The 144,179-nt window shown below is 36.4% G+C and overlaps 1 protein-coding gene across 4 annotated transcripts; it reads right to left on the reverse strand.

The window, feature by feature from the left end:
• Nucleotides 1-16,320: 16,320 nt before the first annotated feature.
• On the reverse strand, nucleotides 16,321-102,907 carry SLC16A7 (solute carrier family 16 member 7). Of its 4 annotated transcripts, XM_074902982.1 has the most exons (6): nucleotides 102,564-102,907; nucleotides 99,464-99,563; nucleotides 52,548-52,790; nucleotides 29,521-29,664; nucleotides 26,501-27,310; nucleotides 16,321-23,884 (listed from the first exon to the last, which is right to left on the reverse strand). In XM_074902982.1, the coding sequence occupies exons 3-6, from the start codon at nucleotides 52,759-52,761 to the stop codon at nucleotides 23,613-23,615; spliced, it is 1,440 nt and encodes a 479-aa protein (XP_074759083.1). In that variant the 5' UTR covers nucleotides 52,762-52,790; nucleotides 99,464-99,563; nucleotides 102,564-102,907; the 3' UTR covers nucleotides 16,321-23,612. The 4 variants fall into 4 exon arrangements, with proteins under 4 accessions (XP_074759083.1, XP_074759082.1, XP_074759085.1 ...); XM_074902981.1 differs by lacking the exon at nucleotides 99,464-99,563 and having other exon boundaries at nucleotides 102,564-102,906; XM_074902984.1 differs by lacking the exons at nucleotides 99,464-99,563; nucleotides 102,564-102,907 and adding an exon at nucleotides 73,708-73,820.
• Nucleotides 102,908-144,179: the final 41,272 nt, after the last annotated feature.

The raw sequence follows: 144,179 nt of genomic DNA on the forward strand, positions 1-144,179 counted from the left end.
CATGTACATCACAAACTACAGGTACCCAGTAAGTCAAAATAAATTATTATTTCTAGATTAGTAACCTCTTTATGGCCAGTTTCAGTAATTTTTACATCGTCAATAGCCTCTTTCTTTTATATGAGAGGGGTGTAAGAGGACATGATCTTGACTTTCCTTCTGTGAAGTTTATTGAAATTTCATTTCAATCTACGTGGAATATCTAGTAAGAATAAATGTGCTTTACCTGGGAAAACTTGTGCAGAACTATTGTTTTTATTAATGGTGAATTCATTCCTAGAGAAGTAACTGAAAAATTGTCATAAAAGATACTCAAAACCACAAGACGTGTCTAAGAATATATCCCTTAAAAGAGACTCCTAATTTCTATCATACATTAAAAGATATTTTGCTGAAGCCAAGAATGTGCAAGTCAAATCACTGATCAGTCAGACTGGGAGCACTGTTGGAGCAGACCGGGAGTGTGCAATGTTAAGGGGTTGACAAATCCTGTAGCCTTGTAAAGAAAAGGCTGCCACAGCCCCATGCCTGCAGATCCAACAGATAGCAAAGATAAGTTTGTACTCGCAATAGGCACGTGCACACAAACACATGTATACAACATGCATACATATACAAATAGCCAATCACATAAATCAACACAGACACACTCAACAACCATGTGAACACAGACAGCACCAGTCGCCTCATCCTGTTCCCTATTCTGGCTGATCAGGATTAAGGTCCTTCACTGTGAAATACATTGTTGTTATACAAAATGGTTCCCGCCAGCAGCTGGGCTCAGACACCCAATCTGCCCAATAACGGGCCCTGCTGCTGGAACCTGGGGACAGATGAGCTCCCAGGGCCACAGTCTTACTACAGCTGCTGGTACAGACACAGGTGCGCACACACACACTGTGGATGCCTTCTCATGGGCTCAGATGCTCAGTCTGTCCAGTAGCTGGTCCTGCATCCTCACTCTCACCAGTTGACTTCAGCACACACACAGAGACAAACAGGTCTCTCAGTCAAACTCCAGACCCCATGGCCACTCCAGGAGCTGGCTTGAACCTCACAGTTGGTCCAGTAGCCACAACACAGACCCCTTGTCTTTCTAGTATTCGTCCTAGACCAGTGGTTACTCTGATTTTCAGCTGCCATACACATACCAACATACATACCCTCACACTACATGCACACACACTCCAGTCTCTCCAGGTGCTGACACTACAGGCACATGGGCCCTCAGCTAGCAGCCTACCCCTGGCACTGGAAGTCAGCTCCTTCCCTCAGACAGCCACACATCCCAGAGAGCCCTGCACCCAAGAAAATCACTAGACGTAGAGTTTAGTGAGAAGCTGGAACAGACAGATCAGCTGCAGGCACGACCACACAGGCATCCATCCCAGCAGCTATTTGCACAGGACTGGCTCTTTTTCTCCCCTTCTCACTCTGTTTTCCCACAATTGTTCCTTTCCAACTACTGTGATCCTTTTGTTTTCCCACCTTCATTGCTTCCCCTAAACATCCTATATAAAGTCCAATGCAGTTCTGAAATGCTCTTCCCTGCACCCCACATGAAGCCCTCTACCCCAGGCAATGCCCTCATTCTGTGGGGTGACACAGAGAACCTCCTCTCTGACTCCTGGTGCTGGGTCTCCACTGGCCTGTGGTGCTGGGATTGCACTGGGACAGCCCTGGGGCCAGGGCAGGGCTCCTGGATGTCATGCTCAGAGGGCAACTGAATACCACACAGCCGTTCACCCTCCCCGACCTCCCCAGAGCTGGGAAGGAGGAAAACAAATGAGATAAGGACAGAGACGGATAATCTCTTCCTTTAAGGCACACAGAAAAAACAGACTTATTAGGGAAAGAAAAAAAAAAACCTATAAATTTAATACATACACTAACAACAACAACATGTAACAGACAAGAGTAGGACCGTGAGAATCATTACCACATCTTGGAAACACCTTTCTCCATCCCTCCCTTCTTCCCAGGCTCAGCTTTACTCCTGATATCTCTACCTCCACCCTGCCAGCAGCACAGGGGGCAGGGAATGGGGGTGCAGTCAGTCCAGCTGCTTCTTCCACCTAGGGGAGGGTGGGAACTTCTGACATTCCTCCCCTGTTCCAGCGAGGTCCCCCTCTCACCAGAGACAGCCCTCCACAAGCCAGCTCTGACATGAGTCCCTCCCACGGGTGTGTGGGTCATCTCCGCATGTCGCCGTCCTCCCGGCACCGAACTACAACAGCGGGGCCTTCTGCCCACAGGGTCCCGGCCTCCTCCGGGTGCAGTCACCTGGGTCAGCGTGGGGCCCCCCACAGGCTGCAAATCGGTATCGGCTCCACCGGTGACCTCCACGGGTGGCAGCAGGGGGGGCGCTGCCGTCTCACCCCGGGTACAGGGGAGCCTCTGCTCTGGGGCACCTCTCCCCCTTCTCCTCCTTTCTTCCACTGGCCTCGGTGTTCACACAGATGTTCTGCTCACAACCCCTTCTCACAACTCCGACTCCTACTCCCAGATTCCCCTTCTTAAATATGTTATTACAGATGTGCAGCTAACTGGCCAAGCTTTGGTTCAAAGGCAGGTCCAACCTGGAGCCAGGGGTACTTTGAGAAGCTTCTCACAGGGGCCACTGCTGTAGCCCCCTCCCCTGCTACAAAAACCACCCACCACTCACTCAGACCAGGGCACTGGGGCATTGGGGTCACCACTGCCATTGCAACTCTGAGCTCCTCTGGCCACAAGGATGAGCCTTTCAGCACCCCATAAGATCAGACTGTGGTTAACACAGGCAGGGTATGCAGAAGCACCTGAAGAAAGGTGACATGAAACTTCCATTATTTCTTCCACTCCTTCCAGACTGAGAAAACTCTAAGTATATGTGAATCTGTAAATCTCTCATACAGGACTCTCTTTTTCAACAGATTTGAGGTCTCTTTATTGTTCCACAAATGAAGTTGGGTAACAAGTACAGAAACATCTGTCCCTTACCATTTACACACAGTTTTCTTAGACTGGTTAAAAGAAGAAATACAATTTGCAAATGTAATATTCTTGTCCATTCTTGAAAGTGATTTTCTCAACCTCATCAAATACAACTGGTGATACTGCATTTCCCAAAGTAAATCAAGATCTTATATTTGAGTCTATGTGTAAGGTCCCTGGGAGATAAAAGAATGCCCCTAGAAATATTAGGGGCTAGGACTTACTTGTTTTCAGTATTTGCTTTCTTTTTCAGTTTATTGAAATTCTGATGATAAACTTTCCACTGCTGGCTTATATATTTACCTGTATGCCATGATTTATCCTGTCACTGTATTCTGTTCTTACTAACAATTAAAGGCAAATGCTTTCAAATTCCTTTATATCAAATGTTTCAGAGGCCACTTACAGTCAATAATATTAAAAACCAAACCAAAACAAAACACCACCCCCCCAAAAAAAAGAAAATACCAAACAGTGGAAAACTCCACAAAAGTAGTAAAAGAAAAAAAATCTTCAAAGAAAATTATAGACTTAAAATTAGGCAAATAGGTGAAAGAAGATGGAGCATAAAGCATTAGCAATTATTTTACAAGTATAGTTCACTAAATTTAAACAAGTAGCCTCTTCACATCAGAGTTGGTTGCTCCCTTATTCATTAATTAGCTAATAAAAGGGATTTTCTACTAAAAGTATTTTTGTGTAGGGGATGTTCCTTAGGATTTTGCTGAGAACCATATCCAAGATAGTGTTCCGTTACTCATACTAGTCAAAAACAAAGGTCAGCTCTAAAGGGCTTATTTTAGGAAGAAATGAGTCTTTTTAAGTAAGTAGTATAGTATATTCGCATGCTATTCTGTAATAATTCCAGATTTACTTTTTACTGATTTTTACAAAGGACAGTAAATTGTATTTTGTAAACACATACTCCCTTAAGAGATGTTAGGATTAATTTATGACTTACTTTTGCTTTTGAACTGGATAAGTTATGAGGGGTGACTTGAAGGCCAGTGTTGGGAAAGATATTTTCAACTATTAATGTAGGGATTTGAGTGCAGTACATGAACAGGAGTTATCCTTGGTCCATCTTCTTAAATCTCCCAATCCTTGTCCACTCTGCAGTCATTTACATGTGTGACTGACAAGTGAGAAATAATTAGGAACAAGTGAAAATAAAAGCTTTTTTATTCCGTTTGTATACATAAAAATGGCTTAAGTGAATTCTGTGATTTGGCTTTTATGATGTCCCATTCAAAGTGATGTTTTAGGTATGTTATACTTCTCAAATGAAATAATGGACAAATTTAAGCACCTGTTATTGAATGTAAGTTCAATAAATCGACCAGCACTTCAGTCTTCCTTCTCTCATCATTAGCTTATCCTGTAGCCATGCTCTACTGCCCAAGAATGGTGCTTCCACAAGGCATAGCCTATTGGAAATAAATATGCCATTTTGCTTCATGATAGGATACTTTGTTTCCAGCAAACTTCTGATACAGTTACCCTTTATCCATTTTATTTTCCTAGTTCAATGAAAACAAGAACAAACAAAAAAAACAACAAACAAAAAGTAACTCCAGTATCTTCACACCCGATAAAACATTACTGACTGCTGAGAAATAGTTTCAGGGGGATAGAAGATCAGGAAAGAACTCTGTAGTAGAAGATGCATAAAAATAGGCTGAGAAGAAGTTTAGTTACTAGAAAAAACTTGCAACTAAAAGATTAAAGATCTTAAGTCTGATTCTGATTTTAAGACATATATATGAGTTGATTCCTGTATTACTTTAGATTTTTTTTGAATTACTGACTTATATTTAGTTCAGCAGAGTCTTATTCTTACTGATGATCAGAAAGAAACAATAATTACTGTTATTTTCCTTTAATCACTAAGATATTATAGTAAAGAAGAGCACACTCTTGTAAAGTTGGAAAGATGAAGTCCAAAAATAAACAAAAAAAAAAGAAGTAGGGAAGCATAGCAATATGACTGGGAGAGAAGGAAAAATATTTACAAATTGGAAGAGATTGAAATAGTCACACAAATTTCAGTCATTTCTTTACTGATAAAGAGACAAGAGATGGTGCTAAGCAGCTTTGGTTCTCTTTCTGTTCCTCACCAAGGCTGACCCAATCTCACACTTAGTAATTATGTGTCTTTCATGACAATAAAGTACGTCTTTGAAGTGAGACTCCATGAGCCAATTAGGCAGATTAGTTTCAAAACACACAGGGTGTAGTAGTTCTCATTTGTTGACCCTTAGACAGTTGTGCTAATGGCTTTGTCTCTAGATTATCAATGTATTAGCTCAATTACAGCTACTTTAGTTTTTGAAAATGTTAGGAACCTGACTGGTGTTCCCAGCCCAGCTGAAATATGCGGGCCTACTGTCCAGCTGTATCTTCTGTTGCTGAGTTCAGAAAGCATAAAGAGGACAAAGATTTAGTCAGTGGAGTGTCAGCTCAAAGTCCAGGTCCAAATATTCCTAGCTGTGATTGCTTTAATTGGCTTTACCAACAGAAATTTCCACTGTAAACAGTGCATTGTTTATTTAAGATACAGACAGCAACACTGACGGAAAATGTACGTATTTTTCTCTTACTACGTAAGTGATGAATGTATTCTAGCTTGATTTATTTTTTAGAGAGATTTAAATGTCTATATTTCTAATATTTCAATATTGTGCTATGTATAAAGATATGTACTTTAATTAACGTGAAAATACAGAAGCAAATGCAGTAGTCATTACTCTTTGGTAGTGCTATTTGTGTCTCATCTTTAATTTTAGAATTATTTGTAATAAGGTAGGGAATCTAGAGCCATCCCTTTCCCTAGTAAAGTCATGTGTAATAGTGAACTTGTAAACAAATAGTAGAACTTCAATTTAATATTTCAACAGGAATAAGTCAGCATATCATGTCATAGCTTCCTCTCAGCCTGCTGAATATTAATATTGAATCTAATTAAGGCCAAGAAAAAAATGAAGAGTTGAAACATGATGATCTTCAAAGATACAGAAGGTATTATATCATTTCCTCTCTTTGCTACTAATGTTGTAGGGAAAAATACTCCTAGACCAGAATTCTGTTATCACATTGGTGCTGGTGGTTACTGTACTCTGAAATCCATTAGACTATTCCTGATGAGAGTAAAAAAAGTTCAGGAAGTCTGTGCATAACACCATCAGGATCAGAGTTCTGTGAAAAATAAATTCGTGAACCTCAGCCTGATCTAGCTCTATCCCAGTTGAACTGTATTTATGATAATACTGATTTTACTTCTTGTTAAAACAAAAAATAGTTCTTACAGGATTTTTCACTTTGATAGGGTTTTTTATTTTATTGTTGATGATAGATGAAAGCATTTTTTTCTATTTTTTTCAGTGAAACCTGAACATTGTGAAGAAAAATTAAATTTTACAGGGAGAAAAGCGGAGGGAGACATATTCCACAATCACAGCATGCAGGAAGGGAAAGGGATCTCTAAAAAGCAAATTAATCTTACCTTACTTAGAGATCTGAGGACAGCAGAAATTCCCTTCTAGAATTAATGACAAGAAAGAGAAAAGTGTCTTGATGTATCAAATAGATAAGGCATCAAATATAAACAGTGTACTAGTAGAGAGTTATTTTTAAATAGTTCAATAGCACAATACATGCATAATAAGTTTATTGTGAGTAGGAGTACAAAACCAGATCATATAGCTAGCACATTTCTAGTGAAAATGTTGGATTTAGTTAATGAGCTCATGGAGATTATTGAAGTGTTATTTAATCAATGTTATGGATACAGTTTTACTTGGGTCTATTTTTACTTAACTCATGCTTTCACTTTTCTGTATATTTTCAATCAGTTTCATAGTTTAGACACGTGACACATCAAATCCTCTCATTTTTCCCCACATTATTTGTGACAAATTCACAGCTCTTAGCACCAGGCTTGGAATGCTCTAGATGATGTATGACTTACATGGTGAGTTCCTCAAATGATCAGATATCAGGTGACATAGCTCTTTTATATACCAGTCAAATCTCATTTAATTCTGGGAGAGTAATCTTATTTCTTAAACTATTTCATGCAGCCTGACAACATTTTTTTTTTCTTTTTTTCTTTTTTTTTTTGTCCCTCATAATGCTGAATACAAATATCTAGCAAAAATAAACCAAGAAATTTCATGGAAAAGTATATTCCACTGGGGTGCAAGGAAGCTATTGTTAGATGAGGGTCATGTTGGTGAAGTTTTCCATAATACCATGGAAATAAAATAAACAGAACTGGAGGACTATTGACTTTGCACAGGTATTTACTGCAATGCAATGGGCAGCACACTGAAAGTTCAGGTTAACAGAGACAGGCTGAAGGGTCAGAAAGATGTAGACAGCCATAAAATTGAAAATTCTCAGATCATCACATAGTTTCTTCAGCACATTAACCTCACCTTTGATGAGTTTTAAATACGATTTTTTAAATTTTTTTTTTTGCAGTGGGTGCCATTTTTTGTACTTGAGTGTGTCTTTTCAAATTATTTTGAACGATGTAGACACCCAAATAGATTTCTTACAGGAAGACTTGCATCATTATTTAAAGGCTTAAACCTATATTTTTATTCTCCTCAGTTCAATTCTAATCTGCACTTTTGAAGTTCAGAAGTCCAGGGATGCCTTTCATTTCTTTTGTTGAAGTATGGATATCATGAAAAGAGCAGCAAGTATGCTTTTTGACTTTATGCGACTGATTACTAGAACATTTCAGGGCCATTCCTTTAGTCTTCAGGAGGATTCTCTTGATGACTCAGATTATAAGGATAGATATCATTTACTGATCAGTGCAAGCAGACTAAGTTTCTGACACTTTCACATATTGTCTTTTTTTTCAATAATCTTCCTAACAGAAGAGCTTAAGGAGATGAAATATAAAATAGACAGTTAATCATTAATATAGAGAAACTGCCTGAATTAAATTAGTATTGTTCCCTGTGAGCAGCAAAGCTTTAAAAGTTGAAATAATAATTTTTTTTAAATAATTAATATTTTAAAATTGAAATTGATCAAATGGAAATTCATCTGAAAGTTACCTGGAGAGCTCCACAGAAAGTGTATACTCAGTACAGCAGTTTCTTATGGACCTTCAATGCATACATGCCAAGACAAATGAATGTGAATAGATATAAAAGCTGTATTCAGTACTGGGATTTTTAATTATTTGATTGAGATGAGAACATTTTTTTAATGCTGAGTAAAAACTTGTCTGACTTTTTCTGTAACCCTATTTTCTTTAAATATAAGATACCAAGCAAATAGCTCTGAGAAGTATCTGCTTTCTGAAGCAATTTTCTTTCTTTTGTCTTTAAGGACATTTACAAGTTATTGAACATTAAATAAAATGTATATACAAATGTGATAAAACAACTTATATATTTTTTTTGTGTGTTTTTATTTTATATATATATATGTATATGTATATGTATATGTATATAGAGATAGATAAGTTCCTGGGGTTTGATTTAACATTGTAATTAACTGCAGTCACAGTTAGTTCCCAGTTACCTGCCTACACCACTGCTAGATTTTAATGGTAGGATTTACCCAATGAAACATATTTTCAAAGCTGCTCCTGACATCTCCAGCTGAGAATCACCACCTCATTTAAAACAGGTTGTAATCAAGCAACAAAACTGTTGGACAAGTATGAAATTTGCAAAGCTCTGTGAAGACCCTATATTTTCATAGGTATTCAGAAATTCAGTTGTAAATCTCATACTAGGTTTTGATGCACGTCAGAATAGGCATGTTTATTCTTGCTCTGTATTAAAAGATTAACTGTAGAAGGCCATAAACTAGCTTCTTAGAGGTTGATTTGTTTTACTCTTCTCTAAGGTAATGGAAATCATTTTTTAAATAAAAAGCACCATTCAGAATTGCATCACAGCAGGCAGAAACTGCACTGCATCTGTGAGTCACTGTCATGTAATGCAATCAAAGGCAGGAAGCTAATTGTGATTCTTGTCAGGGCACAAAAAGTTTTGGAAACACTATTGTTAACTAAAGCAAAGAGACTGCTGCACTTTGAACTTTGTAAATCAGACCAGCACTAAGAAACAGAGCTGACCACGTCCTTTGTGGATTTCAGTCATTGTTTCCTTCCTCCCTTCTCCTTGTCTTTGTGCTGTTGAAATGAAGGCTTTGGAAAACAGCTTAATTCCTGATCCTGAGAAGACTTTTTTTCACTGTAGTGTCCTCAGGCAACTCATTTATGATTGTCTCACAGCCACATGTACAGGCATATGTGTGTTGGAAAAGCTGTAGCAATCACAGCATGGGGCACTAGACAACCTCCCCATACTCTCCTCTCACTTTGTAGCCTTACTAATGAAGAGTCAGAAGCTTGTTTGAAGCACGGATCATCAGTCCAGAGTTGCCCATGAGGGCTTCTCACATGTACCCTGTTCAAAGTCGCTCACCTTTGTACAGGAAGCTGTTGGGGGGTTTAGGGAGCTATTTGTTTGGTGATGTGGATCAGTCAGGTTTAAGGATAGCAGATAGAACAGAGATGATGTCGATGATATAATCTACTCCATCTTAAAGCAAGTGTCTACTGTGATGTAAATGTTTCACTGAAGGACTACAACATAATATGTCACAACCTGTCGTGCAGTAGCAGAACCATACTGCATTAAGATTATTCCTATTCAGAAGCAATCATGCATATTTTCAGATAGAGAGCATTTTGAGAGACATAATGATGCATTTGGAAAGCACCTGTGGAAGGGAACAGTGATAGAAGAGATAACCAGGTAAGGACCAACTACTAGACTACACTTACTAGATTTTAGGGTAGGCGCTACTCAGATGTCCTGGGAAAGCAGAGACTTTCCCATTTGTTGCATCCTGTCTTGAGACTGGGAACTAGGAGAGCATGCCTTATCTTGTGAAATGGAGGAAAAGATGTAGTGGGAAAGAATACACTGTAACAGCATAGCAGCATATGAACTTCTTCAATCACTGGTGACAAGAGGGAGCTGTCTGTGTTTCAGCACAGCAGCTGGGAATGCTCAAATGAATAGGAGGCCATATGGACCTTCCCTTTGCCCCACATCCTCTGCAGGTCCGTAAAGCTGTATAATGTTAACCAATTAATACAATGTAGGGGTAACCAGCTGGACTTACAGATACTTGTTTTCATAGTAGAAAAAGGAGACTGTAGAAAGTAGAAAAATGGTGACTGTAAGCAAGATGACTTTTCAGGCAGACTAGACACTGTTGCTGAAACTCAGGTGCTTGATTTATATTTTTAGGTTCACAGGGCATTATATGTTCATGTATAATAACATATGTTAACATATGTTAGAATCTAATCCATTAGCACTGTTACAAATGTTCATATCTATTTTTTTTCCATGGTAATAAAACCCACTTAGAAATAAGTGACTGAGTAGAGTTGCCTTTAATTTAATATGTGGCTTTGAGTTTTGCTGAACTCTGAAATTATTTCTAGGACAGAGGTGTTAAAAAGCAAGTAGCTGTGTAGTACTCTTTCTTCAGGGATACTAGCAAGCTCATGCTGAGAACTTATTGCCTGCAATTCTGTAACAGGGGAAGTGGTTCTTTAGCTGCTACAAAGGTGACAAGGAAAACAGTATGTGTTCTGAGAATACAAAAATATTAGTAATCACTGATACTACACCTTGAATTCATAGGTTTCACCTTTCTTTGCAAAGGTCTCTAGACATATTTTCTTGTATGCTTAGAAATGTAGGAAAACAGAGACAAATCAAATCCAGAAACATGCCTGGAAATTTCCTAATATAATCCATAAGACATATGTGAAACAAATTCCAGTTATCTTGCACTTAAATTTCTTTTTATTTATACTGTGAGCTAATTTTAAAGGGGCAACTAAATATATACTAAATAACACAAGGTTTCTTATAAAGCCTCTATCAAAAGAGAAAAACTTGTCAAGAGTGGAATGTTATTCCTGAGTCTTCTTATATCTGAAGGATTTTCGTGTTCCTTCAACCCACCCAAAGGTACTTCCAGCATGTGATTGTTAGAGTTTTCATAGTCACATGTGTTGGTCAAAGAAATTATTCCAGAATGTATTTTCCATAAAGTGACTGAAAATTTCTTGGCGGAGAAACCCTCCTAAGGACAAGCATCCTGAAGTGGAAAAATCTATTCACAAAGTTTTTGATTTGTTCCATGTGAGTTTCTTAAGGATTTTGGCAAAATCCATCAGAAAGAGAAGTCCTCAAATTAAAAACTTTACATTTTCCCTGTGGATTATATTAATGCACACTGAAGCTTACAAATACCAGAGAAAGAACCACACAAGCTGTTTAGCCAAAAAGTCTGGAGTCATCCATCGACACGGTTTGGGGCAGAGTGAGGAAGAATCTGGACTATGTTCAAAACTAACACTTCTTAGTGTAACTCAGTGAGATGAACCCCTGAACTGAGCACCTTGCGGCATTGAAGCAAGACATTACTTTAGTTGTTGTGTACTGTGGATGTTTAACTGTAATCTGAAGAATGCAAAAAGTGTGAGGCAAGTAATTTTCACCCCAGGCTCTACAGTCAGCTGTCTGGTCTGCACTCGGAGGAAGGTGAGAGAAAGGTTATCATGGAGGCCTCTCAGTGACTGCTGTTTTGGTAAACAGAAAACACATTGCTGAGTCTGATGACATAGATGTGGGAATAAGTTACTAACTGATACACAAAATGGAGTTGTAAATGGTTCCAGGGTGTTTTATGATGTTGATGCCCTACACCAACTGCAGAATTTAAAGCAGTCCTCTGGCTGCAAACTCCTGTTAATCTCAAATTCTTGAGGTCAATTCAGTATGTCACACTTTTGAGCCCCTGGGACTACATACTTCTGTTAACAGCCCACCTCTACCAGCTGCGATGAATCTCCAGGTTGCTGCTGCTGCTGTTAAGGCAGAGTTTAAGAATGGGGTTTAATATCTTTTTACTTGATTACTTTTAAGTCAAAATCTTGCTTTAATAAACCTGAGTGGAACCCAGAAGTAAGACTATTTAGTGACACTGTTACTTGTGGGAAAAGTATTGCTAGAAAGGTTAACTCTCCTGGAAAATAATTGCTACTTTGGGGCACTGTTTCCAATTTTCAGTTACTTTTTGTATCCAGACTGAAGTTCTGTGTCTCTGGGTTTGAAGATGGGTAGACAAATACCTAGTTCTGTAAAGCAGTGATTTTCAATCAGTCAGACTGAACCTCTGATACAACAAAACCAGTGTCCATGTAAACATCAAAGAGCTGACTGTGGATTTAATTAACACCCAATAACGAAACCTTTTATTTGCATTGGGCATCAGCTGAGTAAAAAGGAAAGAGGACATTATCAATGACAATCTATTTTATTTCAGTCTTTCAAAAGCTATGTATACCGTATCTTTTGAAACCAATGCGTTACCTATGATATTCCCCCAACACAATTCCATAGGATTTTCCTGGTGTGCAGGTATTACCAATTTCTTTTATTGGTGCTCCTTTACTTTCCATTTGCTTCTAGAAGACATACAGCCCAGGTGCTAGAGTGCCGCCATGTGGCCATGTGAAATGGAACAAAAGATTGCCAGTCTGCAGTAGTAAAAATTATCATCATGAAAGCAACTCACTCCTGAATCCCCAGCGGCTTTAGAAGAGGGAATCATGGGTTCATTCATGTCAGGCAGAAGAACTGAATGAGTCTCTCTGAATGTCTGATAAATAATGTCATCATTGCCAAATCCTGTTTTTTTCATAAGTGGTCTCCAAATCTCATTTCATTTCCATTCAGAAGGTCCAAAATGGAATAAAAAAATCTTTGTTTTCTAATTAAGGCAAATAAACACTTTTTCTATGAGGGGAAAAAAGAAACCTTTCAGCTCAAACTCAACCATTTTTCCCCAATTATTCAGTTCAGTGATTGAACTGAATAATTATAGTACCTAACTGCTACTCATCTATCATTCAGGCCAAACTGGAATTGCAGTTATTAATCAAAGCATATTATGATGGTTGGCAAAATGAATCACTGTTCCTCCAAAATAAACTCTTTGTCACTGAAAACTGGTACACATGTGATATTTCAGAAAACTTTGCCAATTCTTTTGGTACCTACCTACAGTTTTAGGGTTCTATGGCACTGTTTCTGAAAATATTTTTTTGTGGAAAATACAAGCACATGCTAGTTATGGATATCTGAACCAGATTATGCAAGACAAATCTTTCCTTTTAGTATTCAGTTTAAACTTATTTTAACAGAAACTTTTGAGAGTTTTAAGATGATTCAATAACATATTTCACATGGCTTTTGTGCTTAGAATTAGATTAAAATAAAATTTTGTGCTTAGAATTAAATGGGTTTTGTAGGTCTCAATGAACTTTGATAAGGACAATATATCCAAAATAGGTAGTGCTGATGAACTTCTGCCTGGCTTAAATGAAGAAACAAGGGAAGTCGCATAACCAATTTTCCCATTCTAATTTCATAGACATTGAAGGGTTCAAATAGATTGTGCACATTTCCAGCTTATGAAATATGATATGAAGCAGAAGTAGGAAGGGGAACAGACATAAGACTTGACTGGGACTGTATGTAGTTGGTATGGAAGGCACCAAAACTCTTCTTCTGTCACAGTTTTATAGATTAAAGATATATTGCTTGATTAACTACAGTTACACAATTTCCAGAGAGAAAAATATATTTAAATTCAGAAAAAAATAGACATAGCAAAATAAAGAAAATTCACAGCTTTTGTAACAAAAGAAACCCTTGCATAGATACTACTGCTTTAAAGTACTCAAAATTGACAATTTCCAGACTTTAGCACCTAATCCTATCTTTAATTGAAATGGTATGTGCAAGATATTAGGATGATATCTACAACTACTGAACAGTGTCTCCTCCAGTCATGTGTTTCAATTCAGGTCTTTCTTTACGGAGACTTGGCTATTTCCAAGATATTTCTTAGATTTTTTTTTTTTTTCTGAGAGTTTTTGCTTTTCCAAATGGTTAGAAAATAACGTGTTTTTTCCCCAATTTTTGTTTTACTTACTGTTGTTGTTCAGCTGTAATTATTTTAAAAGAAGCTCCATGTCTAGCAGCTAAAATATATTACTGAATGGATATTTTTTCAGCATAGTCAGTATGAATGAAAAAGTTAGGAGGACAAGTGCACATGAAAGAGAGGAAGTAATTTAATTATCTTCCAGGCCCATTTAGTCTAAATTCTGACAAAATTCTAAACAGAAGATAATTTAAGACTAATAGTAGCTTTTACAATTTACTTTTCTTTCAGATATACTAATTTGAAACACTGATTTAAGTTAATCTGCAATTCTAAAATTTTAAACTGTATTGAAGGAAGTACAGTTCCAGATATTTTAAGATCCATCTGTGCTAATGGACGAAAAGTGGGTTAAGTATCCTTAAAATATGGTTCTGTCCCATTGTTTATGGATTTTATATCTTGTGAGAAAAACAGTGGAACTGTGGATTAGATCAAGAGTTCCTTTGTACAGAAGAGACTACTATACTGAGGCTTCATGCTAGTCAAAGAAACAGAATCATGACGTTACATATCAATTTTGAGGTCTAAACATTATTACATTATACAGTAGGATCCTGTAGGAAGTTTCTGTGAGAAAAACAGTTGTTTGAAGGGGTGGATATATTCTAACCAAATATTTGTTACCTCATGTAATATACTTACAGTTTGGTGTCACCAGGCACTGGAAATTAGAAGTCACTTAATGAAAGTTGAACTACGTATTCAACCAGTGAATGTCAATTACCAATTATGTGTCTTCTGTTAATGCACTACATATACACCATTTATTTTTATTTGGCTTAGGATTCTGGTTTTATATTTAAGCAATAAAATATCTCTGATTTCTAGGGGATTGTCTTGCCTCAATTTAAGAAGATGAATTGAAGCATTATGTGCCAGGACTTAAGAGGAGGCATGAAGAAAAATAAATGTTCAAATACATACTAGTAGGGATATAATTATATGTATTATAGTATATGCGTATTATGGATTAGAAACTTTATTGAATGGCAATGCTTTTACATCTTGATCAGAGGAATAAAACTGTGCAGGTTATTACTGCTGAGCTGCAGTGGTAAATGTAACCTATTAACTCAATTTCAGATAACCAATGGAGTTAAAAGGGCCCATTACTAGAAGAAAATACCATTTATGGGAAAGCATAGTAACAGCTGACCTTAGAGACAAACTACAGGTTGAGGTCTCCATCTATCTTGCAACTGAACCATGAAAGTAAAAAACCTCAGGAATAGGTATGAGTTTTCTGAATTCAGTGTCTATTACTCAGCAATGTGCTTTAGTCATACAACCAGATTGAGTGAGGCAACGTAGCTCTAGGCATGCAAGTGATATCAATGATGTCTTTGAGCAGGGTAAAATACCACACCTTGTTCCCTGTGCCAAAGGGACAATTTTACTACCACATATTTATAACTTTTGATTTTTTGCTTGGTCAATGCCTGAAAATTGATTATTTATGAATACTGCAAATACTCAAATATGCAAATATTAGAAGGAGTTAGAATCTAAACAAAATCTAAATATATCTGGTAGCTGAATCAACATTTCCATATCAAGTAGATTATAGATAACATTTTTTGAAAATAGATTTTACAGTTTTAGAAATATAAAAATAAAGACCATTTGCTTTCATAGAAAATGTTCTTTCTTTCTTATTCAATAGTTCATGTTTTACACCTTTGTTTCCTAGCAGCTTATTGTGCTTCTATGTAAAAGTTGTGTAGATAGCATGCAAAGGATATTAGTATCTCTGATATTAATATTATCCCTAATATCTCTTTAATATCTCTAATTTTAAATATCCAATTACATTCTATAAATAAACACCAGTTTAACTGGGGTGTGGCATATTGAAAAAGCAATCATAACCTTAAGTCAGCTGACAAATATGTAAGATCTGGAAACTCTTAGAAGAAGACAAAATAGTTATCTACATCCACTATTTCAAGCTATATGGATAAATTCCACTTTTCTGTGAAAATGAGTATTAGCGGTAAATAAATGATATTGCATGTACATGGAATATAGGAAAACATTTTGAACAGAGTAATGGGGAAAAATACTGGGTGTCCAGATGGCATTTGAGTAACATATGAGATTACATCATAATTATGGTGGAACTAGGAATAGCAAGGGGCTGGTAGCATGTTCTGCTGCTGGTAGTATCTTTCCTACACAAGGAATCTTCCATTTCTGTTTCTGTACGCAAGAAGAAGTGATTTTGAGATCTTAGCCACATTTAAGTAGTGAATCAATTAACACATCTATGAATAAATACACAGTTTAAAAGTGTATATAATTTACTATTAAAGAGAATAACAAAACAGCATTTACATCCTTTCAGAAACTTTACTTGGAAATTTTATTTTCTTTTTTCTTTTTTTTTTTTTTTTCAGTTGTTTATCATACACATTTTTCATTGTCATTTTCCATAAATATATATGGATAAACTTGACATATTAGACACTAGTACAAGCCTGGAATAGAAGTTAATGAGCAAAAATGCATTTAAATACAACGTAATGCTGTGCGTAAGCATTTTACAGGGTTAATATACATTATGCACAATTAATTTTTTCAGGTCAAAAAAAGGATTTGGCATCTAGAAAGAGAATGTTATCATTTACCCAGATCTCTTTGGAACATAAATAGCACCTCTAGCTAATGAATGATTGTCAAAAAAAAAAAAAAATCTACCCTATATATTCAAGTAAAAACTGTACAGTATTGCAAAATACAAAAAGGAAGCAAAAACTTTGTTAGTCAAGAACAATGGCTACTGCGTGTTTAATTATTGCATAGCAATACCAAGTTCTGTTGGTAGACTGCAAGTACAGTGAACTTTCCAAGTAGGCAATAAGTGGAAAATGCACCTATGTCACACTTCAGGAAGGGTATTTATGTAAGTGTTTTATGTACCACTCTGAAAAAATCTCTCAATACTTTAAGGTAGAACCTTTAAAGAGTCAGAGACGAATGTACACTTCTCACAGACTTGCCTACTATACAGACAAAATAAAAAACCCGAAACCTGGAAAAGGTATGAAAAGTTGTCAGTGTTTTTAGAGCCTAGTGTTCTGTAGCATTTCCCATAATAGTTTAATGGGAATATTGTTTGCAGGGCCTTGAGTATTATCATTTTCCATACTTTTAACAAGAATATCATCTTCATCAATATTTAGTATGATACGTCATGCATACTACCATAGATGAAAACTCAGTCTATGTGTTGCAGTCTGGTCAGAGATCATCTAATTAATATTTCCAAAACAAAAAACACCCATTCAACCCCTTCACCATCAATGCAGGTTTTACAGTCTAACAACAATGAAAATTCTCAGTGATCCTAGGATACTTTGAACTGAGTCATGGTTAAAATACTAGTGTTATGTAATATTGTAGTTTTCTGGATGAATTTCTACTATAAATAAAACCAGCAGAAACTGAAAAATAACAAAATATACTCTTACAGAAATCCTCTAAATTTATCTGTCATTTGCTCAAGTCTTTTATTTACTTACAAATATGTTTAGTTTATCAGACACATTATGCAACTTACTCTAAAACCCTATATATATTTTATATATACATAAATATATATAATATATATAAATTAGAGTTTTATATATAGGGGAATACATATATACACACATACACACATATGCATATATATTGCCTTATATATATGTCTATATATACATTCCCAAAAGACATAAACTATTTTCTCTGGAAATAAGAAAAATGAAGATAATAAACTGCTGAAAGAAGGCTTGAAATGAAATAGATAATTTCCTTTGGGGTTAAACAGATTTGTTGGATATTTATTACAACATATCCTCTATATTTTATAATCTACATTCAGAGTTTATGGTGTTTTGGCTTTTTTTTTTTTTTTTTTTTTTTACATAGACTATTAAAATAATACATATTGTGCGTTAATTTAGGGACTGATTCATTAGGAATAATATGCAGGCATAGCTAAATTTGCCACTGCAACAAATCCTGCATTTGCTGTGTTATATCTGATACTCCTGAGATTTGATATGGAGAACATAAGGCTGAAGCCTCCACTGAAGCCATATCACTTCCGATGTCTGATAAAGCTCTTTGACTTTGATAGGGTTTTTTATGTTGGCTTCAGTGGATTTTATTCTAGGTCCCAGAAGGCAAGAATGGTTTGCAGTCTAAAAAGAAGGTCTTTGAAGAAACAATCATCTCTGTTTTTTTAAAGAACATATGAAGAACAATCATTATTCCTTGGCCCCAATCCAACCTTTTGTGATCATCTCCCTCAACTGCCCCACAAAAGGCAAAACAAGCTAAAATTCTGTATCATTTATAAACAAAAGAAACATTTTTTTCAGGGATGCAAAACACAAAATATTTAAAACTCTTTGGATGTATTAACTATGTAATGCTTTCATTTAATTCCACTAACTCAGAAATTGAAAGAAAATGAAAAAGAAAAGGAAAGAGGGCCAAAGAGGACCAGCATTTCATAGAAAGGGCAGTAAGTAGACTTTGGTTATTTAAATGACACATTGAGTTTTTATACCTGTTCAGTGACGTAAAAACTACACAGGTATGGGTTAAGTCTTTAGACTTAGTAAAGCTACGTGAATTGATATAAAATTTGGGCATAAATATGCACTGCCTTGAAAATAGAACTGTAAGTAGTTTCAAATATTTGGGAGACTAATAATCTGTACAGTTTTTATCCTTATGCTTTTGGTTAACTTTGTTCTTCCAGAGTCATGGAAGTTTCCAAACTTCAATTGAGAGGTAGATGACAAGAAAAATTTGAACTGCAAAATAACAACATGCAAATTATGTTGAAATTACATAGCAATGCTTATGCAAATTGTGATCAAAAAGGTGGTAATACATGCAAATGTTATATATATATGCACAAATATCAGAAAAGCACCCACCCCCCAAAAAATCCAGAGCCTTGTTAAAATTGATGTCACCTCTGAAAATAATTTTTAAATTCCCTTTATATTCCTCTCTGTGAGTAGAAAAATAGTCATCTATAGAGAAACTAACAAATGTTGCCTTGATTCAATTTTGATATAGGCAAAATTGACAGTATCAGTTACAGCACGTTCATCTATAAAAGTGGTAACTGGCTTTCTTTAGTGAAATCCTTATGGCTGCCCTAAATCTGGCTGTATGTGGTACCTGTAGCTTATTATATATCCGAATAATACCTCCCCACTAATACTCATGACCATCCAGACCTGAAAGTAGCAAGTTAAAAATGTTGCTTAGGCATTTGACGAAGGAGAATGACAAGAAAGCATTTTAAAAAAGGACTACCTTCCAGGTCCAAATTCTTTGTGGAGAATGGGGTGGGTGGTGGGGGTAGGGAGCCTTCAGAGGAATAAGATTTTTCCAGGAGGAACAATTATGCACACACTGTCAAATGTTTTTTAAGCACACTGGATGCTGATATGCAAAAAGACCGTTAAAATTCATGTGAATTTTGAATCATGATGTGAGTGAAAGTGCTGCCATTCACTTCAGTGGTGTGTAAAGCCAAACTTTCTCTCAAAAGGACAGCATCATTTAAATAAAAAAAAAAAAAAAAAAAAAAAAAGTCTATTTGAAGATAAGACTTTCCCTAACTCTCAAAAGATTTAACAAATCACACCACTAAAATAAAAGGATTGTAGCCTCATTACTTATGTTATAGCATTTCACATAAAAAAAAAGATGCCTTTGTAAACTTAATAGCAATACAGAACTAGCAACAGTTGCAAATACAGTTCAATGGGGAGAGGTGGAAAGGGTGAACTTTTAGGATGTTCTTGAAAAAGTACTGAGAATTATTGGTAAGAAGTCTTTCTCTGGAGTTGGGAAGGGCAATACAGAAAACCCTCCAGCTTCTAGAGTACAATGTCAAAAAACCCTAAGGAGATAAAGTATCTGGATGTGTGCTCTGAAATGACTAGAAACTTAATCTTGATGTTTAACTGGAAAAATATTGTTGATGTTATTCCCTTTCCTACTAATTTTACAATTTTGGCATTGTTTTTCTTGATTGATCACATAAGAGCAAGATGATAATTAGGCTCAGTGATACTGTGGCAAAGAAATTAAAAGGATGAAGTATACATAAGTATAAATGAGATTAAGACCAACTAAGGATTCACTTGCACTGACAGAGACTACAGGCTCCATAGTGCATAACAGATGCATGTGGTATGTCTTGAAGTTTGAGAGTACTTTTCTTCATTGTGGGGCACGGGCATCTCTTAGTCCTGACCCTGCAGTGGTCCAGACTGGGGGTGAGGTAATTAAAAGAAACCAGGGGAATTGTGAGTGATGGTATATCCTGAAAGCAGAAATGTAATGATGAAACGATTTTCAGTACATATTACATCTCAGTGCGAGAAAGAGTGATATACAGGGGTTTGAAGGCAAGTTATACTCATTTTACTACTTTACTGCTCAGTATAGATTTGATTAAAGGCAATTTATTATTATTACTACTTCTAGAAATACGAACTACCTATACGAGGCAATTGCCCCTTAGGACCTGTGATTTGGAAGACACGTTTTTTTAATTCCAGACAGTTTTTGCATAGATATGGTTCCAATATTCTTCATTCATCTCTGGATTTTAACTTCTTTAATATTCAGTAACATCAAGACTATTTTGATGGGTTTTATTTTGTGGCTAGTATTAAGAGGAAAAGTAATAGAGGAAGTGTAAGAAAATGTTTCACTTGACTCAGTTCCTACTTTATATTGCTCCAGTTGCCTGCTACATCATTTCACTTCATGGGATTAAAAATTGCACACTGGTGAGTGGTTGTAAAGCAGCTCTTTCATTCCTATTACATTTTAACGTAATTGACCAGACATGAAAGAGTAGTATCTCTGCAGAGGGTTGTGTTTATACAAATTTTTATTTACTCTGAGATAGTAACATAATTTTTGTTACCGGTGGTCAGGTGTGTCTATGGCTCAAGGAACCTTGTTTGTCCCTTATTTCCTATGCCATGTTACATCGTATTCTGCGATCTTGCATAGAACAGGTAAAGTGCCTGCATGTTTCCTGAGAACCTTTTTCCATCGTCTTTTTTCTGAGTCCTTTATTTACTCAACTGCAACTTTTATCAAGTTGACACTTGTCTTCTACCCTGTATTCTTAATCATGCTGTTTTTTGCAAAGAGATAATAAGCACCTAGAATTTTGCCTCAGTCATTTTCGTTCAGCCTATATATTCATCTCTTTTCAAATAATCTCTGCCTTTCTACCACTTGCTGTCAAGAGCAGAGTGATGTTCCCGATGACTACTCTTTAGCTAAAATTTCAGTTCATCTTTCATAATCCAGTATTTATAACTGATATTCCTCACTATATGAAAGCTTAGAGTCTATGAAACTCCTCATGACTTTCTGGCTCTAGGCACATAAGGCCTTCACAGATCCTGGAATTCACCCTGTATGTTTGTATAGCCAAAACCAGAGCAATGTTTTTACCTCATGGGGTGCTGGCAGGGCTACAGTTCAGAAGGAGGTGCAATGTGTTTATTTCTTCTCTGAAGCTGGGGGCTGAGTGAGGAACTGGGACTATATCATTAATTTTACTGGGATTATATCATTCTCCTTTACACAGTTCCCTGCTCAAATCTGAGCATATAACCCATATTTTCTCCCAAAACTCTGAAATGCACATATTTTGTTGCTGAGGCACCTATAAAATTACATCAGTTGTAGAAGATGTTTGGCTTTCCATCATATAATTCGGTAAAAATAGGTATTAATTTCTATGCCATGCTGTGAGTAGATTAATTATGCTTCTCCCCCAAAACAGTGCTGAGATAATGAAAAAATTAATCATTACTGTGGAACTTATTGATGATAACCCAGCAAAACAGAATCAAGAACTACCAAAATCCTTAGAATAATTAAAATAATAATACTACTATTAAAAAATAAACACTACTATTAAGAAATGGCTTTCTTAAAAGCACTCACATATATGCTAGATTTTACTATTTTTCTTTTGTTATTGGTGCTTCAAAGTGTGTTTAACACAGCTAGCTCTCTGTCCAATATATCTCCAACTTTTTGAGATCTAAAAGAGGGCTAAAATGAATTATATTCTTTTCCTGGAATTGCGTGTATGTGTATCCTACATAAACAGTGCATAATTTTTTTATAAATTAGACCCTTAATTTTCACAATTTCTGAGGCATTTATATGCATGTCTCCAAAACTAATAGCACCTTTCCTCACCTACAAATAGGACAGAAATATTTTCACTTAATACCTTCAGAAGCTTGCACTTTGAGGTTTCAAGTGAAAAGCTAACTAATTTTTGTAAAGTAAATTCAGAGATTTATGCTTTCTTTTGCCTAAAGGAAGATGAACAATTGTGTACATTTTAATCAAAATGAGTGTCTGTGTGAAATTGTAGACACAAGACCAAATATCCTGCACAAAAATGATATGTCAATACAAAACAGAAGTAGCTTTTCACTAAATAAGTAAGAAAGGGAGGTGAGAACTGGTATGAAGTTACCTGTCTGCAAAGACCTGAAGTCTCCTCTCAGTAGACCATCAAACAACTAATGACTTGCCAGTAAATCCAGTCATCTACTTTGAAGTCATTGCCATGAAACTGACTGAAGCCACAAAAGCCAAGGGTAAGTATCCATTTAACATCAGCAGGTTCTGCATCTAGTCCCTTTAGGAAGAAGGCTTCACAGTCCAATCCAGATCCTTCAGCCATACAGGAACACATAATTCAAACAAACTAATTGCCACTCATATTAGCAATGAAAATCTTAAATCCTTTTATGTACAGGCAGATTTTAGCTTAGTTTGAATTAGTGAGGTCTGAACGTACTTTGTGTTCAAAAGTATATGTTGAAGTACAATATAGTCAGCTATCACAGGAGGAAACAACTTCTGTATATATTTTAATTCAGGTGTTTATTGTATTTTAGAGATGGTACCCACCAATTTTCATCTATTAGCCTTAACTTTTACATCCATATTATAATTGTTTATACAGACACAATGTATCTTTTTGATCTAGTGGGCATACAAAAGAGAAAAAAGTTTCAGTGTGCTTCACTCAGGTACGTCTCTTTTTAAACAAATCTTTGAGTTTATATTCTTCTTAACGTTAGTGGCAAGTACAGTTTGGGCAGATTATTTCAACAGACTTTAACAATACTCCAAAAGATGAACACAAAGTATCTTCCTAAATAAGAGTAGGAAATACTTCTGGATTAGATATACTTTTGAAACAAAACTGTTTGTCACTAGAAGGCTTTATAGTCTGGTTTGCCTTACTCTTGATTGTCCAGACTCATAGTTTGATGGACCCATTTGCATGGTGTCACTACCTCTGTAATCTCAATTTTGTATCACTGAAATAAAAAACTGTAGATAGTAATTTAACTTAGAGTCTTGCCACGAGGCAAAAATCTGTTCCCATCCAATATTGTGACTGATCATTATTACCACAAAACCTGGCCTGCGTCTTGAAGACATATTTCTAATGGAAGTCATAAATGCTGCCTTCTGAGCTATACTGCAGATTAAATATTGGTTTCTCTTTCTGAAGGATCTTCAAGAGCTTTATCAGCTCTGCTGGAAGCATCTTCATTCTCATTGTTTGTTAATGGTTCTGCTTCCTTTGAGTCAGCGTTCTTTTGTGCTTTCTGCTTCTCATCTTCTAACTTCTTTTCTTTTGACAAAAGCCTGTAGTTAATGGCATTGCCAATGAACAACCAGATGCTGGCCACAATCACAATAACTCCACAGACAAAATACATGTACTGATATTCACCAGTAACATCCACTAACCAACCTGAAATACAAAGACAAGAAGAGAGAAAAAGATTCTTTAGAACATCATCCCCGATATGATCCAGATTTCTCCCTAGGAGAAGTACCTATATATTGCTTGGTTTTGAAGTCGGAGCAGAAAAGCATTTTCAACATGTTCAAATTGTCTAACATATACAGTGGAACTCTAACGAAACCTATATTAGTCAAGGTAGCAGTTGTAATCAGAATCACTGACAATGATAAAATATTGAAGAACAAAGTAAGGCTTAATGAATAATGACAGACAGTTTTTAGCTATTTCATTTTCATTCCTTCATTGCCTTATTTTATTCACCTCCTAATTTTGTTTCCTATTGTTTTGGAGTGACTGCCTGACACCCACAGAGGCGGCATACAGACAATAGGATGAAGAGGTATGTGCCTTTTTAGGCTGCTGTCACTGTGCATCAACTGCCTGCTTTTTGTTTTTTCTTTCCTGTGACTGGCGAAAGAAATAGAAAGGCTTGTCCCTTCAACTACCATGCTCAACTGCTGAGTTTTAAACTATAAAGCCTGTACCTAAAAATTACATCCACACCTCTGAGATTAATTTGGTCATGACAAGGAAAGTAACATATAACTGTTCTTCCACTTATATAAGCCATTCTTTCTAAATTTTCCCAACTCCCAAATCAACATTTGTACATATCCAATTATTTAGCTCTGACCTCTGCTATGCTATCATTGAAACTCACAGGACAACCCGTGCACTTCAATTTAGTATGTATTTAGATGTTTTTACTGGGCTGAAGCCATAATGCTAGCCTATTCACCTGATACACATTTACAAGCCATCAAATGATTTTATTCTTTTCTTTATTTCACAAACCTAGCATTATAAAATTCAAATAGCACTGCAAGTGTATAATTCACCTATTAGTGTAAATAGTACAATTTCCCACTTTTTATCAATGAGCAATCTCATAAAACTGATGATCAAAATGAAACTCTGTGTTAGCATTACTTCAGCGTAATATTTTAAAGGATATTAACTAGTCAAAACTGGAATTTACATTTTCCATGTGTTCATCCCCTTTGTTGTCTCTATTTAACAAGATAAATCAATTATTCATACAGTTATAGCACAAACAAGCTTTTCAAAATTCCTGAAAAGCTAATATACTGAAAAATAAATAGTTGTGCATGCTATTGCTCCATAAATATTAAATTTAATATCTTTAGAGTTAATGTTGATTTCAGAACCTGACTGGAAAGGCTGGACTCCAGCGGTCACAGGCTCAGTCCCCCCACTAGGTGGCACAGAAAGAGTCTGTGTAAGAAGAACGTATTTTGTTCTACCATTACCAAAATGAATTGGCACGTTAAAAGATGAGGGAAATATGGACCATCTTGAGGACTATTAAATATTTACTTGTACAAATATTATTGTACTGAAGTGAGTGGAATTGTTTTGGCATATTTAAAACTTCACTCAACAATGCTATTTTCATAGAAATGCTGACAGCAATCCTTAAAATACTTTAATATGTATAAATGGTTTTAGGTATAAGTAATCTTGCTGACTTTTGTGGCACAGTTTATGTGGGTATAGTGTATGTTCACAAGGCAGGTAATCTCATTATCTCTATATTTTCATATTGTTGGGCTTATACCACAACATAGACACATACATTTAACCAATAATTTTCAATAAAATTTGAGCATCTGTTTCTTTAGTCTCTTGTCAGAAAGCATAAGATTACAAAACTTACTAATATCATTACTAAATACTGACTGAAAAGTTAGCAAACAAAATACTTTGGATAAGACTCTTCATCATTTTTGGTTCTAGAAGCCCACAAGTTATGAGTATAGTCCAAGCTATATACCTAGGTTCCCTTTAAGTTTCTCTTACACTCAAATGAGTGAAGTTGGCAACTTTATCATCTTTCAGTCAGTTCACACTCTGAATTGCCTTACACATATCTGTTGGCTATAGAAACAGGCTAAAGAACTGGCTGTGAGAAGGGATGTGCTGTGAAATCATGTCAGGACCCAACGCTTGACAGCACCACTCTGGAATTCCACCATGCGCACAACCTGCCTGGGCTGCTGAGCATGCCTCTGTCCTTTCTGACACAACCCTGCTGGATTGTCTCTAGAAATGCCAATCCTCTCCATTTAGACAAACTAAAGTTGCTATTTTAAATTTAATCAAGTGCTTCTCTAGCTGCCACTGTTAGAAAAACTATAAGCCACTCTGTGAGATCTTCACAGAAAATGACTAGTGGATTCAACCAATTCAAGAGAGTAAGAACTGTGGGAAATTGGAGCTGAATACACATAAATGAATGTTGCAAAGTTAGCACTCCACGCTATCAGGAAAGCATACGTTTATCACCTGGATTTATGGGCCAGTAAAGATATGTTCTTAATCTCACTCTTACATATGCACGCAATGTATGCCTTTAGATTCTCACGTGGATCTGTAGCTGTAAAGCCCAAAGATAACTGATGCAGTGCACTGCTGCTACAGTACATTCCTAGTCACAGCAAAACATTAAATAACATTAAGAACAATGTTTATATTAATTCAAAGATAAATTGCAAGATTATGCTATAATGCCTGAACAAATGGAATAAAAGAGATTCTTACCTCCTAGAGGAGGGCCTATGAGCACAGGGCAACATTCCACAATGGTGACAAGTCCAACCGCACTGGAAAATCTGGCAGCCCCAACAAGGTCCATCAATGTCTCAAAAAGAACGCTGCTAACCATTCCAAATGCAAACCCAAAAAATACAGCATATATCACCAAGCCAGTGTAATTTGTTGCCAGAGGGCACAAGATATGACAGACACCATTATACAAGACAGCAAAACTAAAAAAGTACTGAATCTTTGGCCGGATGAACTTGGAGTTTGCTACAAGTCCCATTGAAGGCCTAGCAAACATGTCTACAAAGGCTAAGATAGATAGCAAAAAAGCAGCAGAATATTCATCAATTCCCTTGTGCTTAGCATAAGGAGCCAAGAATACTATTGGAGCGAAGAAACCGATAAACATAATGACATTTCCTGACAGATAGATCAGAAACCCTCTGTGTTTGAAGAGGGACAGATCTAGATATTTATTCATAGTTTGCCAAAAAGACTTGTTGGTTTTGTTCAAGGTAGAATCTACTGTGCCTTTTTCAACATCTTTTTTCACAGGAGGGACTGTTTTCGGTCCAACAGGTCTCATAAGTGACCCAGCCACACAGCAGTTCAAAAGAAGTCCTCCCAGAATGAGAAAGCTTCCTTTCCAGCCAAACGCATTAAAGAGGAATTGATTGAGAGGTGCCAATGTGCTCAGAAACACTGGACTTCCAGCCATGGCCAATCCATTAGCAATGGGACGCTTCTTATAGAAATACTTGCCAATCATGGTCAAGGCAGGCTGTAAGTTGAATGCTAAACCCATACCTAAACAACACATAAAAGACAGTATTATTGTCATGCACTGAAAAACATATTACCCCTCTTTCAAGTTATTTTTAAAAAGATCAGTGTCTAATCCAGTGATTCCCAATGAAGACAGAAACCAGCTAGCATCAGAGAATGAAATACAGCTTCATTGCTGTCTATATGTGTTAATGCCAAGGCCATGTCATGGTGGCATTCTGCCATTTCCTCCTGTAGCACTGCAATAAAAGCCAAAACTCCTCATTGTGTTTCAGCAATGACAGAGACAGGGGAATCACAGAGGAATGAAGGCATCAGCACCTTGACTCACCATTTTTATATTTAATAAGCTATAATGCAATTCTCTCTTGCCTCATTTCACAAAAGTTATTAAATGTCACCTCAGCTACAATGAATGTAGGGTGCATTTAAATGCATCAGTCTCCTCACTTCTTATTTCCAGCCCTATTCAAGACCAAACTTCTGTACAAAAGTGGAGCTTAAAATGGCTAATGTTTTAGGAGCACATTTAGCTCCACTTCCCCAGGTATGGAAGTCACTACTAAAGGTGGAAGAGTTGTAGAGGACATACATGGGAGCAGACCACCCATCCACATCATTAGAAATAGTGTGACCAGCAGAAGTAGAGAGGTGATAGTCCCCCTGTGCTCTGCACTGGTGAGGCCACACCTGGAGTATTGTGTCCAGTTTTGGGCACCGCAATACAAGAGCGATATCGAGGTACTGGAGTGAGTGCAGAGGAGGGCAACGAAGCTGGTGAAGGGCCTGGAGAACAAATCCTATGAGGAGCGATTGAAGGAGCTGGGACTGTTTAGTTTGAGGAGGAGAAGGCTGAGGGGAGACCTCATCACTCTCTACAACTACCTGAAAGGACATTGTAGAGAGGTTGGTGCTGGTCTCTTCTCATGGGTAATTAGTGACAGAACAAGAGGGAATGGCTTTAAACTGCAACAGGGGAGGTTTAGACTGGACATTAGGAAAAAATTTCTCACAGAAAGAGTGGTCAGACAGTGGAATAGGCTGCCCAGGGAGGTGGTGGAGTCACCATCCCTGGATATGTTTAAGGGTCGTTTGGATGAGATGTTGGGGGATATGGTGTAGGGGAAAACTTTGTAGAGTAGGGCTGGTGGTTGGACTTGATAATCCCAAGGGTCTTTTCCAACCTGAATGATTCTGTGATTCTGAGTCTGCAAGCTGAACGTCTAGGCCTTCTCTCTGTATTAAGACATCTAGGCAGTATGATCTAAGTAGCTATGCACATTCTGGATGGTACAGGAGAGAAGTTTTCTTCTCTGATAGTCCCCTTTCTGCATCCTGACTTTGTTCTTTCAGTGGGCCCCAAGTTTAGGATGTAAAAAATAAGAGCTTTAAGAAGTAGTAATTGAACAAAGGACTCCTTTACTCCCAACATACAGAAAGATGAGCTTGAGTATAGGAATAAGTATTATCTCATTCATTTATTACCTACCAATATTTCACCTCACCTGCCTTCCTTATTCTGAGAAGGTAGTTTAAAAAAAAACCTCCACAACTTTTGATAAGGAGGTTATTTAATTTACTGGTTTTATGATCACTTCAGTTCATTGCCTTAGGCAACATCCAGGCCTTTGATGATATATGAATAATTTTATTTGGGGATTGACACTGGGGAATTTTAAACAGAAAGCTATTGAACTCAAAGTTGGTATACTTTTCTGTGAGAGTATATGTACGTACAAACCTACAGAAAGCTGTACTAGTTTTCTCGTTTTTAGTAGAATTCTAATAGGCTCTGCCACCCTATTTGAAGTTCAACATGACTGAAAGCTAAAAGAATGAATGTGAAATGACTGTAATAAGTGCTGTCATGAGCCAATCAATTTTTATACCATAATTACAGTGCAGCGTGGAACAGTACATACATACAGCATTTATTGAATAAAATCATTTCAGTTGTTCCTGAAATATCCTACAAAATTATTTAACATCATACCAGCTAATTTAAAGAATCAGATAGTTCAGGTAGCTGAAATGAACTGATCTTGCTACCTTCTTGGTTTGCATTTGTACAATGCCTTGTACAGTGGGTTCTAGATCGCTAAGGTTTCATTGGTAGACCAGTATTAGAAATAATATAATAAACATAATAAATGTAATGTGATATAATGTAATGTAATTTAAGAATAGAATAGAATAGAATAGAATAGGACTTTTTAAAACAGAATTCTTACCTCCAACGACACCAATACATAGATAAAGTTCCAGGACACTATTGCAAAAAGAGGAAGCAATCATTCCAAATGAACACAGGATACCTCCTGCTATCATCACAGGCCGGCTACCATACTTATTCACCAAAATGCTGCTTATGGGACCTGTTGGTAGAAAGAAAATACATTAATAGGTAACAGGTAACTACATCATACATCTCTTTGAATTTAGGATACGTTGGAATGCTTTCCTCTTCTATCCCAGAAAATGTTCAGCTGTTTCTATACCAATTTCTCCTACAAACACTCTGTGTGAGTTTGCAGACACATGAGCCTGGATGTGGATATATTGCCTCCTTGACAATATAAATACTGATTAGTCATGGAGATGAATAAAAAGATTAAAGACATCAGACAAGCAAGAGGGATTGTTACAGTTCACAAGCAATCAATATTCAGATTGGTCACTGGAAGTTTTGAAAGTGCAAGGACTGAAGAATTTAAAGTATGAGACAGATATTAAACCTCCACAAAACAGGAGGAATCGCCAGGCAAGCAAACTAACTGACCTTTATACTGCAGCATGTCCTGGATCCCTACTTAAAACTACACATAGACTTTAAAAATATTATCAAATCAGAATGTAAATCTCTGGGTCCTGAGGCTCAGTTTCCCTTACCTCATCCAGATAAGAGTGTTAATGGGCAGCAAGATGAGTACAGGTTGTCTGGGAAAATCTAAGATGTGGTTTAGCATAAAGACCTATAAACTTTAAAAATATTGATGCAGATTCATTTTTCAGTTTCAACTGCAATTTAGTTTATGGTGTAATTACATCCATACTAAACAAAGAGCTAGTGTGCAATTTAGCATGACATGCATTATATGTATTTTAAATGCCCGTGATTAGAATAGATGGTGTGCTACATACCAAGATTAAAAAGTTGTCAAAGCTCTTTAGGTAAACCTGCATATCATCTGACTGCACTACATTTGGCCCAAACCATTGTGAATAGTCTTCCTTTTGCAATAACTGAACTTATCCTATTCAAAAATTAAAAAACCAAAACATAATAAAAAGCAATAAATTTCATACTCAAGATAAAGCAGGCACTTAGCATAAACTGGAATGCCAAGCTCTTAATCTGATTTCACTGCAAATCATTCACTGTACTGGCATCAGTTTTAAGTTTCTCTTTTTATAAACATCTAAAGAAATAAATGCGAGAAACTCCGTGATGTGAAAAAGCCAAATCCAACCAAATTTAAAAGTATGTTTTCATAGGTGCAGTGTTATTTCAGACTCCACTGTTTCAATTACCTTAAATCTATTAAAGTATTATTATGGATGTACTGTAAATGTTAATTACTACTTGCATATCAACAACGAAAGTCTTAAGCATACACCAAAGGAACAATTTTTAGCTTACTTTGTTACAGAAATAAGCTTCCACAATACTGTTGCCCTGTGCCTGCCTATCTTTTCTAATAGCTTGTGAATCCAGAGGTCAGTTTGAAATTAACTTGACTGAAAAGCAAAGATTTGAGTGATGTTTAGATCTTACAGTTTTTGCATTCATTAAATAGCTTGTGTCCTAAGGAGTCTAGCGAAGCTCCTACAGGCTCCCTGTCCAGGCAGCACAGACACTGGCCAATACACTCAGCTTTCCACCAGTAAGAGCAATGTATCTTCTCGCCCAGGCAGCTGTATCATCCAAGGTAGGTGAGGGCATAGAGGATAAACAGGGTGGCTATTTTACTGAGAAGGTTAAGGATGCTCAGACTGAAGGCATTAGGGCTTATCTTACAGACATATAGATCAGGCTCTGATGCCCACTCAACTGCAAGTTAAGCATAACCATATATTGAAAAAGATTTAAACACCCACTGCATGGAATGGCCCACCAAATATACAGTACCCCAGAGATTTATTAAAATACTTTAAATCAGATATTAAGCACTATTTAAATCAGATATTAAGCACTAAAACATTTCACCAATAGCTTATATTATGAGATACCTAACACTTCTGTATTTTCATCTGGAGGGAAGCACTGAGCAGTACAGTGACAAGGTGGGCTTTCTCCTTTGAGGCCATACGATGAAAGCCATGAAACATGAAGGATGGACAAATTTCACTCCAAGCACTTTCCAAATATATCATGCTTACTTTTCCTCTCTTAATAAACTTGTGCTCTCATAACTGTGCTGAAGCATAACTTCAATCACCTTTTTTTAAATTTTGTTTGGACAATAAGCAGTTTGGCTCATTTTTCAATTAGAAAGAAAGCCCTTTTGAAATACAAGAACAATGTAAGTATCTTCTCTGGGTCAGAAAAACCCCTTTTAACTGGAAATCTTTCTTTAATGCAAAGTAAAAAGTTTCATTCCAATATCAAGTTAAATATATATATATATATATATATACTTGAAAATAAATTATATCTAACGCAATTTATGTTTTATTTGTTAGCATTGCTGAACACAATAACAGTATTCCACTTCAAAGATACCAAAATAATTACTTTAAAATTATTTTCAAGTTCTTTTTCCTGTGATGAGATGGAAGTATTTACAAAATCATAGACGAAAAACCTGTTTAGTATTTGTTAACATTCTGAACTTCCCCCAAATTGCTGCTGTAATAAATACTGCCTTGCTGTAGTCTTACTAAAATGTTCCTTTGCTGGTTCTTAGAAAAAAATGTAGGAAAAAGGCATCATCGCGGAGAAATATTTGACCATACTATCCAGATTTATTCACTACAGGCAGCACCTTGAATTGTAGCCTTACATAAATACTTCAGTTATGATGTAGATATGTATGATGTTAGCAATCTGTTTCGTTTCTTATTAAACAAAGACAGCATGAAAAGCCAGAAGGATAAGTGTGAGACCAAATGAAAAAGATGAAGTAAATCCACACATAGCAAAATATCAAATGTTGGAAAGAGCTGAATGGCATTTAAAAAGATTCTTGTGCAATGTTGTTATATTGTTAGCATTTTAAACAAAATTATGGATCAAAACGACAGCATTGCACAGCACTGACAGTCTTCCAACCATAATCAAGGACAAAGATGAGCTCTGCTGTAATATTCATCCCAAAATTGTACTGACTATAACTGTAATATGCTATCAATCCTTCCTTCCTTCTCCTGTAGGACAGGAAAATGAGGCAGATTCTTGTTTGTTTAGGGTTTTGGGGAAGAGGTTTGGTTTTAGTGTTTGGTTGGTTGTGGTTTTTGGGGGTTGTCCAGAAATGGCAAGTTTCCCTCTACTTTGAGGAAAATAATTTTGCAGACAGTTCTTTACCAAGAACAAGAAAACTGCATCTCTGCAGATCTAAACTGTGGCAGTTAGTCCAGGACTTCAAGTTACAGCTTTTCAGATGTAATGAAATTTTATAGCATGTAATGTTGGGCTCACCTACAAGACCTCTTAGCTGAGGTCAAATATGGATGTATTAATTTAGGTAGACCATGGATGAAGACACCAGAGGAAAGACAAAGCTGTCTGATGGGTCTCAGCTCTGTACTTTCAAATGACCTAAAACTGGAATGTATTATGAATTTTAAATTCCTTTAAACATAATATTCTTTTTGAGATGTATTCTTTAAGTAAATTATGTATATTTACCACCACAGCTCCACTTAATTTTGGGTTTTCTTTTAGTATATTCCAGTATTTTCATTTAGAATATGTGCATGTGGGAAATTTTAATTGTTCTATAAGCCATAAAGCTAGCTTATGCTTACTCCCTAAGTTATCTAGGAACCCTTCCAATCTGATTACTAGTTTAAACATTTTCCTGTCATATCTGTGTATATACTTGGATTTAGAGTCTCATCAAATAATGCATATTCATACTTTAACCTTTATAAATCTATATGAATATATATGAATTCCAGATGTTTGCGATCACATGTTTTATAGCCATGCACAAATTTTATTTCACATCTAACAGATTCTACAATTATTTAAGAAATGCTCACATGCCAGCATGTATCTAAATTCCCTGTATATTTTTTCTTTTTAGCAGAAGGAAGATTAAGCTGTTTAAGTACTATAATACTGCCAAAACCATACTATACATTAACACACATTAATGTACTGAAGAACTACTAGATTTCTGAGCCTGCTTTCCCAAATCCTGAGGTAACTACATAACAGATGTTAAGTCAGGAAGCCCACAAGAATATTTACACTGACCTCTCCCTTAGCACCTACAAACCATCAGCCACAAAAGACTATATGCTCCCTAAACCAAATTTGAAAGCATTATCATAATATGCTAACAGTCTCCTGGCTGTATTTTTGTTTTATATCTTTCTGTTTGAGGCAAATGACCAGACGGTTAGAAGGAATGACAGCAACTGTAACCGGTGACACTGAAAGAACTGTTTCAGGAAGGGCAGTGCAGCAGGACACAAATGCTTTAGAAGACAAGAAAAAAGAGCAGCTTTTCACATTCTTTGTCATATGTCAAGGGAAAGATGGCAAAAGTCATTTCAGCTATGTGAGCAGAGACTGGCTCATACATTTGGGAGCTGTTTATGATGTTTTATACAAAGCGTATAATAATGTGACACCTATGTTCTGTTTTGATGGCTCAGCAGATCATTCTCTTGCACATCTGTATTGTGCTAAATGTGAGGACAAAGCTGCTTTCGCTGTTCTTCAGTGAATACCAAGACCTCTTGGAAGAAATATATTTCTTACAAATGAGATTAATTATTTCTCATAATAACAAAGGTAACCATAATCCATATTTTCCTCTCATTTCCAAGTTTACTTGGAAGTTGTAAATGGATACAGTTGTAAATGAAAAGCAATACATAGACTACATAACTGAATAATAAGCAAATTTTAAAAGCCAATGTTTGAAGAAATAATAACTTTTCTTCCCTTAAATGATGCTTATTGTGCTAATATGGTTTAACATAACTCGAACATCAACATTTCTTTTTAAAGAAATGTACTGCTTGCTATTTTTGTGGAAATGAATAGAGGGCTCAAACTACGCATTATAAATGTAATATTATTTCTTATATAGTTACATTCTTAGAGATACACTCATATACACATATCTCTCCATTTATTCACTTTTTTCAGCACTAAGAAAATACATGCTTAAAAAAATGATCTGACTCTGGAGACAACGCAACAACTTTATATCTAGTATTTCTAAAAGCTTAAAGGACACAAACCAGATAACAATATTTCCATTTTGTAATACCTTGAGGTAACTGTACAGGCACATCAGTGTTAAGGCCATGAAATAGAATAAAGGAAGATTTATTTGTCTTAAAATCTATAACTTGCTCAGCTCTCAGGTAGAATACAGTTTATAAGTCCAAATGCATTATGTGCACTTCATTAACTTATAAGAGGAAGAGAATCTAGGACACTGGAATTCTTGATGCCTTTTCCTTTCCATCATTTTTTTTCTTAGCAAAATGAAAAAAAATAAAACAAAACAAAACAAAACCCAAAAACGTTTACTTTAGACAGTTCTCTCATAAATAGACATCACTTTCTGTGAGGGATGAAATACTGTTCTGCAACTTAAATGCATAATAACCAGTCAGAATGTTTACAATAGTAGGGATTGTCTTGTTGCAGTATCATGATGCCATAATTGTCTTTTATGTCTATAACAAGGTAATCTTTGGGCCTATTCTATATTTATATTCCCTGTAGGAATGAAAGTTTCTTTAAAAAGTATCTATATGTATATATATGTATGTATTAGGCCTGGTTTGATTTCTCAATGCTATAATACAGCGATGTAATTAAAGATCACTCTCATTTGTAATTTGTTTCACATCCAGCCAATGCATTTATCCTTTTTATTTTTCTACCTGCATTATTTTTATTATGGTACTAGAGATGAACCTTCTTGATATAAAGGTAATTTTTTAAACATATATTGACAATGTCATACAGTGTTCATAGTGTCATTGATCCAAAGCAACCCGAAACAAATCAGGCGGAACAATATGGCATTTATTTAAGTAAAGTTAATTGCTGAAAGAAGTTGAAAATAAGTGCAATAATAATATTTCAAGTTGCACTAATGCAATACTGTAGATTGCATCCTGTCATGTCAAGTGATTTAAACACAAGAACATTTTCAACTATCTGCTCTGCAGTCAATGCAGCTATCTTTCCAGTCCAGATTTATTTTTTATTTCTGTTTCCTGCAAGGCTGGAAAAGCCTGATGAGCTCCTAGAATTAACATTAGGATAAAGTACTTGCTAATATCAGTCAGACTTTTTTTTTCCTTCTTCTTCTCTGTTGTTATATTTTTCCTTGTCTTCTTTTTATTTACCTTTTTTCTTTTATTTTTCTTTTTCTCTTTCTTTTTCTTTTTTTCTTTTTCTTTTTTTTTCATTACTTTTTTTTGTTTTCATTCTTTTTTTTAATAAAATATAAAATCCACTTGCAGGAGCTGATTTGCTTTGTTTGGCAAAGAATCACCAATATTTTGCTGAAGTAGAGCCTTATCTTTCACTTTAAAACAACTCCTTTAACTGCAAATGCTTTAAGCAAGTACTTAGTACTGCTATTGGAATGTCATTTCTGGCATCAGAGGAAAAGCAACTCAGAATTTATTCTGATCACGTTTAAAACATGTTCATTAAGTTGGAAAGCACTTTAAAAATATGCTGCTTTTCCTAAGCAGGACTATGTCAAAATACTGAGCATTATGTGACTAGTCTTATCTCTAGCTCAAAAAAGTATGGCTAAATACTTTTTGTACTCTTGGATAATCATTTAAAGGAAACATTAAAAAATCCAAAAAAGTATTGATGAATTTGAAAATATTAAGATGTCTCTCAATTATTTTTGTGTTAGATTCTTTATCACATTTCTGGGAATGGCAACCTGTGTTTCTGACATATGTGTTTGTGTAACAGCAATGAAGGTAACATGGTTCAACAACTGTTGGAAAGCTTTCTCTGTAGTTCCTCCATGCATTTGGCAGTATTTTTTTCCCATTTCTTACAACATTTACAATTGGCTGCACTGATTCCATAAACCTAAATAATATAGTAACCTTGATAGAATCAAAGAGAAAAAAATGGTCTTGCAATAAATATCATCAAAAATAAATTACTACCATTGAGTTAGGGTCGCTAATCTAAGATAGCTCAGCAGCTGAAAGCACGGCATGCTGGGGAGTAAGCAGTCAGTCATTCAACCATCCATCAACTTTGCTCTCCACTTATATACATTTCCTCAGTATCATTATCCTGAATGCACACTTTCCTGAAGGATCCTTGAATTCTATTGTTTCCATCTTTTGATTACTAATGATGATTAATTTGACCTTCAGATATTCCTTAGTAGTTCTACAAGAAATATAGTAATCATGTGTGGTAACCCATAGGAGCCTGGCTGATGGTAGAACACCTCAACACACTGGCTGCTTCTTCACAGATCCTCTTCCCAAAAGGTTGCACATGATAATTTTGAACTGATGAGCTTAAGTCAGGAACACATAAGTCTTGCTGCAAATATGAGCTCTCTTTTTCCTGAAATGTTCATAAAAAACAAAATAAGCGGTCAGTGGTGCTACTGCTTTCCCTAAATGGATCACTTTTATGTAGAAATTACAGATCCTTGATCTGTTTTGGTACATGTATTTTTTTTTTTTTTCCCAGTGATACATCAGAGACACGAACCAAGGGCATTACATATTTTGATTAAAACTGTTGTTTGGCTTACAGGTTTTTTTCTTGTTTGCTAGGGTACAACTGTGTGTGTAGTTACAGACAATGTAATTTAGAAAACATCTTCAAGTTAGTAAATTACTCTGTATCTATGAATTTAAAAAAGTTGGAAAATTGCCCAGTTTTTAATCAAGGAGTAGCCATGCTGATTACTATTTACATGGATACATATCGATGTTTTATATTAATTGCCTTTTACATGCTCTTCTACAGATTTTTTTTTTATGAAAGGCTAAAACACTTGATCACAAAGCAGAAGAGTTTAAGATGATTTATGACATTTATTTTTAAATTAACAATATGAAAATTCATAATATTTAAATGAGTGTAATCTATGAACTGCTGAACACGGCAGTTTTCAGAAACATTTATGGTCACCAACTACAAAAACAAGTTCTGTTCCAAAATTAATTGCCCAAATTTTAACAGACACATTTATTGTGAAATGAAGCCAGATGCAGCAAAATACTTCAGCATTTTTTAAAATTTTCTTTATATTTGTATTCCTGTTACCTTCAGTATTACTAAGTGAAGGCCATGCGTATATATTTGTAAATACTAGTCTTTCAGCTTGGAAAAAGGCGAGAAACAAGAAAGAGGAAAGGAGAAAAGAAGCTCATGATGAAGCAGAACCAAAGCACCTGTAAGAGAGATGCATATAAATAGAAACATTGTAACACCAGGCACATATTTTTCACAGTGGCCTGCATGCCACTGTAATGGGGATAGCTGGAAATACCATCAGCACATGATATGTGCATTGCAAATGGTCTTCTCAGAAAAATGTTCTTTTCTTCTGAGAAAACTGATGCAACCAGTTTATAACTTAAATAGTAAATGTCATGTAGTGTATCAACATGAACATTAGAAAATTCAGTGGCAAATATGAGGTACTTGGAAGAATTAATGAAAGATTCCTGCAGAAGAAAAGACAATTAATTTTTAAAGCTTAGTATTTAACCACAATTAATTCCTCAGGACTTCAGGCTTCCATGAATCTAAACTTAAAACAGTTTTTCAGGCCCAAAAAATGTGTTGGGGATTTCACTTAAATAATATTACTGTTGACATACACAATGAACCTGTGCCATTAGAAGTTACTTCTCCTTCAAATGAAAAATCAAACAAGGACTTACTCATTCTTCCTCTCCAGAAATACAGTAAAGATAACAATACTAATATATAAATATTAGTAAATATAATTCTCTATAGCAGTAGTTAATATGGAGGTATTAACATAAACTTTGTGAAATTTATATCCTTTTCAGGTTTTCACCAGGAATTTCAGGAAGCATAACTCTAAGCACAGAAATGCTCCAATGAAAATATTAATCGGTTTTATTCCAGAGGTCTCATCCTTGATCTACTATCTGTTCATCTCCATGGTTGGTTCTTCTTTCTCTGTGGATGGCTGCAACTGAAAGATTTGGTTTAATTTGGTAATATCTGTTTAAGCACTTGTACTAAAAGAAGCATCACGTTTCTGAAAAGATTAAAATAAATCCTAACTAATACGTCTGCTTTCAGGAAACAAAGGAAAATATTAATCCAAAACTAAAGGTTCATTTATAGTTATCAGTATTTATACCAGTTTTTCTATCTCAAAAATAATCTTACTAAAAAAATGCTATGCCCAGACATAGACACCACATATTCACACAAACACATACGCAAAAAAATCCCAGAAAAACCCCATCACTTTTCCTCATCTGACTGTTGGACTCCTATTGATATATGAGTTGCTTTTTCCTGGGATAACAGAAAGTACTCATCCCATTTATAAGTATTTTTCACCCGGAAACTGTGAACTCACTCTTTCAGGTTCAAAGAACTTGAAAATTTGTAACTGAAGAAGACACTGGTTTTAGTAATTTCTGCCTTGCCAAAGCAGATTACATTTTTTAGCTATAAAGCTGGTCTTTACAGCTTGCTAACTGTGTGAACCAGATTGTCAAACAAGTTCTGTATATTCTGCTGTTACAAAGGGAGAACAATTTTCTATATTGTTGCAGGTCATAAAACTGAAAAGAAAGATAGGGGTTATAGTATACCATTGTCACAACTAAAATTATAGCAACTTGAAAATAAGAGATATGCTGTTAATCTCAGAGCTAATTGTTGGGAAGAAGAAAAAAGACAAAACAAACAGTGCTTGCAAATATTTATCTTAATTCTTCATAGTCTTTTTCCTAAACCATGTTATTAGCTAGTTGCAAATATCTCCCTTTCTTCTTTATTCCTCTTTGACAAATTACTGTCTTTTCTACAAATCTGTGTATGCATATGTGAACACAATATTCATAAATGTTCATTACTCACCACTTCCTATCTATTATTTCCTATTGTCATTCATGATTTTTATACACCTTCTTAAAAATCTCTGACTACTTTTCCTGGAAGCAGAAAAATACTTTGTAATTTGGAAGCCTAGCAGACATAACAGAGAACAAAAAGTCATAGCAAACACTTTGAGAAGACCTTGCACAGGCTATTTAGTAGTTCTTATGAATGTAGGATATATTCTCTATAACTCAAATCAAGAAATTTTTCAGATAACGCATTCACTGTGAAAAATTCAGCCAACTTCAGTTAAGATTAATATGGTCATTTGGATTTCTCTGTCTTCTAAAAATTGCCCATCATATTAATGTTCATATAAAATCACATTTTTACCCTGCACATTATCCTACAGTTTATTTGTTTTTTTCCAGAATAATGTAACTAAGTCAACATGGAAATGATTCCTTATATATTGTTACAGGCAATATATTTCAGAGAAAGCACAAGATACATGCTTCTTCCCATTTGCTTCTTTATCTTTAAAAAAAAACCCACTTTACCTTCTGATCTCAATTTTGCACTATATATTTAAACTTCAGATTGAAAATACTCAATCTACTATCTATGAAGTTTCCGTGGACCACTTACTGTGAATTATGGATCATGAGTGGATCATTAAATCTCATCTACATATTCAGAATATATATAACAAGAAGTATAAATCTGGATGTATTTATAACTTGGAAGTGTTCTAAGAAGTTATCATATTCAGGTCATTTTCAATTACATTGTAAGATTATTTCCAAATGCATTTGCTATTTAACACGTATGAATCATTAAGCTTAAAATGTACTTTATAGAAAAACATTTCTAAAACATTATTTTATCATTATTTTCATTATAATTGTGTTTTTAATAATATCCAGTAAAATTTATATGGTGAATTTCAGTGATAACATTTAGAAGCTTAAGAGTGGGAATTCCCATAATTCATCTAACAGCCCACAAAATAGATATGTCTGAAGACTGCATAAGGTAAAGATATGTGAATAATATTTAGTTCATAACATGCTGGGAAACAGGAAGAGGGAGGGGAAGGGGAAGAGGGAGGGGAAAGCAAAGGCAAAAGGAAAGAGGAGGAGGAGGAGGAAGGGAATGTATTTGTGTTTCAACGATATCATACAAAATGGTAACTGAGCATTCTCATCAGGTTTTGGCACCTAAGGTATTTAGAGTGTTAAGTGCAGACAATGGTAGCATATTATAGAATAATATGTAAAGGTAACACTGAATATTTTGTCTTCCAGGTCAAAAAGACTAAAAGCAATAAACTGTTAAATGGCTAGAAACATGAAGAATAATGAAAAGCCAGAAGTTATCAAAATATTATCCTCTCAATCAACAATAGATACAAGATTTATGTGATGTTTCTAATCTTTCAATGCATTTCTTTATTTCAGCTGTGCCTGAGTCAGTAGCCTTTATTAGACCCTAGAGGAAGCAGAGCCTTTGGAGACAATTTAGTGAACAGGTCCATTGATTTAGTGAACATTGTCCATCCAATGAACATTTCCCAATGTGTTTAAACTTCAGACAACTCACATTTAACTGCTTTTTAAAAATAATAATCTTCAGGAAAATATTTCCTGATTAATCAGTAATTTAAGAATGAGCTCTAATGTCTTCTTTCTTTGTTCTTTTTTCCTTTCTTCTCCCTAGCCTTTTACAGCAAAATACACATGCCTGAGAACAACACTCTATCTGATAGAATTGAAAGAGAAATCAGACACATTTTTTAAATCTGTACATTATCTGAGCAGATGTCAATTTATCTTTGCATAGCCCCAGACCCATAACCTAATGGGTCTTTCAAATTTTTAGATGTTTCCTATGTATAGTTACATGCCATTTCTTTTGTGGAATGGATCAATAAATACACTTTACATGCACTGTAATCAACCAAAACATGATTACTTTCTTTAATGAGGGTGAAAGTATGCCTTCCCCTGTGAAGACAGTATTTCAGAAAATATGACCAAGTAAGGAGTGAAGGAGTCATGAAAAATTAGTAGAGGAAGACTGGGACTTAAGCAGTGGAAAAGGAATATATTATAAGGGAGCTGGGCAAAGGTCTTTATGGCATTTGTGCTTTGTCTGGACTAGAGAGGAAACGACATGTATAATGTTCTCAACATAGTCCTTTCCCTTGTAGAGGGAGAGGAGACATCTCCATAGACAAGGTCTTCTGAAAATGTCAGGGTGGGGGAAATCTAGATAGAGTCTGCTTACACAAACAGGGAATATTTGAGCTCTGCTGTAAAAAGCAACATGAAGTGGCTTGGTGACCTACTGCCATCTTATTACACTTGGAGATTATATTTGTGTGGCTTTTGAACCAGGCCTATTTTCTTACTAGTGTGAAGAAATGAAACAACCCACCACTGGTAGAAACCCTATTCTCCACCAGGTAATGTCAAGATGCTTACTTCTAATGATTGTGATACATCATAAATTAAAAATAAATTAGTGCCCATTAAAATATAGGCTCTCGTTATTTGTATTACAGATGCTGCCTAGCGTTATGCATTCCTGAAGCCACCTTTCATCTAAGGAGTTATGTTGATATTCATCAGCCAGAACATATTCAAATAATCCAGTGAAATATACCCACTACTGCAAGGATTTAACAGGTGTGCCTATGAGGAGAATATTACTTAGGTCTATTAATGAAAGAATTATTTTCTTCCCACAGGAGAAACTATGCTTCTTTAGTGAGTTTTAATACATCTTACTGAAAAGCAATTGATTAGAAAGTTGACTGATCTAGGCAATATGTATATCTGAACACCTGGTCAGGTAATTTTTTTATAACGTCAGGATAACTGATCCAGAAGGAAATTCTATGCTACAAATTTGTTCTTGTCTTAATCCCATATGCCACTTCAGCACTCTTTCTCTGAGCATAGGGTCAAGTGTTCCGCACTCAAGTTACTGTTTACATTTGAGTAAGTAAATATGAAAAGCTTCTAAATCACAATGTCAATGGTTTATATAACCTTGCACACTCTTTGCACAGGTATAAACTGCGGCACTGTGTGAAAGACAAGAGAATCACTCCCACATGTGCTATCTTTGTGACATGCTATTTGATTTTTAAGGAATGATACATAAAATTAGAACTAGCATTGCATGAAACGCTCCTATGCTTTAACATCCATTTTATTCCCAAGCTGAAATAAAAATTTCAAGTCTCAGAATTTTCAGATGAATTAAAACTCTTCAAATAAGTCACTCTGAAATATCTCAAATGTCTTTTGTTGTAAAAATAGACAAATTAGAATTATAACTATCTGGCATTCCCATGATCTAATTCTTCCTCTTAGCTTTTCAAAATAATTGCAAACATTTTATTTCAGGTCATTTAGTCTTATATTCCATTTCATTATCAAATAATCTTAAAAAAATTGCAGCTCTGCAGTTTGTTAATTTAGTATAAACCCTGTTGCTGGACTGTGTTGCTCATTATTGTATGTGCAGTGACATAATACACACTGGACCTTGCTCTGAGATGAATTGCCCCACCACATTCTGGGAGGTGTAGTCCTCCTGCAAGTTCAGGCCATAGGAGATAGGGGGTTTTGGGGAGTTTTTCGTCAAACTTTGTTAATCAAAAATGATTATTCAGGCCATCAGCCCCTTACAACCATCTCTAAAGTCGACTAGATTCTCTTCTCAGTGAGAATCACATAATTTCAAGTCACTGGCTGTTACATAGTTACCTACTTGCCTGTAAACTAACTGTTACATAGTTTGTTCCTTCACTGAATAATCAGAATAATACTTATTCTCCACTAAGTCCACTTGGCATCACTGGAAATCTATGGAATCCAATAAATTAAAATTCAAGTTAGAAGACTCATACTTAAGGTTAAATTATACTGTGTCCTTAGACTTTTATTTTTTATTTATGAAGCAGAGATAAGCTTACTGACAAATAAGTCAAAAGTTTAATCAAAAGATTATTTTAATAAAGTGAATACCACCAGTTTTGCTCAAATACTGTAAATCCTCAAAGCTAATATTTTATATTTTGGAGAAAAGACACAAATCATTTATGGATAATGTCTTTTTAAGGTTGATATAAATAAAAATGAGAATTTTAATGAATGCCTCTGGGAGCACTTAAGTCATTGAAGGTACACTGTCAAGAGATCTTGATACTGCAAACACCTATGGATAAACACATTTTCATAATTATATAAAAATGTTTATATGTTGATTTTAAGCAGGTGAAAAATGCATTTTAACTTTGAACTTTATGAAATCACTAAGGTATTTAACATTAAGCACATACTGCAAGGTTAGCACCATGGTGCCCATACTTGGAATGGAGTCCCAGGCAGTTATTTCACATGTCTCTAATAAGAGGAGAACATGGTCAGTGAAAACTGTCATACATCACTACAATATCAATGGATCTGATGTAAGTTTTCTTACTGTTGTCTTTTATTTTTTCCAGTATCACTTGCCAAACTATGAGTCTACAACATTTGTCTATAAATTCAAGGACAACCTGCAGATTCACCATATATAGAGAGTCTTGGTTTCTTATAGATTGAATAGGTCCTGTAAAAACAGTATTTAAGTAGAATATCCAGAAGTAAAATCTCCTGCACTTTGTTTACTTACTTGCTGCTCTGGAAATTAAAACTATTCTGATTAGGCAAATAACAGATTCAGCTACTTAACAGCACATACTCAAAACTCACAATACTCTCCTTTTTCTCTTGTGCCAGTCCTACCCTGAAAGCCATTGCAGAGTCCTTGGGAAGTCCTGACATTAATTTATAGTCTATGATGTAGAAAATAACTAGAAGATAAAAGCTAGGACACATCTGCAAACCTGGAAGCAGCACATGTGGGACAGAGAAGCTCATTTTTGTAAAAAGAAAAAAATTCAGCCAAGTAAGTTCTGTTCCTGGAAAAGCAAAGGAGTCCTCCATAGGAGAGCAGAATAATGGTAAGGTTTGTACCATGACAAAATTGGTACTGGCAGCTGATACTGACAGGGAAGTGTTTGGGGATCTTGTTACAAAGAGGCTAAAGTGTACTTAACTTTCAAATCAGTCACAAACCGGAAAAAAAAAAAAAAAAAAAAAAAAAAGTAACATTCATAGATTTCTCTCAGTTTATAATCAGCTACAAAAGAATGTAATCTTGGTCAATAATTATTAAACACAACAGCTATCCTCCCCTTAGTGTTTTTTTTCTTAGCTGGTGATGGAAGAAAGGGAATTATGGGTATGAGGAAGGTCACTGCAAGATTAGAGAAGATTTACAAGCAAATAGGTAATCTTAAAATTACCAGATAATTTTAATAGTATCAAAACTAGTACAACTGAGCCAATATCACTGAAACATGGGAGAATTACAACCCATGCAACATACAAGAGAAAGATTATATAAGAAAATCAAACCTTAAGCAGAACATGCTCAAAATCTCTAACCATGGGTGCATATCTCTAACAGGAATGTTCTTAGATTTCAAGTTCTCTAGGGAGCAAAATATAATGTATTAGTATAGGGAAACAGTCATGTAGGGTGGCATCACTTCAGATCTGTGCAAAATGGACACCTGAATTCTTCCTCTAGATTGCTTTACCACTCAAAATACAGACAAGTCGCTCTAAAACATTATTTATTTGATGTGTTTCAGACATTTAACTCAGGAAGGGATGAATCAGAAATTCCCATTTTTATCATGTGACAACAGGAGATGTCTAGACAACTTGATCAGATGTAGGTGCCTATGCTGAGGAAGACTAAACACATGAATCCTGTCCATATAATCTCTAGTTACTATTGTTAAAAAGCTGTAAGGGTATAACTACTTCCTTCAAGGTTTTCTAAAAGTCAAAGCACTTAATGAAAAGTGTTTCAAAGCAGTACACATAGAAAACCAAACAGGGCACATGTTCCCATAATCAGAGGGAAAGTGTTGCAAGAAATGTTTGAACTAGATGAGGAAATCAACATCTTATTTCACAATACATTCTCCTGTTTTAACCACATTCTTTCATTTGGTTGTCTAGTCATATTACATATTCACCCAAACAAAAGTCAGGTAAAACTGCAGTGAAAATGCCTAACTGTTTCTTGAGAATTTAAAAAAAAAACTCTGCCAAAATTTGTCAAATAGAAAGGTGAGATATTCTTTTGTTTGTATGCACCAACAAAACACATATTACCTACTAAAAACGTAGTTGCTTGTGGTCTTTGACATACGTAATCTTAACAGAATATCACTATTAGATGAAAACGTTCTGACTGACCAAAAACTCTTCGTATGGTATATATGTTTGTCTACGTGTTATATATGATCCCTGCAAAAATCTTCAAAATGTTAATCAATTAAAAGAGTGTTTAAAGTAACCATAAAAGAATTTAAAACCACCTCATTCTTTGATTTCTGTAGTTCTCCTGGCATCAGCATAAACCTGTCACTAATCCCTGGTCCACTAACCTCTGTTAATGACTACAGATCTACATATCTTTATAAATCACAGTAAAAGTCTCAGCTGTTGCTATTTGATACTGGCTTAGAATATCTTCTAAACATATCAGTACAATTCTGTTTCCCTTGAATATACCCTTCAAAATAAACAAGGGAATAGTTCTTAGACATTCCAAAACAATGGACCAGTGAAATTCTATAATAAGTTCTTTGTAAAATGCTGGGTTTATTAATTCATTTGAAGTGCTGGTATGACTACAATGGTATACACAGACTTTTCCTTCCCCACAGTACTTCTCTGGTATCTGCCTAAATATCTTATGATTTCCAGTTGTGCTAGAGCATTGTTTCATTACCTTTGAATTACCCGACACACATCACAAATACAACCATTGTATGATCCAATGATATGAAAAACTATATGGGAACTAATCCAACGTTATTAGTACACACAAAATAAGCATTCTCTTGTCAGAGTTTTACAAGCTCAGTGAACATATCAAAGGCCTAAATTTGTCCCTTGATATCTTTCTTAAACAAACCCAAAGTTTTAGCCCCTTAGAAAATTTATTTTATGATGCATGTTATTTATTGTTCTTTGACTTTGACCCATTATTTGAAACTAAGCGGGAGAGAAAAAAGAATCTTTGCTGAAAAAAAAAGCTGTCAATATTGATTACTTATGGAAATCCCTGGCTGTAACACCGAATGAAGATCAAGACAAATACAAAACCTTAAATAAAAATAAGAGTGCTTAACTAATATTCATTATGCAATCCATGTTGCCTACTTGTATGTAAATGAGAACTGTTTTAGTAAAGGGCTTGAGTTATTTAAATTAAAGTTACCATAAATATTTCTATGATATGCATCAAAATATTACTAATACAGTTATTACAGTTTGGATACTGTACTTCTACAAGAGATTTGTAGAAGCACAGTGGGAATTCCTTGTCATGTTATGCCTTTCTGACAATTATTCAAAATTAACATAGTGTACAATAAAAGACAACCAAACTACTTCTCTCAGTGGCAGCATGTCCTTAAATTTGAGACTGTCTTCCTGAGTGTGGCTCAGTAGATCCCAGTAAAAACTGTGCTTCATTAAAACTTGATAAAATTAGACCCCCAAAAGGCACTGAATATTTAACAATTCAGCCAAACAGAACAAGTTGCAGCATAAAAAAAGGGCTTGCTCCTCTAGATAGGATGACAAACCTGTTTAATAAAAATGCATAAAACCATCTACAACAGGTCTGGGTTTTTTTCATCTTTCTTCCCACGACCATTTTAAAGAGTGTTTTTCTAAACTTTAGGGAAGGCCTCTGTTTAAAACAGCCATCGCTACCACAAGACCACTTCCCTACAAGGTACAGTTTTATTAAAACTCAAAGCCTTCCAAGAAACTTAAGAAGAGGCTGCATTACCTTTCAGAGGCTTTATCAAGCTTCCTTAGCATTCAGATCTTCTTTTTTAAAAACTAAATTACTGCAAATTTATAATATTTTTGTTACGCTTGATACCTCTTTTTGTACTTATCTCCATTTGCTAGTAAGATTCAAAATGCTCTGTTCTTGTGTCACTTCATTACAACTTCTTTTCCTTTATCTGCAAGTCTCAAATTAACTTGACATAGATGTTTTACATATATTTTAGGCTAAATGTGAAGTATTCCCTCATGCCCATGAGGCACTCGGAAAGTTGACAAGTTCTGCTCTCAAGGACACTCTAAATGAGGTTATTAAAATTCAACACTTTGCATATTCTGATAGAGAAAAACGCTTGTCCCTGACAACAAAGGACATAGGTCAATTTAAGAAAGCTTTTCAATCTCCTTATCCATGGCTACTGAACTCCTTGTGCCAGTATTTCTAAAACCAAAATAAGAAAATGTTACCAGGGAGGAAGAAAAGTGTAGGAGCCCAGGTCCTGTCCAAAAGTAAAAATCCATAACCATCTGTTGTTTGTGTTACATGGATTTTGCAACTGTCATCTCTGTAGTGCATGCCATTTCATCTTCACAGCAATATCACCAAAACACCCACTGAGATAAAAATCACAAATATTTTGAACATACCATATGATATGTTATTTTCCAAATTAATATTTGACAAAGTCAAAATGAGAACTTGTCTATAGATTACTTCTGTGTTGTCACCTGAAAAAACCTTTAAGGGTTTGCAACTCCTTGGAAATACTTAACCTCAAACTTGAAAAACATCAGAAAAACAATCTGAAGAAAGAGGAAGATATTAAACTCTGTGTCTTTTAATTAAAAGTGTGTTTTTAAAAACAGTCATGGACACTACTTGCACTTACATAGCATCTTTATTCAAAAGGGGTCCAAAAGTACTCTTAAAATTTACTTAGAAATATCATCTAGAATTTAAATGGACCTTTCTTTTTTGAACCTCAGACCAGCAAGACTATATCACATTTCACAGCTGGGTATGGCTTGAGGGATTTACCAGCTCTCAAACTATAACCCAATGTCACAACCAAAAAGTTACTTTGGAAAAAAAAAAGCCCAAACAAAACAAAGAAACAAAAAACCCAAACTGAAATTGTCTTTGGAAAAATGACAGAAAACAGTTAAAGACAAGAGAGTAAACCAATTGCTTTTTCGCTAAGGAAATCTAAAACTCAAGGTCAGCTGTCTGAAATCACCAGACCTGTCACATGGCTTTCACAGCTTCCACTAAGGCTACTATCAAACCTACACTGAAAGCACTGAAAACATTTTTACTGGAAACAGATTGAGCTCCGATAAGAAGCGCTCTAATCACCTCTGGTTGTTAATGCTGTGCAAAGTGAGAGGTGAAGTTTTGAAAAAGAGAAGAATGAACTTAAAAAACTTGAGGCCAAATGTATTTGATCTTTTTCTTGAATTTCTTAATTATGCTTGTTTATTTTAGAGCATAAATATGGCTATATAAGAATACATGTATAGTTTATGTATATAAGAATACATAGATGTACACACATTTTATGTATGTATGTATGCATACACATACAGAAACACAGGTTGCCCTGTCAGGATAACTCAACTAATTCCATCTTATCTCAGCTTCTGTCCTCCAGTAACAGAAGTTTGGTGGTCTCAGTCACAGTCCCTTGGGTGTAGGAGTCCGTCACAAAACCATCATCCTTAATTTAATACAATTGATAGTCTCTGCTCAAGAGAGGCAGAAGAAGGAGTTGCCATGGAGACTGAACTATTACTCTTCTCCAGAGAATACTTTTTTCAACCACGGACTGAACAGTAGAGGCTCTGCAATACCTGTAACCTTGATCACATCACAGGATCTTGCTTTTTGGGATGGCTTTTTAGTAAGCTTTAACAAACATCCGGGGGGGGGGGGGGGGGGAAGAGAGCTTAAGAAAACAAACAAAACCCTAAAACCCAGCAAAAAACAGTATGAAACTGCGTATTAGGCCAGATTGAAAGGGAAAAGGGTTCTATATTGATTTATCAGGTTTGTCACCTCTGCTTAGTGCTTTCCTAACGGGGTGAATGCTGTGCTTGACCTATTTGCTGGAATTAACCAGGACTGCAGGAGACCATATGGATTGCCAGATGGTCTGCTATAATTTAATGCCATTTATTCTAAGTATGAAGTAAGTGATAAACATAATTAACATTCTTTTAGCTCCTTACTGGATGCCTTTTATTAGTTTCTTTTTTTTTTTTCTCATGCATTGAAAGGTAAGTAAATACCTTGTTACTGAAACACAGATGCCAGCTAATTACTGCAAGAGGCTGCAGCCTTCAAAGCAAAGAGTGTCTGTACAGACTCTAACTTATTCACTGACCCCACTGTGATGATTAATAGGTTGAATGCTAAGCTCTAATGAGGATGACAGATCTTAGATGTTTTCAGGTTACCTTAATTAGTAGTATGATGAACAGAGTGTTCATCGCAGATGTACGTATCACACTTCATAGTAAACAATACACCTTGTACTCATGGTCTGAACATGTACTTCACATTACAGCACATCAAATGCTAAGGAATCAAACCACTTTCAGACAGTAAAAACAATGGAGTGATTTCCTTCAGAAATGTTTTTCCTGATAGCTATTTCATATTCTGCCAGTGATTGTCTAAATGGCCTATTTTTTAGGAAGTGGTTCCAGAGAAGCTATGGCTTCAAAGAGTGTTTATATCAGGCAGGGTTGTCATTCTTAGCATTTTAAAACCACGAGTATGTAAGAAGATATCCAAACAACTTTGTCTACTGTTCCTGTCCTGATAATCTTCATAGTGACTGGGGTAGGTGTTAGCAGAACAAAGAGTGAACCATTTTGTAATTTTTAATGTCAATGTACAGGTGAAGTTAGTATGCTGGTACTCAGAACAGTAAAAGCATTAAAGAAAAGGAAGAAGTACTGAATGTTTTGTATTTTACATGAAAAATTGTGGACGTTGAACCTCGCAGATAAAAATGACCACAGCTAAACATCCTGGGATTTGTATCTGTACTGTTAATAAAACTTGGGTGAATTTTGAGATGACAGAAATGGTGTAAGTTAAATGTTATTCAGAGATTAAAACAAAAGAACAGCACCTGCACTATAAGCAAATCTGCCCTTAGAAAATTTAGCTCCAATTAGAAAACGTGGTGAAGAAAGGTCCAGGTCAAAAGTCATAGCATAGGAAAAGCAGAAACAAACTCCAGCTTTTCAACACCTGTGCTCTTCCCTTGTTCCAGATGGGTCCAGCACTTGTTTAGGGGCCACCACAGTTACACATGTACACTCCACAGTGCAAGTGCTAATGCATCCTTAAGAAGCAACTACATTAGAGGGGATCTGAATGAGATGGGACATACCTGCTCTTTTACTCCACTCTTGATTGCATTAGTTCAAGTTACTTCTTCACCTGCTGAATTTTGGTGAATCACTTGATTATTGTCGCTGGTCCTATAAAATCTTTTATGATTCTCTATTAGTATATAAATAAAAATGGGATCAAAATATTTGAACAGCATACTTTTGTTGATACTGACACCAACTGTCAAGATGCCTTTATAAGGTCTCTGTCTCTGTCAGCATTTGAAAAACAGAATCCATTTTTCCATCCCATTAACTGAAAAATATTTACCTGAGGTGCTTAGGCTAATGCTATGCTGGCTGCAGGTTCATTTTTATGGTCAGAGGGGAAAAACAGGTACTTAAAGAGAGCAACTCAGCCTGAATTTCTCTCTTTAGGCACCTACCTCTCTTCTCTGACTGCTAAAGGAGCTAGGGTCATTCAGGTGTCAAAAATTAGGGAGGTTAAAATCAGAGATAAAAAATTACTAAACTAAAAACGAGACTTCATGCTTCCTTCAAGAGGTTGTTCACTGGACCTGATAATACCATACTTTATTATTACACAGACACCACTTCTCAAAAGTATTGGAGTGATGGTCTTCAGTGATTAAAGATATTGAATCTCAATGTGCTATTGGCACAATGTTTTCAGTTTCTATGTATATATATTTATACATATATATACACACATATATAAAAATATATGCATTTAATTGCTCCAACATTGCAAACAGTCTGGGATGTTCCAAGTGGTTACTTCATAACATCCAAAGAACGGGCAATGCCAGATATATTGCCTGAAATAACCTTTTATTTAGATCTCTGGACTGTCTGAAGAAGTGTTTTGCCTAAGTAGCAGCTAGCTCCCACCAATACTTTAAAATAATATATGTTGAAAGAATGAAGTAATAAAGCAGAATTTAACAGTTAGTCTTTGAGGTTGATAGACACAAAAGCTGCCAACGCAGGTCTGACACAGTACTTAAACATGGCTTTATACTTTAAAATCATTTTCCATCTCTTTTGTTCTTTACTTGCTTGCTTACAAGAAAAAAGATATCAGAGAATTTATGTTCACTGTTCATTTCAGTCCCAAGAATAAGATTGTATCTTAGCTGTCATACAGATGACATGTATAAAACATATCTCTTGGCCTAAATGGAAAACAGGATTTTATTTCAGGACAAATAGGAACAAGATATAAACCCCCTGTCTTCAGAGGAATACCTGTGCCTGGCTGATGAACCCTCATTGTCATAACAATTTTCTGTGTTTAAGCTCCATCATCTGATCTACTGAGATATCTCACTGAAGCAGCAGAGGCTGAGTAAATATACCCCCAGTCCCAGGAGAAGTTACTTGGGCATTGTTTGTTGGAAAATGTGACTCTCAGAAACTGTGCATTTAGGGCAAAATTGCAAAACAGAATTAGGTTGAGGAACAAACAAAAGGCCCTAAGGGGAAAACAAAAAGGAAGAGAATATAAAATGCTTTAAAGGAGAAAGTAAACAGTGCTTTCATGATGATGTGGCTACTAGTACTCTCTGATACAATATGATACAAAAAAAGCATGCATTTTGGTAAATTCTTTAGGTAATAGTGATAAAATCAGGTACTAATTAACTGTAAATGCTTTAAGACTGTAGGGAAAAAAATAAAACCACAACTATAATATTTGCAAATTTCACAAATGTCTTACCTCCTGCATACATGACAGCCAACATTATTGATGATATCCAAGCTATCTCACTATACGATGTATGAAAGATTTCTTGTATTTCTTTGAAGAATACTGTGATGGCTTTGGGGAATGCATAGGAAAATCCAATGGAGATAAAAGCCCCAAAGACCACAACCCATCCCCAACCTCCATCTGGAGGCGGGTACTGTGGTGCTGCTGGTGGTGGTGACATTTTTGGTCTCTGTCTCTTCTCCAACTAGGCTGAAAAAGAAGAGAAGAAACAAGGTTTCAGTTTTCGTTTTTTCTTTATCAAACTGCAGTATTAAATCATAATCTGCAGAGATTATAAAGAATCCTCAGAGGAGACACCAATGTCCAGCTTTCAGGGGACCACAGAACACAAGTACTTGGTTTTAGAAGCAAAATCTGTTCTGCAAAAACGTTGTGGCAAGAATATTTGCAATATCCTACTCAGTATGTGGCAACTGTTATAAATCACTGATCTCAGTTGCTGAAGTTGAATTTGCAATCAGTGACTTGTTGGAAAGTTACATGTTTGTATGGGTTAATTTATGTGTCTCTACTGTCTAGTGTGGATTTAGCACAGGAATTAAACAGAAAAAAAGCCTGGAAATTGGACTTACAGGAAGCAATGGAAAAAAATCTACAGTAAACTATCACTAAATACCATTGTGTTAGCAAGATTTACTGGTACCTCAGCAAAAGCATCAGCAACGACAGCAGGTAATTCGTTCATTACACAGGTTTTTATCATATGCTGTCATTATCCAACTTCTGACCATTGTTGATACCTCTTGCTTATCACATGAGAACATCTAAAAAGCTGGTTCTAAGCAGAGATTTAAAATTCCCTGTGTACCTATAAAATAAATACAAAATATTACTATTTCATTTTGTACTCTTACTTCATAAAATTTTCACCTTCATTTTAGTTGATGTTCATATTACTTGCAGGAGTAAGGTGGAACTTGCTGGTACTATTTTTGTTCTGCTTCCACATGTCAGAAGACATCAGGAAGTCTTTCACTAATAACCTCACAAACTTTCCACAACTATTCTCTAATTTAGAATTTACCATAATAGATGCTACCTGAGTGATATCTTATAGAGGTTCTGAGAGGTGCAACCAACACGTTCAGGCAGTTCAAGGAATCATATGTAATGCATATAAAACGCCTAAGGCCTGAAATAAATTTCGTATTGTTATTATCATCCTGATATCTAAAACCTTAAACTTTCTACATTCTGCATGACCTTTTTAGAAAACATGTAGTAGCAAGAATCTACTTTGTAATACTGAGATTTTTCCAGTATCAAATCCCTTTATTATTAAACACAGAGCTGGAGTCCACTGTGTTTTCTTCTCTGTAATCCAGCCTACACAGACAGCATGAAGTGAAAATTCCTCCTTCTTCACCGTTTTTTCTTGGGCATTTAGGCAACTTATTACTCTTGACTGGTTTCCTGCCATACCAGTATCGAAAGGTGTGGATGATAACAGTGTATAAGTTGCTGTTATGCTTATCATTACCAGCAAGTCTCTATGTGATTTCTTCTTCCACTTAAGGTATATTTCAATCTCTTGCAGCAAACTGCATTAGTAGTGGGAGTGATATGATTACCTTAACAAAAACTAAAAAACTAACTGTGTCATCTTATATTGATCTCTCAGGATAGTGCCTGGAGTATTTTCAGGGTAAATGCCATGTAGCACTGCATGCAATATATGCTACAAAACTAACAGAGTTGCTCTTAAGATTATCTATCACTAGGCTAGCCCTGTGATAGAAACCCACCGTACTTCTGATTCCCCACTTTATCAAAGCTGATTGTAGACATCACCTTGATACTGACCACCAAAACATCTGGCTTCTACGCATGGTTGCGAAAGCCCAGGTAGTTTGGCTTCTGCATCATATCATACAGATTTGCTGCTGGCAGCAATAGGTTTCTATTGCTCTGTACATAGAGCATACAAATCTTTTTATATGCATGTCCAGAAAGAACCTCTGGCATACCCTTTGTTTGTGCTTATCCTAGTCTCAGTTTAATATTAGTCCACTGACACACATCAGTGAGGAAAACCTGGGCCTGCCACTAGAAGTTGGACAAGTAGAGATAACTCTGGTCACTGAGACTTAACTTTGGCAAAGCACTTAAATACCGGTTTGGTTTTGCTGAGTCTGGACCCATTAGAAGGAGAGTATCTCAGAAAGCCCACTGTAACTTAACACGCATCATGATCGATTGCCTTCAAAAGCACAAAACCTCAAACTGGCATGAAAAGAGAACTCTATTTCTGTGAATTGAGTGACCACAAACAACAGAGTTTGTTGTTTGCTGTCCCAGAAAGCTGCTGTTCTGCTCAACTAAGAAAACTTTTGATTATTTCCTAAAAAAAAAAAAAAAAGTTAACTATTGTTTTCTTACACTTCAAAGGTTTGAGCATATTTGTTTTCATATTTCATACTCATATGACAACACTTCTATCTCTATTATAAATTTTAGTAATGCCACACAAGATCAAGGCATTGCTCCCCATAGAAGTGGAAAGGGATTATCAATTTATTGAGGAAGCACTCCTTTTCCTAAAAATAATACACAACTACTTTGAAAAATCACTGCCACCACATTGGTCAGAAGAATGTTGAAGGTTCCTGAATGTCACTGAATGTCATCAGTGCTTTGGAACGTTATATCCACCCCTTTAGGGCAGCAGAACAGGCTGTGATCTGCTGACAGTTCAGTGCTTTCCTCCCTTTAAAAGCTTCGCAGTAAACTAAGGAGGCATTAAGGAGATGAGCAAAGGGACACTGGCTGCTCCTGTATCTCACCCTAGATGCAAACTGCTGCAAAGCCCACTGCATGGCCAGCTTGTAGTGCTGCTGCAGTAAAAGGCTGTCTGCTAGCCTACAGCAGGCATTACACTGTCACAAAGAAGAGACTGGATCATTGTATCTCACACCTTTTTATCCCACAGAGTAGAGTTAATAATAGCTTCCCTGATGTTCCTTTATGATCATGATAGCCAATTTTAGCTCCAGTTAATAAAAGGTGAAAAAGAAAAAAATAATAAATACATGTTTGCACCAAGAGGAAAAAAGTATTCGATTTGTCAGAAACATGAAATCCAGCTTCTCCAACATCCTGTAACTGCTCAGGAGTTAAAGCAACTTTCTTCTTAATATCTGCATTTAGTACCACTGAAACTGATCTCCTCCTAAAGCAGTCTAGCACATTAATATACCTAGCTATAATCTAAGCCTAAATAGTAAGATTTGGGTAGTATAGGTAGTATACAGACAAGGGCAAAATCCATTAGCCACCAAACCAAAACATTTTAGATGAGTGGATATAAATGTTGACAAGGGAAGAGGCAGAAGAGGGACGAATGAAGCAATGACAAGCAAAATGCCTTTTCAGAGCTCTGAGAGCTTATTATGGGCTGTGAAGAATAAAAAGAGATGGTAGAAAGCATAAAAACAGGCACATGTGATGATGTTCATGTGAAGGACATGGTATCAGACTATCAGACCAAAAAAAAAAAAAAAAAAGGCACTTGATTAAACAAAGGTCACCACCAGTGCTTTCAGCCAGTCATATGAATTCTACTGTGTGCTTATAAGAAGCTAGCGAACAAGCACTGCTCATACCTATGCTTTTATAGGCAAGCAGTGGGTGAGGAATGCTGCCTGCCCCTCCACCCAGGGAAGCCGCAGGGGAACAGTGACCGAAGCGTGTCCTGAGTGAACCCATCAATCTCCCTTCTCTCTGTCAGATACAGAGACGGTGCTTTCCATACCCCAAGTCAGACCGTGCACAAGGATTTTCTCCTAAACTCCTTCTAGTTCCCCTGTGTAAATCGCATTTATGTAAGCAGAGAACAGAGTTTACTGTAGTAAGAGCTGCATGTATCTACTAACAAATAATAGGAGAGACACAAGGCTAGAAGAAACTTTTAAAACATCTCATATGCAACATTTTCTATTACATAGGTCTCAGCACATTTGAACTTAATTAGGCAAATGAGATCTAGTGAATGAAAGAGAGAAAGGGAGGGAAGGAAGAAGGGAGCAAGGGAGGAAGGGAAAGCAAGAAAAAAAGGGGGAAAAAGATAGAAAGCAGCAAGCAAGCAACAAGGTCAAACTAAGAGCAAATGCTACAGACAAATAATGTATCTTGATATCATGCACTGTAGACTTCAGTCAGTCACGATCAACCTGTTCAGACTTCATGTAGCAATGCTTCATTACTATTCTGCAGTTGCCAGCTGCCAGAATCAGCTATCAATACAACAGCTTGTCAAAGACTCTTCTGAGAAGGGGTTATGTTGTTCTCTTGTTTACAGAGACTCCAATTTTACTGAGAGTTTTAGTTGCATTTTTCTGTACCTGTTTGCTTTTCTGCTTGCATTTTGTCTGCCTTGTCCTCAATGGACTCCATCATCACTTGACTCAGCAGCCATTCGTTCCACAGTAAAAGAGGTGGTATGTGAAAAATCTGTCCCCAGTTGCTGTAGGATAGTAGAAATTTTTGGCATGTGTGTACTGCATTCCAGTTCCACACACTCAGCCAAGGACTGAAAAAAGCTTTGCAAACTTGAGCAAATTCAGTCTTAATCCCTGACATCCCTGTGGGGTGATTGAGAAGTATCACCCATGTTCAGACATGGGAAACGAATATAATAACAGGTTAAATAACTTAAGTCTTGTCCCAAATCAGTGGCAGAGCTGGGATGTGGACTATTGTCCAAGTAGGCTATGAATGACGACTGAGGTTTTTAAGCACGTGTGTTTTAGAAGCTCATTAAGTAGTAAATGCAGATTAATTGTACTGTTTAATACTCGAGTTAGGAGCACAGGTGGGGTACTGTTTGCCTTATAGGTTTGAATAGTCTGCTGCTCTGACTTACCCCTAATGAATGTTCATTACATTGCTGTATTTAAGATAAATGACTTGGTGGTAGCACTAGTAAAATATTGAACTATATAGGAATTATACTCTTATAAAAGATCCTTGCTTGAAAGCTGCAAAACTTTCAGTTTTCTTATTTTTATTAACAGCATTTTAATGAGTTTCAAGCCAGATGGCAGGAAGCGGTTATCACCTCATCAGATGGTATTGCCTCACCAACTTCCACAAGCCATGGTCATTATCTTGTGAATGAAATCCAGTATTTGAAGAAAAAAATATCTTGTTTTGTGAGAAGGTTTTGCTCTAACTTGAGATTTTTTTGTGGAGAAAGGGGGAATGCAGGAAGATTCTGACTGAAGGGATCAAGAGAGCTTGTCCTCTGCTTTTAGCTCTAACTGCTTGGTTCTGGAGGCAAAGTAGCTCCTAATGAGCTGTGGTACCCAGGCTGGCTAATCATCCTGAAGGAGGAAAATAGTCTCCATTTTGTCCCAATGTCTGTATCACTAAGGTGATAATGTGATAAATGAAACACAGGTAGATGAAAGATACACACAGAATCTGACTTTGTTACCTTTTTTCCACTAGGGTCTAACCTGCAGGACAAAATACAACCTGTGTGAGACCAAAACTGCTAAAATGTGCCCAGGCTATCTAGCATTTTAGAAAGCTAATGGTTTTTGTAAAGTTTCTCCAACAGGCTTGAATCACAGGGCCATGTCTGTTAATGCTTTCCAGCTTTTATGTGACAATAAAATAAATTTATATATATTATATTACACTGTGTTTATGTTAGGATTTATTATTTTTGCTAAAAGTCTAAGCAAATCTTGGGGAAAAAAAAAAAAATCACCAGCCTTACTTAATTTTAAAGCCTATCTCACTTCGGTCTTTAATAGCACAATATCCAACAATATTAAAATATATTACTACAGGTATTTTTAAGTATAAAGCGATATCTTATTAAGAAAAAACAAATGTGGGGGGTTTTATAATGAAGAGGAGATGAAGGAACTAGTTCTAAATATTCACATCTATGAAACAAGCATGGAGTTATTCAACCTATCCATAACTTACAGTTAAGAATCAATATTGTAGTATACTTGTCATCCCACTGAAGCAGTAACAAGTATGTGCTTGAAGACAGTGTGGGAAGGTAATAGTCCCTCACATATCCAAAGCAGGCATATTAATACCATTCTTCCAAATGCCTCAGAGGTTTGCAGGGGCAGGCTCCATGGAGGGAAGCAGATGGGAGGGTAAGGCACATGTTGTAAAATAAAAATAAATGAACAATCCCAATTACTTTCTTTCTTCTTAAGAGTCTGGCGTTGTAATGGGCTGATTCTTAGTAACATCATAAACTGAGCAGGTCATAGGATGTAAAAGCAAAAACTGTTTCCCGAGTTAAACAAGGATGGTTACAGATGTGAGTTCCTGATGGCTGTGGGGATAATTAAAGGTCTAATTCTCTTTTACCAAGATGGGAATAAAGGCATGTGTCATGTAATTCCTTCTTCCTGTTAGAGGACTCAAAATAGGATTACTGAGACAGAAGTGAACCCTGTAAGATATTGCCATATAAAAACCAAAAATGTATAAATTATGCTGTGAGAGTGTAATTAAAATGCCATTTCCACTAAGGCCCTATTTCAGTAGGATTTAAACAGAGGCTGAGGCTAAAAGCTATTACTAAGGAAGTAACTAAAGTCAGTTTTTCACAGAACTGGAATCCACATCTGAAAACATTATATCAAAACTGTACTGGAACTGTTACATCACTGGGGTCAGATTTTGAGCAACTGCTGAGTCAGCAGTGAGATGACTAACATGATTCGTCAAAACTAATATTAATGCAGCATTTATAAATCATTGGAGTTTTGCTCCAGTAGTTGGATGATTTTTTTTTTTTTTTTTTACCTCATATGTTGTGCTGCCACACTGTAATCTGTATTCACAATCAGAGTCATGGGCTGGACTTCCATTCATCATCTCTTCTGTTATTACCTTTTTTCATTGACTTTAAGGGAAACCTAAATGACTGACTTACTCTGGATGACTAAATGCCTACATGACTAAAGTTAAGTGAAATGAATTCCAACCAAAGTGATTTCAATTCTGTTTTAATTACTTCAAAAAAGCAGTCAACAGAATATTTAGCCTAAAGACGTTGGCACTCCACCCAAATTGAAGTGCACTGAAATGAAATGTTGATGACTAAATTGAAAATGCCAGTGAACCAGTCTGAAGAACTAATAATTTTTAACAATGAGTTGATTGAGGTTGATGAAAAATTCTGCATACCTGGAAAAAAATAAACTGTCAAACTAATCAACCTTTCAAAAACACCCCAACCAAAACTTTGTTGTGCTATTAAATAATTAGTTTTAATAAGCTTATCTAAACCCATCCTTTATAAGTCAAATTGTTGACTGCCCACACTGCAAGAATATTGATCCACGTACTAATTTCTAACCACTCATACCATCCTTTAAATTCTAATACTACTCCCTCATATTTAACTATGATAGTTACCAGCTCTTCAACATGTTTTATAAGCTTACTATTTTAACTCTGTATAGACCAATTTTGAATGATGTTTGGTAATATAAGCCTTTTCAGTACATCAGCACACTCATCTTCTTCAAAATTCACATTGATTGAATGTTATAAAAAAGAATACCCAGAATAATAGAAGTCATGTAAATCTGGAGCTGTATGATACATATTTTTAAGAGCTCTGATGTTTGGAAGAAAGGGAGTTATATTTTATAAATGGAAGAACTAAGGTTTCAAGTCACTGTTAATGGAATTGTCTGCATAGCTGCTGCACGTTGCTTGAAAAATAGATAGCACAATCTTTCCAAAGCAGCAGATTTTCCATTATCAGTAATAAAAGATATTCATTTCAATATCATTCTCTCAGTACTAAGCTGCAGAAAAGAAAATATCAATGGGAAAAGCCAGTCTATTCTTGGGATGTGCTATTACTTAAGGTTTTCAATATCAAAATTCCTATCTTTTTACATAAACATAATTTGGAAGTGGCGATATTTAATTCGTTTATTGCTTAAGATAATATTCACATCCATCTACCAGCTTAATGTTTGATGTTATGAAGATGCAATAGAATCCAGTGCAAAATCTGCTGACATTAATTTCTGTAAACTTTATCAAAGTTATGCTGTACTCTTGAGATTAGAATCTAACCCCTGGCTGTCTTCTCTGCCTCAGTATTATGGCTCAGTGTACTTTCTGTATATGTCCTACCACGCACTGGTAGGTTCCTGGTTCCTGGATTGGAAGCATCATCTCACACACACTGGGAAAATATTTTTCTGCTATTCTTGTGCAGCACATGACTCCCATGGGTGGAAATAGTTACTAATACTTAAATCTCAGTGGCAACTACTTAGATTATGTAATAGGAAGTAAACCGATCTGGATTCTGTTCCTAAGAGCATATGACTGGAAACATGTAACAGGCCAAGGCTGGAAAATAAATCCAGACTGCAAAAGCTTACACAGGGTTCACATTTCATTTATTCCTGCCAGTTTGGAAATTGTTACTGGTTTAAGAAATATTTTCTATATTATTAATAAAATGGAAAAAGTTAGAAATGCTTCTGATGACATACTTTAAGTAGTGTGAACTGGGAAATCTAATGAACTATAAATTATCTGTTAGCAAAGCTACAATTAACTTATGTACTATATAGAAAATTACAAGACAGAAGGACAATGGGCAGAACCACCAAAACTTGCGATAAGGAAAATAGCTTTTAAAAGAAATTACTTGGGATCCATTGTATCTTAGAAAAGCCAGAATAGTTTCTGCAACTCTAGGTATCCAGTCTAAAAACTCCCCAGGATTTAGGTCATAAGTAAGAGGCTATTTGGTTAATGTAGATTTTAAAAGCATAAAATAGAGTTAAAAACAGACAGGTAATTCAGGCTGAAATATCCAGTTGATACAGCCCATATCAAGGGTTGATGTGTGAATCCTTTCTGCCAGCGAAAGTTAAAATGTAAGCCACTGATTCCAAGCATTATATATCCAAAAGATAAATTAATCCAGAGGTCCTTTGAGAATTACTAAAACATATTAAGTCAGTAGAAAGGGAAGGAAAGGAAGGAAGGAAGGAAGGAAGGAAGGAAGGAAGGAAGGAAGGAAGGAAGGAAGGAAGGAAGGAAGGAAGGAAGGAAGGAAGGGAGGGAGGGAGGGAGGGAGGGAGGGAGGGAGGAAGGAAGGAAGGAAGGAAGGAAGGAAGGAAGGAAGGAAGGAAGGAAGGAAGGAAGGAAGGAAGGGAGGAAGGAAGGGAGGAAGGGAGGGAGGGAGGAAGGAAGGAAGGGAGGAAGGAAGGAAGGGAGGGAGGGAGGGAGGAAGGAAGGAAGGAAGGAAGGAAGGAAGGAAGGAAGGAAGGAAGGAAGGAAGGAAGGAAGGGCAAACAAATAAACTTCATCTGCCTTAACAGAATTTAACAGAGATTAAAAATTTTTATACATGCATAAAAAACATTTTTAGAACTGAATCAGTGTGGCTTCATAAAATGAAGTAGAAGAATTCTAAAAATGTCAACATTTTTCTCACAGACATAGTAAACCTAAGAGTTTTCTTGAGCCAGAGACACTGATTTTCATTTTATTAACCTCCAAAGTGGTGAAACCCATGGCTCTGAAAAAGCAAAACATGACAGCAAGGCATGCTTCTCACTCCAACTGTCTCCAGTTCCAGGCAGATATAGTCACGCAGGTATGCTAATACAGTGCTTATATTTGTGGCCATGCATCAGCCATCCTTGAACATCCACTTGCCATTTCTTAAGTACAGAAATCAGATTTTAATAGCAGCTTTAGGACTGCACAGGGAAAGGTAACACCACTACCCGCCTAGCATTAGACAGCTATGTCCAGCGCACTCGAATTTCAGCCTTATGCTGATATTTATGCTGGTAAAAGATTGTAAAAGAAGGTCTATTCTTATTTGATAGAACATAACTTTGAGCAGACACCTAGCAAATAGGGAGGTTTTTATATATTTATATAAATATATAAAAACATATTTACATGGGACAGCGTAGTGCTACACAGATACTCCTATCTCTTGATGGCTAAACATGGCTAGTAGGAGCAGAATAGCTATGTTAGCTCAGTATTCCATCAAGGCAGCTTAGCTCTACTCAGGTGTCAGGCCTTGTGCTACATAAAATAAGTACATGTATGATGATTATTTGTCCAGTCTGGAACATGAAGATAAAAAGTTCATTTGAAGTATGTACCAAAACTGATATAATTTAGGCGATGGCAATGTTTTAGCATAAACAAATACAGGGAAGGAAGAAGTTATGATTGTATTTGATTTCCATGGGAAGGAAGAGGATGTTTAATTACAAACTTACTATGTACTTTGTCCAAGTGTTAATGAGGTGACCTGCTGGTATATATACAAAACAACTTTAAAGACCAAGGCGGTTTAATCAAATTCTGATGTGTACTCCCCCACCCATTGTGAGAAATTGGACATGGGGAGATCAAAAAAGTGCTCTTGTCTGTTATGGAGAACATTTTTTCCTAACACAGTTCACAACACTCAAGGAGTACATCATACTGCTGTACCTCTCAGAGAATAGTTCTACAATGCTACAGCTAAACCAATCTTTGACTAATTTGCAACAAGCTTTAGAATTCATCATGAGTTTAATATAAATCATATTGTTTATACATTTATCATTTACAACTTTTTCATTCTGCCATTCACTAAATCCCCATAGAATGTCCAGAATATATGTGTGAGGCCTGTGGTTCTGCTCTGGCACAGCGGCACTGAAAAATTGTTTAGTGCTTGTCAATACATGCAAAGAGATGAACAGATGACCAACCACTGAAGGATGCAAGAGAAGTGCTACATAATTCTGAAAACCCTCCCCTCTCATGCTGACATCAGGAATTTCTGAAGAATATAGAAATAATTTTTTTCCCATATTTTTTCATATTTTCCATATTTGAATCTCCCATTATAGACTTTACATTTAATCCCAGCACTATGCTTTTATCTTGTATAATATCTATTTCCCCATCTTACAGTGGAGCACATAAGCCTTCTAGAACATAAACCATTTGACCAGAATTTACCAGCTATCTTACCCTGGTGTGAAAGTGCTCCTTGCAGACATTAAGACCATAGGAACTCCTTTTCTTATACAAACGGATGATCCAAGTAGGCCACTGTCTGGGTTGCAGGTCCAAACATAAGACTTGAAAACTTGAGTCCTCAAGTGCGACAGCCTGCTAAATATGTGATATGAACTTGCTATTGCAATAGTTGTGTTTTAGCTGGCAAATTACTCATTTTTGGCAGAGAATATGGGGTAGCATGACTTCATTACTCAAAAGCAACCTGATAAATCCAGGTTATATAAATTCTTTATATATGCTGGACTCTAACTGTAAAACTTCTCCCATGTACCAAAGTGCTTTGCTCTACATAACTCTTCTTTGCCAAAACCACACCAAAGTAAACAGATTCACAAGCCTTAGCTTTTACATTTCTGTATCATCACAAGAAAAGCTTTACACTTCAGACAGTTCTTCTGTGAACTGAGATAACACTCATTCTCATTATTGAGAATCTAGATCAAAATAATTCAAATCCTCAAAATTTCACTATAATAGCTGCAATAGAAACAGCAGTACAGTTTACATTAATATACAGCAAATGAGAAAAGAAATATAAAGATCTCTGTGGTATTTGCATCCTTCCAATTATCAAAAGGGCACAGTAAAAATATTCACAGAAGCAACTAGCTAGAACGTATGTACCTGGAAGTTTAATAAATCAAGAGCAAGCCATATTGAAGGAAGGGCAATGCATGCATCAATCTAAGCAATGACACTGTTGTCCCTTTCAGGACAGAAATTTAACCAATTCAGAGGCAAGGAACTTAGTTGTGTTTTTTCTCATGAAAAGTAGATACACACATTTGGTTGTTATCATATAGTTTCTACTCAAGGCCAATTTACACATAAAATTAAGAGTTTAGCCAAACCTTCTATATGTAAAATTGTTCATAATGTGTAAAAACATGTACAGCACACTCCACCTATCATTTTGTCTTAATAACAAGACAGGGAAGAAGCAGTGGAGTTTTGTAAATCTCAAGGTTTTTCCTTGAGGAAGCAATGCAATGCTAGGATTCACAGCCCAAGAGCATTACAGTCCACTGAAGATTACTCTTTCAGTCTTCAAGACAGTAATACCTCATGTACAAAACAGTCAACTCTGGAGTTTAAATATTTTTCAAAAACCTTTAAAGACATCTTTTTTTTACTCATTTCTACTGAAGTCTTAAACTATTATCCTACCTGTAGGTAGGTATACCCATAGGTATGCATAGACTATACATAGAATATACACAGACTTTCACATACAGCCCAACTGACTTCAAAGGGGCTTAGAAGGATTTGAACTACAAATCTATATTTCTAAATGTCATTTAGCTAGATTCTTTCTCAGTCAATAGCTGCAGATGAAACAACCACCACCTTCTGGGATGACTGGATTTAAATAAGAATTATTTTTTTTTCTTTACAGATTCTTCTCCAAACACACTTTTCAATATTTCACTTTTCTCTGAAAATATTCCTGAGGGGATATTGTACTTGTTTTAATCTGTTTGATTAGTATTATTATTAATAATAGTATTAATATTATTATTCCCTTTTCATGATATTTTGCACTTTGCATATTAAACATTGAATTTGTGGTGGGTTTTTTCTTTTTCCCTCTAAGTTACGTAGGGTGAGATTCATCTTTTCAGTCAACAAAATGTTTATACTAGGAGACAAAGGTTGGGTAAAATGAATTCTTAATTAATTCCAAATAAATCTGTGTGGCTTTCATGCATAGAAAGAGCATGGGTGGTTTCTTTCTCTCCTCCCTAGTATAATATACTGATTCAAAAACTATGTCTGTAAAATGCTGCATACATCTATTGCACCATTTACATGATAAAAGAAGCATATGACGGAAAACCATACCTAAGTTGTGGGTTTGTGCCTGTAGATATCAAAAAATGGTACAGTGTGTTGTAGGTGGTAGCACCTATGAAATGAAATTTGAATGCACAGATTTTTTTCAGCTGCCTTTTGCAGGGAAATGTGTGATTGGCCCCTGCAGAATAAAGCTGACTGTTAAATGATGTACCACTGATAAACCCTGAATTTTTAGGAAGTGAAAAAGGACAGTAACAGAATGTACCTGTTCAGGTTTCTCCAGCAAATATCAAAGTACAGAAGGATGAAGCAAATAGTGTTGTTTTCACCTCCAAAATGTGAGTAAAGCTATGACTCATCGTCTTTGCAAAACAAAATAGGACTTTGAGGAGGAGCGCATGAGATGTTTTCTTGCTCTATTTATGATTTTTTCAACTGGCTCTAGGTTCTATCTGTTATGCACCAGACCTAAACCTGCCTTTTAGGGTTAGCTGCTTTCTGTAGTCATGCATACATTTGCCGTACATACACATTACAAAATAGCTATTATTACCTATGATAGCTGTGCATATTTTAAATGGTAAATTAACAAAAAAGTACTGTTTAATTTTCCATCAAGCAAAGGAAAATCTTAATCTTTTCTAGCACCATCCCTAAATAAGACTATTGTAGGATTTTTTCATATGCTAGTTCATAGATTTTTTACAATTATTTAAACGAAAACAACATTAATGCAAAGATGATGTACAAACGCTGTACATACATGAATAAAGTATTTGCTAATGTACACTTCTTTGGTCATATTTCTGGAAGAGACAGAGTGGGGGTTCTATGCATTATAATCTGCCAATTCAGTAAAACAGCAGAAAAGTAATAGAATGCAAAACTCTGATTTTGCATGATAGCTAACTATTATGTACTTTTGACACTTTTCCCACATTTGAACATGCAGGTGGTGGTTTCTAACAAGTGGATTTTTCTGTATCTATCTCCTGCAAATTTAAGCATAAGCACCCACCCAAAAAAGAAAAACCTCCCTCAAATTTTATTTGGATTTGTCAATTAATTGAGAGCTGGAAAGCTGGCACAAAAAATCAGTCCTATAAAAATAAAAGATTAAGCCTCTTTTAAATAGAACAGGTACTATAATTCTTTAATTGTTCTTAGGTATAAAATAAATAGATCAAAGTTCTGCACTCAGAATACTTGTTTGCTTATACTGAACTTGTACTATTAGAGCAGCCAAACATAAAGATACAATATAGTTCTTAATAAGAGAATTTGACCAAAATTGTGACTAGAAGCACTGTAAGAAAAGAAAGCATAAATGAATGAACAAACAAATTAGCACTTCTCTCACATAAAGTAGCATACCTTCTATGATCCAGAAAAAAACCCCCAAACATATAAAGCAAACTCCTTTGAGGCACATAGGATAAAATTACATTTAAAGTAGATACTAAAGCAATATTTTGGTAGACTCAAGGATAAGACTGAATGGTTACTCATTACTTAATGTATATCTCATGCATTTCAGACCAGTGGCTGGATCACCTAACATAAATTGTGCTTTTATAAATGCTCCTGTTTATCTTGATTTCTTAAAAGGCCAAGAAAAAACCCTCTTGAAGAATATATCTATCTGCATATTTCATTGTTATGGGTTGGTCCTAAGTGTTGTAAAAGGCTATTCTTACCATTACCTGAGCTGTGAATCACCCACATTCACCTTCTTCAAAGCTTTCATATCATTCACTGAAATTCACTGTATTTTGGTTTCTGCATGAGGACATTTCCAAGGTTCATTAGACAAATACTTTAATACAACTACTCTAGAATTATTTCCTTAAAAAAAAAAAATCTAATAGCATAATTATTTACAAAATAACACAATTTGAATGAAAAGCTTTATACAAAATAACACAATTTGAATGAAAAGCTTTACAAACAGTATTTTTCTCTAAAAACCGAAGAAAGTTAAATAGGACAATATTCTTCATGACTAATGCTTATATAATGCCTAGAAATCATTCAAAATTGTGAAAATGACTTATAAATCATAATGGTGTTGAAATGAGCTGGACAATAAGGTTGTACTTGTGCCTCCTCCATAATCACATAAGGAAAAAGTAACTCAGAGTTACAGATTTCACATACACTATATATCTACAAGTCTTTATGATGAAGACATGCATAGCTACACTCTACTTCAAGAAAATTATTTATTTTGTCTGTTAACAGAGAAAAGCACTGGTTTCTTTGCTCCAGTATAGCATACATACCTATGAAATAATGTAATATTACTCTACTGTTTGCTGCCAAGTAACTACAAAATCATTGTTAATTGCCAATAAAATACTTCAAATAAAGTACTTATTTAAGCAAAGAAAAGATGGCTCTAGGGCATATTTGCACCATGGGACTGACATAAAATGGCCACTATACAATCTGAGATGGAGTCTTTATCCTTATCAATTACAAAGAAAGATATTTTATCAACAAACCACTATCCAAAATAGTATTATTATGTTCATGCCAGGATATTGCACTTCACAGAAGATAAATTTAAAAATAATATCTACTTGTAGATTTTTCTTTCTTCTGAATATCAGTGCTGAGTAGCTGAATGTGCAAAATACACAGCCTTTCTGAAGTATGATGTTTATTTTACAAATAGGTTGACCTAGCCAGGACAGGAAGCATGAGGCAGAGAAATGTCTTTCAATATGTACGTTAGCTCTTTCACCCTGGACCATACTTTCACTCTAGTATGAGTTGATTTGATATGTCGTTGATTGATACATTTAATTCCTCCTTTTTTGCAATTTCTTGTTTTCAGCAGATGCCAGTGTATTTATTCTTTCATCTTAATGATTAATTCTTCATGATCTATAGTTACCATATGAGTGTACCAATAATGTTAAGTATATACCTGACTATTTTTAACTCTGCCTCACATGGAAGCATAGTCTTCCAGTCAAGGCAATGACCTAGGTTGCAGGTGACCTGGACCAGTCCTCTCATTCTGCATCTAACTTTTCTCATAATTTTAGGCAAGCTTTTCATGTCTCAGTTCAAGAAAGAGCTTAATAATACACATATATCCATTTTTATTTCAAACAAAACATTAAGGCTCGAGACCTTTGCAGGCTGGCTGCTGGTTCCAGGTGTCTAATATATCTGTCACAGAAAGATAGTCATTTCAAGAAAACCTAGTCAGCATATCTACCTCCAAAGTAGCAATTTCTCCTGCTCAGGATAAATTTTGTTACTACTTGCATTTTCAGCAGCCAAGGAATATGATATTATTGCCTAAAAAACTCTTTTATCAAGACGGACTGACAATGTCCTCCTGAATAGTCTCACAACAGAAGTACTCTCCTGAAATGGAAAATATGTTGGTTGGAATTTTCTTGGGTAGAAAACAAACTTGAACATTAGTTAATGTTCTGATCATTGAGCAAGTGCCTAAAAAAGGAAGTGCCAATGTCACCTAATACAACCGAGAGTGCAACACCCTATTGACAAGGTAACCTCTGCAAATGTAGAACAGTCCAGACCTATCAAATAATTTCAAGTTGTTTACTTAACAGATCCCAGTGGGGACAAGACATCCAGCACAATCAAGGCTGGGAAATTTCTCACCATGCTAAGAAACGGAACATTAGCACTCTGAATCAACTAGGAAAAGAAATTTAAGGGCTTTCACTATCATGCAGCAGCAGTCTGAGGTTTTGATTACTGAAGCTCATATATTAGCTTATATTTATTATCATGTATGTACAAAGCTTATTTATCAAGCTTACATATGAAGTTTATACCCCTTTCTGTATCAAACTTTATTGTACTGAATTGAGGGATGATGAGAACTAGCCAAATACACGTCTCCAATGCAAACAGTAATCAAGACCATTTTCTCCAGCCATTGAGCTCTCCATTTCAGTGCCTATATATGGTCAGGTTGGTTATCTTTATTTTGTCCATTAAGGGAATTGAGTGATGAGTGGACTGTTGTAGAATATATTGTCTATTGGCTGGTTCTTTCCTCTTTCAGTCTTCAGCATGAGAGAATATGTATGCCTCTCAATGGCAAGGTCTTTAACACTATTATTTTTGCCCTTTAAAATTGCCTTTAGCACAAGTCAGTGTCAAAACCTTTTAAACTTATCTGCATTTTTAAAGTGTTTATCACTGTAGCTCTGCCTGCAGAGTGGTATACAAAGATTAAAAAAACCAGGCAGGCTATCTGCAGGTAGGCAGTGGAATCTGTATGTTCTGAGTGCTGTGATAGATTGAACTTTCACTGGAACAATCAAGGGAGACAGAAAAACATTGGGGTCTGCAAAAAAATTTCCAAAAAGAGAGTGGTAGTGGGGAATACCAAATTTAGAGTAATTAAAAAAATATATTTATTTATTTATTTTCCCATATTGATGGAAAAGCACCAAAGGTCTATTTATGCAAATAACCTGAAATCCATGGGAAAAAGGTTATTTCAGAAACATTCTTTCTCACTCTCTCTTTCAAAAAGAAAAAAAGCCATAAAACCCCCAGATTTTTAAATGCAACTTTCTTGTTTGGTCTAGCACACTCATTCAAGATTTATAGATGCATCTGTTTTTCAGGGCGAACAATAACATGTCTTTTTTCAGCTGAAAAAGAGACAAAGAACATTAAAGTCAACATTTCAGATGAGGAAAATTTTTAGTGATATGAGAAACCATAAAACATTAAAGCCAATATTTCAGACTTTGCAAAAATATTCCCCTTTGTCTTCATTATAAACTTGGCAACTTCAATGTCAATCACATTTTTAATTGAGAATGAACAAAGCCTAGTAGCAGTGTTAAATTTGTTGATTATATGATAGCAACAGTCTCTCTACAGTTCATCACACATTATTTCTCTCTCCCAGTCAAAGAAATGTATCTTTTTGATTATTCTGAATTCAACAGATTCCATCTTCAGTGGGCCAAGTGGAAATCCAGCGTCTTCTACTAGAAAAATATATCTTGATTTTTAAAATTGGAAATCATGATGTAGCAATAACCTCTTCCCTTTACTTATTGCAAGTGAAAGAAGCAGTCCATAAGAGACCCAGTATTCATCCCAAAATGTAAGGATTTAGTGGAAAAATTAAAATCAGTGCTGGCTTTGGTGTTATACATCAGTTAGTTGAAATCATATATGAAAAGTCCACACATTCAGCACTAGCCAAGCTATTGTCTGTTTGTATTTTGCAGCATGAGCAACTGCTTGTTAAAAGACACAGAAAGAAGAGCAGATTAGCATATTTTCTGTGCCAGAGTAGAATTTACTCATAATATAGAAAAAGTTGCCACAAACAAAACAGGAAAGCATTCTGGGGGATTAGAATGGCATGCATAATATTGTTTGGAGCCTCAATTGTATTTGTCATCCATACTGCCTTCTGTATCATCACATTTCTCTTATTTAAACTGCTTTTTATTTCTCCAGTATTTTAATATCTGTGCTCACACTTAAGGATATTGCAGGAGGACTCAGCTGAGTTTTCAGATGAAATATTTGCATCACAGCAGAACAAGGTCACCTTTTAGCCTCATGACTAGAGGTTTTGGTTCACCCTCATTGACCCTGCCAGTACTATATTCTGAGTTAAGTCATGCAAGGAGGTGGGAAGGATTACACAAGAAAATGTGGGCAGGCTCAGTAACGTGTATAACCATATGCACCTCTTAGAAAAGAAGCACTCATCTCTCCCTTCTCACAGTAGGGTCTGTTTCTCTCTGTGGTCTTTCAGTTCTCTCTTCCTTTCTGTTCTTTTCTAGCCAAGCTAGAGAAACGTTCTGTGTTTTCTCACAAATAATTACAGTATCTTTCTTTTCTGCAGTATAGCACAGTCACAGGTATTTTAAAAAACTATTTGTGGCTTGCTGTCACCCTGCAGCACTTTTTCCAATAGCCGTTCTCGCCTCAGCTGACCAGCACAGAATGCCACATCATTTCTGGAGAACTGCCACACTAAACAGCTTTCAACTGTGAAATCATTCAACAGATTTAGGAAACAATGTAGATTTGGGACAAACTGCTGGGTTTTATTTGATAGAATTTATCAACACAGACTTTCATGAAAATTTAACAGTCTATCCCTTCTTCATCAAGCGGTCTGATTAAACACTAGTTTTAGGAGCAAATATAAAATAATTTCTATTCTCTGTAATAATTTCTTTACTCTTAAGCTTGTTGCCTGGCATCCAGCATACACCCAGTTGTTTCTTTGCAATGATCAGACTCATCATTTCCTGCAAGAAATACTAACACATGGGCTTGATCCCCTTTTCCAAAATAGTGCTGGCCAACAGAGTAGTGTGAGTACAGCAAAGATCAGCTATGATGAAGAAAACACAGCAGCAAAACTGCTTTTTATCTTAGAACAATCAGATATTGAATGAAATTAGAGAGTAACAAAAGAGGAATTTATAACTAGGCTCAGAAGACAGGAATATCTACCTTTTTTCTACCCTCAGTTTCAGGGGTCTTACACACATGGGGGAGGGGGAAAGAAAAGAGAAAAAATACCAACCAGTCTTTATTGTTGGAACAAAATTATGTAAAACTTGTCACGGATTCCTTTAATGGCCGTTTCCAACAATTAAATCTATATGAAACTGGGACTTGGGGTTTGTTTTCCCCCACCATGTCTCTGAGATAAAAGTCATATGAAATGTTGATTCTGATGCCAAAGTAGTTGGAAGAAGAAAGACATTGATTGAAATAGTTAAACAAACAAAATCAATATGATTCTAAAACACTAGGAATTAAATCTCTAGACTCATGCTCTATCTGAAGCATGTCTGTCTCACCTGGGCATGCAAATAAAACAAAGCTACTCTAGAAAAAATAATTGCTCTCAACAGTTAAGCTATAAATTAGGACTCAGAAAGGATGACTTTTAAAATTGACCAGTTATTTCATGAATCTCAGTTTCTGAGTAATGAAGTCATCATGACAAAAAAAAAAAAAAAAAAAAAACAACAACAAAACCAAAACCAAAAATACCTCATTCTCAGAAACTGTGCAAAGTAACACAGTACAGTTAGGGTGTAAGGCAATAGGAACCTGGTTCTGTGTATGCAAGACACTTGACCAAGTTTCTCATACAGAAACTAAAAAAATTCAATGTATTTTGAAAGCAAACACATCTGAATCTGTATAGCTCCCACCATCACCTGATCCCAGACATTACAGGAGTTTTTGGTTTAAAGAAGACTTACGGGTTGAATATCCAGATTTCAGATTAATGCTGCCTAGGCCTAGCATATTTCTGCCTGAGATTTTCTGGGCAGAAATATGAGCACCTGTTTTACATGACAAAGAAGCAGTGAGTCTTAGGTACTGAGCTGCAGGAGACCACTGTACATCCACAATAGACATATCTGAGATTTCTGGATAATTGCCAAAAGTCCTAAAATTCTGACTTGAAAAGATTTCCTGATGAGAAACAAGGATCTGCACATCAGGATACAAGTATCCTCTAAAGGTACCGAACTAAACTATAACCCAATTGCAATGAAATATATATTTGAACACTTCCTCTATCTATTTTAATAGTTTGGATAATATTTATATGTTTCTCATTATCATCTGTGTTTTCATTTGCTTTTGGATATCCCATTGCCCATCATTCATCCTTTCTTCATCACTCTGTCATACAAAAAACACCTGCATTTAGAAAGAATTACTTTTGCACTTATATCTGTTTAAATTCTTTATGGTTTCTTTTTATGAAGAGGCAAAATAATCTTATTTAGAAACTATATATCAATTCCGAATTCATCAAGCAGCAATGCTGTCCACTTCAGCTTCCAATTTCAAAACCAAAATTTTCTTTCGAAGGGAATATATGAAACTTCACCTTCATAATGCAAATGAAGAATAGGACAAGAGTATTTCACATCTAAGACATTGATTTATATGTAGTAAATCCAATTTAAGCACGTCACATATGATATGCAGCATTTTATGAAATGTGAGCAACAAAGCAACTAAAGCACAGTGACAAACATTGGAAGTTATATCAGAGGAATAAAAGCAAAGCAAACCAAAGCAAAACCAGCCTTATCTTAGTTTTATTCCACATACCACACCTCAGAAATAACCCTACATTTTACAAACTTGTTGCAGGACTTAAACTACAAAACCTTTTGCTACTACCTGACAGGGGTAATTAATGATCCATCAAAAATGACAAGGAAGTAAATTTTATACTTACAGAGTAACATGCTGAAACACCCTCAGCTGGCTGAATCCACATAAGTGAACCAAGTCATGCCATACTATGTCAAGGCCTAAGTACGATTTTCCTGCTTGCATGGTATGCCTGTGACAAATACAGCCTGAGGTTTCCAACAACAGACATGCTGTTATTATGGCAACCACAGAGACCAATGAAAGAAACCTTGTGAAAATCACACGTGACAAAAGTTGAAAGGAAAGTCATGGTAAATAATTGCTTCCCTGAAGTTGGGCTTACTGCTACTCTTTCAAGTATTTCCACTACCGTTTGTTAGTCTGTACATTACACTAATTCCACAATAAAGTAATTGTTATTAGTATTAGAGGTATGTACATGATATTAGATGCTGAAATGAGAATTCTGCAAAGCAGGCTTTAGGCTAGAAGAATATATTGATATTTTATTATTATGTCATCAATTCATTATCTTTAACAGACTTCATCCTCACTTATAGGGCATAGGAAAGAAATAAAGTTGGTTCTCTATTCATAAAGATGTTATGATGATCAAAATCAGGAAAATGCGGATGTGTGTTTGAGATTTCCATGAAATAAAATTGCATTTTATCCCAGCACCTTTTTAAAGGTAAGGCACTTCCGGTTATTAATATATAGGCATGTGAATTTGATGGAACAAGAAATCAAGGTGAAGGAAAAAAAAAAAAATAAAGCAGGAGTTTAAAAGATTAAATTCAGCATAAAAAATATACAGGAAAAATGCTAATATAACAACAGGTTACTTTGGGGAAATTAATTAAAGTAATGCAGAGTAATTTTTATAACTTAGAATGCTGTCATATTTTTTCCTGACATCTCCCAGAAAAATTGTCTATGAAGATATGAGGATCTTCTGGAAATCTAGCACTTCTAAAGTTGGATAAACCTTTTCAGTTCTGAGTAGGCAGAATCACGTTTGCACTGTTCATACTATGCAACAAAAGAAAAGATCAAGAAGTGGCTAAATGTCAGCTAGGCAGTTCTGACTCATGCTACAGGTTCAGAAAAATTCTCTTTTCAGTTCATTACAGAGTCAACATATTTCAGAAATTGTAGTGCTCACCATGAACAAATAAACAAGCAATGCTCTGAAAGCAAGTTCAGACACAGTCCTCATAAGAAATGAGGAAACAGTAGAAGTAAGCCTTTGTGTGAAAGCATGCCTCTCTCTTATTTGCCATTTTGAGATACCACATTGAGATACCTCAGAGGCCAAGATCTACCTCACCAGTTTAAAATTACCCCCAGACTCATCAGGAATACTTTTTTTTGTCTGATGCCCCATATATGTGGCCATCAGGATACAGACATCAGGATAGGCTGTACTTTATGTGGACATTTCATGTCTCATATAAAAAGACAATACATCCATCTCTTCATGACACTGGCTTCTATTACCACGTACGCACACACTGCGCTGTGTGGCATCTGGTAAAACAGGTTTAGTAGTATCTTGACTGGATGAAGACAACGTGAATGAGTGTAGATGAAGGAAGAGAAAAAAAGGGGAGAGACAAACAAAACATGCAGGAAAGCGAGGAGAAAAAGAAAAATTATACCTGAGAGAGAAGAAAATTAATTGTTCTTCATTGAGTATTCGCAGACAAGGAAAAACAGTTTCAGCTTCTTCACTGTTATGGTTAGCAGGGAAGGAGAGATGAGGAATTTATGTTTAGCTAAAGAACTGCATTTCCCTTGTGACATAAAGAAATTAATGCGTATCCACTTTTCTATTAACTTAAGGTTAAATTGACCTTCAGACATCTGCTAGAAATTAAATGCTGCTCAAGAATAGATATCAACTGTTACCCCAGTCTTTAGAAACAATTTGGTGACTCAGCTGATAGGACAGTTGCAATAACTAATGAAGCTGCATTTCTGTCATTGTGATATGTATAATACTTCTATTGGTGAAGGATTTGCTTCTGTAATTTGTCTTCAAATCTTCTATTTCAACTCTACAATACCCAGCAAATCATCACCCTTACAGTGTGATTTGATTACACACAGGGCTAGCACTATTTTCCTCAGTTTATATCTACTGCTTGAATTACAGTAACATTTATTTTGGAACTAATTACACTTTCTCATATTAACACATCTCAAACTGTGTCTACTTTGTCAGTCTGTTTAACCAGCATTGCACAAGAATACTGGGCCCTTGAGCCTAAAATTATGTGTATTTGCATGCCATTTTCTTCTCTTACTGTTATCACACAAGTAATTCAGCTGCACTATGCAGCCAGATGTTAGTACATATTGTTGATCCATAACATTCTTGCCAAGTCCAAAATTAATATCATGGGATCATTTTTAGCAAATAAAGTACTTACTAAGGGACAGAAAACAATGTGTCTTATATGAAGGATGCAATGCACCCCACAAGGCTTTTTTTATAGACTGTAATTAACTCTTTAATATTTTCATACATTATAGAAAGTCTTCCTCATAAGTCAGAGATGAATTACTAAGCAAAAATTATTAATATTTGTTCCAGTGGTGTATTTCATACTGATTGATACAAATTACTTTCCTAATGATATGTGAAGAGAGTTCATTAGTAAAGCAAAAATTCCTACTCTATGGAGTTACATTCCTGTTCACCTCTTTTCTTATTTCCAAGTTAAAAATGATGCAATTGGAATTTAAAACTGAGGACACATCAGTAATTTTATGTACCACTGTAATACTTAAACTCAATTCATACTCTCTGAAAAGTCTTACCAAAAAATAAAAAAGAAAGAATGAATTCAAGCCAATTAAGATACAGACACAGACACCCAAAAGCACATAAATGACTGTTTCGTTATACCAGTATTTTAGAACTGTGATGTTCTACTTAAGACTAGTGATTTAAAATATCTGTAAATGCCAAATTTAGTTAAAATACATTTTAAAGATTCCTGATTTGTCATTAGATGGGATTTCTTCTCCATTTTCCATTCTTCTGTATTTCAGTATTCAATATTTTTAAGTGCCTGTTTTGTGCGGATGAGGTGCATAAAATGAAAAACTGCTTTCTCCTCACACTACGCTTAGTCTTCTGATTTGCAGGTGTATTTTGTCCTCATTCAAACAGAGCTTTTCAAATGTCGACTGGTACTCTTAAGATGAGTGGTTGTGATAAAACTATCTGGGAGAAGGGAGATGGCTTTCCCTCTCACAGCTTAAAGATTTGTGCATTTGAGAAGCTAAACTCATATAACCATGCCCCAAAAGAGCTGATTCTCCTTCTTGTAGCCCCATCTCAAACATTCTAACCCAGAAAACAGCAAAAAGAAGGGTTCTTTGGCTGCCTCTCATGGAGCCTTCTTCATGTCATATGGTCATGTACACCATATTCTCTTCATCCCAGATATGTCCCCTCAGTCTTTTTGCCTTTCTGCTGCATGTTTCAAGGTTTAACCTCACTTCATGCCTGACATCATTCCCTTTGTGCAAAGGGACAAAATCTAAGGGGCTCAAAAAGACTTTCCCACAGATCAACTGTTCTAGTTTTACTTTTCTACCTCCTTCTCTCGACCTAGTGCACTACCACCACAGATTGCTTGAGTTGCACACCACCATCAGGCTCTCAGCTGAAGTTATAATGACCTCAGGCTGAAGTTTTATCAACCTGCCAGTTATAATGTAGATTAAGTTTTTCTTCTCCTGGCACCCTAATTCGGATGTCTTCTGGCAAGAGCTATCCAGAAGCATAGGCATGTGTTTGAGTTACCTCCTAACTTCTCCTGGGAGCACTGGCTGCTGTGTACAGCCTGCCAGGGGACTCCCTTCCACCAGCAACCTGGGTACCCAGGCTGCACCAGCATGTCTCCATGTCTGCATTCCCAGAGAAGTGCAGGCTGCAAAACAAACACAAAGACCAAGCCAAAAACTTTCACAGTATGTTATCTAATGAGTATCCCTTTTTTGCAATATTCTTTTCTATCATATTCTTCTTTCACAAATACCTGAGGTTTACTGTCAACCAGTGCTTCAGCTTAAATGAATCTGATAGCAATGAGGGAGAATGGAAAAATGAATTAACACTTCATACAGCTACCACAGATAGACACCCTCAATAAACTGGAATACATGAGAAGGCTCTACCTGGTCAATGTAAAGATGATGTAATTACATCAGTCACAGATTCTTCCTGCTCTGTCTGTGACACTGTAAAAACTCAAATGATGTAGAGAAGGATAGTAGGTAACAGCTATTTGCTATTTCTCACAATACAAGGATGAGGACCTACTCAAGGAAATGATCAGGTAGATAGATTATTTAATGATCCATGTTTTTAAGGCAAATCCACAGTGAGTGAATTGTATTCCATTCTACTTACCTATATAAACTAACGTTAAAAAGGTTTCTTATTATTTCATCCTTCTCCCACTGGTCTAGATTTCAGAAGACACTGTGTGGACTGTCACATTTTGCAGTCACTGTCAGAGTATTTCCTGAACATATTGCAAAATTAACCATTTTGAAAAAGGGAGAGTAATTATTATTCACAAATGCGGGAGTTAGTCCTTAGGGACAGTGATGAGAGCTCTCCTGACATCAGGCAATGGTTAATTTAATGAAATATAAAATAGTTTGTTAACTACTAAGCATTGTAAACCAGTAGTTATCAGGAAAGCACTCATTTGTTCCAACAATACTCCCTATAACAAATCTCAATAAACAATCTCATTATCTCTCCTAACAAGGACTATATGCTTCTCTCTAGGAAAAGAATCCTCAGCGATTCAGTGGCACAAACACATGCTAAGTATTTTTTCTGGATCGGAGCTAGAAAGCCCAAAACACCCAGAGACTGAATTCTAGACAGGCAAATGACCTCAGAGAAGTGCACCTTCCCTTTTTGATGCATGTATGCAGTTCAGCTGCATGATGGCTTGAGAGCGTAACTACTGCTGTCAGGCTGATCTCATGAAAAGGAGGGGGATGTACAGGACAGCTGGCCAGCAACAGATGGGGACATGCTGTTCCATCCCACAGGTTGGTAGAGCTCCTATTGCAGCACATGCTGTCCAGAAGGAATTCTAACTAATGCAGCACCAGTCTCCCAAAGGAGGCCTGGCTTTAAGCCACAGTCAAGTCCTAGAAATCAAACTTCTTAACTTGTCTATCCACTCCTTAAACAGTCCAGTCATTTATAGTTCAGATCAGGTGTTTATGCTGGACATTAATTAGTCAGTTCTTTAAATTCTTTTTTGTTTAAGATAAGGTGAAAGCATGCCGTAACCTTCTCTGATTTTGTGAACAGAACTTGATATACCTGCCAACAGCCTAAGATTTCTTGTCCTTGAAGGAGAAAATTCTTTGCTTTTCTAATCACATGATAAATGCAAAAAAGGTCATCATCCATCCCAGTCACTGCAAGGATGATTGCTCTTACTCATTCTGCTTTGCAGTAACATTGGCTTTGACCATCAATTGACTTCTAAAACAGCTAAACTGCATTAAAATTAGGCTGTTTTATTTGAAATTTACAATGAACTGAATTTATCTTTTATTCATTCTGTTAACTTTGTATAGACACCTAGAGTTTAATTTTGTTCTTTTGATATTTCAAATTAAATATTATTTGAAAACAAAAAAGAAAAACTCATTTGAAAACTTATAGAAACACAAATGAAGATACCAGTTCATTTTGACCTTCTGAGCAGAAAGAAATGAATAAATTAAACATTTATGCCATTTCTCATTATCAAGGTGACTGAATGCAACTGTAGGGACTTCATTCCACTATGCAAACTCACCCTGACCCAACTAGTCATTGTATGTCAATATAAAGAATTATCATATCGTCTTGCCTCCTTAACATAGAGATACTGTCTAATATAGATAAAGTTCTCTATACCATGTCATACACAGAATATCGGAGGACAGTATTCATTTGTAGTGCTAGATTCACACCAGGGTTTAAATTATATGACACTAATACAAAATAACAGAAAAGCTGAACAAACACCTGAATATACAAAATCCTACAAAACAGGATTTGGCTCAGAAATACTGCTTCTTTGCATTATCATCTCTGGCACTTTGTACAAAAAGTGTTATAACTTCCCAGGGTATGACAAGAGACCTTGAGCTCATTCTTGGTGGATTATGAGAAATTTTATGCAAAAGAAACCTGTACAATCCCACACAGAGCCGTCAGTGTTCAGTAGGACCTTCTTTTTTCTTTATGCCTTTTTTCTCTTTTAAAATGGCTTTCAAGTGAAAAAGATATATATCAACAGTGGTGTATAAACACATCTGTGTAGTAAATAATTTTTAAACACATAAATTATGAATTAGAAAAATGCATATGGTCTAATATTCATTAAACACTATTTTTATATTATGTATTTGCTTTTTTTTCTAAACTGAAGGATCAGTTTACAGAAATACATATGCACTCTAGCCCTTTTGAAATGCCTACTGACTTCAAAGGAAATCTAAGAACAAGAATGCGTGTTTTACAGCTTCTTCTTCCTTATCAACAAATATTTCAGTATTTGAACTAAAGGAGCAATTCTCGTGAATGCTTACACAGAATTTTAGTACTTGTGCATGTTCTTACTAGATGCTACAGCATTGTTTCACCCTGATGAGCCTCTTAAAGGGAGTCTTGATGAAAAAATCCCTACAACTGCATAACATGCTCTATAAAAAACAACAAGATATTCAGAGTACTCTGAATACTCAGACTAAATGTTTATAGATATGAGTCTTTAAACAAATGCAGTGAGCTAGAACTGAGTTTACCTTACTGTCTTAGCTACTAATTCATCCTCATCACAAACCAGAACATAAATCAGTTCTACCCAGAAAAAGGACCTGAACTTGCTGAATAAAATATTGCCATTTTTATGTCCTCTTTCTCTGTACATTCATAGCTTACCCTTTTCCTTTTTTGTGGTCTTTCTGTTCTTAAATTTGAGGCCTACACATAAAGGCACATCAGAAACTTATCAACTATAATTTTTTTAACTTATTAAAATACTTAGAATTAATATTCTAGCTTACTGTTGGTTCTCTAGTTTCTTCAGAGGTCAGACTTTATTGTTTTATGCATAACATGTGCTATATACTATCCATGTAAATCGCAATCCCTTTATCAGAGTTCAAAATCTAATGTAAAAGGACAAAGTATATGTTTATAATTTTCATAATTTATATAACTGGCATATATATGGTATATAACTTTTATATCAGCACACATCATATACACTGACATTTTTCTGCTTACAGAAATGCACAAATTATGATTTACTGCTGATAAACATACAATATTAATTTGCTGCCATATAATGAAAGAATATAATTTTATAAATGGAAACCTGATGATGGAGATAGTTGAGTGTTTTGTCAGTTTTCAGGATTTTCAGGACCAAACATCACAAATGGCAATTTTTTTTGAGATTGATGACCAGTTCCATTTGTCATCTACAAGAAGTTGATTCCATCAGTTTTGTATTGTTTTTAATCACCAGATGGCACTTTTCCCTGCTCTAAAGACTTACCATCTGAGCATGTAGGCGTTAGATCTGGGAGAAACTGCCAGCTGAACTGAGACGCTGTATGTTGATTGTTTTAACAGTAAAGAAGCACTTGTCTTGCTTCAATCTCTCTCTTTAGCTGAAATTATTCTTTCTCAAATTAGTTGTTGTAGACAAGCTATGTCTACAGAAGTGGAAAAAAAAAATTAATCCCCACACACTTTTGTCAACACATATGCACTGCCCAGGGACATTTTTTAAAGCCATTCTTTCACATTCCCTACAAGACTATATTTAAACCTGCACTTCTAACTTGAATAAAATAATATCAACAAAATGAAATAAAACTTTGCTGAAAAGTTTGTCCACTTCTAAGAACCATTATAATTTTGTTTCATCTATTCTGGTTATGTTCTTCAAGTAATTCCTCTCCCTTCTTTCCATGCGCAATCCACAGGAAGGAAAAAAAAAAAATCAGAAGAGTATGCAGTCGTGCCACGACATCTCAGTGAAGTACAATCATGATTCATTATCATCACATATTAATGGAACAGATCAGTGGAAACACCACAAAGCAATGTTTAAACATCATGCAGTGATTGTTTTACAATGCCTGTAACCACACTGCACACACATCTTTCACTTTCCTGCTTTCCTCTGTTATGTGGGCCAAGCACAACGTTTCCTTTCTCTGTGACTTTGGGGAGAAGAGACAGGCTGATTTTCTTCCCCTGAATTTCTTTCCACCTTCTAACTGTTTAAGGGGATAGAGAGTTGTACTGGTAAATCAATTTTGTATGACAATTGGAAAAAAAAGGTTTTTAAGAGGTAAGTTAAAGCAAAAGGAATTTTCCTCATATTCAAACTTCACTAAAGTTGCACGCTGCATCATGAATAATCACTTGTTCAAACATGATTCCTTTATGTAAAAATTTGGGGACCTCTCTATCTGTAGAAATACCTTTGTTACCTCCTTCAATTTTTACTAACAGACAAGTGACTATTTTTATTGTTGGAGAATTACAATACATTAGTTCTACATGAGGATGGGACTATGCAAACATATACACCAAGGTCGCGGACACTGGTGAAAAACAAAATATTACTTTTTTTTGATGTTCCGAATATGTTCCTTCTTCATAAATAATTCATGAATAAAATTTTATATAGTTTTATTGTGAATCATATAATGAGCAAATACAAATGAAAAAAATATAAAGGTATAAAAATACCCATCAGAAATAAGCATGAAAACTGTCACCATTGACCAGCTTTGTAATTTTTTGTTTTGCAGTATGACCAATTTAAGTCCATAGCCTTACTATGTGCTAAGCGCTTCCGACATCAGAAGAGCTGTGAAGATGACAGCCAAAATTTTGGCCTCCAAGCCTGCTCTGATGAAAACAAAGACAGCTTTGCACTCAGTTTTCAACTCAGTAAGCAAAGAATTAGACCTTGAAGCTTTAAACTTTGATAACAGGGATGACAAAACCAGCACCAAACAGCAGCAGGTTATCTCCATGAAATAAACTCAGTTAACTTTTCTCCAAAATTATGTATAATTGGCCATTGTAAAACTGCTAGTGCATTAACTATTGGCAAAACTGTTTAGGTTGCTTGCAGATTTTAGAGAGATTCTTATACATGAAAAACAGAATTGAAAATTAGTTTTGCACTTGCTTCAGTCAAAGGAATCTCATAATTTTTAAGTGCCTAAAGCTAAACCTAGACATAGAACACCAAGTTCTGAGGTTGCAAAAGACTGAGAGTTACTTGTGTCAGTGAAATACACACCCACCTTTCTCACATTAAAGCAACCCCTCATTCTTTATTATAAAAGTCTCTGGCACTGCAGAAGAACCAACTCTGTAAATACTCAGCAAGGCTGAATATCACGCAGCGGCATTATGTTATTGCTGCCCTCCCAAATCCTTATGAAAAGAAGATGTTTATCATGAAGACTTGTCTTGTAAGTAAAATTGATATTGCATTTATAATTACACGTTACTTCAGAACACATGGGATTAATTCTCCCTGTCAGCTCCAGGCTCTAGTCTTCATTCCCACACATGCTGCCACAGCAATCATGTACCTTGCCTGTTGCCTCAGCTATGTCCAACTTTTCTACAAATCTCCTGTCTCATTCATCTTTTTCCATATTAGCTGAGAGCTTCTTGAGCTTCTTCAGAGCTGTGTTTCTGCCACTTTGCTTGCACTCTTTATCACTATCCTATCATTCCTCTAATTCAATCCAAGTCACATAGCCACACAACCACTTCCAGCACATCCTTCACTCTAACTCTGGTTTATGTTTCACATCCATCAGTCCTGATATCTGACCTGAGCAAGACTGTTTCCCTTTCTTTAAAGTTTCTCCTTAGCAGACTAATCTTCGAACTCTTTATTTTTTTAAGAAATGTTGGCAAAATATATGAAGAAAAAATATCAATCAAATCTGTAAAGCCTGACAAGACTGGGGAGTGTCACCATTCAGTCATTAATCCTTGTTACAGCTTTTTAGGAGTAGACAGAGTGTAAAAATATTTCTTCTTTAAAGTGCTTCACACTCTTTCGTCAATCTATGCTAGATAATAATTAAACAGCCAATAGTGAATACTGTGCAACGTGCACCGGCGCATTGGTTTGTCTTGCATTTAATTAGTCAATTAGTTTAGCATGGATTACCACAGGAATCTGAAACTACCTATTGCTACTAAGTAAAGCTAAAAGGAAATAGAAAAACAGCACATTACCTGGCAGAGAGCTGCTGTCCAAGACAATAATCTGAACTTGATAGATACAGAGCCTTTGTTCAGTTTGAACATTTAAAGACTCTTTGGAGACCTGATTGGCTGATTATCACACATGATGTCTGGATGGTTTGTTTTGTGTGACCAATTGCCAAACCAACAAGCATCTCAAATTACTGAGGTGCAGGAGGTTAAGGAGAAACTCAACATTCAGAATACAATCCCACAGACGGGCACCCTTGATTTATGAACATTGTCTGTTTAGGGTTTCTTCCACAGCTTCTTTGTCTGATATGCAGGATTTTTCCTTATCATCCTCTGTGCACATTCAAAAGTTTATTTAGATGCTATAGCCTTTAAAATAGGTGATAATATCTGGGGACACCTGAACATAGTTTGTGCCTAATGCTACAGGAGTTCAGCAAGTACTGAGATGCTGGGTGTGAACCTGCTTTTTAAAACATATTGTGAGCTAAGATCAGCATTAACATGATTTTATTCAGCAAAGTAAAAATGTAATAAAAATTCTATAAAGATCATCAGCAGAAGCTTAAAAGCAAAACTGGAGGCACTCAATGCAGATACTGTGTTGCAAAAGTCTATTTTTTTTTCTCATTTGAACAAAATTGTCCAGCAATTAACAGTAAATATGCAATTAACTTAGATATTTTTAGACTGCTTCATTAACAGGCATAGTAAAATACCACATTAGGCTTTATGGAGTAATTAGAATTTTCTTTGTATTAATAAGTAATGCTAGACACTACATTATTTAAAAAGCTGTATTTTGCTGGAGATAATGCAGAATTTGCTTCAAAGTTCAAAAAAATATTTTCCATTACTTCTTAAATTTAAAAAAAACCTCACCATTTTTTAATAGGAAAAAAATTGAATTATCTGCAATACCAATGATAAAGTAACTGCATATCTAAAAGGCAAGTTAAGATAGACCAGATCATAACTTCACTCAGGAATTCTGAGAAAAATGTTTTTACAAGTTTGCATCAAAACCCTTTATATTTTAATTGCAAAAATGACCTTAACTATTCTGTTGAAGAAGCAAATAAAAAGGTGTATGTGTTCTTACAATTGTTATTTTTCATCAGTCTCACACACCATACTTGCCTTGACCTAATAAATGCTGGAAGGAACGAAACTGCATAGCCAAATAAAACAGAAAAAACATTCTGACCCAAGTGAAAAAAAAAAGGAAATCTTTTCTTGTTCTATATATTCACTGTGCAACTGATATTAAAGCCTCAAAGCTCTTAGAAGTGCTTTGTTTGGGAATTTCAGGCAGTCTACGGGATAGATTTTATGAGCAAACTGCTGTTACTTTCACTGCCCACCACTTTGAATATTCACAGGGAAAGAAGAAATTCTCTGAATGAATTTCTTAATTTATCTGAAAGGAATGATACTAATGATGATCTGTATTTCTAAGACCTGTGGAAATCTCCCATGAAAAGTGAGATGAGTTCTAGAACTGCTGGAAGCACACCCAATGTGACAATTGCTTAAAGGAAAAGACCAGCCTAATCATGAGAAAATATTATCATTTAATTGATCTCTGTACTGTCTAAAACTTTAATTTGACTCTGAAATGGTTCCTTTAGGAAGGATGAAATATACTGAAGATAATATGTGGCAGTGATAGGTAAGCCTCTAATGCCTAACTGTGGGGAGGACTATTTGTAAGGGGCATTTGCCTCAGCACTGAAGACAACGGCAGGAAGGGAGCATGTTTGCTGACACAAGTACATAAGAAGAAGATAAAAAAGGAAGTAAACATGGGTTGCTGAACTCTGACGGAGACTCTGCAGTGACAACAATACCGCGTTTCCTATTATTGGAGAGAAATAGGAAGCAAGGTATTGTTCATGCTGGACACCCTCTGTTAGATTTTGACAACTTGTGTTTAGTCCCAGGTACAGCTTCTCACTTGTGTCAGCAAAGCTGCTCCCCCCTGCCGTGCCCTTCGGTTGCAGGCCCTTCCTTCCACAGGATCCCCATCCCGCCTCGGGCAGGGGAAGAGAAAATCACCTCTGGCCTCAAGATTTCTGCATCCACCAAAAGCAGCCACAGAAAGAGGGATTAACAGCAAGTACCACTGCAATGTCCCTAGAAGGTGAGACCACAGCTGTCCTCTAGGGACGCTGACTGCATGGTCAACAGGAGCGAACACGGCACAGCACCAGCTGAGCATCACAGTGGCGGACCATAGTTGCCTTTTGTCCATCCACTTCAGAGACCAAACAGAAGGGTTTAAATCTGTGCCTACGCCAAGACTGATCGTCTAAATTCAGGGAATTGAGCATGAGGTAGGTCAGAGCTAATGCTAAAGTGCGCTTGTGAGTGACAGAGCTAATTGGCACACCAGTGGCAGGCAGTTGGCCTGCAGTTCACTGTCAGCTTGAACTTAACAAAAATAAAAGCTAATGCTGTCTTGGACCGTTGTCTATAAAAATGTATAGATACCAAGAGGGCTATTACTCAATTCACCATATGAGACTAACCTGGCAGTGTGTTTTGTAAATAATAATGGCAGTGTTTTTTTAAAATATAATACTGGAGAGCTCCCCTGAGATAGGTGCCTAGATGTAGTTGCTTTACTGCACCTTGGTGCCCACGCACATGTAGGCACATGCTTACTAAATTTAACCATTCCTTCCTGGAAAAGAGCCAGACACCAGAAAGAGGACGAGGTTTTCTTTCAGGATCATGAGCTTAGACCGCTAAAATTGAAGCTCACCATAACCATTTAGCGTGGATGCTGATCTGAACTTCACCTCAGGTTTGCTGTTCACTAACATCTGTTTCAGTACAACATCTGTTTATTAATAGACACTTAAAAAAAAAAATCTCTTTCATACAGAGCCAAGTGAGATTGTTAATTCTACCTTCAGTCACAATCCAAGGGTGTTGGTTTTCTTGAAAGAATGCTTTATGTTAGCAGTGACATTAGTACTTAAAGCCATATAGCAGATTGTTCTAACAATGGAGGTTTGATCACTGTTTTCTGTTGGTGTGAATTTTTTCTTTTTTGGTCTAATCCCCTGTAAAACCTCAGATACTGTGTGACAATCTCCACTGCTCCTGTTTCTCCTATTAGTATATACTTTCAGCTTTCCACATTTTAGGGAAGATTTAAGTTGTAATAAAGCTCTGCAAGATATTCTTTGGCCTACACACAATTTGTAACCTTTTCTGATTTAAGGGAGGGATTCATCACAACCATGTTTAGACATCAACAGTGCTGACACCTGCATGTGCCCTGGATATCTAGATTCCACTTAGAGTCAATGGGCAGAAATGAACTTCTGGGACATCTCTCACTGACCTGTTTTAGACATCTAAGCTATGATGAAATGATATGTGGCCTGCAAGTGCTTATATCTCTCCATTATATAAAGTGAATCTAGATAAGTTGCTCACTTATAGATATGTATGCTACTGAACTCTGCATTTGGATGAACCCAGCACTATATGTTCATAATACAGTTTCTTGTATTGCAGGGAACACAGTTCCTTCTTCCAGTCCAATGTTTTTAAATCTTAAGTATTTTGGAGTAGGTAGGAGGAGGGTTTTCCTCTTTGTTTATTTAACTCTTACCAACTAAGAAAGTGAAAAATATGTGTTCTAGATTCTAAAAATGTTGCTTCCATCTTCTTTGAAATAGATCCACAGCTTAACAGTATAGTGTTGAAATCTGAGATTTTGCAATCTTTTCTGTGTTGCTGAGAAAAATACGTTGTTTGGCTGAGTAATGAGTCTCTGAAAAGCGTGTGCTGCAATGCCCAAATTTTGTTGCTGTGTTTGTAAAATGTGCAACTTGGGAATGTTGCATTAAGAACACTTTTGTGGCTATTGTGGACGCATAGAAGAAAATTTATGGAAGGTGCAGATAAACTATCTCATGCTTTATGTATATACCACAGACAACGAGTACAATCCTTTTTGAAAGTAAATCTTCAAGCCAAGTCTTACATAGCAAATCTCTGTCTTCTGAGACAAAAATAAGTGATTAATTTCATACATGCAATTTTAATTCACAATTTATTCAACTAAGTCATTGCATAAACAATCCAATTAAAACTTGAAACTGTTCAGCGTCTTGCAAAACAACAGGGAGGACAGCTTTCCTTATGTAAAGACTGGACAGTTGCCCAGAGCTGCAGAATTGGAGAGGCAGCGTTTTTAGAGCAAATTTGTGACTGCACTGATTAAATTGCTAATAAGACATTAATTTTTAGAATGCTAAAATACTTTGTCTCATATTTTTCTGAAATTGTGTGACAGTGTATTTCATAATAGCCGAATATGTGGCATTCTAAAATTCTATAAAAACGCATGGTATTAAATACTATTTCTTGCAAATGCTGGAGTAGAGGCAGTAGGATATATTTTACTCAAGGCAACAAAATAGCTAGGGCTGTCTCTGACGATGCATATACAGAATATTCATCGGGCACTGCTCACAACTGACCAGAAAAACAGTGTTTGACAGAGATACTGCCAACACTTTTTGAATAAGCTCAAGAATTTCACAATAGATCAATTTGCAGGAGGAAAAAAAAAAAAAAAAAAAAAGGTAATATTAACTTAAAAATCTTCTCTGAGAATTTCAGGCCTGAAGTTTCGTTGGCTTAGATAACTGCAGATACACAAGAGCTTGAGTAATAAGTTATGCCATAGGGTGTGACAGTGCACAAGTCTGAGTGTGTTAGGTATGAAGAAAATGCAAATCTGGAAGGTATGTTGCACATCACATTGCCCAACACGCAGCCTTTTGGTATGGTTCTTGCCTGATTCTCCTGTAAGCACTCTTTTACAGTGGTTAGCGTCAAGGAAGTGAGGATTGAATGGAGAAGACCATAAGGAACCATGATGGACAACAGCAGGGACAGACCTGCTGTACCTTGGCAATGTGAAACAGATTTTCCACATGTCTCCAAAATGGCAGTAACTCTCTCCTCTTTACACAACCCATCAGAATGAGCCAGACATGCTGGTTGGTTAAAAACTGCCTGTGCTCAAACTGCAAACACACAGGGCTAATTAGAAATAGTAGGATCCTTTCCACCACCTGTACTTCAGCGCTCACTGCAATGGCACTCGAGAAAACACATGCTTCGCCAGCCAGCCCCTTAGTCTGCCAGCCCTCCCCAATGGTGACCGCTGTTTCAGCCTGCTCCGCAGGAATGCTCTCTGCCCTCCCTCCACTCTTCCTCTCTAATCCCCCAACCTCAAAGGCTGGCAGCCTCATCCCCCTTGTCCTAACAGCTCTAGTAACTCAAAACCATACCAGTGTACAAAGTCCAGGGTAAGGAAAAACTATTGCATAACTGACTTAAGGCTTGTTCACCACGAGACTGATATTTAATGTTTCCCCTGGTACCTTGATTTCCTTTCAGTCATCCTCACTATCTTGTATTTAAATATATCTATATGAATATATAGATAATCATACACAAAATAGAAGAACACAATAGCTTCAAAATTATTTTTAAGGCTACTCTATCAGGTCAGAGTTAAACTGTGATTATTTGAATATCACCTAATGCCTTACATAAAGAAGTATAAACTTGGCTACTACTATTCTTACTTTTTTAAAACACTGCAGTAGCTTATGAAAAAAAAAATATTTGTCACTAATATGTGCTTGCAATTTTTCTGTTTTACTCAGATCACTTTAGATTCTTAAAAAAAAAAATCACTTCCTTTGTCTTTCATAAATTATTTGTGGGCAACAGTGTTTTTTAGAGTAGCAAAATATCTTTTTCTAGTCAGATCAGATAACATATGTATGCCTAATTCAGTGGAACATGAGACTTACTGAGTATTAGAAAATAAAGGATGTTCTTCAGAGAGGAGAAGATGCTATGAGGACATTGAAAAATATAAGCGAAAAGGAAAATGAGCTTGAATGGAGTGGTACTACTGCCTTTACTGGCATCTTAATTTTCAGTGGTATACATCTTGTGAAAGCCTGTAATTCTTAGCTTCAACTTAGCAAATCTCTGTAGCTGCATAATTATTATGTTAAGCAAAAACCATTTGTTTCCAGCCTGCAAGAAAATACAAGATGGTCTCCAGCTCAAAAGTTTATGATTTATGTATAGATACATAATTGCTAAGCATTTTATATTTGTTGGAGGTACACTCAGCTTTTCAGCCAGATTTGGACAATGATTAAAGGAGGTATTTAAAACAAGTAAGCAATAAATGCAGGTATACATTATAGTTGGAACATGACAGTTGTACTTGGATATATATTACTGTAAAAAATAAGCACAATGATAAAAATATCCAGCAATTGATGAAGTAATTTTATTTCAAGACAAGAAGGAGATATAACCTATAGTGATTAAAGGGTGTAGCATATCTTTCTATTTTGCCTAGAGGGGCAGCTGTGCTGGCAGAAGCTTTCACCCCTGAGGGATCAACTCTTGGCTGTAGCTTCTACCAGGGTAAAGCAGGTTTATTTTTATGGGCAGAAATCCACACAAATCCTGCCAACTGAGGCTTCTCAGGAGATAGATAAATTTTGTGCAACTCCCAGCTGGTCTGAATACCGCAATGGCCAGCACCTTTCCCTTACAGCTCACTTTTCTGCTCTCTGGACTGATCAGCTTCTTTAAGCCACCCTGAGTGTGTCGACCTGAGATAAATACAACACTTCTAGCTACCACAGGTAAAAGATTCAGATCAATGTACAGGTTCACTGAAACTCTACAGCAGCTATTTTGTGCACGTGTGATGTTTTTACAGATGGTCATCCTAACACTAGCACAAACCACCTCTCAAAAGTCAGCCCATGAGCCCCAACAGAACTGTTCACTCTGCTCTAACACTTATGCTGCTGCAATTTAGGACTGAAATTAAAGACAGTGCTCCAACAATACTCTGGATTCCCCCCACTTTGAGACACAGAGGTTTTTTAGGTAGTTCATGCTACTAAGACTTTCCTCAAAAACAGGGCAGAAAATGAGTCAGTTCATTGCTGGACTGCCTGAGAATTAAAGCCCAGCAGCCTGATAGCTTATACAATGTACTTTTCCTTCTTTCTCTATCTTCAAGACCTTGCATCTTCTCACTGCTACCACCAGCCTTCCTACCATTGCTTGAAGAATCACTGCAACACCCTCCAAGACAAGAAATTACCAATTCTCTGAAGGGGGAGAAAAAAAAAAAAATCAAAAACTGTCTTACATAAGCTCTTCTCTCTTTTCAAGCGATAGTCTCTTGTGGTTCCCATTTGCAGCAGAAAGTAGGCAGCCCGTATCTATCCTCAGTAGGGCCCAGATAAACAGTTCTACCAAATGAAGAAATAAACACGGATTCCCTCTGGCAAGGTCAGAGGAGCAGATGAAAATGACCCTGGGAGCATGGCTTCAACCAGTTACAAAAAGTTCCATGCTCAGTGGGGTTTGGTTAAATAATTCAGGTCCAGTCTTTTAGGAACACAAATACAAGCCATTCCCTTCTCAATGGGGTAACAGAAACAAACACACAAAGTTAATGAACCCAGCAGGGATTGACCAAACAGTTCAAACTCCCTTTTAGAACAGCAAGAATAGATATGAAGCCAACAACCTTAGCCACTTGGCACTGGAAAACAGAACCTCTTCTGCTTTGGTTGGATAAGTTAAAAATTCCTTGATTACAGGAGTCCTTCATTCTTTAGGGGCCTAAATTTGCTATTAAATGCTGACTAAAGAATCAACCATTTGGTTCTGACAGTTCACGTGCTAAGTCAAAGCAATGGCAGTGAAATGTCTTCTCCAAGAATTCAATCTCTTTGTTTTCTTACTAGGTCCAGATTCTACATCCCCTCACACTCCTGTACCGCCAACATGCAGGTTCCCCTCCTTCAGTCCCATGCTTTCTTTCACACTCTTCTCCTTGTATGAAACACTCTTTTTATTCATCAGTATCCACTACACCTTCTATGAACCTGGTCATAGAAGTATTCCAAAAGAGACAAAAGGATCATATGGAAAATACATCCACATGTATATATGGTACTCATGGCAGATCAATACAGTCTGTAAATACCATACTGCCACACTAAAACTTCCTGAAACATCTAACCTATATACCCGCACTCCTTCTTCGAGTGCTTTCTTCATTTCCCCACTTCATCTCCTAGTATGCAGCATGTTGCATATTTCTTCCTATTTTTGTATCACCTTGTGTATTTGTATATATATATATATATATATATATATATAAAATTATTTCTACTAGAAGACTATCTACTCACTTAGGTATATTCAGTTGCCATAATATGAAGCTTCCTTGAGACTACACCAGAATGCAAGATTCTCTGCTTATAAAACAACTGTAACTGCTGTTCAAAGTACTTATAGGCTGTTCAGCATACATTTATAACTTCTGATTTCATCCTGTAAGAGTGTTACTTAGAAGAGAGGATTGATTTAAAAGTAAGATTTAAGCTTCTGTTATTAAGAGATAACAAGCTCCTTACCCAGGACCCAGTAACACTGAAATTAAAGATACTAATTTAGGTGGATAATTTAGGTTTCACAAGACTACTGTGCTGCATATGAAAACTGTTGTGGGTTTTGGGTTTTTTTTTAATTAAAAAATTTGTAACTACCTTACTAAGGTTAAAAGCATATTCTGGATCCTCAGTATAACATATCATTCAGTATTCTGTAGGAATCCTATTCTATTACACTAGCAATTTAGGCATAGCAAATTTAAAGCAAGTTTGAACATGGCAACTACAATAGCTTTGCTAATTTTTCAGGAAATAGCTACAGGAAAAATAATATCATGGCCTCATAGTTAAAATGCATTTGCATTGAGAACAACAAGATTTAAGTCATCATTTTAGATATATGATATTTCAGCAATGCTAAAGTATATCCAGAAGTGCTAGTCGATTACCTAGGCAAGAACATCTTGTTTCATTAATACCTTTCTATGCTATCACATTCAGAAGAAGAACCTATTTCAGTCGTGGAAAAGACAGGCTTTTGTATCCTATTACACTGTGTTCACAGTATGACTGTATTTTCCAGATTGCATAAAACAATCAGCTTTAGTATTTAGCATAAGGGTGGAAGCCAGTATTATATTTTAATCAAAAAAATAATTCTGAGGTGGAAACCATCAGCTACATCAACACTCCTGTAGGCATTTGGGTGCTACTGGACACAGCCACGTACACATGACATATTTCATTTCACATGTCAGAGCTCCTGTTTCACAGCACATGTGAGAGGGAGTCGCCTGCGCATGTGCAGATCAACTTAACAAACACGCACAGGAATGTGCTAGCGGACTGCAGGCTGGCATGGGGCTTTCTGGTGCTGTACAAGCTGTAAGTGAGGAATGATCTCCCTCTTGCCCATACACTGCTAACGCACCTGAACAAATCCATACTGCAGAGTCCATTTTGGCCCCTACTGAGGTCACAGGCCATCATTACTCAAGTAAATCTAAATGGTATTTTTAGCCTTCATTTAATTTTACTTTGTTGTATGTAACGGTTTTGAATGTGTTTTTCATTATTTGCAAGGTACTTCTGGATGTCAGGATATTCTCAAACACCAGGCTAAACAATGACTATAAAACTCAACACTCACCTTTTATTTTCAAGGTTGCAATATTAATGTTTGAGAATTGTATTGTTCAATTGATTGTTAATTTTTTATATAATATTTCATATTAATCTTTTAATTAACATCTTGTTTGATGGATCTACTGGTATACACAACAGCACACCATTTGGTGATCAGACAACACAACTATTCATCAACAACAAAAACCTTCCTATGGCCTACAATTAGCACACAGAAATAATAAAAGCAAGTCAACATTCTCACTACTCCTTTCTCAAAAAGAAAAAAGAAAAAAACTCTGAAGACAACTAAAACCCACTCTGACTGAAAAATCACAGAATCACAGAATCATATCAATCGTTTGGATTGGAAAGGACCTTAAAGATCATCTAGGGTCAACCCCCCTGCCATGAGCAGGGATACCTCCACTAGAACAGGTTGCTCAAAGTCCCATCCATCACCTCTCTGGGCAACCTTCTCCAGTGCCTAATCACCCTCACAGTAAATAATTTCTTCCTTATATCTAATCTAAATCTACCCTCCTTCAGTTTAAAACCATTGCCCCTGGTCTTATCACTACACTCCCTGATAAAGAGTCCCTCCCCATCTCTCCTGTAGGTCCCCTTTAAGTACTGAAAGGCCACTACAAGGTCTCTCCAGAGTCTTTTCTTCTTGAAGCTAAACAACCACAACTCTCTCATCCTGTCCTCATAAGGGAGGTGCTCCAGCCCCCTGATCACCTTTGTGGCCTCCTCTGGACCCACTGAAGCAGGTCCATGTCCTTCTTGTGTTGGGGGCCCCAGAGCTGGACACAGCACTGCAGGTGGGGTCTCACAAGAGCAGAGTAGAAGGGGAGAATCATCTCCCTCAACCTGCTAGCCACACTTCTCTTGACACAGCCTGAGAGACGGTTGGTTTTCTGGGCTGGCCCATAGCCAGTTTTCTATCCACCAACACTCCCAGGTCCTTCTCCGCAGGGCTGTATTTGTGCTTGGGATTGCCTCGATCCATATACAGGACCTTGCACTTGGCCTTGCTGAACTTCATGCTCTCAAACCTGTCAAGGTCCCTCTGGATGGCATCCCTTCCCTCCAGCATGTTGACCGCACCACACAACTTGGTGTCATTGGCAAACTTGCTGAGGGTGCACTCAATCCCATTGTCTGTATCACCAAAAAAGATGTTAAACAGCACTGGTCCCAACACTGGCCTCTGAGGAATGATACATTGACACATTATTCCACTTCTGCTAGCTTGAAGGTATTTGCCTCTGTGAAATTCCTCAAAATAATATCTCCTCAGGTCAATGTCTCTTTCCCTTCTACTCTTTTCATCTTCACCATTTGTCATTTTTCTGAGGCTACATTTTTTCTTTACCCTAATCATAACACCTGAAAACCATAATTAAAAAAAACAGAAATGTAAAGAATGTAAACATTTGTAACTCTAAAGATAAAAAATAGCATTAAAAACACATAAATACTGGTTACTATGGAGAAGCATCATCTATGCCATATAAAAGCTGTCCTGCAAGTGAGCATGTCTCTGACAGTTTCCAGTTTTAGTGTGGAAAACCCAGTATGCTGGTAGAATGAGCAGAGCAGAAGAGTAACTTGGTCTTTTTACCTTGTGGGGTTTTTTTTTATTCTAATAAATAGGAAGAAGGAAAATGCTTCAAAGAAAGAAGAAGAGGAAGAGAAGGACAGAGAAGATGGACACATGAAAGTATTTGTCTGGAAACAGAGAAATCATTTTGGTAATCATTATGAGAAATTATTTCCATTTAAACCAATCAGGCAAGTCAAAGCATGTGATCCAAAAGACTAACTAACTGAATTTTAAGAAGCAGTCAAAAGAGCCTCTTCAGCCACTACTGGGTGTAACCCATCGGTAAACCCTTTTAACCCAATGGAACTGCACAAGAAGAAGGGAGATCAGATTTGAACCTGGAGTCACAGAAACAGAGGAAATGCCAGTCAAGCAACACTCACATATACTTTGACTGAGCGAAAACACCACAGTGTTTTTAGGTCTCACTTTTAAATGCTCTTCCTGGATTTCTATACCTCATATGAGTTTGGCCCTTATATTCATTTGCTTTGCTTATAAACCTCTTTCATTATTATAATATAGTTAAAATAGGCCATGCACAGCTCTCATAATGCTCTAGTGTTATGTATGAATGAGGAAATAAGCTAAATCGAAATAAAGGACTCTTATCCAGCGTAACTACATCAAAACATATGTTTGGATAACTACATCAGGAAAACATGAGAAGAAAAACTACCTTATGCCTCTAGCCAACATAATTATTTCTGCACAAGAACAAGAAAACAGTATCTTCTTTTTTCTTATTCTTCACAAATGCAATGCATATTTCATGCTTTGTAAATATAGGCTATTATGGCATATTATTTTCTACCCATTTACCTTAAATCTACAAGCCAGAGGCCTCAAAATACACAAGCATTTTTCACTTCTTGATAAAATTTGGTGTTGTGGCTTCTAAACATGGGCTATTGAGAGTCCCCTGATTCACCTTTTGTAGTGTTGTTGAGAAGAAGGGAAAGAGGCTGCCTAACAGAAGATAGCAAGTTAGGACCCCTGTGTGATACAATGAGCAGAGATCCTATAAATTCCTCAGGGCACAAAGGAAGCCTTTAGTTTAACACTATGTACAAATTATTATAAAGATGTACATCTTAAAAAGGGTTGAGTAATAGGATGATAGGCCCATTGCCTTCTTCAGCTTCCAGCACCAATTTCCCTCCACAGTGTATTCTGTTCTCTCCACCTGCTCCCAGATGCACGCCTTCCTCTGCCAGTCCCAGGCACATTTTTTCTGCCTCTGAAAGCAGTTTTCAGTTCCAGTCTGCAGTTTACAGCTCACCAGTTTCCATTTCTAACATCATCAGGAGACATTGTTGAGAACACAGGGTCCAGTATCCAGTTTCAGACCCAAATCCATTCCTGGCAAAAAAGCAGTTAACTTCTAGAAAGATTTGTTCAGTGGAAAGGTACTCAGCAAAGGCAGAATTGTCAAGGAATTTAACATGTAAAATTCCAATTGTTAAGAAATCAGGCACTTACATTCCCATGGGTAGTTTATTTGCATCATTAAGTTGTTCTTTTTTCTTTCTTTTTTGAACCTGCCCTGAGGGCCATATTAAGAATGCAAACTATAGGAGCTCAATTTAGTAATCACAACTCCTGTGGCATTTTAATTCAATGGCATGGCAAACGGTTGAGATGTCTGTCCTACATTTTAAGGTTTCCAATTTCCATCTCTCAATAAGGTCAGCAGAGAAAAGCAGCTCTCAGAAACCAAGCTGTTGTAGTTGGTAGTTTGAACACAGTCCTATGTCACTTTAAAAATTCAAACACTCACCACCAAGTATTTATATTATTATCCTAGAGATTTAAAAAAAAAAAAAAAAAGTCACAAAGCACTTCATTTATAATGCTAAAAACCCCACGCTAATACAATTGATTTCAAAAGCTTATGCTGAAAGTGAGCACGTTTCTCTATCTGCAATACTAGTCAAATATATTATGGTAGGAACTGATATTGTTTAAAAAAAATCAAGCACGTTGCATGTATGCTTTTGACATTTTTGTCAGCACAGAAAAGGTAACTTCTTTTTTATTTGTTTCTTCACATTTTTAGTATTGTAAAATATGGGTTTTTTTCTCACTATTTCATGAATTCAGAAAACAAGCCCTGAGAAGTACAAATCTGAAGTTGACACTATGAGTTTGAAACTAATACAAGAGAAACTGAGTTTTCATCTTTTTTTGTCTCCTTTTTGCTTGTACCATAGACTGCAAAAATGTCTAAGTGATGACTGACAAGAATTAATGCTAAAATCTTAATTAATCTATTTCTATAAGAAAAAAATAATTTCTATCTTTTGGCATGATGTAGTGTTGTTTTGTGACTGATTTTACTAATTACTATTGCACGGAACACACGCAAAAAGCAACATACATCATTCTATTGTCATTACCGCCACCATAGTGACAACAAATGGCTGAAGTTCTTTGATGCCAAACACATTTCAAACACCATTACAACTCTTTGTCATATGTGCTGTCCCTAAGTGCCAAACTTGGGAGTGCTGCCAACAGTTTGTTGTCACTGAGGCCCTATGATGGGAGGGCACTACACAGTGGTCATGCCTGAAGCTGCAGCAGGAGTCTGCCAGCAGGTGTGGGAAGATGAGCTATTCTAAAAGGTCAGAACTTTTAAAAATACATAAAGATAAGAAAAGCCACAAAATACAGGAGGTGTTCTTGTCTTCTGTGCAACATGCTTTCTGAATGTTCCCACAGCACCTTGATCATCCCCTACAGCTGAGTCCTCTACTGGAAAAACTTAGAGAGACAAAAGCGAAATAACTACGAAGCCTGCTGTCAAAACAACTAAAAAAAATCTTATTTTGGGGGGTACAAGTATTCAGTCTGGGAGAAAGCAAACACTGTTTAAACAATCCTGCACCTTTGGGCAAATGCAGTTCATGGAGTATTATGCTTTAACTATTAAAATCAGATGCTGTCACTGTATTTCATAGTAACCCTCTGAAAAGAATGTTGAATCCATCTATTCTGAAATATTACACCTTCTATAATGTTGGGGATTTCCACAGTTTTGTCAATAGCTGACTGTAGGAACAAGAGTTCCTACAGTCTACAGTTACTAGCCATTTCTATACGATTCATACTATTATTCAGAGCACTGCTTTCTCTTCGGGTGAAACTGAAATACATTCAATAATCATGACACCAAGTTAAAAGAAAATGAATCAACAGCTAATTAAACAAAAATTTTTTAAAAAATTTTAAAAAAATCAGGCTTAAGTTTGTTATCTAGTGCTTCCTAATTTTGTGAAGTAACATTAATAACTTAAGTCTTACAGCCACAAAGGAAAAGAGTATATCATGCTAAGGCCCCATACTTTTCCATAATTTTCTCCTTCATTTTTGGGAACTTTTTTAATTGCCTTAGTTACGTTAGTATCCTTTTGGAAATGCTTATTCAATATTACCAGCAAATGCTCTTAATGCACATCTCTGATTACATATTTCAGTAAGTGTCACGAGACAGGAAAGCACTGTGTTCCAAACACAAAAAAATGTTAGCATGTAACTGGGCACTTGACCTTGAAGATAACAAATAAAGTAACTGCTCCAAGACACTGCATAAAATAAAATAAAATTAGAAATACAATCAACAAAACAACAAGATGATGATGATGAATCCCCACCATCACCACTACCAGACACAAATATTATGAATTAAAAATCTTGAGATTGCACGGAAAAAAAACAAACTGAGACTCTTTATAGTTTGTCAGCCACCATGACCAGGTTAGTTAGACATCTGCTCTTCAATAAAAGCTTAATATTATTTTGATTGCTTGACTATAAGACCAAGAGCTATAAGAAATACTGGAAATGATAGATTGTAAGCCAAATAGAGCTCCCCAGTCAGCTTATCCAACATCCTCTATTCCTCACATCATGGAGTATTATCTCATTACTCCTATAGCCCAAATAGTTTTCTTTGAATACAGCAAACTTTTCTTCAAATGTTCCAAGAGTCACAATAAAATTATGAAAGTTGGCACAACAGCTCAGAAATACATGCAAGTCAAGGAATGCAGGTTTGGACTGAGATGCATATGGGGGAGACACAGACTGTTTCTTACTTTCATTTGACACATTAACCAGTTGGTCAATGAAGTTATATTTTCCCATCTAAGCTCCTCCTTGGTACTCTGCAAACATTAAGCCATGTATATTACATGAACAGACACAGAAACTGCTGACGTTCTCTATTAATGATCAATGGCTATAAGCTGAGCCTTTTTAAATAAAATTCAAAAGTTAACTACATTTTCATAATCATACCAACCTTGAAACATAAAATTCATTTAACAGCAGAGGTGATTAGCATAGCCCAAGAACATTCTTCTTTTCTTCATCCTTGTATAAGAAAATGGACAGCCGTAACTCTGGCAAATGGTGTAAGGGATACAATTAATTAAAAATTATATTCAGACACCATCTTTGCTAAAGCAAACATCTACTCAAGAAAAAGTCAACACTTCACAATCATCCTGTGATATTGCAATAGAAAAGAAAAACAAACAAACAAAAAAAAACACAACAAAACAAAACAAACCAAAACAGGTGAGCAGTAGTCTTTTCTTGAACTGGAAGGGCTCCAGTAATAACCAATTACTGGAAACAAAATCACCTGGTCATTGTAAAAATAGGGCAAAATAACTTGCTTAAGAAACAAAGGATACCAAAGAGGACTTTTTTCTAAAATGAAGAAAAAAAATGGGTGCCAGAAATATATATATATATATATGTATGTATATATAGACAAGAAGTATGACATAGCAAACCAAATCCAAGAAAGATGAGTAATGAAATGAAAACATTTTAAAAAACATCAGTTTTTGTTTCAAGGAGAAGTGATCTTCCCCTTAACTTGTCTGTCTATAAATAACAGCATCTCCTTTAAGGCTGCCCAAAGGATCTCCTGCCTCCACAAAACCTGGATTTTAGAATGAGGATTTTGCCATAGCAAGAGCTAAGTGAGCTTAAATCCAGCATATACTCCAGAGAAGTGAAAGATGGAATTAGGTTAAAGAGCTAGAAGGAGACTTTTTTATATATTATTAATGATTTACACTGAAAATTGCTGAAACAGACTTCCACCTCTCTCCACTGCAGCTGCAGAGCCACGATGTTTAACTACACTTGTTTCTTTGATATTTCCCTTTGTAACATTTCAAAGTCTCCCCCTTTACGTCTAAAATACCTGTTCAAATCAGTTGTATCACTACATAATCCAAAGTTTTCCTATCCATAAAACACAGGAATTTAGTTTTCCACCATCCACGAAGACCTCCCATTAAGACCACAGTTGATATTTAGGCTATTCCACATCTCCATCATATAAATAAAATAAGGTTGATTTCATTCACCAGAATGACTTACTGCTGCCATAAAAGAAAATCATAACCTCAGGCCACTGTTTGCCTACACAAAATGATGAGCAGCTTTGCTCTGAAACCACTTACATTGTAAACACTATGTTGCAAACTAAGCTAGCTGGGCCCTTATAGATACATGGAGTTACAGTTCTATAATAAATTGCACAAATAATACAAACATCTGGAGTATAATTTCTTCTCTGAATTTATTCCACCATGTAGATGGAAGGAGTAGATATTCAGCATGTATTCTCAAGGATGATATTCAAAGTTAGCAGATAATAATGGAAGGAGAGAGCTGTCTTTAAAAATAAGAAGGGAATCACTTATATATTATTCCCATATTTAATACTTGTACTTAAAAGCATTTACCACGTTTATTGAACTATTTGCCAGTTTTCTGCTTCCTTTAAATATGTCTACATCCTTCTGTCTTGAAGACTTTCATATCATGATTCATCCCAATGGAGCTGAGGCAATATTTTGTTGGCTCGATAGGTGTACTGTTAAGTTTATGGCCCTATTCCTGCAATGGAAGCTGCAAGCACCTACTTCATTACTATTTGATAAGTAACTTTAGAGCCACAGATGGATGTCACTATGGAAACACAAGTGATTATTATAGAGACCAATGAAACAACAATGGACACCTCCATGAGGCAACAGCTTCCTTCAGTTTCTTTCTTTTTCACAAAACAGCTTTCAATAATAATTTCAGTAAGACTCCTTTACTGAAAGATCAGGCTGGCATCAGAAAAAAACAGCTGTCTCTGTGTTACCCTTTTTTGGCTTGTTTTTCTATCCACCTGACTGGAAAAGCAGTGGAGAACCCATGTCAGTCCTCCGTCCCTGCAGGCTTGAGAGGTAATGTGCCCTCGCAGGGGTACCAGGGGGCACTCTGGTCTCTGAAATGTGAACAGGGCATTCTTCTTGGTCCCTTGTAAAATTTCTCCGGCATCTTGTAGGGGCCACTTCAACAACCACGAACCCTTGACACAGAGGTAGGTGGGCACAAAGAACTCTTCTCTTGGGACAACTGCCCTCACCAGGGAGACTCTCCAGATCATTCCTTTCAAGGACCTTGAGTCCGCTGTGTTCTAGCAGAGGTCGTGTAAAGAGAACGATGGAGAAGGAGCATTTTCCCAGCTCTGGTACCAGTCACACCGGGAGCTCCGTACACAACCACTAACTGAGCCGGCAATGTTTGGAGATGATAATGCCAGCATTGTCGGGCTCAGAGCAGCCCTGAGCAGGGCAACTGATGCTGCAGCTGGCATGCTGCAGCTGCGGGTCCATCCAGAGCCACCCTCCCCAAGGTCATCTCGACCACGGAGCTATGACATCAGCGCTTCTGCAGGCCCCTTCCTGATGACGGCAGATGCGGCAACACGGTTCTCGCTTTGCTGCCGCCGCTGCCGCTCCCCGCCCACATCTCCCAGCGGAGCTGCCCCCGGGGCGGGGGGGCCCCGGACTGCGGCTCCGCTCGGGACGGGCTGTGCCGTGCCGCAGCGCCCGGGGATGCGCGCAGCGGGAGGGGGGCGGGATGGCGCCGCGCCCCCCCGCTCCCCCCCTTCCCCCCCGCCCCGCAGCTGCGGCCTCGGCCCGGCCCCGCCGCCCTGCCCCGCTGTCAGAGCCGGGCGCCCGCCGGGCAGCGGGGCGCGATCGTGGCGGGGCGGGCGGGGCGGGCGGCGCCTCCCTGCGGGGGCTGCTTTGGTACCGGGGGGCAGCGCCCGCGGGGGGCGGCGGCTGCGCCCCTCGCAGCGTCCGTCCGTCCGTCCGTCCCCGCGTGGGCGGCGGCTCGTGTGCGTGTGCGTGTGTGTGCGACTGACAGTGCGGCGCGCACGGCGCGGGGGCAGCCGCCCTCTCGCAGCCGGCCGGGGCCACGCCGGCGCGCCCCGACTGCGGCAGCCCCTCTCCGCCCCCCGGAGCCCTCCCCGGCGGGGGCGACCTCAGCGGCCTCGCTGCTCCTCCTCCTCCTCCTCCCTCCTGACGGGTAGGTTACGTTACCTGGTCTCTAGCTCGGGCTGGATCTAATCCCGCAGCCGCCGCCGGCTCCTCTCCCTGCCGCGGGGGTGACTGGGGTAATTAATTTATTTATTTCCCATGAGGTGTCCTCGGCAGCGGAGCAGCGGCGGGAGAGCCCGGGCCGGGCGACAGGGAGGGAGGCCCGGGTGCTGCTGCGGGGCCGACGGGGCGCCGCTGTCCCGGGGGTGCTGCCGGGGAGCGGCCGAGCCGCTTCAGCACCGGCGCGGGGGGGCGGGGGCTGCGGAGGAGACGCCTCCCGGGCTGCCCAACCCGGCTCCGCGGGGCCGGCGGGGGCGCGGCGCCCGGCCCGGCAAGACGGAGCCAGCGCGGGAGGGGGGAAGCGCCGGGCCGGGCCGGGCCGGGCCGGCAGCACCGGGCCCCCGCGCCCGCCGGGGCGAGGCGTGAGCCCTCCCCGCCGGCGGCCCTCCCCGCCTGCCTGCCCGGCCGGGGCTGCCGCCGCGGGTCTCGGAGCCGCCGAGCGCGGAGCCCCCCTCGCCCGGAGGTGCGGCCGGGGCAGCGTGCGCGCCCCGGGGAGCAGACGGGGCACGGAGAGCCCCACCGGCCGCCTGTCGCGCTCGTCGCCTCACTTCTGGCAGCACCAGACGCGTCCACCCTCTCCAGCCCCGGCCCCACCCCGTCCTCCTCCTCTTCGGGACTGAGGATGCCAACCAAGTATCTCACATTAAAAGACTGTTTGCACTCGCTATTGCACGGAGAGGTCACAAAAAGGCTCATTAGTTTGCCTGTTAGGAAAAAAAACCAAAATAACAGCGATCTTTTTGTGCTAAACGTGGGAACTTCATCTTCTGAAGCAGAACTGAAATTTGGCCAGTCGGCAATGAGTTGTTGAATAAAATCTTGGGCAACTCTTCCTTTTTCTCTCCCTCAAAAGAAAAAAGCATACAAGAACTGTGTTGTATATATCATGAACATATTTATGAAAGTGGCCACTAAATTCGCTAGAAATTCTGTCCTTAAGGCTACGGGAAAGGGATAGCACATAATCATGTAATTGCATATAATTGCATAGTTAAAGCCATTACCATAATGCATCTTCTCGTGGGTAAAGGTTGCATGTTATGTGCAACATTTAAAGTAGTGTGAGGAAGCACGAGTAATTACAGTTGCTGACATTATGTTGCAATACATGTACAAAAGTAAATGTGGTTATCGTGATTTTTTTTTTTTTTACACTTTATTGCATATACTTTGTTTTGTGGGAGCTTTATGAACAGAATTTTGACAGACGGTTAGGAACTAAGGCTACCTCTGTATGGACAGGAGAGTACTTGGATTGTAGTTGGGGATATTCTAGTTTGATGAGCTGCTGGTGGAGGAGGGAAGGACTCGATAGGGTTATCTGTTTATTTTCCATTAATAACATTTGAATCCATTAGCAAGCATCAGCCACAATGAACGAAAGATTTTGAAAAATAATCTGGAAAGGAGCATGGCACCCCTCAAAAAAACTGCAGCATGTGTGGCAATACCTATTATGTATCAAAGAATCCATCCACAGAGGACTGCCATCTTGAAGCACAAATTCATAGAAATCAGGTTTGTTTGGCTCCATTTGCTTAGGATGCTTATGTGAGAAGTATTAGGAATTATTCTGCATTTAAATAATCATTACGATCATTAAACCAGTAGATAGAGACCCAGAAATCTTATTAATGTAACATTTTCTCATTCCTTCTTTCTTTAGGATATTGTTATAATTTGTGTGTCACCTGTTTCCACTGCAAGTTCTTCAGATTCATGAGAGAATATTTTGTCATGTGTTTGTAAGGCAGCCAGGTTGCGACAGTCTCTGGACAAATTCTGCACTGTAGTCATACGGAGCAGTAAGGACCTCACTGGTAGAGACAGCAAACACTTTCATTACTGAAACAATAGTTTGGAGTAATTTTTTGGACATCTCTTAAGCTAACTAATACTTGAGTTATGTACCTGAGTCCCGGGAAATTTTTAGGAGCAAACAGCCATGGTGACTGCCAGGGCACCTCGTGGAAGACACAGTTGCATTAATTCAGGTAGTGGTGTCAGTCACCTCCTGTGCAAGTGTGTTAAAGGAGCTTGTGCCAGCATCCCCACAGTCACAGTCCCCCTGTCTGTCCTGGCAGCAGGTTGCACTACAGGCTTTGGAAAACTAACTTGCGCTCAAGAGAGGCCCACTAAGTCAAGTGGAGGGGAGAGCAAACACTACGCAAACATCTTGGATGTACAAGCCAAGGAGGCTTGGGTACAGATGCCCATGGTCAAACTCATTGACACTTCCAGGCAGATCTACAACTGCAGAATTAAAAATGTGGGAATTGGGATGAAATCTGACGTAAGATCTTTCATAGAGAAGCTACTAGTGCTGAAATCAAAGTTGTATACTTGGTATTACAGCAGTGTTAAGCGCTCTTCCATATTCAAATACTTCGTGTGGCCTGAAGAAAATTGCAGGCCATATAGGACCTCAGACAGTTCCTGTGAAATGCAGTGCATGGCTACATTGTCTTTTACAGTGAAATATTACAGTTTACATACTGTTTTATAGAACATTAGGAAAGTGATTTTCAAAAGGAGCTGAAAAATAAACACATAAAGATAGAAATGGTAACTGTTTCTCATTCCATAGTTCTATTTCCTCTACTGATGTGCCTTAACTAGAATAAATATATAGTTATATGGATATAAATATAGAAATTTTTTATATACAAATGTATACTATATATTATAGACAATAAATTTTAGAGTCATATATGTGATAAGTTATATCCCATACACAGTATTTGCTGTACTACGTTGTACATACTGCAGGCTATGTATAACAATTCTACATACAGTACAAATTGATGTATTCTGTGTTTATATAGAATAAATTTGTATTTATATTACCACTGCATACATTAACATATCTATAGAGAAATAGTAGATTATATTAACATATGTTAACCATTACATAGACATATACATTTTCTGTATATACGTATGTGCTTCATGCAGTTTCTTTCTATACCTCTTTTCAGAACGCACTCTCTAGTAAAGGTGTATGCATCTTTATTGTCTTACTGCTGCTGTGTGCTTCATCACATGTTGCATTTTCTTGTCTGAGGCAGAGTCTGAACACAAGCTAGCTGCAGTTCTAACATTAAATTATGCAGTTAAATTATGCAGTTGTAATAGTGTGTGTGATTCTGGCCTACAGTAGGCACAAGTCCAGATAAAGCTTAGTGTCTGCATAGTGCTTAAAGTCACCAAAATTACCATGAGTCCTCAGACTAAAAGTTGATGTAGGATTTTATTTTTTATGCTGACCTCGGCTGCAGTGACGTCAGGTTTTTAAAGTGAAACGCACTCCTCTGGGAGTGCTACAGAACAAAGGCTCTGCAGCGATTCAGTTCCTTGTTGCAGGTTAAAAAAACCCCTTGTCATTCATCCTTCCTTTCTTGAAGGCCCTTCAATGTACGAAGCCCATTATTCAGAGTAAAAATGTTCATAGCTACCCTCTAAGGGTAAGAATTAAAAATGTATTTGTAATAACAATTAATGATTTCCATGTGAATTTCAAGAAGCTAGCAAAGGTTCAGGGCTGCGTGTGCATGTGAGTATGTATCTGTGTATGGGATGGTGGCATTCTGTATTTTTCATTGATCCAATTGTAAAGAAGAAATTAAACAATCTATTTATCTAGCATGTGTGTGAAAATAAGTCACATATCTGGTTATTCATTCCATGTCCATTCAATAGTGAGATAGACTTCTGGAATGTTGCATGTTATACGCTCTCCTGTTTCGGTTGGTAACAGCTTAAGGTCTTTTCAGTGATATTAATGGAAAAAGGTTTTTGTTATTTTTCATGAGAGAAAAAGAAAATGCTATAAATGTTGAAGACCTGATTTTCTTGAGTCTATCCACTAACTATTTGGGTAAGTCTCCTACTGGAATAGTCAATTACCCTCACGTGACACTTGTCAGGTAGTTTCATTTGAACCCAGAATTTTACAGGTCCTCTTCCAAGCTTAGATTCCTCTGCTACATTACAGGTTGTCTTCTAATAGCAGAGTCTGGATATAAATGCAGCATGTTTATGATTGTGTGTCATTCCAGCCTACATAAGATTACATTCTCATTATGTGGGATTTTTTTCTGGACTAATTTCTGTTCCATAAATATGCAACTCAAACTTCTCTCATGTCCATATGCAGGCTGGTGTGGTGTGCGTGCTCCTTATCTCCAGCAAATACACAGGATATTATCATTAAAATTATATTGGTAAATCACATAAGCCACCATCTGTAAGATTTATATCAACAACTAATCATTGTCAGGCTATGTCTCCGCCTTCATTCATACACACATATAGCTCTGTTGCTAGCATAAAACTTTAATGCTAGTTTTGTTAGTGAGGTACGTATACTTCAATTTTTGTGATAAAATTCATATAAATATGATTAGACTGTAGCATTCTAACAATAAAATATAGTCAAAGCATGTCTTTTTATTGCAGTCAGTTTTCTCTATATTCATCAACCATGTCTATGCCAGGCCCAATAAAATTCTTTTCTTTTACAGCTCCTGGGAACACAGAACACAGCACATTGTAACTACAGCAATAGATTCAGCTACGAAAGATCTCTATCAGGCATCACACAGAATTTGAGGCAGCTGGCTGTTATCAGCTGAAGCAGGTAGTCAGTAGAAGTGTAGAAGATAAATAGATAATAGAAAAGCAATCTGGAAACCTGGGAGAGACAATAAACCTCTCTTCTAGAGGGGAGGTAACAACTCAGGTAGGTCACTGATGAACTCCACTACCAGATCAGTGCTGTGTCTGTGGACTGCTGAAAATACAGGAGCAGTTCATGACTCTCAGCTCTGAAGTTGTATTCAAGATGTTGGAAATAACTGAAAACACTATTGCAGCAGAGTGAAGAGAGTCATAGTGCTGAAAGACGGGTGACCAAAATTCCAGGAACACCATGACCCTCTATTAAATTACAGTTGCCAGAATAGAAAAATAGTTACACTCCCTTCTTACCCTGCATGCTACTGTGTCTGTATTACATCCCCTTCTATCCTGCTTGCTGCTGTGTCTGTATTACACCCTCTTAGCCTGCATGCTGCTGTTTCTATACTGCTAGCACAACCATTATGTAGTATTCCTGCTATACTGACTGTGGTCCTCTGTGGGACACAAGATTTCCTTTTTGTGTAATTTCTACTTGTCTTAAAACAACTGAACCATTCTTTTTTCTCTTCCCATGAGCATAGAGAAGAGAGGGAAAGGCCCCTGTCTATGAGTAAAAGAATGTGTTGTTTTAGCTGTATATTAACCAGTTCTGCAAAACATCTTTCTCTTCAAGTTACTCTTCTAATTTTCAAATTCCTGTCTACAGAAAGTGTGAAATGTTGCATGAGCATGCAAGGAAACTGGTACCATTTGATACCTCTTCTGGCTGTGTTCTGAGATCTTGTAGGACTATATAGGTAGTAGGGAGGTAGCATCAGGAGATACTTCTGTGAGAGTAAGCACAGAAAAGAAGTCTGTTAGTGGCACATTTCCACCAAAGAAGTGTTCAGATTTCTCCACTGCCATCTGTCTTTATTATGTTAAACCACTCAAGTGGACCACAAGAAGCAGCTGATATCAGTGTAATGTGAATTCTTGTGAAGCTGAACAAAAACAAAAAAAACAAAAAACAAACAAAAAAAACCCAAAAAACAAAAAACAAAAGAAAAAATACTTCTGCTGCTTAATTTGGTTTGAAAGATGCTTTAAAGAAATCTGTCTGTACCACAGGAGTTATAAATCATTTTGTGCAATTACACTGAAAGATCATAAACCAAGACACATGCATCAAATATTTTGAGTAGCAGTTACCACTGTTAAAGAAAGTCTTAACCAGGAAGGCAACATATTATAGTCACAAAACCCATTAACAAAATTTAGATGTGTCTGTGTTGTGGGTTGTATAAATGTGTGTCCTTTGAACGGTGTCTGTAATTCTTAAAAAGTAACTGAGGTCCATGTTTTTATTTTTTTATGTGTTGTTCTAATATTTGTTTTATTGTGCCACTGGACATGAATAACTTGTGTGCCTCTGTAAACTCTGCCTCTAAGTAGTGACTGCTGAGGTGTTTTTCCTTTCATACCTCATTCTATGATTGCTAAGACAAGAAAAAGTCAAAGTTTTAAAGCTTGCATACATCAAAAGTTTAAAATGACCATTTGCTATTTTAAGGCCGGATTTGTCTTTCCATTGTGCCAGTACAATCATAGTCTTAGACTCTGGACCAGTCTAGATCCATTTTTTGTATCTTGTATTCTCTGTTTAGATGTTAGACAACTATAAATTACTACCACTGTGTTATAAAATATGCCTAATTTCATTAGATTACAAAACTTTTTAGGTAACAGGAGAATTTTCTTTCTGACTTACATATTTTTATTTGTTTTTAAGAGAAGATGAAAGAGTAATAGCAAAAAAATTGCTTATTAGATAAAATTCTAGAATGTGCCTAAATATTTATTAGATAAGAGTCCAGTATATCAGCAATTATCAGCTCTCAAGATGTTGACAACATGTCCTAAACAGTGCAAATAACACTTAGGGTAATATATGGAGCCAGAAATAAGGAAGCATCTTTATAATTAGGATAGAAACAAATCTTTTTTATTTTTTTCTCTCTCTCATGAATCCTTTGAATATTTTGATCTTTTTCTAAGCTGTGATCCAGATTCAAAGAAAGAGTGGAGAATAAATAGTTCAGCTCAGTCTCAGACTATGTAACTCGCTGAGATTCAGGTACTGCTATAGGAAATCTAAGCAGCGGGAGGTCTTCCATCTCTTTCTAGTCAAATTCCATAATTGTGTATAAAAGGAGACATCCTTCATTATTTGGTTGTTCTCAAAAATTAATTCAGTGCTCTGAATCTCAGGGAATGAGGGTGTCTGTTCTACATAGGAACATGCATTCAGATAAACACCATAGATGAGTGTTCCTAAAGATATTTATGGTACTGCCAGTGGAAAGGAAAAGGCTTCCTCCTTAAGGTGTCTGAATTTCCTCATGGAGAAACTTAACCCGCTGATTGTATGAGAGCTGGGATGCATAAGGAACTACATTTGAATCATTCTGGAGCTATAACAGCCTGAATAAGGCCCTTAAGAGTAGGTTGGTTTGCAGAAACATTAAGCATCAATGAGCATGCCCTGATGGGATCACATTCTGCACTCAAGGTGATGTGAAACCCCAAGTCCTGAGATGGTTTACAGAATATCATGAACACTTTGAATACCATGCGTATATTGAATGTGCCATTAGTCTTCAGTACTTTTGTTTGTTATTCGTTGTGTTGAAAGCACTGGACTAGATGATCAAAGTCAAGTCATACATGAAGAGCTTTTACTTCTTGCATTTATGTCTTCTTATTAAAACAATGGTTTACTTTGCAATTCCCCTCTGGGATAGTCACATTTTCCCAAAGTGGATAAAACTTAAGAAATAGAAATGTATCTGGATTACTCGTGCTTTGCATGCTTAAAAACTGTAAAAAACCTTACTATATCATGTATTTGCTTTCTTTACTGGTTAGGTCAAAAATGTAGTTTTGCATGGTAAAGGTATTATAAAATATTTCAGATGTAGTGATCAAGTTTTGGGAACTACATACCCAAGAGGTCCTTCTCCCAACACACAAATAGACACCAGGAGACTTTTGAAGAAGAAACCACACGATACTTATGTGTGTGGTTCTACAGGGAAGAACGAGGAAGCAGAAGGCAACTCTCTTTTTGGGGAAGGCCTCAGACTGCTAATCCAAACCCTATTTTCCCCAACAGATATGTGGCATAGCAACTGCGTGTTTGCAGGTGTTTGCATATGTGCTCTTACTTCTTTTTGGTGACTCTTATTCTATAACAGTTAGGCCTGCTGAAGTTTCCGCTGGTACCCTGGGATCACACTATTCAGTTTTGTTTTTTCCACAAAATCAGTAATAAAAATTTCATTCTTCATGTTTCCATTTTATTGTCAGTCATTGCCTCATTCCCAATGATGTCTCTGTATGATATCTTGTATTGAAATATCCAGCAGTTTATTGTGGTCTAGGGTGAGACTTCAGCAGAGATTAAAATGCCTTAGGCATTTATATGGAAGTGTTCAAGTGTAAACTATATGTGTAAACTGTTCTAGGCAACAGTCAGTGCAGTCTGTGGAGCCTAATCGGTGCCTTGTCAGCTGCTGTACTGCTTTGCATGTTTCAGAGTGAGCTGGGTTGTTCTCTAGGCTCCATCTGAACACAGGAAAAATACAGTGCCTTGTAAAATGTATCGTCAGTTTCTATATCTTGCAGTTCTCTAAAGAACACAACTCCTAGCAACTGGAAATATATTCTACTTGAATCATTATCTTCCTTCCAAAAATAGTAAAAAGAACTTTCTTGAGTTTATCCCAAAGATAAATTAGGATTCCTTGAAATTGTCAAATCTTCTCTTGTCATTTGCTGTGACTTGTGCACATCACACACCTCTGTACTCTAAAATAGTAACACATATTTGGTCAAGTAAAAGCAGTTTTGGGTAATTTTCTTATGCCTTTATCCTGAAAATGTGTATCAATGTAATGACATCAGTTCTTGAACTTCTCAGGCTTATTCAATACATTTAAGATATTAACATGTTTATTTGAGTTGGTAGCCTGTAACAATGGGAGACTGCATTTGTTGATGTGGAAGGTTACTCTGTATTTATTGTCTGAGCGTCTTACCTGTTCCACATGAATAAAATACTTTCCTGTAAACACAGCTTTTCGTTTCCTTTGTAGTAATTGTATATATTGGGGGAAGTCATTTGTCCCTTAGCCTAAAAATTTTTACTTCTCATAATGCCAACAACCTGTTTAGAGCATTGGGTTAGTCTGAAGATCAGCAGCTAATATACCAGAAAGCAGGTTTGAATCCAAACATCAGATAGAAATGAAAAACAATAGCAAAGAACACAATCCAAGTTATGGTCGGACTAAGGTTACAGGGGGTGGCTACTGATCCAGGACAGCTACAGAGACAGAGCTTAGACAGCTGTAGGGCAGTGGCAGCCAGCCAGTGTTCCTGAACAGATGAGGTGAAAAAGTGGATGACTTAAATCTCAGATACTAGCTGCTCAAATATAGAACAAGCTATATAAGAACCTTACATATTGAAACAAGAATTACAATAGCTAGTTGGAAACAAAGTTCTTGAAGCTTCTTGTGCAACCTTTCAAATAGAAATTCCCATAACCAAAGTATTTTAAAAATATTAGCTTTTGAGACTTATTTAGTTCTAAAAATTGTATACACTTGGTACCTCATAAACAATCTTTCCCCTCAAATACATAATATACTGTCATTAAAGTAAGGCCATGACTTCACAGACACATTTCAGTTTATGCAAAGATAATCCTTGCTATCTTTATTTGGCTGGGAATTAGTATCTGGGAGCCCAGTTACATTGTTTTTAGTATCCCAACTAGCCCACTGTTCATGATGATATACTGTGTCTTGTGTACTTTAGTTGTTCTTTGGACAAACAAAAACTATTTATGAAAGCTCTATTTGTCTCTGAAAGTATATTTTTCAGATGTAATCTATAAACTGTGCACATCTCCACCGGCTGAAAAGGTTACTTTTTCTATCCTATTTATAAAGCATAATAATTCTTTACAAAATAGTTGCAGACCCTGACTTAAAGGCCTGGCAATTGAAAACCAGACAATTGGAACAGTTCAAAAAGGAGAAAAAATGCAATTAAAAAAAACATCTCTGAAGAGAACCCGTAGCTGTCTGTAACCCTCCCCATTATTCTGTGTAGGATATACTCGGGTAGTTTGGATTAGCCATGGATACAGATGATGTCAGAACCATTCCTCTAAATCTTTTCAATTTTCCGTTATGAAAATATGTTATAGAGCTGTGGTATCAGATATGAAATAACCCCTTGCATGTTTTTTCTTAATGTCAATAGAATTAAGTTTTTAAATTATCTGTGCTGTATACTATGGATGGGGTTTTTTTCCTATTAAATCCAAGAATCTTTCCTGATAAGGGCATCCTTTCTCAAAATACTTAAAATAGAATAGCTTGATGCTGTGGATAGCACTGTGGCATTGAAGAAAGCCAGGGAGCTACAAACAAATTCTAGCAAGTCTGGAAGTTGTGTCTGTATATTTCAGAAATGGATTAACTCATTAGTAGATTAATAGGCTGCAAGGAGAGCTGGATCTTTGAAAGAAGTGAGTGAATTAAGGTCAGAATATTGCCCTGTAGCTCCCATTAGACTGCACATTAACCAGCGAGGTCTACAGATATTTCTGTCCCATACAATTCACTGGAACAATGGATATAGGTTTTGTATAAAATCAGCATGACCATAAAATGGAATGTGGGAACATTTTACAATTACTGCAGTCAGAACAGCCAAATCCTTTGAATATAGCTTTGTTAGGATTTTTATCCTCAAGAGCCTACCTCTTCACAAATCTGAGCTGGTTGAACATCACAGAGTTAGGTTTCCTAGTACGGTTATTTTTTGCTCAGTAATAATTCATAAAACATTTAACAACTTTCATGTAAAAAATATATTTTAATATATCTGATGGAAACTATACCTGATCTTGGCTGGAAGCAAAAGAAAAATGGGTAAGATGACCTGTCATCTATCATTGCAAGCCACTGTTCCCATCTTTATGTTTTAAACAGCTATCAGTTGTAATGACAGATACAGTGAAAATACAGCAGTCCCTTCTAAAGGGCTTGTAGTGCTCTGTGTGTGCAGGACAGTCATAGGAAAGGTCAGTAAGGTCCCAAACACCACACATGAAAGAGTTCAGTTACTGGGGGTGGATCCTCTGCCAGGTACATTTTGAACTTCAGTTACTTTATTTGAGATTCATATGACCAAATGGAACTTTTGCAACATAGCAGCTACATCAGAGCTAAGCATCTTGGCTACCCTTATTCTCCGTGGTAAGAAGTAGTCATCTGAAGGACACAGTTAATTTCACCGAAAAGGTCTAAGATGGGTCAGTGGAATTATGTTCTCGAACTGCCCATTTGTCTCTATTGACTACAAAGACTACCCAGGGTGGTTGTACAGGTATAAACATCTGCAGTTCAAAAATGTAAGGCAAAGTGAAATTACTTCTATCCTGCATATTGCCATCGTTTTTTAGGGAAAAATTGATCAGTGGACTCAAAACAGATTTGTCATACTGCCTTTACCTGATTTTTGACTGCTCAATAGTTCATTATATCTACTCTGTGTCCTACAGTACAATGACCTATCACACACTTGCAATTTTGCCTGATAGTTCTGCACTAGGTAAGAATATTATTAGCTAAGTTGAAGAATATAAAACCAAAAATCCATTAAATTATGCATGAGAATTTATGATTTTCCAGAGTAGTGGACTTTCTCCTATAGTCTCCAACACTGAACAATAACAAGGATGGAGAAGACAGACTGTGTTGTCTTTCCCAATTTTACTTTACATGTAGTAAGAGAAATTTCATCCTGATTCTGCCTACCCATCAATGTATGTCCCTAAACATAAAGACTTAAAACTTTGTTGGTCCATTCACTATACTTTAACTGCAGATTACTACTTTTATGTACTCTATACGGACTATTTCTTGAGAAGTGTGCTTTGAATAGATCCTGTAGTGAGGATGTAATATCCAATAGAAGCGAAAAAAATGGCACAAGTTTACTGCACTCACATTTTGTGTAAGGTATAAAGAATCTACTTAACAACAGCTTGAGTCCTCATAAAGCTCTGCAGGAGTAAAAGTGTTTTATGCATTGACAAGACCAAAGATACTGCTACTGAACCCTGACCAGCAGTGCAGCTACCACAGACCTGCCCATAGCTGGCAGCTGATCTGTGATATCCATGGAAAAGATATTTTTCTCCTGCATACAACATCTCTTTGCCAAGTGAATTCAGACTTGTCACAAATAGAAATATTTAATTCTTATCTATTTCCTGCTTTGCTAAGGAATATTGGTGTTTGGTGAGTTTTTTCTACCACATATGAAAACTATATTCTCTGTTTCTTACAGCCTTCATCAAATACTTAGCTAACCATAGATACTACAATTCAGTGAAAGAAGTAATATTCATGAAAAATCCCTAGCTACAAGTCTTCTTGTAGTGATACTGATCATTTAGAATTATCCAAAAAAAATAAGGCATGATTTTCAAAGGGGACTAAATTAGATGTATATATAATTAATTCAATTTCCATTTATTTCTCTGTAAGAACCTTTAAAGGAAAGATGGAAAAATTGTAGACATTTGTTTTGAGACATTTATTGTTTATAAACCAGTCCTGTTTTGTTATGCATCTATGACTGTACAATTAATTTTCCATCTTAGAGAACTGTGTTTGTTCTTTGTCAAACATTTCCGTCAATACCCTTAATTAAAAGGTTGAAGATAGGGTGACTTAAAAAAGTGAAAAAAAATATAAAAGCCCCCCTCCCCCCTCAAAGAACCATCAGACGTTCCAATGGGAAAAAGTGCTTTCTATATTGTGGTAGTATTTGGGGTAATTTGAGTTTTTCATATCGGTTTGGTTACAGTAACCTTTTTATTGTGAATGAAGTCCGAAGTGCCCAGATTAACAAATGAGTGCTTTTAAAAATCTTAATAATGAAAGATCAATAAGCGATTCTAAAATTACTTGTGGCATATCTCAGCCATAATAGAGGAATATAGTTTTCAATTCACTTGTGTATTTCAGTTCACTTATGTCAATGAGACTGATTATATTTTAAGGCTGTGCGAAGAATTGATTTTTCAATTTAGCTTCTGAATTAAGCAATAGAAATAATTTTTATTTTGAGAAGCCAGTGTTTTGTGTTTCTTTTTTTTTACTTTAGGACCCAGACTGATGAAGAAAAAATCAGTTAGTTTGAGAATGAAATATTGTGTGGCCTTGTACAAACAATTTTCTTGGGACACAGATAAGAAAAAGCAAAGGAGAAGATGGACCAGATCCAGACAAAGCTGCTGGAGAAAGACACATATTTCTTTCTGCCGGAATATTAGAACATCCACCTGCATTGTGCATCTTAGGTTTAGTTTTCAATTCACTTTAGGGGAATTAAATCTTAAACTCCTCTAATCCTAACTGCCAAGCTGCAAATGGTTTTGTAAACAGAAGAACAATTCTAGCAGAAATAACAGAAGTCTTATCTTCTCTCTTTTCTAGATTACCCTCAGAATATCTGTAGCCTGGGAAGAAGGTATTAATGAAATAACCTGTTTCAGATTCCTACCCTCAGAATCAGAAAGAGAACAGATCAGACAAGCACCATAACGGGTGGAATGTGGAGCATCCTATGAATAAGATATCGTATGTTGGAAGTACTCCCTTTTGTATAAGACATCAGCACTAAGACAGAGCAATAGCTTGATAGTATTGAAAAAACCTTTCAAGAGCCACTGAATTTAAAAGCACTAATACAAAACAGCTCAGCAAAAGGTAAATATGATCTCCCATTTCTTCTTTGTACTCTGAATTTTGTATGAATGTCAGGAGCACTAGATTAAGCAGTCATAATGATAGTTCTACATTTGTGTATAATGAAATTTTCAAAATTCGGTAATGACCACATTTGGCTTGCACTCACATCATTTTGAAGTGAATTAAAATGCATTTTTTGAGGAATTCATACTTTGTCAAATCGTCATCATCATCATCTCTACTCATCTCTGCTCATCTGACAACAGCCTTAGCCTCAATCCTTCAATGGATTAGGATGGGGCAGAATTAAAGATACTATTGGGAACACTTGGCACAATAAGGGTGTTTGATACAGAGTACATTTCATTTTATATCACGTTACTAAATTACTGCAGTTACAGGGAGGGGGAGAAGAAACATTTCTAGTTTCTCAAATGCACCAAATGTTGGAGTTACAGAATTAAATTATTTGATTTAAAGAATTGAAATGCATAAATGCAGATAAAAAAAAAAAAAAAAAAGTGTTAAGATGCTGGATGCATTGCATATTTAGAACATGACTATATGAAGAAGGGCAATTTGGCAACATGGCAGTCACTCCCTCTAGTCCTCTGCTCATGGAGTTTAGTGACTTTCCTGACTATTTTTGACAGACTTTGTTTTTTGTCACACCTCTCTTTATTTCATAGGCTGAGCAAAGAGACTTCAGTCAGAATTACAACAGATCCTATTTCCTGACACATTAGTACCTACCTAATACAAAACTATCCCTTCTCCCTGTCCCACCTACAGAACACAGAAAATTAAGAAAAGGTGCTTTTTGCATAACCTGATGGTTTAAAAATTTGTAGATGGAATTATAGCCCGGATTAAATCAAAATGAGTAAGAGGTCTATTTAATCTATAGCTTTATATAAACTTGGTTTTGAAAGAAGGAACATGAATGATGAAAATTATATTTGTTTGAACTAAAGGAACTCTTGATTATGCAATTTCAGGGTTTCTAGGGAGGTAATGAAAGTGTCTAACTGAGGACCTAAATTGTTGTTGAGTGGAAGTGTGCATATACAGCACCATCAGAGAGATTTGCTTTTTATAGATCTCAGAAACAAGATTTCAAAGGATATATCTGGCAAACAAGTTCAATCTCCTGCTATTGCTGACTATGTTTTTACAATAATTTTTAAGATTTAGACATCTATATTAAAATAAATTTTTCTTCCCAGAGTTCCTCAATATTTTCCTCCACACTTTCTCATTTCAGATGGATACATTTCAGAACTTCTCCTCCCTGATAATTGTAATGATCTCTTTATACTCAAATGGGGTACAATATTAACCATATCCAAGGTTTCTGTTCACTCTCTCCTTATTCACATATTTATATTTACCTTATTTTGACAATGTTCTTCTTAAATTAAGTTCTGATTTACCTTTTTGAAGATATGTCTTCTTTTTCTTTTTTTCAAGCTGAAAGTTGCTCCCTGTAATTAATGACCTATTAGCTTCTTACTGACTCAAGAAAGGATAAAACTTATCCGAAGAATTCAGGATGTAAATCTGAGAATGAAATATTTTATTTCACCTCACCATGCAGATAAATTAACCTGCCCATTAAGAAGTGTACTAATACAAGCATATTCATTAATTTATTGAGTTTATACTGGTCCTTGACTGAGGCCATTCACAACAGTATTCAACCATTGATTTAGTAATAGTCCTAGGGTGACTCATGCACAAAACTAATTTTGAAGTACACATAAAAATTATGCCAAAACCCAAGTAGTTATTCCCTCCAAAGTCGATAATCCTTTGCTGCATTTGCAGAGGCTGGGCAGATTCCCTCCCAACACTTTTTTCCCCCTTCAAATTCCTATGCAAGCCAAGAATGTAATTCTGATCTCCTTCAGCACTGAGTTCCCTATTCCCTGCAGCTATTCTAATTCAGATAGTAGCATTTATATTGTTTTGCTGGAACAATGCCTCTTGCTAAGACTTTTAGAAATTATTTTCCATGATGCTCTTAGATTGAATTTGGGGTTCCCTGCTTTCCACACCTGGAACAGATCAAGATATCTGAATCTCAGAAGGCACAAACTCTTCTGTTACTTCTGACACTGGAGATGTCTGTTTTCAGTTAGTGTCTCTCTTTCAGTCTCAAGCTTTGTAAGTACGTATATGATTGCAGAATTACTTTGTCTTCAGCAGCATTACCTTCTCTACATCTGAACTCCAGAACAATTTAGAAATCTAAAGACTGTTTCCCAAAGGATCCAATCTAGTAACTGTACGTCAGAGAGTCTCATGAACTGGCAACAGAGTTCAACCTATGCCAAGCTGCAACTGCTTCATTCAGAAACCCTGGCTGGGAAAAGAGATGTGATTGCTGTGGTGGGGAGAGTTGGCACACTGTTTAGAAGTTGGAGCATTCTGGTGGAAGGCAATATGCATGGGTTTTAATCATTGTTCCCTAGATAACTTATGCACATTAAATTTGATTTGGGATTAAAACAAAATAATAATAATAATAATAATAATACCAACATACATTATTTGTCCTGTATGGAGTAGATCCAGAACTAACCTGTCCAGTTGGGTGCTTTGGGTATCACTGTCAGCCTCAAGCCAAGCTATAGCTTTGTCGTGAGGGCATTTGCTTGAGATATGAAAGCTGTGGATTTAAGTTTGTTGCAGTTGAAGGGAAATAAATAATTCTCTGTAATATATTTATAAAATGGGTACATTAAAAGGGTAGGTAACATCAGGTGTGTTTTAAAAAAAGTGAACCCTGCTTGATTGCTTACGTGTTTAACCTAAAGAAACAATTTAGCATCTGAATCCAAAATGCTTAGAGAAATCTCTTTAGATTTTAAATGTGTTCAGTCAAACATACTTATTAACCATCCTCTAGACTCTCTAGACTCCTCCACACCTCCATACTGAGAGTGTGTGACCCATGAATAGCTAAACCTTACCAGGTTCAGTGATGTTCTGCATCACCTGCATCCCCACACTGGCAGCAACTGATGACACTTGTAAACAGACAGGTTAAGTGACCTAGTCTGGCCACATACACACAATATTCTTGACCTTGGGCCTGTACCTGGTATGGTACCCTTGGATCCATAGATATAACAAGGACTTTTTGTTTCTTTTTCAGCTAATATGTTTGAAATAATGAAGGAACTTTGCATCCCAGAATGTTGTTTTCAGAGAGTGTTACTGAGGGCAGCTGTTGCAGGTTCTGGTGTGCCATAGACAGGGCTTGTGGGTGTATTCAAGGTACAAAACTTGCTGGAATAATGCTGGAGGTGGCAGGGACAGGTAGTAGGTTAGTAGGGGATATCAGGATGTAGAAAGCTCTGGGTGCAGGAGTGGCTCTTGGCTCATGCAATCCCAAGATTGCTAGATGGTACAAGTGAAAAACATGACAGAGAGTATGTTAATAATTAAGTAGTATGAGTGGTTGGGTTCAGGGTTTGAGCTTGTTCTCTAGTCCCATTTTATTTAGCACTGTAGACTTAGCCAATCGAGATAAGGTTTTACTGCTGGGATCATTTTCCACTAATCCAAAAAAATGTTCAAACATGACTAGATAAGGAGACAGAGGCAGATAACATCAGTCTGGTTTCAAGGGTTGAACAAAGGTAGCAGAAAATATTTCCTTTTCTCATTCACAGCTGAAGTAAACTACGATTTTACCCTCTGCTACACATGTATGTTTTAGTGAATTTTATTAGAATCTAGAAATAGAAAGTAAAACAAGAAAACAGATCTCAGAGGTGCAAAGAAAGAACTATGCACATGTTATAAACCCAGAACTACAGAAATGAGTGAATATGAGTCTTAAATAGACTTTCATAAATGCAATGACACCTTCATTCTAGTCCTACAATAGATCTTTAAGAAGGGCTATTTACGTTAATACTGTGATACTGAATTTTATTCAGGCGTTTGTTTTACACAGGAGATCAAATTGATAAATGAGTCTAGAGATATGTCAGTACAACAGAAAAATTACTTGAATTTTAAAAATTAGCTGATACATTTTTGGCCAACTCCAGTGTCCAAATCTATTTGTCTTAAAAATTATGAAGATACATGTTATCCTGTTTCTTTGAAAGGTCTTGAGACAATGTGTCCATAAAGAACAATCAAATAATAACTATTCAGATCCATTCAGAATATAAAGGAAATATGGTAGTTTAATTACTTCTTATTGAGTTTATGGATTTTTAAATTATCACTTTATTCTAAGTCATAATATCATAGATTGCCAAACTATTCTTATTCTTATTCTTATTCTTATTCTTATTCTTATTCTTATTCTTATTCCTCAATAATATTTGTGCATCTTCGGTTAAAAGTGTAGAAAATTCATTAATGGCAACAGAAATGACAAGAGACTTTGCTGTTGGCAGGTTTACAAAACAAAATAACAATGCATATTGTATAATGTGATACCTAAAGTAATTGTAATTATTTTAACATTCAGTTGTAATAGTGTTTTAAAAATGCAGAACATTATTGTTGTTCCTTGAAAAGATGTCTTTTCATGTCATTTTCCTCACAACACTCCATGCTGTTGATTTTGTGCTGTATTTATTTAAATGAAAGTTAAATCACTTTTTAAACATTGTATGTTATTATCAATTACATGCTTATACTATTTATTTCAGTAAGACAAACTTGGAGCTGAGACTACTCCCTCAACCAGGTGCAGTGTCTACAGTAGAAATGCAGATCCATAAAGGACTGAACAGGCAGATTGTTCTCCATGCAGTGCTTTTATCTTTCAGTTCTGTTGTGATTTCTGAGTTAGTATGAGAGGTACTTCACAGAATAATGGCCTGAAGTGAAGAAGTGCTGATCAAGCCTTTTGTCATTGCAAAATAAATCATCAGCCTGCTGGTTTTAGAATCCCATGGACATGGCTTTATAGTGTGACTTTGAGAAATATTTTTTCTAATTTTTCAAGAGGATGAGCAAATCTGTGAGAAATGTTTGCTGAGAAATCAAGAGCCCAAGTTGGGAAGGAGGGAGAAGATATAACTTTAACACATTTAATTCCTTCGACTATGCCCGCACTATAGATCTACCTACTTCTGGCAAGGGCACTAGCCTGTTATTTTTTAGTGCCTTGACAGCCATATAAAGCTGCAAAGGTACTGAATCAAGTACATAATTTACTAGCAAAGAAAGCTTGAATGGCAGCTCTACATCCTGCATTAACTTCTAAAGACAAAAATCTGAGAACAAATGTATCATAAGGGCTTTATACCATAAGGACCTTTCTTTCAGATTGTAGTCTAGGTATCGGGTACTGATGAACCTGAGAAATCCACATTTCTGTTGTGAGTAGGAGAAACGGTGTTGTCCCGCTTCTTCTAATGACAGGTTACTAAAGCAAAACTCTATAAACTTGGATTAAGTGCAGTGTGTCTATATTGTATTAAAAGGATTTTACACTGTCTTACTTAAAAAGATCTCTGATCTGTGTAGATAAGATGACTATCAGCCTTAGCTACCCAGTCACGTAATTTCTTAAGATCATGGCTTTGTCCAGATTCTCCTTGATACTGTTTTGTGAGTTGCTGTCTTGGAGACCCCAAATTGTGAGGAAACAAATTAATTTCCTCAAATATGTGCAGTTCACCTCAATCAATAGAGGTAAATGTTGTCCCTACATGACTATAAAAGCATCTTTTTTGTTCTTATATAAAAGTAAAACCATCTTGGAATTAAAAAACTTGCTGCCAAGTTTCTTTTTTGCTGGGCTGATGCAGTATTTTCAGATAGCAAGAGAGACTGTTTCGTACTAAAATCAAACACACTCCACAGGTGGGTACTTGACAGTGAAACTGGGAAAACCCTTATCTGTCCTTGTATCTTAAAAGGCAGGGAACGTGCTCCGATGAAGTGTACGAATATCACTGTGAGTGAAGTGAGAAGACCAAATTCACTGACTACAAGTGGAAGAGGTTGCTGTGAGACTTGGTGATGAAACATCCTTTGTATTAATCCTCTTCATCGAGGAAAGAATACACTTCACACAACAGATGTCTTGTCTCAAGGTGTTTGGGAGATTCTGTGAATCCCTTGTCAGGACAAGTGTGAACCATTCTGGGGACAAAAGGGACAAAGAAGATTAATAAAAAAGAAAGGGACAGCTGAACAGCAGAGAGATGTTTATCTGAGAGGTAGAGAGCCACGTGTGATTCAGAGCAGAAATTAAACCACTGGTCTCATTCTGACTTTTAGAGCAGAAATCTGATTTTGAGAAACTCCGATGAGGAAAAATTATTACTATGAGCAATTGTGTAAATAGGCCTAGTTATGTTGTAGCTGAATTTGTCCCAGAATTTTATTTGAATAACTGTCATATTTCTGAATAACTGGGAATGAATATCTGACTGCAGATATTTTCCTTGATGACATAAGTGTCTCATACCTTATTTACCAGTAGTTGTTGTAAACTTACTGACATTTTTCCTGATTATGTGACTCTATACCCACAGCATTCTTTTGCTTGCTAATAAATTAACTAAAGTATCACACATCACAGGTTTTTTATATGTTATGGCCATACCCAAGGAAAGCATTTAAATGGATGTCCTTCAGTAAACAAAAGAGTGACCCTCTTGATTTCAGAAATATAAACTGAAGATTTTGTTTGCTTCCTGTATAAGATGACTACATTCTACAAATAGCTTTGATATTTCTTCTCATGGATAATAGATCTACCATTATTTTCTAGAACCTGCTTATTTTGTTATTTGAATTTGGATTTCATCTTTAGGAAAAAATGTAGAGGATCAGTAACAACTGAACTCACATTTATTTAATGAATTGTGAAAACTACAGAAACAATTATGTATACCCAAGAAAAGGCTGATTTTTCTGGTTAACAAGTTGATAACTCCTATTGCTAAGGATTGCATTTCCATCACTATAAGCTATATTAACACAATATTACCATATTGTAAAAGCTGTGAAAGCAAAGCTTCATATTAAACATCAGCATATTGTATGACACAGCTTTTTATCTGTAACTTTTCTAATACAGTAATGGAGACTGGTAATAGTAAAAATAGCATTATGCCAGATAAGTAATAGAAGCAATAAAAAAAAAAAAAACACAGTGGGTGGGTACTTGGATAGAAGAATCTATGAAATAATTGCTTACATAGCAATGAATTTGAACAAACAATTCCATAACCATTTTTTTTCCTGTTTGTGAATTATTTCCACATATTAAAAACTCAGAACATCATATAAAGAAAAGCACAAATAGGTGGATGTACTTACAAGCCTTGTACCAAAATGTTTCTGAAGCTGGTTCTGAGGAGCTGCAGAATGGTCTAGGTGACTAATTCTTAAAAAATGCAGATGAAATTCAACACCAGTAATTGCACAGAAATCACATGGAAAGAAACACAGTCATAGAATTAGATATAATGACATGCATCAGTGTAACTGTTTCCACTTAGAAAGAGATGAGAGCTTTTTGGTTAGTTCTCTGACAATCGGAGCTTGATGCTCAGTAATGGTCAGAAAACAATCACAGTGAAATGACTGATTAGCAAAGAAATATAGACCAAATAAGGAAACATAGTTATACCAATGTGTAAAAGTGGTATTTGCAAATTGTAAATATTTCATTAATTTCTGGAAATGCAAACACATGAAAACCTCCAAACATGTAAAAAGCATGGAGAAGGGTGTGTGGCATGATAAGAGGTAAGAAATTGCTTAGGACAAGTGAAAAAGACCTTAGGGTTTCTAATTTCTGATTGCTTTCCCTTCAGATATATAATTTCCAGAGTACATGTTTGACACGTTTCTTTATCAAAAGGAAAAATAATTCAGTATATTCCATGATGCTCTTTAGGATCATATGTATTTGCTCTAAATTAAAACTAGACACCTAAATCTTAGCTGTTCATCTTAGCTATGTATCCAACCAATAGAGGGAAATAGACACTACAGAAGAGTTTCATCTCACCTTAAAATAGCGATTGAAAATTGCACCAATTAATTGCCCCTGAGATGTCTATTTCCATCCACTAATTTTAAAGATGGCTTAAGAGTGGGTACTGCAGTAACCAGTAACGCAGTAGTACAATAATGTGCTACTGGTATTTCTGCCATGTGTATGTGTCCTTGCTCATTTACTATTGCTACATTTAAAGTGACAAATTAATTTGGTAAGAGATGAATCTCCTTTGTATTCTAGCCGGTCCTCAGAGCTTAGAGGGGCTATGTGTGGCTGGACTTATCTCTTAATAGGTATGGCAATTATTGCCATAACTATAGGTCTGACAGCAGATGCACAAGAAGCCCATAGGCTGTAGATCTGGTTGCATTCAAGAGAAGCAGTCAGGCTCACAAATAGTACCATTTATTCCTATGCAACATTTAGATTTTCTGAGATTGCCTGTGATAAATGCACAAACTACAAGTTGGCTATATAGCACTACACACAAAAACAATTTCAATCACAGGCACTTAATTCCTAGATAGTCACTCAGCATAGCTGAGGGCACAAATCTTCCCAAAAGGTGTCCCTTCTGGGTGGGGTGGGGACCAAAGAGCACAAACAAACCCATCGATGTGTCCCTCTGATTTGGTATTGAGTTATTGTCCCCCAGTTAGATGCAAACTCAGGGTAGTATTTATCTAAGTATGTATGTGTGAGTGAGTGGGACTGTGGTCAAGCCATTGTTTCTTGAGTAACAACAGAGAACATTTCTTGTTGCAACGTGTGTGCTGGTTTTGTGAGAAAAGAGGAAAAATGAGAGATAAATTCCACAGAGTTGTGCAAAACAGTCCTTGAGAGAAGAGGAAGTGAAGGAGATGAATCTGCATAGTTGTGTCAAATATTCCTTGAGAAAAGTGGAAGAACGGGACTGTGCGGCCTTCACCTCACTTGACATTCTTCCGTGGTGCCATGGCAACACAGATCACTGGATCTTCATCCTGCCCTTGTGTTTGTTCTGGGCACCATGTGTTACGATAAGGTATGTTTTGCAGTTTTTTAGCTGATTTGCTTTTCCCATACTTCCAACAACTATATACACAGCATCCATATCCATATAAAATATACATAACATCTACATAAAATATACATATAGCAGCTCAAGGACTGTTTTGGTTTTGGTGTGTGAATAGAGATGATAGCTCTTTGGTTTTGGTGTGTGACTGTTTTGGTTTTGGTGTGTGAATAGAGATGATAGCTCTTTGGTCTCCAGTGTTGTCCAGAATAAATATTCTATTGAGATAAAAGGTTGATCAATTTTCACTTTACTTTAGTAAAGGTTAACTTGTCATCGACTGTTGCACATTTTTTTTTATTATACAAACTTCTAATGGAGGAGAAATCAACTAGATAGCAGTTTATACAATAAAAGCCTGAAAAGACAGTATCAGTTGAGGATGTAAAACTATTTCTAGCACTCATTTGCGATAGCAATGAAGAAAGAAGAGTATGCATATTGTATCTACTGCTCACCTCTCTGCAATGTCTATTTATTTCAAAGAAGCTTCTACTGTTTCAAGAGATGTTAGTAAATACAGGTAAAAGTATGTTTTCAATGGAGTGTGATGATTTGAATGGCACGTGACGACATGAAGTAGTAATGGCTAACAGGTCATGGGTTAATAGTTTTTCCATTTCCTTTCAAACTGGTGTTTTTTTCTTACTCTTGAAAAAATCAGTGTTAAAATCTGAGTGCAAAAACTTAGTTGAAATGACTGTAATTAAAGTTCAAAGCTATTTGTAGTAAGAGCCAGTTATAGCCATAATGTTGCATCGTATATGTGGGTAGGATTTTGCAGCATAGTTTTATTGGTTTAAGGCTATAATATTTCCATTTTTATTGTTACCTGAGAAATCTGTTTCCACCATAGCTTGTTAGTTTGATGCTACTAACCTGTTGTAAGTACATAAGATTTGTTCTTCAGATACTGCATAGCCTTCCTGTCAGATTTTGAAATAATTTAACAAAATTATTGTTAACTTTAGCATGCTTAATGGTCTGGAACCTTTTTGTATAAACCATTTGCATATTCCTAATGGAAAAATTGTAAGGTATTTCTCTGTCAGCTATTTGCCTGTTACGAATATCACCTTATAACATTTGGACAGAAAGGCCTTTTTTTCCCCATATTCTCTTATCACATGTTTTTGCTCTTGCTTTTCTTAGCTTAGCATTAACACGTATCTTAAACTGAGTTTGTGAAGCTATTGTAATAAGGTGCATAAATATGTCTTTTATTATATATTTATGCACAACACAGTTAAGGTTGCAAGCCTGAAATTTTTATGTTCATTAGAAAAAGTCCAACTTAAAAATACAGGAGTGTGATCAGGCCCAGTGAAAGCACAGTCTAATGTTAAAGGAAGAAAATAAAAGTATCAGGAATGAATGCAGATTTAGGTATGGAAGAATGTTCAGTTGAATTAATTAACATTATTCTTTTTACTCCTAAGCAGTGAATATAAAAGTTATTTTATTTTATTATTCTTTATATCGAGTAAGAACTGAGGAAAATGTACAGTGGTTTGTAATATAAAGAAGATAAGTTTTGTTTGTGAGAATCAGAAATACGAAATGTGGTAATTTCATTCTTGGAGTATCCCTTTTGTTATGGTAAATCTTACTTTTTTTTTTTTTTATTAAGAAATGTTATCTTTCATCTTAACAAACGCCTTGCTCTTTTACTTGCTAATGAGAAAACATGCCTTCCACAGCAAATTTACTTGTAAATTTTGTCAGTAGAAGTCTGCTCTATTTAACATAGACTTCTTTGTGTTCAGGTTATTAAAGAATGCTATTGGTATTTTTGTAAATTTTTGTGATATTATTACTATGGTGTCAGTATATACATGGAACATCAAAACTAGAGTTAGAGAGTGAAAGCAAAAAAAAACCCCAAACAAAAATGTTTTTCTGTTCCAAGAAGTTAGTAAACTCTCATGAATTCAGACCTAAACTTCTGGACAGTAAGTGAAACAGGAGAGGATCATTCTGAGAGAACAGTTTATTGCAAAGTTCGAATCAGTCAAAAATAATTCAAAGTCCAGATTTTTCCTTATTAAAATGTCTTTCCTAAGTGAGACCTATATTTATAATATAACTAATCATTTACTTTTAACTAATTTATAATATAACTAAATTAACTATTTTTTTTGAATCTCACTGACTCTTCTCTCAAATTAATACCAAAAACATGAGACAGGTGTACAATCAGAAAAAGTCTGTCTCCATGTCTCCTGTTGCATTTCATTTTCTAACGAAAGAAATTATTTCAGCGTTACCATGGTCCTTCACAGGAGTGAATTCTAGTTTCAGAATAGTTTCTTAGTTTCCCTTCTCAACCAAGAATATTTAACCATTTACATGAAAAGAAGCAACTGCATAGAGATGTTAATATTTAAGACAATCACCTGAAGTGTACAAATGATAGGAGTTCAGGAAACTCTCCAAATTTGAAATAAATAATGGGCTCATTTTTAAATCTATCAGATCCCTTTCAGATTAATTATCTATGGTCTCCTGAAGCTCAATACTTTGTCAAGAGGCCATAACATGGCTGGATATAACCAAAGTCATGCTGAAAGCATGGAAAGTAATCTATATAGTAATGTACAATATGTCAGTGGATCAGTGGATACTGAAAAATGTGGAAAATGGTTGAGGCAGAGGTAGTAGTTTAGTCCTGTTTAGAAGTGCAAATTAATTGAGAGTTGGCATATAACTTATTAAGAAAGTTTTATAAGATTCCATGAGATTTGGTGAGATAAGATCAAATAAGAGACCCTGTTGTACTGTACATAAAATGAAGGGTGGGACAGCATATTCTGTGTTTCCTCACCCCAAATGTTCAGTGTATTTAAACCTTATCTGGAATCTTTACAGCTTTAGTTTCTAAACATTTTTTTAATAATGGGAGATTTCTCTTAACACCTGATATTCCCACTTATTTTTCAAGCATTTCCTTTCATACCGATGTAACCTATGTATGGTCTCCATTCTTCAACATCCTATCATGCAAATTGGCCTAATATCCTGTTAAAAAAAACAATTTTCTCCAAAGTCCTATCTTAATCAGACAATTAGCCTTACAAATTGAATTCTAATAATTTCTTTCCCTCCTTGACAGATTGCTCCATCTTACAAAATAATGAATACATGTGCTTAACAAGCATGGCTGTGAACAAAAGCTCGTTCATAGATGTTGTCTTCCCCTTCCAGGGGAAGGACCAAGGAGAAGGATGATTTCTAATGCCCCTCTTCAGAAGGGAGTTTACAGCTCCAGTCTTGAGGAAACCAGCCATTTATGCTGAGGGACATGAAGTCAGAGCTCTGACTGTCATCTTTTTGTGTGTGTGTATTGCAAAAAAGTATCTACTTTAAAAACCTTTCCTTCTGTTACATATTTCCTAAATTGGACAGACAGGTAGTGTCAATAAGAAATAACTGCTGTCTTACAGTGATTCAGTTCCATAGATTTTGATAAGCTACAACATCGATTCAGTAATTTTTCTTCTGTTTCCTTGAAAAACTATTATTAGCAAAATTGAAAATGAAAAATAAGTCTGTGACAAATAAGGTCAGCCTTGTTCCTAAATGTAATTTGCTCTTAGCATGCTGGTATTACTGTTATGGCTATTATGACATTTCTATGAATAAATAGTTCATATTATAAAGAGATCTATTTCCATTCCAAATAATACTTTTTTCATTTTTCACTAGAAATATTCAACCAGAATATGATTTACAAGTATTACCTAGTTTTTATGTTACAGTATTTTTTTTCTGTTACTCATATACACTTTTGTACATATCTAGGCATACATATATTCCTATATATTTTTATACAGTTTTTAATCTGCCAATTTTTATTATGAAATCATATAACTACTGCAAACAGAGCAAGCAATTATTGTTGCATCAAAAAAGACTCAATACACAAACTATGATGATTATAATAAAATTTCATGGCAGTGAAAACATTAACATTTCAAATATGGCATTAAAGTGACAAAATCCCCTTTGCAATGTGTCTTTATATACTTCTTCAGTCTTTCAGAATCTCACTTTTCTGTGAAAATGCTGTCAAATAAATGAATGCAGTATGTTTTTAGGTAACCTTGGAATTACTATGTTTAGAGCTCAGAAACAGATCAAAGGAGAGATATAGAAGTTAAAAAGAAAGGAAATCCTTATGTTGTTTCCACGTAAGAGACTCTAGGGAGCATATGTTTGAATGACTAAGAAACTAGAGCTGCAATGATTAGGCGATTTAATGTTATTTTAGAAGAGTTACTGAAAATGAACAGAAATTCTACAAAATAAGGATAGCCAACCAGTTTAAGCTTGCAGGATTTCAGAGGATAAACTGTGCCTCATAGAATATTTGGTCTTCTGCCGTTATGGAAGTACATTCTTCTGCTTTCTGATTCTGGATGCTGAATGCCATAATCTCATAGAGATTATGTGTAACTGCAAAATTTCAAAGCAACTAGTAAGAGACCATCAGGTTTGTGACTAGCTGAGGAACCTGGACAAACATAAGTCTCTGGGACCTGATGAGATGCGTCCCAGAGTCTGGAGAGAATTGGCTGATGTAGTTGCCAAGCCACTCTCCATGGTATTTGAAAAGTCATGGCAGTCAACCAAAGTCCCTGGTGACGATAAAAAGTGATTTATTCTATTCATTATTAAAAAGGTAGAAAGGATGATCCTGGGAACTACTGACCTGTCAGCCTCATGACCGTGCCTGGGAATATCATGGAACACATCCTCCTAGAAGCTAGGATAAGGCATATGGAGGACAGGGAGGAGATTCAAGATAGCCAGCATGGCTTCACCAACGGCAAGTCCTGCCTGACCTTGGTGAAGCCTGGTGGCCTTCTGTACAGTGACTACATCAGTAGACAAGAGAAGAGCTGAGGATGTTGTCTATCTGGACTTCTGTAAGGCCTTTTACATGGTCCCCCAAAACATCCTTCTCTCTAAATTGGAGAAATACGGATTTGAGGGGTGGACTGTTTGGTGGCTGAGGAATTGGTTCGGCGGTTGCATTCCAAGGGTAGTGGTCAATGCCTCAATGTCTAGATGGAGATCAGTGACAAGTGGTGTCCCTCAGGGGTCTGTACTGGGACCAGTACTATTTAATATCTTCATCAATGACACAGACAGTGGAATCAAGTGCACCCTCAGCAAGTTCGCAGACAACACCAAGCTGAGTGGTGCAGCTGACATGCCTCAGGGACAGGATGTCATTCAGAGAGATGTGGGCAAGCTTGACAAGTGGACCCATGTGAACCTCATGAGGTTCAACAAGGCCAAGTTCAAGGTCCTGTGTTGCCACCTGGGTCAGTACAACCCCCCCATATCAATACAGTCTGGGGGATGAAGGGATTGAGAACAGCAGTACTTGAGGACACAGGTGGATGAAAAGCTCTAGGCACCCAGAAATCCAACCGTATCCTGGGCTGTGTCAAGAGAAGTGTGGCCAGCAAGTCAAGGAAGGTGATTCTGCCCTTCTACTCCACTCTGGTGAGACACCTGGAGTACAGTGTCCAGTCCTAGACTACTCAGCACACAAAAGTCAGGCACCTGGTGGAGCAGGTCCAGAGGAGGGCCAAAAAAATGTTCAGGGGGCTGGAGCACCTATCCTGTGAGGAAAGGTTGAGTGAGTTGTGATTATTCAGCCTGGAGAAGTGAAGGCTCCAGGGAGACTTTATAGTGTCCTTCCAATACTTAAAGGGGGCCTACAGAAAAGATGGGGAGGGACTCTTTATCAGGAAATGTAGTAATAGGACAAGGGGTAATGGTTTTGAACTGAAGGAGGGTTGACTTAGATTAGATATAAAGAAGAAACTACTATGAGGGTGGTGAGGCACTGGAAAAGGTTGCCCAGAGAGCTGATAGATGTCCCATCCCTGGAAACATTCAAGGCCAGGTTGGATGGGGCTTTGAGCAACCTGATCTAGTGCAAGGTGTCCCTGCTAATTGCAGGGGTGTCAGACTATATGACTTTTAAATGTCCCTTCCAGCCCAAACTATTCTATGTTTCTAAGATGACTGTGTGACTACTAGAACAGATAGAAGTGGAGTATGAAGAGTATTTGTCATTACTGCTTACCTGGTGAAATTGGAGTTTCAAAGAAAAACACAGCAAATAATGTGCGGAGAACATAATTTCATGTTTCTCACTATTCAGTGGACTTTTAAAATTAAACACAAACTTGTACTATTTCATTTCAAGTATCTAACTAGTTTTAAATTCATCTTACATTAAGGTAATATGCCCAGTAGCCATTGAAGGAGTGAATGCCTGGTGAATGAATAATAATAATAAACACAAGTTATGTAGAAATCTCAAAAGCTCTGGACTTCCAGGATTTCCTGAATTTGTATATTTTATTAAAATTTTTCCTCAGCCTCTGTTCTGTAAGTATGTCTATAACACAATAACATAATACAGTGATTCTAGTTGTTGACCTATTTTACCTGTCTTATTTTCCACCCTACTTTTCTCCATGTCTTTAAGGAATTTGTCCCTGGCTAAATGGTCCTGCCTATACAAGGAATTTGCAAATCTATGAAGAATCAACATTTGCCATCTGATTTCCCCATGGACCTTGCCTTAACAAATATTTTGGACCAGATCTGGTTCTCAGCACCCATGTAAGCAATTATCATTGCCAGTCTCAAGTGAGACAGTCCTCCAAATCAAATATATCCTCAGGAATCCTAGACGAGAGGAATTCCAAAATGCGTTTCTTAAAAAAAAAAAAAAGATTATATTGTTGTGCCTGACTGTAGATGGTCAAGGCTGTCCTGCTGTTCTTTTGGAAACATTAGTTATTTAGATTAATGAAGTGTACGTGATGCAGAAGTAAACCACAAAGTTTAATATATGTTTTAGCATTTCATTTGTCTTGAAAATCTTTACAACTGTATACTATTTCTTACAGAGCAATGGCACAATGACTGTCACTGAAATACCTCATTACCTGTGGCAGGTAACTGCTGAAGTGTAGCAGCCATTGATTGCCTTTGTTCTCATGGTAATTGGAGCCTTCAGCCAAGATGAGCCATTATTGGCTACAGACCACATCGAGTCTGGGTATAAATGGAGTCCCCTGGGGGACCATTTTGAGCTCATCTCCTGGAGCAGCACATTGTGGTTGAGGAGTTGGGACCAGCTCTTGGGTTGGGAGAGCCTTGTGGCTGCCCAAATAAACTCCTTGAGGTGACCTGGGTCGGGACACTGCCCTGAGAAGGTCATTGAGGTTGAGAACCCTCACTTGTTAGGTGAGTGATACAGCATTTGGGGTTGTCATTAAGCCCTGGGAAATGGTGCTTTGTTCTGCGTTTTGGGTTGCTGCTAAACCCTAAGAAGTTGTTCTTTGTTATGTGTTTTGGGTTGCGTTATACCCTAAGAAGTTGTTCCACTCGCCTCTTGAAGACATTCGAACCTGTAATTTGCAGAGGTCTAGTTAATAATGTTGGCAATAAATTTTTAATTTTTGGTGGTTGGTTGTTTATTTGAGAGCCTCTGTAACATTACCTCAACACTAAACATATGTGAGGGACAATAATATCTTTTAAGAACATTTTCTCAGGTGGTAAATTAAAGTTTGCATTTCCTCTTCTAGCCATGATAACCACTAAGGTAACATGGACAGAGATTTTTTTCAACATTAACTTCACTGTCATTAAGTGTGAAAGATCTTTTAACTGTTTGTGTGGAATATGATTTTTAAAACTTCATTTCACTGTTGGTAGATAGTGAAGAACTGTTGTTTGCCAGTGAAGGCTGGGATCTTTATTCCTGAACTGGAATTTGAATTTGAGTGAGTAAAGCTGAGAAGTTATTCTGAGGAGTAGAAGAAGATTCAAAGTAAAGTGGTAAGTAACTGGATGCCAAAGGGAAGCAGGAGTTGGTGAGACTTTTTAGAGCCACAGGTAAGGACATGGTAGAAGTATATTTTCCCCCTCTAGGAAATAATACTGCAAGATGACATTAATGTCAAACTCTTTATTGAAATGGAATTTCCTGACAAAAAGTGAGAACACAGCAGAGCATTTTCAGAGGTGGGATGTTTTGAGAAATATAAATCCAAAGGCTGGATTTCCTCATACATTTGTAATATTCTCTTTCTCTCATGCGTAGAAGTGGTTGTAATATCAGTTTATTGTTGATAAAGCTGTATTCTTTGACAGAACTCCATATACTGTGCTAACAGTGTAAGGACAAAGTGGCTTCAGAGAGATATGTTTTAGAATATGAAGTAAGAGTCATTGTTTTGTGGTTTTGCTTTTCTTTTGTTTTGTTTTTTCCTCACAGAAATACCTTAGCAATAGAAAGGGAAATTCTAATCCTAATGAGGATTTGTACACATGCAACAGATGATAAAGAGCTGTCAGAGTGTGTGTTTCTATCATGAGTTTCCTAAGGGACCAGTAGGAAATTTACCTAGATAGCACTCACAGGCAGCACATATCAGGCTGCCCCAAAATTCTCTTTGCAATAAAGGCAGCCTAAGTTGTTGGCAATACCATTGGGCTGCATAGGACATGTGAAAGACAAACACATTGAGAATTTTATTGTTAAAATAATTTCTGTTAATTTTTAAAATTATTATAACTGAGGACTGGGGCATCCTTCAAGTAGTGAAGTATTTTATGCCATCTTGTATTCTATGCATTTTTTATTATAATAATTTAAAATTAAGAATTAAATCAAGGGTTTGATATGGAATTAATCCATTTTTTTCTTTCTTTGTTTTTTTAGTTTCTGTCCTCAGGCAAAAGTATACAATACAGGTCAACTCTTGAGTGTCCCTCTTGGTTTATCGCAGTATCCTTTTAAAGTATAAAAAAGATCTTAGGGCTCAGAAAGGCACCACAAAACCTTTCCATGTAAATACTATGGTGTAACATATTTTGATATATCATCTTATTTGGATTCCAGACCAGGTAACCAGGTTCAGCCACTTACTTCTGTTTGTTTCAGCTGAGAATCTCAAGGCTGTCTGTGAGGTGAAGTGTGGGTCTCCTGTTGACATTACTGAAGACTACAGGGACTTCATTAGATACAGTATGTGTAGAAAAACAGGTGTGTTTATGGGTGGTATCTAGAAGTATGGCACAGCAGGGAAACATTTGAGTTATGCAATGATCCCTTAGTAACCCATGAGGATTATCAGGATAACAGGGTACATAGAGGAATGTTTTTATGTAACATTTCCCCTATTTTATTTTTTTTTAAATTGACTAATTCCCTCAAGAAACTCAGGCTATGGCTATATGAACCAACATTTACAATTATAAGCCTTACCTGAGGCAAGGGAGCAAATCAGAAAAAAGACTACAGGCCTAAAATTTGGGGATCATAGGAACTGTAGGAGGTGAACAAATTTTTTAGTATTTTGAGCCTGGTACTTCCAACTGGAATAAGTTAACTGCTTATGTTCCTTGATCTTGGGTGTTAGAACTTAGCTTAATAATAATGCAATTTTGATGGCATATCTGCTGCAGCATCCAGCATTATAAACTGGGGGGAAATTAAAATTTATGACTTGACAGTTTCTAATTCACAGTTAATTATCTTGCTTGAAAAAGTCTTGGAAGAAAAAAAAAAAAAAAAGCTACATTTGCAAGCTTCTGAAATGCATTTAAAAGCATTACATCATATTATAGAATGTCTGGGACTACTTTGATATTGACAGATTTCTATGTTAAACAGTGAAAAATATGGTTAATTGTCCAGAGAGAGTGTGAAACTTGTTGCAACGGTCATGTTGCATGAGCACAGTTTGCAGCATTCTCCAACACTGACATGCTCCAAGTTGAATTTTTGAGTTACGAATTTTGGATTACTTTTGGCCCAAGATTTTAGAAACAAAATCTTTGTCTACTTGATAATACTGTTATCATTAGAAAGTTTGAAAGCATCCCCATGGAGTGATGAACATTCAGGAATGTTGTATGTCCCAGATGGAAGGGTGGGATTGATCAGCTAGAGGCTTCCTCTCTACAGCCGTTCTTGAGGCATTTGTATCTAACTGACAGCCATGTGTAATTTAGCTCTGCAAATACCAGCTGATGCAGCTGGAGACATATAATGCAACTTCTGTTATATGATGAGGCGCACCACTGTAAAAGGAAGGACTATGAGTATGTTAGTCATCAAGTCAACAAAATGATATCTTGGGAAAAAAAAAAAAATTACTAAGAGAATAAAAATACTAGGAGAAAATAGACTTTTTTTTTGTAGAGGTAGAGAGTATTAAAGATACTGATGAAGTATTGTCTTAAGTACTACATTGTTGCCTTTGATCAAGAGAGGTGAGCTGCATAAATGTGTAGAGGATTAGAATGAGCGGAGAATAAGGGTCAGTATTGCCAGCAGATAATGCAAGAGCAAAAAGATGCCTGTGAAAGAGTACTTTTGTTATTTATAAATATATCAAAAGAACACAAGTTATAGAAATAAAAAAAGTATTAAACTTAAAGTATAGTGTTGGCATATGATCAAATTGTTATAAATTTACCATGACTCTATTTAGGCTGGAAATTTAGAAGCTGTCTTCACAAAGAGGAAAGAAACTTACTTAGACTGATGACTGTAACCAAAGGTTTCTGTGGATTTTTCATAGTTTTCAGTGATGCTTCCTTCAAACGCCCTCTCTATATGAAGACTTTTGATACTTATTGCTAAGATAGGGTTTTGAAAAAGAAAAAAGGAAATGTAATATTGCCCTTTTGATGGGCAGTGGAATGTTGCCTCCTAGAGCATGTACATATTGCAAAATAGTAGACATACTGGAATAATTTTATAAAGTGTAGTCTGTAACCATTTACTTCAGTAATGATCATACTAGACCAATATAGGACAAGAGACTGGGTTGACAAGATAGGAACGAGAGACTGGCCATAAATTTCATCTGAATTTAGATGACAAGGGTAATAGAAGTTTTTTGGAGTTTTGTCCGGTCAGAACTTTTGACAGCATGAAACTTTCTTATCTTTTCAGTCTTGTGTTACCTGCAGTTTGTTAATCAGTTGAAGTTCCTGTACATCTGTGTTCGCCATATATCTTTGCAAAAAAACAGATGGTGTATAAATAGGAGCATTCTGAATAATGCAAAGATATTTGCCAAGCCTATTATATTTTTCCCTGGGTCCTTTGAATTGGGCAGTGTTCCGTGTTGACAGTTCATGTTTTGAACAAGTAGATGAAAGTGAATTAATTTCATTGTTAGTATGCATTTCGCTTACAGGGAAAATATATTGATACCAATGGTCAATACAGAAAGTAAGGCATTTTAGATACCTTAAGTAACTATTTGGCTTGAGCAATAACTAACATGATAAGTATAGGTAGGAAATTTTAGGTTGCAATCTTATTCTGTTAAAGGGTTTACATATTATGACAGTTCTGTATAGTGAAAACAATACTTCAGGGCTGGTCTTTCACGGTGGGTTTGTACTGAAGTTGAACTGAAAAAGAAGCGACTTACATATCTGGTCTCAGGTAGGGTGATAATGTGAAAAAGATGGACTACAACACTTGCAGAAGAGTGATCTTAATTGGTACAATTTTTGCTGTAATTGTGTTTCTCAGATGTTTATACAGCCTATCCAATAACACATAGAAAATATTACTTAAATTGTAGAGATAAATATTTCAGTACTCAAGAAAAATTAATTTAATGAGGAGAGGGATAATTCACTGAATATTTGAGAGGAAAATGACTTTAATATTTTGGAGTTTTTTCTGGTTTTACCTCTAGATGTAGTCAAACATGAATGACCACTCATTTTCTAGCACCACTGAAAATATGCCATAGAGCCTCCATAAGGATGTTTTCCCTCCTGACGACACTTTGGTAGATTTATATGCATGATGCAATATCATGCAAGGATACCTAAGTGTATTGTGAAAGAATTAGCTTGGTTTTTTGATTATCTGAGCATTGTTTAGCCCATGCTAAAATGTCTTGTTACTCAGAGTACTTCTGCTTCTTTTGCATGGCAGCGTGTTTGCCATCCAAGTACAAGGTTTCTCCTATTGTATTCAGCTGTATTTCTGCTGAAAAATTCAGATGGAGACATTGTAGCATTAAGGTCCACAATTTAGGAAAATACTGTTTACAAGTGTCTTGGGTAAGTATTTTTTACTACTTTTGGAGGTTTTGATTTATGCAAAAGATGGTCTTGGGATACTTTAAAAATTAAAAGCTGACCCCTGAAACACACATATATAAGATCTGAGTCTGGGACAGATGATCTGGATGATGAGCCTAAAATATTTCCAAGCATTCTGTCCTAATGTCTGTATTGAAGATCCCTTGATTTCAAATGAAAAGAACAATCTACAGGGGCTGTTTTCTCTTTTGGACACACTGAGAATTCGATGCTTTTTCCACCTGATCTTCTTAATGAGAAAGACAGGCTAAGACTATCTGGGAAATTGAATAGAGCTTATACATTGCAGAAGCCATTAATATCTGTATGATCGATGCCACAGCAATATAGGTGATTTCTGTCACACACCCCTTCAGGTACTACTATCCAAATATTCCATTACTGTACACCAGTGTCTTGTAGGTATCTAGATTTAATAGAAAGATGAGCATAAATTATTATGAAATTTATCAATAGTAATATTGACCAGTGACTAGAGATCTGGAATCTACTCACAGTTCTGCTAATAGCTTTTCACAGCGCTCTCCCCCATCTTCTACTTAAAGTAACAATATATTTCCATTGGAAAGTTGCAGTGAGTTTTCTTGATGGAAAGTTTTGTCTGAATGATGGAAAGAATGACAAGTTACCTAACCACATTTCTGTTGCAGATGCATTTATATGCAGGTACAACTTCACACCTATTGCAGTTATTATGTAATAGCTGCCACATTTGTCTTTTTAAAAGACATTGCCCTTTCAATTCAATACAGACATTCTCCAACAAAAGAGTGTTTCATTAATGATGAGTTAAGATTGCCTGTGGCTTTGTGCCTTCCCTAAGGAGTAGGGTCAGTTAAATTTAACCTTTTAAAACCAGAAAATTCTGAATTATATGATGTGAATTTTTTTAATCTTCCATCTTTGAGCAAGGTTCTTGAAAGTCCACAAAATACAGATTCAAACTTAGTTTTTGCCAACAAGGTCATATTTCAGAGGAAATAGAGCCCTTGATAACTTTAGGACAATAACTAAACCTTTTTAAAAAAAAAAAAAAAAAAAAAAAAAACAAAACAAAAAAAAAAAAAAACAAAAAAAAAAAAAAAACAAAAAAAAAAAAAAAACACAACCTTTTTAAAGGTAAAAGATGTTGCTAAGTGAACTACAATGAATAGAAGCTACCCCCACATGGGTCACAGCTAGGAAGTAACTCAAAATACACTATGTTTTACAATTCCTTTATACACTTTCATAAATTAAGCCTATTTTTCTACAGGAATTTTACTCTCACAACGTTGAAAAATCCATGACAAGTAAAGGCTTGAATTTCTTTGCACTAATATTGGATTAAGACACGCATACATCTCTCTCGCCTTGAATATACCCAGTACTGGCTCAGACCCAGATCTCCTCACACTGCCAAGCTGCTCCTACTAATCCTTTCACCATTCAATATCACTGCACTGAGTACAGTGAATCCAGCTGAAATTCATGTGGATCTTTGCCAGCTGGGGAGGATGAGTAGAGCCAATGCTTCACTGATATGTATTTTAGTAGTATTTTTCTTCATATTTACAAGTCACAAACATAACTCCTTGCTTCCTAGTTTTCAGATATCTGAAAGTCACTGGATTAAACATTCTGGAAAGGAACATGACCACAGCGATCTTTTAAAATCTGGTAAAAGACATTTTTGTCAGGCATTTATTAGGTACCACACACTTCAGATCCAAATAAACACGATTTTTTCTGCATACCAAGATAAGTTGCCAGGAAACATATTAGCAGAGTGCAGAGAAATGGGAAGGGGACTATATGGCCACTTGGATCTTCTGTACATACCTGGGGACATGCAAAAAGTTTATGTAATAGAGCAGAGTGAGAAGAATGAATGGCATTCAGTAAGAAAAATAAGGTGAGGTCAGAAGATGTTTTCATGATTTAAAGCTCTGGGGTTGGGATCTGAAGTAGATGACAGGTACAAAGGGTTTCTCTGCAATACTTCTGGCAGAGAGATTATAGCTGTCCTGGGACTAAGCAGTAGGAAATAGAGACATCGTGAATAACAGAGGGAATGAGATCAAGAACATAATCTGCAAGAATTTCAGCAGACAGTTTAGCCCAAAAGTAAAATATAGTTTTGCAGATTTCTTTTGAACTTGGGGATGTCTACGGCATTGTTTTGTATGGGGAAAGTGAATAGTATTGTTCTCTGTTTGTCCGAAGCGAGAAGCATGGGATTCAAGAAAGAAACATACTGCCAAACCACCATTCACCCCACAAAACTTGAAAAGAGACTATGATAACTGATCAAGGATTTGGTAGGGCCTGTGGAAGCAAAAATAGAATAAATGTTAGAGAAAATGCATCATTCATCTCTGGTGTGGCTGTGCTGATGCAATGACACTGTACAAGGGATGATTACTGATGAGGTGATAAAAGGCAGTAGGAAGCCATGAATAAAGGTATGTAAAGAAGGTCATAAACACATGTTTCATCAAGAAATGAGAATCCTTAGAAACATTTTCGTTTTCAAACTGCTGTGCAAGGCTCCCTTTAGGAAAAGGACTTTCTGATTATGGAGTCAGAGCAGTTCCCTGTTCCCTTCTGTTAACAAAATAAATACTCCAATTTTCACCTTGGAAAGAGACTACAGAGTGGAAAACAAGTCTTTTAAAAAAGTACATCAATGACTTTGCTAAAGTTGTCAAAGTTTATAGCATTATGAAAATGAAATGCCAGATTGCCACACAGCCTGAATCGCAACATACAAGGTAGGTGTTTTCATGCTGCAGGATAATTACAAATACATCTCCAGTTTCTACCTGCAGGAACAGCTACTGAAATTGCACAGCTGTAATTAACAGAATAACTCTATCTGATAAAACTTTTGGCTGTGAGGAGAAGAAAAAAGGAGAGAAAGCAAAAGAGAAAACAAAAAATACAGATGTCTTTTAGACAATCTGAATTACAGAGAAATTGTATTGGAGAATTACAGCAGAAAACCTTTGGATTTCTAGATGTTACCTAACAACTATATAAATAATTTTTTGCCTCAGTAGACTTTTAGAAGGATGTTAGTGTGAATCTGAAAAAGTAATAAAAATACACCAGTATAACACAGAGGCTGCATGTGAATACAGTACTTCTACAGTTGTTGTTAGGGAGCTGATTGTAGAGCTGATTGGTGTTATCAACATTTAGCTGTGTAAATGGAATAGCGGTGCTACACAGAAAAAAATATTATCAGCTCTCAGCATCTGGGAATGTTCAGGGTTTTGGGATAATGTCGCTATTATAGATCTGGATAATACTGCGTATGCACCATAATGTGTAGTCCACTGTCACAGTTTATGAAGTTGGGATCCTCACCAAATTATGTCTCTGGAATGCAGTTTTCATAATATGATCTATGTGTTTATTCTTTCTCATTTAAAATATCCTTGCCATGATATAATTCATCATATAGTAAGTTATTATCAACATCAATATTTAAATAACACCTTCCTCACCTGCAATAAAAGCAGGGCAGATTAACCCCAATATTGAAATGTTTTTTGTCTTCAAGAGTGATTGCTCATCAAATGTATCTATCTCACCCAAAGTGTCTTTTTTTTTTTTTTTTTTTTTTTTTTTTTTTTTTGTAACATCTTCTTTTCTTTATATTCCAAGTGAAGCAGAGACTGGACATGCACAGCCTAAAATTGCGAACCCCTGAGGTTCACAGTATCCATTTACTAACATGGATACTTTGTGCTGATACTTTGTGTTGCATGTTGAAATTGCAGGTTTATTTGTTTTTGCCTTTTAATCTGAAGTGACTTCTTAACGGTATTTTTCAGTGTTCTTAGAGAAAAATGTGTTCTGTTTATTTTTAGATAACAAGGACAAGTTCAAAGTTTCATATAGGAATAAAGAGCCTTTGAGTTCATATTGCTTATATTATCTTTGGTTATTGTTCCATTTAGAAATTTCAGACAGTGCTTAAGCTTCATTAAAGAATATAGGAGATATGACTTACTGTAAAGTCATTAATAAATAAGAGCATTTTTAATTTTCCTAAACTTTAACAAGTATGAGCAGAAGGAAGTGATTTTGACTTCCTATATTTCCTGAAGTATTTATGTCTTTTAGACTCTAAAATTTAACCAATAGCTTAAAAATATGCAGTTATTTCCATTCAGATCTTTGTTTACATTTCTATTGTATTATATCAGCATCTTAAGAATAAGAACTTCATGATAAAACTAGTGACTATTCTTATACTCTTATATAGCACATTTTATTACATTTTGTAAAGAGAACTTAGTAGAATGGAACATTTATTTGCTGGTTTGAAAAAATCTCTTAATGATGACAAGTGCTATTTATAATTCATGTCAAAGAAAGAAATAATCCTAAAGATCCTAAATGATGGAAGAAGAAACAGAATTGAAAGTCCAGGCAGAGCTGAAATTACTTTTCACAGTGACCCACAGACTAGCAGTCTTCAGAATTGAATGTATAATCACAGACAATAGGGTGACAACAGCTGCTAAAAATAAAATGGATCATGGTTGTATAGGGATTTGTAAATAATCAAGAGTACTTTAAAGAGAGTTAGTCTCACCTAACTGACACACATTGCTGGTACCTCCAGGGAAAGAGTGAATGCTGAGAGAATGTGAAAATCAGGCTGTGTAAAAGCTCTAGTATATAATGATATTGTGATAAAGTAATAATTTAAAGTCCATATTAAGTAAGGAGATGGAGAACCACATCTGAAAAAAAGGTCTAGTTTATTGAGGGTGGGATCTAATACTGTAGATAAGCTGATCTAATTCCTGCTTCCTGATGTTAGACTGTATGGGACATCTCCATTGTGGTGCTGATTTATTGGCTTTTTTGTTTGCTTGCTTGGTTGTTTTTTTACCGCAATAGTTCATGGGATTAAAGTAGGAGAAAGCTTTTTACATTTTTGTGGGTTAGAATGCTTTTTTCCTGCTATTTTTCTCATTGAATAAGCATATTATAGGGCACCAAAAACTGAAGAGTTGGCAGAAGGCATGCAGCAGAATTGTGAGTTCCACACTGGAAGCTGCAAGATCAGTTTATCATTTAGCCACACTGAAGTTCCATTTTGTTTTTCTTTTTTCTCTATCAAATACAGAAAACTTAACCTTCCCAGAGGAGGGTCCAGTCTTAAGCAAGACACCTCCCTCCTCTTTTAAGAAGGGAGGAAAAAATAAGAAATAATAGTATGAAATAATAGGAAATATCTAGTGATTCTAGTCCCTTGGGATTTAGTCCATCTAAGGAAATAATTATTGATGGTTGTATGCACTGAAACTCAGTGTATCACCTTCATAGCAGATTCTAAGATCTCCTGGATGAATAGGCTCTTCATCCCTTCTCTTAAAATTAAGCCACTCTTATTATGCCTGTGAATGTAAAAAAGAGAAGAGGAAATCTGACTGTATTGGGTTATTAGGGTACTTAGCTGTGAGTGAGGGAGATGATTCTCGTTGTGTCTAGCAGGCATGATAGGCAATTGGAGTGCCAGCTGAGAGGTACCTAAATTTTAGTGGAACACACCATGTGTCTACAAGGTAAAGAAAAGTACCTTTTCTGCACAGAAAGAGAAGAAGCAGAAGAAAACTTAACATATTCATTGATGGAGACTGTTCCAAGAGAGCTATATCTCCAAAACTGAACATTACATTGAGCATACAACCTATTGCTCTGTCTGGAGACACAGTAAGAAATGTGGTGAGTAATCCTGGTCTGGTGCAATACACAAAGATTCTTACTGGGAAACCAGGGAATCATTCCTACTTTGGGTGATTTTAGTTATGTGCAAACATAAATAATATCTTCATAAAACACATTTCATAACTCTTTGGGAAAAAGAAATACTCAGGCCAACAGATAAGATATGTGGCCTTTTTTTTAAAAAAAAAAAAAAAAAGACTGTATACTGTAGGGCAGAAATCCTTGGAGACATAAAATATCTTTCTAAGACTTCTTTAATAGAAGAGGTAATACATCAGCAGAATATGAACCAGATAAGAGAACCTAATTAACCTGGAATACTTGTAATAAATATAGTCCTACCATGTGCAAAAGAAACCTCTCAATCTTAATGATAATTTCAGTAGATTGGTTACATTTGGTATTCTAGAGAGTTCAAGAGGATACTGAATGGACTCTTTATTCAGTAGCTAGATTTCAATGGGAAGAGATGATCACAAAGCTTTTGAACAGCTATGATTAAAAAAATATTAAAAAAGAAATTTTGTGGCAAATTATATATGTTTGATATTCTACATTGACTGTGATACCTTTTTTTCTTTAAAAATAAGTTTGTAAGCTTTTAATACTTTGGGAAACTGTGGGTGTGCTGGTTTACCTTTATACTTTGTCCCTGAAGTACAGCTGAAAAAGATATAAATAGTTGAAACTATTCAGTTTATTAAGATATGACAGAGCATAGTCTAATGTAAAATAAAACAATACAGGAACACAACCAGACATCCCAATAAGTTCTGAAAATGGTTTGTGTTGCAGATTTAAAACACAAAACAACAAATATAAGGTTAAAACCCTATAGAATTAAGTGAAGTGTCTTGTTATTGGATATGCGTAAGTCTCCATAGGGTAGAGGTAAATCCTTGACCTATAGAAAGAAAATTATGTACAAAAATCTGTGGGATCTGTACATTATGGGGAAGTTTTTACCTAGTCTAGTTGCTCTCTTAAGAGCCTTTCTTAATTAGTAAAAGTGTGGAAGAGGTGAGAAATACCAGTCAAAACATGGAGTCTGAAATTCTTGCACAATTCAAACAGAAGGCAACAGTCCTGTCATTTGAGTACAGTAAATGCCAAACAAAACTGTCACCTGATGCTTG

The sequence above is a fragment of the Athene noctua genome, chromosome 3 (assembly GCF_965140245.1).
Source record: "Athene noctua chromosome 3, bAthNoc1.hap1.1, whole genome shotgun sequence".
Taxonomy (NCBI): domain Eukaryota; kingdom Metazoa; phylum Chordata; class Aves; order Strigiformes; family Strigidae; genus Athene; species Athene noctua.

Bases quoted from the DNA above. Each gene is read 5' to 3' on its own strand.
- SLC16A7 (XM_074902982.1), bottom strand. From the start codon at position 52,761: ATGTCACCACCACCAGCAGCACCACAGTACCCGCCTCCAGATGGAGGT. The intron at 27,311-29,520 runs GTAAGAATTCTG...TGTGTTGTTTAG, and splicing joins ATGTATTGGTGTCGTTGGAG to GTATGGGTTTAGCATTCAAC. The intron at 23,885-26,500 runs GTAAGAATCTCT...TTTGTATTTCAG, and splicing joins CATAGGCCCTCCTCTAGGAG to GTTGGTTAGTGGATGTTACT.